Source organism: Carica papaya, chromosome 1 (assembly GCF_054855325.1).
Source record: "Carica papaya isolate Zhongbai chromosome 1, ASM5485532v1, whole genome shotgun sequence".
Lineage (NCBI taxonomy): Eukaryota > Viridiplantae > Streptophyta > Magnoliopsida > Brassicales > Caricaceae > Carica > Carica papaya.
Genome location: NC_142309.1, coordinates 1,531,958 through 1,674,141, shown reverse-complemented (window position 1 = coordinate 1,674,141; position 142,184 = coordinate 1,531,958). Strand labels below are relative to the sequence as shown.

The 142,184-nt window shown below is 35.9% G+C and overlaps 15 protein-coding genes across 22 annotated transcripts; 9 read left to right on the top strand and 6 right to left on the bottom strand.

The window, feature by feature from the left end:
• Window positions 1-1,368: 1,368 nt before the first annotated feature.
• Window positions 1,369-1,959, bottom strand: LOC110825857 (uncharacterized). The gene has a single exon (XM_022056377.2). The coding sequence runs from the start codon at window positions 1,957-1,959 to the stop codon at window positions 1,369-1,371; it is 591 nt and encodes a 196-aa protein (XP_021912069.2).
• Window positions 1,960-2,720: 761 nt separating this feature from the next.
• On the bottom strand, window positions 2,721-25,322 carry LOC110825855 (Tetratricopeptide repeat (TPR)-like superfamily protein). Of its 3 annotated transcripts, XM_022056373.2 has the most exons (18): window positions 25,068-25,320; window positions 24,308-24,406; window positions 20,980-21,170; window positions 20,781-20,885; window positions 19,375-19,475; window positions 18,751-18,829; window positions 18,334-18,345; window positions 18,095-18,160; window positions 16,532-16,600; window positions 16,374-16,430; window positions 14,860-14,937; window positions 12,171-12,268; window positions 12,021-12,066; window positions 8,878-9,005; window positions 8,110-8,215; window positions 4,712-4,774; window positions 3,807-3,872; window positions 2,721-3,254 (listed from the first exon to the last, which is right to left on the bottom strand). In XM_022056373.2, the coding sequence occupies exons 1-18, from the start codon at window positions 25,180-25,182 to the stop codon at window positions 3,042-3,044; spliced, it is 1,692 nt and encodes a 563-aa protein (XP_021912065.2). In that variant the 5' UTR covers window positions 25,183-25,320; the 3' UTR covers window positions 2,721-3,041. The 3 variants fall into 3 exon arrangements, with proteins under 3 accessions (XP_021912065.2, XP_021912066.2, XP_088069156.1); XM_022056374.2 differs by lacking the exon at window positions 3,807-3,872 and having other exon boundaries at window positions 25,068-25,322; XM_088213030.1 differs by lacking the exon at window positions 18,334-18,345 and having other exon boundaries at window positions 25,068-25,319.
• Window positions 25,323-28,838: 3,516 nt separating this feature from the next.
• LOC110825852 (IAA-amino acid hydrolase ILR1-like 3) lies at window positions 28,839-31,582 on the top strand. The gene is made up of 5 exons (XM_088213055.1): window positions 28,839-29,268; window positions 30,045-30,170; window positions 30,315-30,629; window positions 30,775-30,903; window positions 31,053-31,582. The coding sequence occupies exons 1-5, from the start codon at window positions 28,906-28,908 to the stop codon at window positions 31,422-31,424; spliced, it is 1,305 nt and encodes a 434-aa protein (XP_088069181.1). The 5' UTR covers window positions 28,839-28,905; the 3' UTR covers window positions 31,425-31,582.
• A 496-nt stretch (window positions 31,583-32,078) lies between these two features.
• On the top strand, window positions 32,079-34,289 carry LOC110825856 (IAA-amino acid hydrolase ILR1-like). Its single transcript, XM_022056375.2, has 5 exons — window positions 32,079-32,496; window positions 32,688-32,813; window positions 33,072-33,386; window positions 33,550-33,678; window positions 33,799-34,289. The coding sequence occupies exons 1-5, from the start codon at window positions 32,134-32,136 to the stop codon at window positions 34,180-34,182; spliced, it is 1,317 nt and encodes a 438-aa protein (XP_021912067.1). The 5' UTR covers window positions 32,079-32,133; the 3' UTR covers window positions 34,183-34,289.
• A 193-nt stretch (window positions 34,290-34,482) lies between these two features.
• Window positions 34,483-38,667, bottom strand: LOC110825853 (monocopper oxidase-like protein SKU5). Of its 2 annotated transcripts, XM_088213013.1 has the most exons (11): window positions 38,390-38,667; window positions 38,067-38,246; window positions 37,670-37,779; window positions 36,795-37,065; window positions 36,539-36,662; window positions 36,103-36,463; window positions 35,605-35,973; window positions 35,334-35,412; window positions 35,056-35,233; window positions 34,849-34,936; window positions 34,483-34,713 (listed from the first exon to the last, which is right to left on the bottom strand). In XM_088213013.1, exons 2-11 carry the CDS (start codon window positions 38,214-38,216, stop codon window positions 34,659-34,661), a joined length of 1,785 nt encoding a protein of 594 aa, XP_088069139.1. In that variant the 5' UTR covers window positions 38,217-38,246; window positions 38,390-38,667; the 3' UTR covers window positions 34,483-34,658. The 2 variants fall into 2 exon arrangements, with proteins under 2 accessions (XP_088069139.1, XP_088069132.1); XM_088213006.1 differs by having other exon boundaries at window positions 38,067-38,667.
• Window positions 38,668-39,305: 638 nt separating this feature from the next.
• Window positions 39,306-43,620, bottom strand: LOC110825106 (Pentatricopeptide repeat (PPR-like) superfamily protein). 3 transcript variants are annotated; one of them, XM_088213042.1, is made up of 4 exons: window positions 41,625-43,620; window positions 41,033-41,143; window positions 40,276-40,417; window positions 39,306-39,578 (listed from the first exon to the last, which is right to left on the bottom strand). In XM_088213042.1, the coding sequence occupies exon 1, from the start codon at window positions 43,496-43,498 to the stop codon at window positions 41,855-41,857; it is 1,644 nt and encodes a 547-aa protein (XP_088069168.1). In that variant the 5' UTR covers window positions 43,499-43,620; the 3' UTR covers window positions 39,306-39,578; window positions 40,276-40,417; window positions 41,033-41,143; window positions 41,625-41,854. The 3 variants fall into 3 exon arrangements, with proteins under 3 accessions (XP_088069168.1, XP_088069165.1, XP_088069172.1); XM_088213039.1 differs by having other exon boundaries at window positions 40,276-40,393; XM_088213046.1 differs by having other exon boundaries at window positions 39,306-39,574; window positions 40,276-40,393.
• A 371-nt stretch (window positions 43,621-43,991) lies between these two features.
• On the bottom strand, window positions 43,992-47,588 carry LOC110809751 (glutamine synthetase cytosolic isozyme 1). The gene is made up of 12 exons (XM_088213065.1): window positions 47,410-47,588; window positions 46,529-46,568; window positions 46,267-46,370; window positions 46,135-46,183; window positions 45,871-45,977; window positions 45,558-45,645; window positions 45,207-45,335; window positions 45,042-45,116; window positions 44,906-44,959; window positions 44,765-44,802; window positions 44,460-44,619; window positions 43,992-44,247 (listed from the first exon to the last, which is right to left on the bottom strand). The coding sequence occupies exons 1-12, from the start codon at window positions 47,481-47,483 to the stop codon at window positions 44,095-44,097; spliced, it is 1,071 nt and encodes a 356-aa protein (XP_088069191.1). The 5' UTR covers window positions 47,484-47,588; the 3' UTR covers window positions 43,992-44,094.
• Window positions 47,589-61,844: 14,256 nt separating this feature from the next.
• Window positions 61,845-63,692, top strand: LOC148269069 (mitochondrial import receptor subunit TOM7-1-like). The gene is made up of 2 exons (XM_088212983.1): window positions 61,845-61,984; window positions 63,278-63,692. Exon 2 carries the CDS (start codon window positions 63,313-63,315, stop codon window positions 63,529-63,531), a length of 219 nt encoding a protein of 72 aa, XP_088069109.1. The 5' UTR covers window positions 61,845-61,984; window positions 63,278-63,312; the 3' UTR covers window positions 63,532-63,692.
• Window positions 63,693-65,052: 1,360 nt separating this feature from the next.
• Window positions 65,053-76,579, top strand: EMB2656 (ARM repeat superfamily protein). Its single transcript, XM_022035716.2, has 12 exons — window positions 65,053-65,622; window positions 66,657-66,860; window positions 67,818-67,963; window positions 68,361-68,629; window positions 69,827-69,924; window positions 71,693-71,840; window positions 71,916-72,355; window positions 72,672-73,186; window positions 73,280-73,340; window positions 73,473-73,751; window positions 74,733-74,994; window positions 76,050-76,579. Exons 1-12 carry the CDS (start codon window positions 65,260-65,262, stop codon window positions 76,385-76,387), a joined length of 3,123 nt encoding a protein of 1,040 aa, XP_021891408.1. The 5' UTR covers window positions 65,053-65,259; the 3' UTR covers window positions 76,388-76,579.
• A 341-nt stretch (window positions 76,580-76,920) lies between these two features.
• Window positions 76,921-81,692, top strand: LOC110809780 (Tetratricopeptide repeat (TPR)-like superfamily protein). Of its 3 annotated transcripts, none has more exons than XM_022035703.2 (4): window positions 76,921-77,271; window positions 78,024-78,180; window positions 79,435-80,592; window positions 81,159-81,692. In XM_022035703.2, the coding sequence occupies exons 2-3, from the start codon at window positions 78,112-78,114 to the stop codon at window positions 80,488-80,490; spliced, it is 1,125 nt and encodes a 374-aa protein (XP_021891395.2). In that variant the 5' UTR covers window positions 76,921-77,271; window positions 78,024-78,111; the 3' UTR covers window positions 80,491-80,592; window positions 81,159-81,692. The 3 variants fall into 3 exon arrangements, with proteins under 3 accessions (XP_021891395.2, XP_021891394.2, XP_021891396.2); XM_022035702.2 differs by having other exon boundaries at window positions 78,017-78,180; XM_022035704.2 differs by having other exon boundaries at window positions 78,012-78,180.
• Window positions 81,693-84,050: 2,358 nt separating this feature from the next.
• Window positions 84,051-90,868, top strand: LOC148269068 (pectinesterase-like). The gene is made up of 5 exons (XM_088210556.1): window positions 84,051-84,158; window positions 84,468-84,518; window positions 84,676-84,731; window positions 89,712-89,852; window positions 90,124-90,868. Exons 1-5 carry the CDS (start codon window positions 84,051-84,053, stop codon window positions 90,854-90,856), a joined length of 1,089 nt encoding a protein of 362 aa, XP_088066682.1. The 3' UTR covers window positions 90,857-90,868.
• A 240-nt stretch (window positions 90,869-91,108) lies between these two features.
• On the bottom strand, window positions 91,109-92,390 carry LOC148269067 (pectinesterase 2-like). The gene is made up of 2 exons (XM_088210555.1): window positions 92,075-92,390; window positions 91,109-91,879 (listed from the first exon to the last, which is right to left on the bottom strand). Exons 1-2 carry the CDS (start codon window positions 92,388-92,390, stop codon window positions 91,194-91,196), a joined length of 1,002 nt encoding a protein of 333 aa, XP_088066681.1. The 3' UTR covers window positions 91,109-91,193.
• Window positions 92,391-106,125: 13,735 nt separating this feature from the next.
• On the top strand, window positions 106,126-109,209 carry LOC110809771 (nudix hydrolase 18, mitochondrial-like). Its single transcript, XM_022035694.2, has 5 exons — window positions 106,126-106,507; window positions 107,955-108,069; window positions 108,190-108,273; window positions 108,529-108,657; window positions 108,840-109,209. Exons 1-5 carry the CDS (start codon window positions 106,407-106,409, stop codon window positions 108,978-108,980), a joined length of 570 nt encoding a protein of 189 aa, XP_021891386.1. The 5' UTR covers window positions 106,126-106,406; the 3' UTR covers window positions 108,981-109,209.
• A 3,052-nt stretch (window positions 109,210-112,261) lies between these two features.
• On the top strand, window positions 112,262-113,700 carry PDLP7 (plasmodesmata-located protein 7). The gene is made up of 3 exons (XM_022035692.2): window positions 112,262-113,096; window positions 113,194-113,307; window positions 113,440-113,700. The coding sequence occupies exons 1-3, from the start codon at window positions 112,373-112,375 to the stop codon at window positions 113,445-113,447; spliced, it is 846 nt and encodes a 281-aa protein (XP_021891384.1). The 5' UTR covers window positions 112,262-112,372; the 3' UTR covers window positions 113,448-113,700.
• A 10,626-nt stretch (window positions 113,701-124,326) lies between these two features.
• On the top strand, window positions 124,327-125,329 carry LOC110809743 (HSP20-like chaperones superfamily protein). Its single transcript, XM_088212948.1, has 2 exons — window positions 124,327-124,589; window positions 124,939-125,329. The coding sequence occupies exons 1-2, from the start codon at window positions 124,451-124,453 to the stop codon at window positions 125,223-125,225; spliced, it is 426 nt and encodes a 141-aa protein (XP_088069074.1). The 5' UTR covers window positions 124,327-124,450; the 3' UTR covers window positions 125,226-125,329.
• The last annotated feature ends 16,855 nt before the right edge of the window (window positions 125,330-142,184 follow it).

The following is a 142,184-nucleotide window of genomic DNA, read 5'->3' as shown; positions in this document are numbered from 1 at the left end:
AAATTGTTCAAATAATTTTAAATTATTTCAATCGGATTTAAATAGATAATGATAATGAGATCCATGTTGGATTTTAATCAATCTCGTAAGTTTTATTGTGCATAAAAAACTATCAATTTGATTGGACCCGTTTAAAGAATGATATATTAAGGTTAAACAAATATTAAATTTTAATGTATCAAATAAAACGTGATTCTTTTTATATATAGAGACTAATAGTATTATTTATGATTTTATTATGAATCAAATTAAAAATAACAATAATTTATAAATATAAATAGGTGATTATGATCCCCAAATCATACGTAAATTTTTTCATTTTATTTTATTGGTTCATTACTTAAGAAGATAGAGTATGAAAACTTTAAAAGATCACATATTGATTCGAAAGATTTATCGCAGGACGTGCATATTTTTTTTACTATAAATTTAGATATATTTTTTTTCAGATATAATTTATTTAATTTAATACTAGTATAATAATTTAGATCCAGATATAATTTTATAAAATTCCTAAAACCCATCAATAAATTTGAAAAAATTAATTTTTGGATATTAATATACATATATATATGTGTGTATATACAATATGTTCAGTAATTTTATTAGTTGAAATTAGGCAACACCCACGTTTCATGTGCAATATAATTTTTACCCTCTAGGAAAAATATTATTACCTTAAAAAAAAACTATAATTCTTGAAAAGCACTGAAAATTTTCTGATTGAGACTTGAAGTAATTGAAATTGAACCTACCACACAAGTCCCATGGAATACCATAATGAAAAATTAAAATGATTGGATCATCAAAAACAGCCTATTAAACAACATTCGATGTATATAGAATATATATGTATATATATATATATATATATATCTACTGGCTCTTTAACCTTCTTCTATCCATTTCTTCCACTGATTTGGGTATAATTTAAATAACACAGTGAATATGTATGTATGTATAAGTATGGTTTATGTGTTTTGTATTTTTGACAGTGTATTATATGGCACTTGCAGATGGTATGAACGTGGAGTTCATATAAAATACGTCAAGAAAAAATAATAATTTTCAAAAGTATTCCCACAACTTAAATAAAAAAGAATACATATATCATCACATGGTTGTTATATGCATTAATAGCAAGTAATTATATATATCAACCAACAATGACTTCAAATATTTAAGTGTATAAAAGAATAATTAATTTTTTAATGCAAGATATTGTATCAAAAATAAAATTGTATATTTTAGTTGTAATAAAATTTTAATATGTATATATATATATATATATATATATGCAGCTTGAAGAATCAATAGCAATTTACATATGTATTCACAAAGCTATATGGTTAGCCCTTCACATTTTGATTAGCAATCTTTAATCGTTGAAATTGCTCCTTTTGCCGGCGGTTTCGATCGCCGGCGACCATTCCCGAAAGCTCTTGTATCCACATCTTCTCTTCTTCCACAAACCGCCGCGTGCCTCAACAGAATCCCTTTCAATATCTTGCTCGCGTAACTCATCTTCTTTCCATTACCACCCCGATCGCTTCTATACCGGCCGTTTTCACCGCGGTGAAAACTGGATGTGCCACCGGCGGAGTCCGATATAAAACTGTGTAGTTGCCTGGAGATGCATTGAATTTCGTACGAGTCAAGCAGAGAGTTATCGTCGGCATGAACAGGACTAGGACTAGGTGTTTCCGATGACGACGACGACGACGGTGGTGATGATGCATTCATGGCGATTTTATTATTACTCATGGCTTCGAGCTTATACCTTGAGGGCCTGTGCTGTTGCCGTTGAGTTCTTTGGATGTGAAGTTGAGTCGTGGGTTTTCCTTCAGACCCAGAACCGCGTTGGAACCATGCCCATGCAGCAGCTTTCACCATGGCCAACTCATCAAATTCCCGGAAGCTGGTGCTGGAGGCTGATCTTGTCTTCTTTCTGAGCTCCATGAATGAGTTGAAATGAGGAAATGGCAGCAGAAGAGGAGGTGGGTACATGGGAAGGTATTAATAATAAAGAAGGTGAAAGATGATTGTGTGGAAATGTGAAGGTCCACGGTAGAAGGTTGGAAACTTGGTAGTTTTGCTTTTAGGATTTGAAGTTGTTGTCCATGAGCTATAATTATTTGGGGAAGAAAGGTATATTTTCTCATCTCATGAAGTGTGTTTGGTTGGTTGGATTAGGGTTTTTTTTTTTGGGGGGATATTGAATGAGAGAGGGGGAGTTGGGCCCATTGGGTTTGCTTAGGGTTAGGTGGGAGTTGGGTTACTTTCATGGGATGGATATTAGTGGTAAATGTGTTTGTATTGTGGGTTTCATGACAGAGGGTTTTGTTATATGGCAGATTTATATGTTTACTCTCATCCCATGTGAGTATATATATATATATATATATATATATTGAGAAGACATGTGAGCATATTTATATGTCCAAGATTGCACCAAGCTCTTCACTTGCTTTCAAAGGTTTCCCAAATCAAAAATTCTTGTGTATAATGCTAAGAAATTGATTATATATTAATATTTATGACAATATTTAATAAATGCATATGAACTCTACAAGGTCAAAATCAATTGCCATATAGCATTTAATAAGTCATTACCTACATACTCTTACCCTTCTCTTTATTTAGCAAAATAAAATGTGAATAAAAAGAAGAAAGTAAAAAAGTGGAATCAAGAAATTGGAGAGTTCGTGACCTTATTAATATACATGAACATGAGTTTCTTATTTCATCTCTTTAATTAGTTATCTAAGATTATTTAATAAGTTAGAATCAAACTCAGGTGGCTTCCAAGAGCTACCAAGAAAGTAAATGAACATTCGAAAGAGAAAATGAAGAGGGGTAAAAAAAACGATTTATGCAAAAGATACTTCCCCTCATTTGGGGAAAAGAAGAAGAAAAAGAAAAAGAAAATAGAATACTACAAATGATGAGATCTCTTCGTTCTGTCTGTGGGGCAGCTAGCATGGGCCTAACCTGCTGCTTCATCAAGAGGAGCATATTTCTATCATCCTGATGCAACTAAATCAGCTACTTGATGCGCGTTTACTTCTCTTGTAAGCAGAAATTTCACCTTCGACGCGCTTGATTTCGTTCTGCAGGTCTTCCAAGTTAGTTCTGCTAAGGTGTTGTATTCCTTCGGCGCTTGTGTCAGCTATCAATGCAGAAAGATGCTTCAAACATGAAAGGTACTCGGACTTGACTGCAGGGGAATTACTGAGTGATTTTTCTAGACCGTACTGCATGTTAAAGATCCCAAATCAATCGCTAATTTTTTTATCAAAAAATCCAAGATTGTTTAACATGGTTCTCTATCAAAACCTGAAAAAAGGTGAAGCACCAAATGGATGAAAAGAACTATTCATATCTTATTCTGATAAAAATATCTTTGGCGTCAAAGATTATGCAGATTTAGGCTAGTCGCATTCAGAATCAAGAAAGAAAAATTAGAAATCAGAGCAAAAACTCCATCCCATATTCTGTTTCCTTTTTCTGGTTGATACTTTTCCTATATTCTTATTTAGCACCTTATAAAACAGTAACAGAGATTTCTGCACGCTGGACAAGATACACCAGCTTACACCAACTTTTGTTAATTAGGAAAGAAAACATAATATTTTATCATTCGTTTCAACTAAATTACCTATATGAATTCTTTTTCTGGTTCAATGCAAGTCCATAATCTCAACAAGTTCACATTTCAGCAGCATTCACTAATCCCAACAAGTTTGCTGTAACTATTGAGATATACACACCCAAGGGAAGTAAAAGATCAATCACAACTGATTTACCTCCTTGTAAGCAGAAATACATTGGACAAATGCATTTTTTGCCATATTTGTGGCTAAGTATTCTTCCTACATATTACAATAGAAAAAGAGTTTAGCAGAACGTAATAAAATTTAATAGTCATTTAACAGAAAACTAAAATCAAATCAGCCAACAAACATAAGCAGAATAATATAGAATTCCACTTGGGTTGGCCTGGCAAATAAATTCATTGGATAAAGTATCTGACTCTCAAATATAAGGACAGAAATAAAAAGAATCAGGTAGAGATAGGTAGAGTTGCTCGTTTACGCGCACTCTATATTAAACCGTTTTGGAAATGCATGACCACGGCCCACAGATTCCAGATGGGTCTACTGCAGGCTTAGACCCTTTTTGTGATGAGCATGATGAACTTTTGACTTTGGAATAGTTTTGCCATATAAGGGTTCCTTCAATTATACTAATATTAAGGTGATTTAGTTCATATATTATTTATTGTATTCAAATTAGTTCACACCATAATTTTTGATCAACTTAGTTCTTACAATATTGAAAAGTTTTCAATTTAATCTCTCATCATTAATAAAACTTAACACAATTAATTTAGGTATCACGTGCCAAATTAATTGACACTTAACACCTTCTACAAATTATGAAAAAAATCCATTAACTGACGGAAAAACAGATATTGCACATAGGTATTGTACATATACATATACATATATATACAGAGAGAGAGGGAGGGATCAATGGCAGGGACTGGTCATTTATGAATAGAAATAAGTGAGAAAAGCTGTGATGCCAAACCCATGCAACACTCTAAGAGCAGCCAAAATATAAAGAAATGCAGATAAGAGTGAAAAAGACATAATTCTCAGTAATTGGCGATCAGCATCAAGTAATGATACAAACTCTTAATACTAACCTTTGAATCTTGTAGTTCATTCATACTGACTTCCAAAACTCCAAGAGCATCAAGAGATTGCAACTGCAAGTAAAATCATAAAACCATGAATGTCATGTAGAAGAATGATCTCTATAATAGAGACCAGAATGTCACAGGTTTGTACCGCCATATTTGAGTATTTATGGCGTCTCTTTTGGCTATTTTCAAATTCAATGCACGAGCAAGGATTTAAAATGAGTCTGGCTAGCAATTTTTAATCACACTTGGTAGATATTTTTCTTATAAAAAAAGTAGAAAGAGAAGAACAAATACAACTCCAGGACTAGCTACCCTCCCTAAGGAAAGAAAAACAAAAGTAGAAGAGAGGAGGAAAGCTGGCTAAACTCCAAAGATGATAACTGACCAATCTTTATAAAAAGAGCACAATCAGAAAGAGAAGAACAAGTAAAACTCCATGACTAGTCATCCTCCTAAAGGAAAGAAAAAAAAAGTAGAAGAGAGGAGGAAAGCCAGCAAAACTCCAAAGATGATAACTGACCAATCTTCATGCAAAATAAACAAAGTATAATCTTTTCTTCAAAAAAAAAAAAAAACTCATGCATCTTAACCCACATGGATTCAGAGAAATCAACTCTACCCCAAAGAATTGAAAAATGAGAGACAAGCTCGGAAGATCCTGCCATATCTCCAACCGAATCCCCCACAACGCGGCAAAAATAGCTCTCTGCCCTAAAGACTTTCTTTCCTCTAGTGCTAATCACTTTAGGCAGGTCTACACAACAAACCAGTTAAAATGCCATACCTTTTGTTCAGTTTTTTTCTTTTCCAAAATGAAAAAAGAAATATATTAGATGAGGAAAGAGGGCATATGACCCATAGGAGGATAAGTAATTTAGCATAGATACGACAATAAGACCTGCTAACCTTGTTATGCATCACATCCACACTAGCTAAGATTGGCAAATGGGAAAAATTTGCAAATAAATGAGATGGAAATGGAGAAATTTTTTTTTATTCCAGTCAGTTGGTGGAGGCATGGTGAAGACCTCCCCCCCCCCCCCTCCTTGCTAACTGTTTTTCATATTTTTATACTTTTAGGTAGTAATAAAATATATTGCTTATTTTTCTTGATTTACTTTTAATTTTAACATCATGCTTTGTGTTTAATATTCTTGATATTTTAATTAAATTCTCAACCTTGTATTTGATTTATTTCAAATGATCTTTTAATAATTTATATTATTAAATATATTACATGAATTAAGTTGGGAGAGATGGCTGGTGAGGCGGGAGTTTTCCCCAAAAGCCAGGGCAGGGAAATTTTTTGCATTTGTGCTGTGTATGGCTCTTGCTCCAAAACCAGTTCCAACCCCATCCCTACTTTGGGGAACAAAAAAGAAAACCAGGGAATCAATACAATTTAACTTCTTTGAAACATAAAAGAGGAATCCTCCTAAAGGATCAATGCACTTTAACTCGTAAAGAAGCTAAGAACACAATCTTGTCTCACTTTTGATAACAAAATAGGATCATACTAAAAATTCTAGCATTTTCTTTTCCGATCACAGGACCTAAACCTTTCAAGCCACCTCCACTATGCAAAAACAAATGACTTAATATTCCAGCCAATGAGAGCATATTAAACACATGCCAAGGAAAGAACAATTTGGAGTTTGCAGACCTGAAGTCATTAGTATTATTCACTTAAGCACCGTTGTTCAAATAAATGCTCACACTTAAAAGGAACTATAGCGTTCCCAAATCAGGAGGAAAAAATAATACTAATTGTTGTTGTTGTATGGCTCCGACCTAAGCACCACTAACCCAACAACTTTTTGGGTCTAAACTATCGCCTCTCAACAGTTCAACCTCAAGTTAATAATAGTTTGTTATTTTAGCCCTTATATGAAATTCGACAATTACATTCTTTCCAACATAGGATTGTGGTATCAAAATCTCCATCACTCAAATTCTTGACGTCCTCACCATGTCCAAGATTACAATAACCTAGAGTTAATGAGTTGGCATGTACTCTGATGCCATTTGTAATTACCTCGTGCCCAAGTAACACTACCCCAATGATATTTCATACCTAAACCACTAACTCTCAAAAATTTAAACTTAAGTTATTAGGAATATATAATTTCAACTCTTACATAGAGTTTAACAATCATATATTTTTCTGATGTGGGATTGGGATATCACAGTTGTAGTTACAACTGAGGACATCAATGAAAGATCTAAGATTATATGACCAAAAAGAATGTGTTCCCAGCATGCCCCTCGAGATCTACCTATTTACCATGACTTCTATCTATGATATTCCAGCAATATGATTGATTCCCTTTTCCAACGTTAAGAGAAAAAAATATTGGCTCTGGAAACATCCTTAACACCTCAAATATTCACAAATACTAGAGCGGATGAGAAGAAACCTAACCCATGTAAGAAGATGCAGAATGAACCAGCAAAGAACTCCAATCTATGTACTCCATGTTATTCCAAACCACTCAAGATACATCCTAAGGGACTAAAATGATAACTCTTTTGTTCTTTCGAGGAATGAATCAGTTGTGCACATAAAATGTTCTCTTTAGCTGACCCAAATTCAACCAACATATATCAGTAATGGACAAAGCAAGTCCCAGAGTATCTAATCAACAGGCAGTAAAATAAAAGGGGTTAACAGTTTTGTATTAAAATCCTTTCCTCCATTCCCCCAAAGTCTGAGTGGCCACAGATCCACTACAAAGCTCCATCTGAAACAAAATTAGCAATCTTGAGAAGGGCATTCTTCTTCAGAATAGGTTACCAATAAAATCAGCTGTAACCTTCGTAGATGGATCTTCCACAAAACCATCACATGTTTAATGAAATATCACAAAAGCATCATATTAAGATTTAAGCTCCTCCACTTTAAGATTCCAGTAGACACCGTCCGTCCAATTCACCTTCTCCCTACTTCTAAGCAATGATTCAAAAACTCTGTATCAGTTAGAACTTCTCAATTTCGAATATTTGAGGATTTTTTCTCTCTTTGAGAAGAAATTATTGGGAAATATTTCTTCAAAAAAATATCATTTAAACTAGAGATCGTCTTGCATATACTTCGATTTTTTTTCTAGGATAGATTTATAATTTTTTTAAACGAAATTGCAAATGGTTCTTACTGTACCTTCACTATTTAATACCAGTTCATTAGCTGTAATGTCTAAAGTCTCCAACTTAAAAGCTCTCTCATTGTGCCAGTATTTGTACTCCTTACAAATGAGGTATATAATTCAAACCTTCCACCATTTTGTAGAAAACTACATGGCATATTTACCAGCTGGACGGAAAGAAAAGAAAAGGCAATGTCTTTCACTATCTTAAGTCAGAGTTTCCAAAAATAACAGATTGTTCAGAAGGTAACTGACCAGTATAAGCAATTGTGAATGCACATCCCTACGGGTTTCCTCAGGTACTGGCTGGTCTTGTTTGCTTCTTTGTTTTGTCAACTTATTTAGCACTTTCTCTGATATCCTGCATTGGAAAGAAGAATTGCTGTTATTTATCTATATGAATTTGACAGCGTATAAAATCTTAAGGTTTAAGAGGCGGCAACTACCAGATCTGAGCATATCAGGATCTGTATATGAGCAGCACCCTTGGTGGCTTATGAAGGATAACATTCTTTGTCTTAAAGAAAGGACCTACCTTATATGAGATACGAATTCTAAGGTTTTAATGTGAATTAACTACCAAATTAATACTACATATGCACATGTGCAAGGAGCAAAAACACATGTATGCTTGGATTGCTAAGTGTATGTAGCAGTGGAGATACAAAAGAAAGATATCTGCTTGTAGAATTCGAAGCATTAACAACAGAAAAAAGAGCGAACCAATAAAGGTCATCTCAGAATAACATATTATCAAATATTAATATTTTAGATATATGTTTTTCACAGAAAGACATTGATGTTACAGATAGTAAAAGCATCTTAGACTGAGTCATGAACCTAACATGGAAACAAAAGAATGCATAGACCACAGGGAAGCAACAATGATAGAAGAGAAGCAAACATTGGATCAAATATTAAAGGATCATACAAGAATGCAAAAAAAAGTGCATGTTTCATATTTCCTCAGGATTTTTTACTGCCCAAAAGAAAATGAATTATCAAGTAAGGAACGATAGTGACCTTGATGAATTGTCTAAAAAATCTTTTGCCTTGTCAAGTTCAACAATTGCTTCAGCCATATGTGTCTTTCTTAACTGATTGGATTTAAGCATCAACATCCTTGCCATATGAAGCATGTTGGCAGCAATCTGTCAACATTTAGAGAAAAGCTTAACTCAAAGGATTGCTAACTTTTTCACTTCACAATCTCAGCAATTATAGTTAAGAAATATAGCGTAGAGATCTAAAGTCTTGTTATTAGTTTTAAATGGATGAATCTAATGGCACATCTAGTTGGCTCAATAAAATACCTATCAACATGAAAAAAAAATGCTTTCATGAAATTGTGACCATATTGTGATGTTTGCTTTGCAACTAATAATAGCTCATTACCACATTACTAACATGTTTCCTTCAATAACTATAATTATAATTACAATTATAATCATTGAATATCATGTGGAAGGTTCGGAACATGATCAGACTTTGGGAAGACCCTTGGTTGGAGGGCAGTACACTCAGAGAGCAGCTTCCCCAAATTTATGCAATAGCTCAGAGAGAGAGAGGTCAAGATTTGTAATTCAGTTGTAGAGATTGGAGGAAGAGAAAAAGAACGGCAGGTTTTAGTGTAGACAAACTTGGATGACTGGAAGATCGGTGGTTATAAGAATTTGCTAAGGACTCTATCCTATGTGACATTGGGTGCGAGTAATGACATGCCGCTATGAAGCCTTACAACGAATGGGTCTTTTCACAATAAGTCATTTTATAGGCAGTTGTTCAAGCATGATGGTAACAATTATACCATCCTGTTCATACAGATTTGGAAGGCAAGAGCTCCACCCCCGAGCTTCTTCTTTTGCATGGGAAGCCAGCAGGGAGTGTATTTTAACAATTGATAAACAAAGGAGACAAGGCAAGATTTTGTTGAATGCCTGTTATTTTTGCAAGAGGACAAAGGAGATATGTAACCATGTCCTACTCTGGGGTCCAGTAGTCTACAAACTCTGGACCATGGGCTATAGCCTGTTAGGCATCAGCTGGGTGATAACAGGTTCAGGGAGAGATGAAATTTGGGCGTGGAAGGGTATGGGTTAGAGGAGAAAACAAGCGGAGCTAATTTCGCTTACCATCTTTTAGGTTCTGTGGAAGGAGATGAACAAAAGGCCATTTGATGGGGTTCATGATGTAGATGATTTTGACTTACCTAATAGATGGTTTGACATAAAAAGTACTTCCATTTGCTTCTTCTCATTGGAAAGCCTCCCTAGATGAAGCCTCACTACTGAAATCTTATGAAGATGGTTAAAATACTTATGAATGGTTCTATTTCTGTAAAAGAACAGTTCTAACTCTGAACCATCTTTTACGAGGTCTCCATTTTCTTGTCACTTGTGGTGTATAGCTTATGAATGCATGGAGGTCCACCAAACAACAACCGGCTTGGTTGTAGATTATTTTTTGGTGTGACAACTGGCAAGGAATCTGGGGGCATTTATAGAAAAAGAAGCTCATATCTCTCATTCCGATGGCTACTTTACAGGTTCTTTGGAATGGAGAAACAAAATGTCTTTTTAAGGTGTTTGTTATTTTTTGGATATGGTTTGTGATATATGGTTCTAAACCCTTTTTTATTTTGCAAAATTCAGTGCAGGATTTTGAGGACATTAGCGATACTTTGACAAGCTTATGTATTTTCTCCTTTTATATGGGTTAATCTCCTGTACCCTTTAATGCAATCCTTTTTCCTTCTAACAATCTATCTACCTATCTACCTATATATATACATATATATTGGTTGAATATATAGGTAAACCTGGACCTTTTTTCAGAAGCTATTTAGATCTATTATGGAGTATTTAATTTTGATAAAATTCTAGGAATGTAGAAAATATTTTAGAAATTTAGAATTATGAAGTTTTGTTTGAAATTTTTTGCCACATTTACAATTGTTTATGCACATTTACAACCCTTTCACTGTACATTATTTTACATTGGCTCAAGAAGGGCCTTTTATTGACAATAATATATTAATTGATTGCTTGTGCTTCTTCAGTTGGACAAAAACAGGTTTCATCAACGTTTATCTCAGATTAGACATGCATTAGTGCTTTCCATTAGACATCACACTGCTTCCTACCATAATGAGTGGATACATTTATCTCCAATTTATAGAGAGAAGAAATAATAGAGATTTTGAGAGCAAGTGTTCTCTCTTTGATAAAATTAGAAATCACTGATTTTAGACTTTGTCTCTTTTATAGAAAGATTATCCACTCCTTCATGAAAAAGATTCAGAAGGCTCAAATAAGTATCTTGCTCATGGGGACCACCCCTTTGGTGCTCTACAATACATTTCTCTTTTCCTTCCAAAAAATAACCCCACTTATTTTATCTGCGAAATCTTACTTTTTCCCGAATTTATCGATTTTTCGGAGCAAGTTATCTCTTTTTGATAAAATTACAAATCACTGATTCTAGACTTTGTCTGTTCTATTGAAAGATTATTCACTCCTTCATAGAGAGGATTCAAAAGAACTCAAATATATTATGTTCGACTCCCTTTTATAAGTATCTCATGTGGGCCACCCGTTTGGTACTCTACAATACATTTCTCTTTTTCCTCCAAAGAATAACCCCAATTTATTCTATCTGCAAAATCTTACTCTTTCCCCAATTTATTGATTTTTCTACTAGGAAGGCCTTTTCACTTACATTTCCAAATCATTCAAAAGTACCACTCAACTTACTATCATGCTTAATACTACTGAAAAAGAGTACTAGAAGCCAGAATCACACATCAGAAAGTAAATAAACATGGAAACATGGTCGGAGCGAATCCTAAAAATATTATAAGAGAGATCAAAGGCATGTTTATGCATACTTGTGTCAGAGTAATGTCGCCTCTTCTTTGGTCCTCTTTCATGTCTAATTCAAAAATTATTTCAAGGAAAAAATTTGTGATAATTGAATTTTCATGTGAATTTATGGATGAATGTCATCGTTTAAAGAAGTGACTATGTTCTGTATACCATATTCAAGAATTCCAAGAAATGTTTTCTACCCATATAAATTGGTGCATTATTAGTAACTAAGAGTATAGAGGGAAAAAATATCCAATTCAACTTATGATTATAGGTGTCATATTTTCCAAAATAACAAACCTGAACATGATCGTCCGGAAGTAAGGTTTTCCTGGCTTCAAGACACCTGTAAAGGAAAGTGAATAATTCTTTTTTGAGAATATGTTGGTGCAGTTAATAATGCCCCCATGCTTCTTTCAATAATTACCCAATAACTGGTTAATTATGCACCTTTCAAAAAGCTCCTGTGCTTCCCTTAAGTTTCCAGTTGATTGTAAAGTCAGGGCCAATGCTTCAGCAGCATTTACAGTGTCCAATGAATTCCATCCCTGTCATGCAGGTGGACATAATCTAACTTATCAATGATTTAACAAATGCATAAACAACAAGGAACAGTGTAACTGGAAATTGAACAGGCTAAATGACTTCATCAAAGCATGCCTTAAAAGCATCTGTGTCTTTCAATCAATGTCCTCAAGACAATTTAACAAGTTCCAAAACTATAGTACTTAACCTTTTAATCTATTTTAGTGGGAATCAAAATGAGAACCATTAACTAATTTATTGTATCAAAATTAACAAATGATGAATTTTTATAAAAGGGCAACACAATCATAGGAAATTTTGGGAAGCCTGATTCCCGCCATCAGAGAGTTAAGCTTTGTTGGAAAATATTGGATTGAAGCAGAATACCAACAAGACATAGAAAGACAACAAATTAAGAGTGGTAGCAATAGGAAGAAAATGAAGAGGATGACTCATGTTATGGTGTTTGTGTTTTAGTGTACGTTAAAGAATGAAATGTTGTGTATTTCACTGAATACAAGGTCCTATTTATAAAAGCGAATGATAACAATACAAGCAAGCAATATTAGTTACAAAGATCACAAAAATCGGGGTATATTACTAATATACCATATACCCTAATTTAATCTGATGTACATTTCTTGATACTCCGCCTAAAATTAGTGAATAGATATTATCCATTTCCACTTCGACAATAATCGTCTGAAATATAGAATTACTTAAATCCTTTAGGAAATACATCAGCAAGTTGCAAAGTAGTGGATATGTATGGAACGTATATCAACCTAGTATCCAGCTTTTCTTTAATGAAGTGCTTGTCTACCTCAATGGGCTTAGTTCCATCATGTTGTACTAAATTGTGAGTGATACTAATTGCTAACTTATTATTGCAGTAGAGTCTTATAGTTTCATCCAATTGAATCTTCAAGTCTTCTAAAATTATCTTCAACTACAAAAACTCATACATCCCTTGAGCCATAACTCTGAATTCTGACTCTGCACTAGATCGGGGCTACCATATTCTACTTCTTATTTTGCCGTCACTAGATTTCCTATGAGAAAGGCACAATCCTCAAAACTGGATCTCATGTCGACTAGTAATACTGCATAGTCCACTTCAATGTATGTTTCAAGAAGTAGTTCATTGTTTCTTCGGAACATAATTCTCTTTCCTGGAGTACCTTTCAAATACTGGAATATTCTGCAGCAGCTTGTAGGTGCATTTCTTTGGCTTGTCCATAGATTGATCTTTGTGTTTCTATTAATATTTTTAATAAATAACATTCTTCTAAAAAAAGAGAATCTTATTCCCAAGACACCAACAGGGTGGCTCCAATAGCAAAGGAATCTATAAAAGAGAAATATCAAGAAAGAGATAATTATGATAGCAGAGGATAAGTTATCCTCCTAAGGAAAAAAAAGAAATAGAACAAAAGAAATAAGGAGAGAAATTAGAGAGGGCTAAACATAAAAGAGAGCCTTAATTCCTCTGAAACCAAAATAATGGTAAATCTCTAAAAGAACCTGTGTGCCTTGTCCCTCGAAGAAATATCACCTTATCCTAAATAAGATAAAAGTATAAACGAGCTAATGAGCTAATTGAAAATCCTGACATTGTCTCTAACCATACAACCCAACTGCAATGAGAGAATCACCAATAAAACTTTAAATCCATACTTCCACGCACAAGTCCTCAGAAGGATGGATTAAACGGTGTTTTTCTTTACCGGCTACAAGGACAAAGGAAATGAGGGTTTGAAAAACAGGAGAGAATTTGAGATGGCTATCAAGTCACCATTAAGTATTAGGTCATTCCTCTTTCTTTGATAGAGAAGGAAATATTATTAAAGATTAGAGAAGCGAATGATACAAAGATAAGGACAAGACATCCTCTAAGACCTCCACGAAAAGGATTAACAGAAAACAAAAAGAAATACAAAAATCAGAGCAAGATAGACTCCCACTTCCACTGTTGAATGGATAAAGAAATGTCTTTACAAGGATTATGTGACTAGCCCAAAGTGAGACCAAAAAGGATTAGCTTATTTAAAAATTCTTGTGTAACATTTAACCATGACACCCACAACCCAGCAAAAATGGCACCTTTCCATAAAACTTTCATCTTTAACCCATTTCCTTATAGATGAGAAATCAAGAAACATTTCGCTCCTTTTACTATTGGTTTTTCGATTTGGCACGATAGGAACTCATAGATAAGAAACATCATGTGTACTCACATACGTAATCTGCTAAGTATCTGCCCTCCTTTACTAACATATAAAATCTCAACGTGTTCAACATCAAAAAACATTTCATGGTCCAATACACGGTGAAATTTTGAAAAATTATCTAGATGTCAGCCGGTGGGAGAAATCTCATAAAGTAACACCCGTTTCCCCCAAAGGTTCAATTTTCTTGTTCAACAAGATACAGAAATTGTGATAGAGAAACAAGAGATAGATAATGAACCAACACTGAAACATGTGTAAATTTCCACATCCCGTGCACTACAAGAATCAGTAATCAACTAGAACATTTACGTGAATAGCAGCATCACCTAGAAAAACTCCTGCAGGCAACCTTAAACAAATAATTAAGGGAAAGAAGATAAAACCTTAGATAATTCCATAACATGCAAGATCTTCCTTTGTGTATTTTCAGCCTCCATGGAACGATTGGATTTTAAATATATCTAAAGAAAAGAAAAACAATGTAAGTATGCTTGCAGAAGATCAAGAAGGACTTCTAGTATGAAAATGAGACTCAATTGAATATGGTAAACATGAAAATATCAATACATTAGAGAAATTAAGCATCAAATTAGCAATAAGAAAGGAAGACAACAGTTTGACCGTATAAGTAAGATGAGTAGCACTTTTACTAACTCTTTGGAAAGTGAAAGTTCACCCAAAAGGTCAAAGTCCTTATCTAGACTGCAGCTCTTAGTAGGATTAACACTAATGACTTGTTTCATAAGCAACATATATCTTTTCCTGATGTTGATATGATGTTGTCTGAGGCGTCAAAGATTAACAACAACTTACTCTCGCATTGTAAGGTGGCTTCTCAAATTTGGTTCTTTCAATCTTTCCTAGTGGTTATATCTATAAGTTTTCAGCAAAAGTGTTGGCTAGAATGGCTTGTTTGGGACAATCAATATGGTGGTGAAGGAGGTCCAACAAATTTTGTAGAAGAATGACAAATTCCTAATGCTGCCCTGATACCAAATGAAGTTGTTGGCTCAATAGAGAAGGGGTAAAGGGCCTGATCCATAAGCTCGAAATGGGGAAAGCATATAACCATGTAGCCAGTAATTTCCTCATCTATATGCTGAAGATAATGGATTCTGGGGACACATAGTCTTCTAGGATTGACGCTTGTCTTTTGTCCTCCTCTTTGCTGTGACTTTTAATGGGGGAGCATCAGAAGTCTTTTGTGCCTCAAGAGGCCTCAAACAATGCGACCCTCTATCTACTAGTTACAGGCCAACAAGAAATGGATGTTGTTGTTTTATTTAAATATTTAGTTACATTTAGTTAAATACTTATCTCAATTTAATTAGGGTTAAGCTAAGTTGTTATGTTCTTGTTTTATTAATTATGTCTGATGTATTTGGTATCAGAGCCTACTGCTGCCGGTGATTTACAATCTCCAGCAAGAATTCGAGAATTTTCTCAAATGTGGAGAACCAGATATAGGTTAGATTTACAAGGGTCATATGTTAAAATTTTATCAATTTTCAAGAAATAGTTTGGCATTTTGCTTGGACAACAACAACGTGTTTTAGTGAGCTTATAAGCTGTTTAAAATAAAAGTTGGAGTCTAACAGCTTCTAGAAATGCTACCGCAAGAGTTTATATAATACCTTACAAACTCTTGATTGTTTACCAAATGCGTAAAATAATTTAAAATGTTGTTAGAGAGTAAGCTTCTATGAACTAAAAAATAAGCTAAGCCAAACACTCTTAAATGTTTTGTTACCTTAATTTATTGTTTTTTTTATCATATATTTATTTTCTACATTTGAATGTATCCAATCACAATCAAATCTTTCAAATCAATTATTCAATATGAAAATTAAAAAAAAAACAACATTTAGCACTTTGCAGAGGCAGATGACAATACAACCTGAGCGAGATATTTCAATCTCCTGATGCATGATATTGATTCCCCTTGTCCACATCCCTACATAGTGAAGACAAAATGGACAATACCCAATAAAACGAAATCAATAATAGAGCATCACATCAGACTAGCATCATCTATCACGTAACATAGCAATGCACCTCTAATATTCTAATAGAATCTTGAATAAGTGCTTCAGCATCACTCTCTTTTCCTTGGAGATACAGCACCTGTATTGGAAATAATAAAGCATCTGAAAAATTCTTATGCAGAAAGAAAAGACATTCCAGAAATCATCAGCAAAGAAAAAACAAAATGAAACAAGAATCTGAAGTATTTGAGATACCAATGTGGTCCAACCACACTTAAACCACAAACTTAATACGCTCAAATCTCACAAAAATAGCATGTAGCTGGCAGCTATAGGGAAAGAATCCTTAAATAGGCATGTGAAATTCCCTGTTTACAGTATTTTAGAATAGCTGAATACAAGACATGTAGAACATATTCCCGTGAGTTTTCATTTCAATATGTAATAAAACACGGGTAGCCGGCGTAAAAGGAAAAACAAAAGTATTTATAGCTCTATTTTCCTATTACACATTAAAAGCCAAATCATTGGAGTTAAATACCTTTAACATACATACTAACACTGTCTAGTTTTAGAAGATGGACTCAAAATATAGGAGATAGCAATATGAAGTGAGCTTCCGGTATCAGTGTGTATAGTCAAACAACACCTCCTTCATCAAAGGAGTGCTTCTATATGTTTATGTCTCTCAAAGTGGAAAAGAATATATCCTCTGCGAGAAAAGAATAATTCACAAGAAGATAGGAATAGGAGAATGATATTTCAATTGAAGACCAGTTCTTGGAAATCAAACTAACATGAACGACTAGGTTAACGGCACTCATAGAAAGGGTGGATATATGTTTTATGATTTAAGCTATTGACAGAATCTAAAGCCCAGCACCATCAAAGATACAGATTATAGTATGCTTTTATTAAGTTTTAACACTTTTTGTTGAAATGCCAAGCAGTTGAAAAGGAAATGTGAGGAACAGAACAATCAAAAGAAGAAAATAATAGACAACTGTAGCATGTAGACTCTACAAACTGCAGATGGAAATTCCAACATAAATAATATAACCAAAATGGCTAAAGATGAGAATTATAGACTAGTATTTCAGCTCATCAATGTAATCAGTGCCTTCTTCATAAGTCCGTGTCATATTGATTAGCTGGACCCATTAAGGGATTTGAGATGCATCCTTAAAGCCAGTCCAATGCTTTTTGTAAGATTGATATCATTACAACTATGTTCCTTATTCACCTTAGTCGTGTCGTTTACACTGAAATTTACACCCAATCCATAAGCATGGTAAAACTTAGGCCAGTTGACTCAAAAGCCACAACCCAGGATTAATTTGAGGCAGAGAATGAGTTTTTTCGTATACATCATAATTTGCCACTGAGACAGCATGACTAATAAGAATAACAATAATAAATGAGAGATATAACATATTAACCTACACTGACTTTATTTCTCTCACCAGCATGAACCAGTTTGTGGTAGTATTAGTTCCCTCACCCACTTCTTTGTGTGGTTTAACAAAGGAAAGGCCCATGCTGATAAAGAGGCTATCTTTCCCAAGTTTAGATTAAAAAATCATCCATTTTTACAGTACAAACAGTAAGAAAGAAAGAAGATTTAAGAAAGTACCATTCCCAGATGATACATTGTATCCGCATAGTCTATGTGGTCCTCTCCCAGTACATGCTGCTTTATCTGAATAATTATTATGTAATGTTATAATTTCACGTATTAGAGAAAGATTGGAATATGAGTTTTAAGGTTGACCAAAGTTAAGATAAGAGTAAAATAAAAAATCATCTTCACACAATAGAAGGAAACAAAAATATATTGCTCTGTTATGCATGTTATAAAAGTCTAGTACATACCTTTACAGCACGCTGCCCAAGAATAACCACACAGAAAAAAGAAAGAAAATATATATTAGCACAATCGATCTAAATATCCTGGGGTAAACAAAAATAGTACAATGAAAGGTAATAAAATATAAATGTCTAGGAATAAAAGATGAAACAAGTTGTCAGGTTTTTTTATTAGGGTCATTCTCTTTATTTTTGTGAGAATCTTCGGAATCTTATAGATTATCATATAAATCTTGTACACAGATTCCACCCTCTTCACGCTTGTGAATAGATGATATTACAAAAGAATAAAATAAAATAAAATAAAATAATTCAATAGCCAAATTGAGATAAATCAATATATGAGTATACTTGTATTTACAACTATTAGATAATGGAACTTTTACACAATAAAAATAATAGAAATAAAATATATTTAGTCACCTCATAGCATACACGGGCTTCCTCAAGTTTCCTCTGCACAAGATAGAATTGCCCAAGGTTGTGAACGGCAACCCCTACACTGTACAATAGCAGGTTGCTTCAGATGAACAACAATAATACAAAAATATAGGAAGGAGCTGACTGTATACATCACTAAATATGATTTGCAACAAGAGAGAAAGAGTGAGAGACAGGCAGAGAGAGAAACAAAAACGGAGACGCAAGAGATATATATATATATATATATATATGTATGAGGCAAAACAAGATATTTGAAGCAAAATGTTAAGTTTAGACAGATTATCCACACTTGGAGGTGGTAGATACGATTGTGAAATATAAACTTCAGTATAGGTGGTATAGCCAAAACATCATTATTTATATTCTTACACATGCCAGCTAACTGGATATCAGTACAAAAGAATAAGAGAATACCTAAAATGAAAGGGAATTAAACCAAAATTCAACTGTACCTAGCCATTCTATTCATGACATTTATAAATTCACATTTGTACATACTATGTTAGAGTGCAAAAAGAAGTTGAAGAATGCTTATTATTTAGAGAACGACACTAACTATATCATACATTACTTGTCACGATTCAGAAAATAACTATATAGTACCGTATATCTTCATGACCATATGAGTTCTCCAGGATGTTGATGGCTTCCAAGTACAAGGGTTCTGCTTTATTAAATTCCTTTTTAACTCGATAGAGTTCTGCCTGAAAGGGTAACAAAAGGCAAGGAAAGGTTTTCTAAATAACCTCTAAAACACTCCACAAAGGAGACACAGAGAGAGGGTGTCTGTGCCTCTCTGTCTGTGTCTAAATGCATCCAAGAAACCACCACCTTCCCGATTCTAGTGCAGCAGACAAAACTATCAGCAAGTAAAGTGTAGGAAGGAAAAAAAGAATTACAAAGACATTGACCTCATAATTCTTTGTTGATAGCAGAAACAAAACACCAGTTTATTTTATTTCTATTTACGTTTCTGCAAAGCCTAAAATACCACAGCAGAGGCACCCATAACTAACATAATGAACCTAGAAAGAATTTCAAACTGGTCCAAGACCACCAACAGCGATGCCCATTGCCTTCACATAACAGTCAAAAGACTAAAAACCATGATAAAATCCACCATACAACTAGATATTCCCCAACAACTGAGTTGATTTTGAAAAGCAAAAGTTGTTGATACTTAAACTGCTTCTAATACTAATCCACCCGTTTTTTTTGTGAGAAAGAAAGAAATTATATTAACATAGAAAGAGAATACAAGGTGGGAGAACAAGATGCCCTCCCAAGATAAAAGAAAACCAAGCAGAAAACAAGAAAAAACGTAAAATAGGAAACTAAAAAGGGAGATCAACATAAAAGGGAGTCAAAACTTCTCAGCATACTACATATAGTATATCCCTAAAGAACTTCTGTACTTTATCCCACAAACAAAACAAAAGCACCAGCATATCCGAGCTGATTGAGCTCAGAGGATCCTGGTATTACATTCCAACCATAAAACCAACTCTGAGCAGAAAGAACACCATATGATAACACCTTAAACTCCTTTCTCCTCATCCTACCCCACAGATGAGTGAAAAATGAAGGAAAAAAGAAACCTCCAAAGCAGGAGAAACCCACACCTAAATAAAGACTGCAAAATCCCTGATTCAGCACAACCTTTTCTTTTTTAGATTCTCAGAGCTGGTTGTTTCCTTGAATTAAATAAAATCAATGAGCTGAAGTTTAACTCTTAAAATTACTCTGCCTATATACCAATATTTACAACAAAGAAGATATAGTTAATTATCCACAGAAAATTTTACTTCTTCAGAAGCATTTTCAAGAAGTCTGTTATCTGATTCTCACAACATATTGACATTTTTTGTTCATAACGTTTTACTTCTAAATGTCCATTTTCTATAAGCTTATCATAATCTCTCAGGATTAAGATTTTAGAAGAGGAGAAACATTTCATTAGCCGAGCATTAAAATAACAAAGCATCTCAAGTTCTTAACAGCAGACCCACCAGATTGTTGCATGCAGATGCAACATGAGGATCATTCTGTCCAAAACCTTCTTTGGCTTCTTGCAGTGCAGAAAGAAAGAACCTCTCAGCTTCCTCGAGTTTCCCCTACAAACGGACAAAGAGAAAAATATTGATGAAGCCAGCAAACAGAAAAGAATACCAAACTAACAAGAAAAGCAATCTTATGTCACATACTTGCCTGCAAGAAAAAGTCTCTCCCATTATCTGTAAAAACCCTCCACTTAGATGTATGTATATTGGACACCACAGAACCATCCTCAATTTTGCGCAACCCAGTTATTTTAGCCCCTTCCACATCATTTCCAGAACTTGATTCAATTGAAGCACCTTCTGCTTGGACAAGGTTTGCATTTATCCCCATAAATACAGCTGCAGCAAAACTGGGGTTGTCACTGAAGGACTCTATCACCCAGTAAAGTATCCTTTTTGGCAATTTGTACACTCAGTTATATAATGTCCCTTTACAGGTAACTGTGCACTAATCATGTGCTAGGTACCGCATAATAAACTGTTAGAAAAGTCAGCAAACATTCTCACCGTATGTGATAATGTCCCTTTTCAGGTAACTGTGCACTATGAAAGATACTAGGTTTGTCAATCAGATAATTTTAGCTATATTTTTAGACAGTTAATATTTTTTAATATTAATAATGGATTTATCATGACTATAATTTATGAGATCCATTTCTTTATTATATATAGAGCTCACCTGATATCAATAAAAGTAATTAAATAATTTATAATAAATTAATAAATATATAAACTTTTATTATTTATATTTACAGCAGTCAATAAATAGTCAATATAATTACACATCAAATTTAATTTAACACATAAAGAATTTGTTTTGAGATCACCGGTAAGTAATGAGATTAACTAAAGTTTAATAAAAAAACTTCTATTTAAGTTATATTTGAAATTTTAAGGTAAATAATAAATTGACAGAATTTGCTTTCTGCTGAAAGATTAAATGACATTTAGACTCCATGACATAATGAATAAGGCAGTAACATTATAAGTTTGATATGGAACCATGCCAATGCTAGAATGATAACTGTTGTTGTAAGCAAACTCATAAAGAGGAAGATGCTCATTTCAATTGTCACTGAAGTCGAGAACATAGGCACACAACATATCCTCCAATGTTTGGATAGTTCACTCAAACTTCCTATCGGTCTGGGGATGATAGGCAGTGCTAAAATACAAGTTAAAGCCAAGAGCTTTCTATAAGCTAACCAAGAAATGGGAGGTGAATTGAGGATCTCTATCGAAAATAATGGAAGATGGAACATCGTGGAGTCGAACAATCTCCTTGACATACAAGCGGGCTAACTTGCTGGTGGTGTCTGTTGTCTTGATGGAAAAAAAAAATGGGCGGTCTCGGTCAACCTATCCACAATGACCCATATTCGTTGTGACCAGAACTGGTTCTAACTTATCATTCACAAACTTGCTAGAATGAGGTTAGGAACATGCCTCACTTGGGACCAGATTACATCCAGGAAACTATTGACAAGTTTGCCATTATTCGCAAGAATCTTACCACAACAGTAGGAGACCACTAGAGTTTGCTATTGGTGGCCTTGTCTTCCTCAAAATCTTTCCTTATAAAGGTAAAATGCAGTTCAGAAAGAAAGTAAAACTGAGCCCTCGATTTGTGGGACCTTTTATGATTTTGGAGTATATTGGACCCATGGCGTACTACCTTGCTCTATCTTCTGAATTCATGGGCTTGCACGATGTTTTTCATGTTTTCATGCTTAAAAGGTACCATCATGACCCTTCTCATATTATTCCACACCAAGAAACCCTTGTTCAAGCAAACATGACTTATGAGGGGTTTCTAACCACGATTCTTGATTAAACAGAGAAGGTCTTGCATAATAAGAGGATCTCGATGGTGAAAGTGCAATGGAAGCACCACATTTGGAGAAAGTGACATGGGAGATCGAGGAGGAAATGCAGAAGAAATTTCCACACTTATTTAAAACTAATTTATAGGACCAAATTTTTTAAATGTGGAGGAAATGTAACACCCCAAAACTTTCATGCTTAATGTGTTGTGTAAAACTCCTATTTATTCATACCCTAAGAACGTTAACTATTTAAATTGTTATTTTAAAATTTTTGTATAATTTTGAGTTTACTTAAAAATTATTATTATTTATTTATTTTTGTAAATTTATCATTAATTTTTAAAGTTTTAGAAAAAAACGTAAAAAAGGGCAAAACAATCCTACGAAAAAGCAGCAAAAAAAAAAATTTCGCTTGCCCAAGCTGGTCTTGCGTTTCGTGCACATGAGGGCACGCGACCAGCCGGATGTGAGCTAGCGTGACATCCCATTCATGCATGGCATAAGGTGCACGATTTGTGCACTCACCATATCGGGTGCAAACACCGATCGACTTTACATACCTGTGCACTAGCTTGCACGTGCAGGCGCTTCAGCCAGCACACACGACATACATTGGACAATGCGCCCGTCACCTCTTGGGGGGCATACGCCGCCGTTCTGCCAATGAGCCACTACCATTTAGGAGGCATGCACTCTCCCTTGGCTAGCGTGCTCTCAGCCTTTAGGCTAGACGTCACGTCATTATTGTCTTACTAGCCATCCATCAGTCATTGCGTCATGTCAGTCAACTTTTCCCTCTTTCTCCTCATGGATTCATGCCACTTGATGGAAATTCGATGAACCATTTAATCTATAAATAAGGGCCCCTCCCCACCACTTCTTCACACACCATTTTCATTTCACTTCATTTAAGAGAGCTAGAGAGAGAGAAATGAAGGAAGGAAGAAAAAGAATGTAGGAGAATCTACATGTTTTCGAAAAGGAAGATTTTGGAATCAACATTGAGGCTGCAGGCCTTATAAAAACCTATCAAGACCACAGTATCATTGTCTGTCACATTCTAGAAAGCAATTAAATCAGATTGACCAAAACCAGGGTGGCTTGATTCTTCAGCTCAGTGCATTATATGTACATAAAAAAGCATAAAAGATCTATAGAATCTGTGAGTGAACTTAGTGTTATCCTGGACAGGAGCAGTTTAGAAGTTGAAAAAGACTGAAAAGAAAAATTTTATGGAAGCTCTAATTTTCGATTATCATTTAAATTTAAAAAAATAAAAGATTTCAACCTTTCTTCCTAGAGTGGAAGTCTAATTAAAAATTCAACACTATCATCAAATAAGTACACTAAACCAAATTCTGTTAGAAAAGAACTCAACGGCCAAATTAACCACACTAACCACTGTAGAACGCGAAAGCACATTGGAATAACCTGACAGTCTGCTCTAATAACCAATAATAACAGTCTGCTCTAACACATGTGCCAAAGTTTTTCAGAAAAGTCAAGAAGTATCTGTTAACAACTCTCAATCATAAATTTGTCATTTATATTGCAATTTTCTGATGAGGATTGATGGAAATTTATATTAGAGAACCAGCAGAAGTTCCTTATTAACTATGCAACACACAAACTTGTGAAAAAAGAGCATACCAGCTTGTCCATAGATAACCATCCACAGGCAAGGATCCATGTGATCCATTCTCCAATCAGAACCTTGAAAACCATTTTGATCCGAAATTCTAAATTTGTCTGCAAAAACACCAAACACCCGTCATACAGAACATAAAATTATCATCAGACAGAAAGGACTGAAAAGATAATCTATTCTACAACATTGTACCATAAACAGTGTAAATAGTTGCAATACGGCCAAACATCTAACGATATAAGCATATATATTGCAAGTACCTTCCAGTAAAACATAACACAAATCATGGCCATGGAAACACCAAAAAAAAGCTTAAAATGAGCGGGGAAGTTTACAGGAAATAAAATGAGAAAGGAAAGAACATGAAAAATAAAAAACGAAGCACGTAGCTTTTAATGTCTCTATCCATTTGAAAATAAATAATTACCATGTCTCTAACAACATAAAATAGTTTACAGCAAGAAAAGCACACGACTCAAGAAACCATCCACAGCAATAGAATTGTAATCTACGCTAATCAAACCAAAGAAGGTTACTCAATTAAGGAATAATGTCATTGTCCGCGTAGGAGAAGGAAAGGTCTCCATTCCCCAAATTAAACACCACCAGTATTCATTACACAGATATTAACACGAAAACAAGATCTCGCACATAAAATTTGATCAAAATCCCATGCAATTCAATATAACCACATCGTATACACACATATGCATGTCTCTGTATATACATACACACAAAAATATGCATAAATAAGATGCGTACTGGAAAGTGAAGTGGGCGAAGGGCTGATAGCTGTTTTTGGAGAATCAGAGAAAAGTTTTGAAGAAATACGAGTTCTTTTAAGCAAAGAAGCTGCAGCTTGCCGCAGAAACATCATTGCGCTTGGAACTGTTTCAATGCTGGTTTTTCCGATTTCGACCTTAAACCCTGTTTCTGCGGTTTTGCGAAGAGGAAAGTGAAAGAGGCCTTGGGGGTTGTTTCGTTACGCCCAAAAATTATCCAAGACGGAGAATAAGATTTTAATGTCAATTCATAAATTTCATTGATAATGTGATCTATATATAAATAATATCAAAAATATTATTTGTCAAAATAAAGATAACTATTAATATTAAATATAATTATATATTAGATAGAGATAAAATTTTAAATATTATAAATAAAGTTAATATGAAAAGATATAAAATAATTTTCAATTTAATTTATAAATATAAAAAAAATTTAACTGATTATAAATTATATACTATATAGTTTTGAAATATAATTTGTATGTAATATAGAATTTATCCTACTAATTTTTAATATTTACTTATATATGTCTAACTTATATTTTTTTATTTTTAATGTAAAATGTTATACCATATTTATACATTATTTTATAGTATCTTTTTTTTATTAAATTTATAGTTTATATGTAATCAAAGTTTATGTACGATGCTCGAGAGAACATTTTGTACCGAAAAAAATAATAATTTATAGTGAAATTTTAATTTTTTTTAATTATTTTGAATGGATTGGATTTAAAAATCGTAATAAGATTATGATTTGATGTATAAAAAATTTTGAATTTTCAATTGTAATACGTAAATTAAATTTTTTTAATTATTTTATTATTAATAGTGTATTTAACATCGTTACGTAAATATTTACATTACATAAAATATGTTAATATAAATATTAAAATTCAAAAATATTAGCATTGGAGTAACTATTTAATAGTTAATTTTTTTTGTAACATTATATTTATAAGTATCATTTAATTAAACAATAATAATTAAATATGAGATGAAAAATATTATAATGTTATTAATGTTAATTTTTTTTATAATTTTAATATTTTATGAATTTATATGTAACGCCCGGGAATTGGAAGAGGAAAAAAAAAAAAGTCACGTCAGCAGCCACGTTAGCAGACCCAGTCAGCAGTCCCGGCCAACCAGGACCTGCCACGTGGCAAAACTACGTCGACCGGGGACGGGCTACGTTGGCGATCCGCGTACGTGCGATCGACGGTCCAGATCAAGCGGACGTACGGACGGCCCAGATTTAATCAAAAAACGGATAGCCCAGATTAAAACAAAATGGACGGTTGAGATTAAAAGGCAAAAGGGTATAAATAGAACCCCCACACCAGACCACAAAAACCCTAGCCGCCTGCCCTCGCCGGAGAAGATGAACCAGACGCCGGAGACGCCGGCCGCCGCCACCCACCGCCGCACCGGGGAGATTTCTGACCGCCGATCGAGGTAAATTTCATACCTCCGACTCGTTTTTCCACGCTGATTTTTCCTGTGGCCAAATTGGAGCCAAAATTCTGGCCAAACGACCGAAAAACACGGCCGAAACCCAGCGGCACCGCCGCGCCCCTTCTCAGTTTTTGCCTCCGATGAGGCCTTTTCCGGCCTCCGTTTGATGCAATTTTTATATCACCGTGATCACCATTCTTTTATCTACAGGTTGATCGGAGCCGAATCACCAAAACACGAACTTCACCGGAGAGCCGCCGCACCCGAGCGCACCGCCGCCGGTAAGCTTCGATTTTTCGTAATTTTTTGGCCCCCCGAGGGCCCTAGGGTTGTTTTATCGCAAGAATCGATGCAACTGTGGCCGAATTTGGCCGAAAACGGCTAAACCGAGGCGAATCATCGCCGCAAGTCGCCGGAGCACGGCGGAGCCGCCGTGCCGGAATTGCGATATTGGCCAAAAAGGGGCCCTGGGCCTAATTTGGGATTTTTTGAACACGTGCAGGTACTAGTAGTGCGTTTCAGTTCCTCGGAAAAAATTCAGGAAAAATTAGGGACAGCCTGTAGGCGCACCGTGAAGCAGTGTTCAGACCCCGAAACGAGTAAGGACCCCTCACCCTATTTCCTATCACGGTATTAAAGTTCAATAAATGATAAAACGGTATTTCATAAATCAACGAATGTGTGAAATTGCTTAAGGTCGCTAATGGAGCCCGAGTATAGTGTGTTTGTCGGTTAACTGTTATTTGGTCTGTTTTACAGTTTTAAATGCAGTATGAGGTTTGATGTTTTCATTTTATAGTTTCGCGTGCATATTTTACTGTTTTACTGATTATGGATTGAATGACTGGGATATTGATGCTGTATGTTGTCTGTTTGGCATAAATTACCGTTTTGCTTGTTTGTATGTGGATTGATAATGCTGACTGAGGGAAAGGAGAATGAAATATTATGTAAATGGGTAATTGTATAATGTGGTCAGCCTGACTAGATATCCTGGGAGATGGTAGACGGACCGGGTCCGTAGGGAACCCTACCGGGATTGTGGTCTCCCATACCGGACGGGGTATGGAGATCTTATGTGTTTTGGCGCCCATACCGGACGGGGTATGGGGACGGCCCTGGAATATGATTTCAAGTGTTAAGGGTTAACGGGTAGCGGGACCCCTATGGATCCCCATGAATATTAGTGGGCTGGTAAATGAGGAAAATATGTTGTGTAACGATTGAATTACGAAAAGCCTGATAAGTATTATGTTATACAGTTTATATATGATTTCATGATGATGATAATGTTATTGCTTTTGTATACTGTTTTATGAATTTCACCGAGGTAGGTGGATGGTGAATGATTTATTATTGATAAAAGAATTTGTTGTAAATTATGCTCCATTGGTCTTTTTGTGTTTTCTACCCACCTTTACCTCCGTGACGGTGAGATATCGTGATGTCTTTACTGGGCTAGTGTAGCTCATTCCTTATTTAATCATTTCAGATCAGGAAGACATTGTTCCCGAGCCGGTTCCGCAGAAGGACGACGAATGGGACGCCTAAAGACTCCATAGTCATATTCGTAGCTTTTACTTTCAAGTTTCTCATTTAAGTAGTTTGATCTTTTATATTTTGTAAGCACGTTTTTTGTTTTAGTATAAGGGATGTTAATCGAATTTTTGACTTCGCTTACGCATTTGATATTTTTAATATACATTTCATTTTAAATTTCTGGGCCGTTACATTATATGTAATTTATAATTATTTAAATATAAAAAAATAAAGTGATTATTAATGTGACATTATCTATCTAATAGTATTAAATATATTAGTAACGCTATAAATTTATTAAGATAATATTTTAAAATTTATATTGTATTTTAACCAAAAAATAATATAAGAGTCCATTTAAATTTTTTGAACGATACACAAACTTTTTGATTAAATATAATACTAAGAAATTAGTTATAATAATTAAAATATTAGTACCATATAAAAAATAAATAACTATTTTTGTTTTGTTAACTTTTATAGTTCTATATAAATTTCATTTTAAAAAACAATTTATAACTTATATATAATTATTATTATTATTGTTATTGTATTCACCTAATTGGGTCAATTTCATTTGTTATATTTTATCAATCGGACAACTACCTTATACAATTAATTACACGGGCATAATAATCACATGAAATGCGTGATTAAGATTCTAATTAAGCAAATTTCCTTTTATCATTATAATAATAATTATTTTATTATTTATTATTATTTTTAATTTTTGAAGGCGTCGTAACGGTGACAAATTAGTTTATGGTTACAATGTCACCGAGTCTCTTAATCTCTCCTTTCTTCTTCTACCAGCCATGGCCGCGATTGGCTTCGTCTTCCTCTTCGCGCTGTTGCTATCACCAGCACTCCAATGCGAATCTCTGACCGCGAACACCTGTAGCAGAGAGGAGCTCGAGTCTCTGACTCGTGAGTTACTCGATTCCGCGAGGGAGTCTCGGTTCTTCGAATGGATGAGAGGGATCAGGAGGAGGATTCACGAATATCCAGAGCTAGGGTTCGAGGAGTACAGAACGAGTCAACTCATCCGAGAAGAGCTGGACTCGGTTGGAATCAGTTACAAGTGGCCGGTCGCTAAAACTGGATTGGTGGCTTCAATCGGGTCCGGAGAACAACCGGTTTTCGCTCTCAGAGCAGATATGGATGCCCTACATTTGCAGGTATACATTCTTCAACCGAACTGAAAATTGACAGGGAGAAACGAATTCAAATACTTAACTGCTTCGATTGCTGATTTTAGTGCCAGAAATCTCAACTTCGGCAAGTTAGTATTTCGATTTTGAAATGCTTTGGTTAATTAGGGTCTGATGTCAATCTGAAGAAACAATGGGAGCAAAACAGAAAGGTTGACTTACATTATAATAATCTGAATTAAAAAAATAATGAACTTAAATTAAAATATGAACAGTTATTGAATTTTTAAACACTACTTTTATTATATTTTATATTAAATCTACAATTATAATTAAAAAATTAAATTTTTTGAAGTGTTAATAAATTCAAAGATTTTTAAAATTTCTTTTTTGAGAGAGAAAATTTTAGGAATGCTAATATAGAATCTATTTGGATTCAATAAAATCATACATTTAAATAGTGAAAAAATATTAAATGAATATAATATTTATTTTTTATTAAGATTCTTAATTAATTTAAATTATTTATTATTTATTAAACTGATAAATGATAAATTTTATCTATAAAATATTTTATTTATTATTTAAAAAGACGAGGCATGATGAACTTCATTTATATAAATTATACCTATTATATACGATGATGATAAATGTTGAACCTATTTTAAAAAATTAAGCTTCTATTTTCAAATTGTTTTCTATAGTATTACATATATATATATATATATCAATTAATTGACAGACATTGTGATTAACAAATTTCATGTGATATAATATTCATTTGTTCTAGATTGTAATTATAGGAATTGGTAGAATGGGAACATAAGAGCAAGCATGATGGAAAAATGCATGCTTGTGGCCATGACGTTCATGCGACAATGTTGCTTGGAGCAGCTAAATTGCTTCAGTCCAGAAAACATCAACTCAAGGTATTTATATTTATATACATATTGCCATCAAATTGTATATGGGAAATTTTATTGGAATTCATCTACTTGGGTATCAATATTTTACTAGATGTCTTTTGTTTAATGAACTGAGTAGCACATACATGTTGTGGAATGATGTGAAAGGGGACGGTGAAGTTGGTTTTCCAGCCAGCAGAAGAGGGATATGCAGGCGCCTATCAGGTGCTGAAAGAGGGAGCTCTTGATGGCGTGCAGGCTATCTTTGCATTACATATTGCACCAAAAATGCCTGTTGGGACTTTTGGTTCACGCTCTGGCCCTATCCTCGCGGCCGCTGCCAGGTTCGTAGCCACAATCAGAGGCAAGGGCGGACACGCTGCATTCCCACACAATACCAAAGATCCTGTTCTTGCTGCTTCTTTAACAACCCTTGCCCTTCAGCAGATTGTATCTCGTGAAACAAACCCTCTTGATGCCGCGGTATTTATGAAATCTAACCAATTCATCGTATTTTTAGATCATCTATTAGATTTTTTTAATGTGCATTTATAGATCAATTATTCGTGTATCTTTAGATGTAAGTAATTATTTTTTATTTACTGGGTACATTTTAACTCGAACTTAGGTGGTGACAATTGGATTCATTGAGGCTGGCCAAGCGGAAAATGTAATTCCGGAAACTGTAAGATTTGGAGGAACTTTGCGAAGCATAACAACAGAAGGTCTACATTATCTTCTACAGAGGACCAAAGAGGTATTATTCTTAGTTGGAGTATATTTTTCGTTTATATGAACTTTAGTTTTTGAATCTTAATTGAAACAACTAATTAAACTAATTATTCAACTAATTCTAAATTAATTTATGTACAAGTAACATTAATATAAGTTTTATTACTAATGAAGATCATTGAGATGCAAGCAAAAGTTCATCAGTGCAGTGGTAGAGTAGATTTTTTAGAAGAGAAAATGAGGCATTACCCAGCAACGGTAAACGATGAAGCAATGTATAAGCATGCAAAGAGGGTTGGAGAATCCATGGTTGGCCAACACAATGTTCATCTTCTTCCAATCGCCATGGCAGCCGAGGATTTCGGCTTCTACTCACAGAAAACAGCTGCTGCATTTTACGCGATAGGAACTGGCAACCAAACCATAAACTCGTCGACTAACCACCTCCATTCATCCTACATGGTTGTCGACGAGGCTGCTCTACCCTTCGGAGCAGCTCTTCATGCTGCAGTCGCCATCTCTTACATTAATGAGAAGACGGGTTGATTAGAAAATCAAATGCTTGTTGTGTTTGGTTTGAACTTATTTTTTTTTTATTTAATTTTTAATTTTTTATTTAATATGAAAAGTAACATTACATAAATGTTTTGTATGCTTGATGTATAATCGAATTGAGTTTAATTATATCTTCAATTCTATAATTATATATTTGAATTATAATCTTTTGAGAAATAAGTAAATGAACAATATAAGTTATACATAAAATTATATTTATATAAGCGTTTTTTAATTTCTAAATTTTTTTAAAAAAATTGAAGTTATATATAAAATTTATTTTAAATAAATTTACAATTAAAATAAATTATATGTACGTGCACTTGGGTCAATTTCATTATGTAAAAACATAAGGTTAAAGCTGTTATAATTAGCAGCTCGTTATTCTATTTTACCTATTGGAAAATTATATAAGTAATAATATAAAGTATAATAAAAAATAAATAAAGAATAAATTTGTTTCTTCATAAAATTATTTAAATTTTAGATATTTTAAATGTTAATAATATATATATATATGATGTAATAAATTAAAATTAAAAAAATTATAATTTTTATACAAGTGCATGCACGGACGTTACAGTAATGGAGGAAAAGAACTATTTGCCGTTCAATATTTTTTAATATAATTTTTTTTTAATATTAAGGATTTAAAAATGAAAATAGCCATGGATACGGGAAGATTCTGCTTCTACCAGCCATGGCCGCAGTTGGCTTCGTCTTCTTCTTCACGCTGTTGCTATCGGCAGCATTCCATTGCCAATCGGTTACCGAGGAGAACTGCTGCAGAGAGGAGGTAGAATCACTGACGCGTGAATTACTAGATTCCGCGAGAGAGACTCGTTTCTTCAAATGGATGATAGGGATCAGGAGGAAGATTCACCGGTATCCAGAGCTGGGGTTCGAGGAGTACAGAACGAGCCAACTCATCCGAGAAGAGCTGGACTCGCTTGGGGTCAACTACAAATGGCCGGTGGCTAAAACTGGAGTGGTGGCTTCAATTGGAACCGGACAAAAACCAGTATTCGCTCTCCGAGCTGACATGGATGCCCTATCCTTGCAGGTATAAAACGTTCTTCACTCGAACTGAAAATTGGTAGAAACAGACATGAAATTTTAAGATTCAACTGCATCGATTGCTGATTTTGATACTGAAAATCTTAAATTGGACAAATTAGCATTTATATTTTGAAGTGATGTTGTTATGCTTTAATTTTTTTTTTTTTGATATCCTGAAGTTGACTTTTGGAAAAGGAACAAGTGGAGTGGGAGCACAAGAGCAAGATTGACGGGAAGATGCACGCCTGTGGTCACGATTCTCATGTCGCAATGTTGCTTGGAGCAGCCAAGATGCTGCACAGCAAAAGAAACGAATTGAAGGTGTGATGGAATTGAACTCTTAATAAATTTATATATGAAAGTAATCCTGGATGTAGCATTTTTCCTTTTCTTGAAAGTGTAAAATAATTATACTCACCTCTTAGGCACAAGCCCGCTGGCTAAAAGCGTGGATGAACACATACACACTGCATCTATTGAAATAATTTTTTAAAAGATTAAGTTGATAGAAGATGGTTTAATATAGTATTTATATGTACGGAAAGCTCATTCTTGGTTTTTTGATATATGCTTTTGAAGGGAACTGTGAAGCTGGTTTTTCAGCCTGGTGAAGAGGGTCATGCAGGTGCTTATCATATGCTGCAAGATGGTGTTCTTGACGATATAAACGGTATCCTCAGCATCCATGTTTTGCCAACATTTCCTACTGGTGCCGTCGCATCAAGACCTGGCCCGTTGCTTGCTGGCTCTGGGTTTTTCTCAGCCAAGATTCAAGGGAAAGGTGGACATGCAGCAAGCCCGCACAAGGCTAGGGACCCAATTCTTGCAGTAGCTTTTTCCATTATTGCTCTTCAACAGATTGCGTCTCGAGAGATAGATCCCCTTGAGGCTGCAGTAATGTTTTTAAATCCTCTGCTCTGGAAATATTTTTTTTATTTGGAACCGGTTACATGATTGCATCTATGTAGAGATAGTATCTTAATCTGTCATCATAAATGTTGATATGATCGTGTAGTGATTAGAAATGTTTTTTTATGGGATTGTTTTGGATTAATAGGTAATCACTGTTGGTTTTATTGACGGAGGTCAAGCAGGAAATGTGATCCCAGAATCAGTCAGAATTGGTGGAACTTTCAGAAGCTTGAGCAATGAAGGTCTTTTATATATCCAAAGAAGGATTAAAGAGGTATTATGTGTTGTTTTTCAATCTCCAAATTTAAATTCAGAATCTTACCGTTTGGCTTCTGATTGTAACAAAAAGGGAGTGAGGAAAGAAGTAAAGAACTGATTATAGTTTTGCTTGCAGATTATAGGGACGCAAGCAGCTGTTCATCAATGTAGTGCTGTGGTGGACTTAATGGAGAATCTACATTCTCCTCATCCGGTGATGATCAATGATGAAGCACTTTATGAACATGCAAGGAAGGTTAGCGAGGCCTTGGTTGGTGAATCTAATGTGCACATCATGCCAGTGACCATGGGGGCAGAAGATTTCAGTTTTTTCTCAAAGAAAACTTCTGCTGCAATCTTCGTTGTTGGAATAAAGAACGAGACTTTGAAGTCAGGTCAACCTCTACACTCACCTTATTTTGTTGTTGATGAAGAGGCTCTTCCTATAGGAGCTGCTCTTAATGCTGCAGTGGCCATCTCTTATTTAGATAGCCACTTTGTTTCCAATAGAAATATGTGATATCACCATTAATTTTATTGAACAGAATCACTAGACTTGTTAGATGGTCATGTCAATCCGTACTAGATATTTTTGCAGAATCAATTTTGAAGGAACTTTTAGTGCTAGACTTATCCAATTAAAAAACAGGGAAGAGAAGACTACTCGAGTCTTGTATAAACAATGTCAAGCATATGATTTTAGAATCGTCAACTAGTTTAGTCTAGTAGATTCAAAAATTATAATCACAGATCATAGAGATTTTGTGCAAAATTTAGTAATAATACCAATGAATAAAGAATTTGTTAAAGATAAGCAGCCTTCAGTACAAACCATGTCGTCCTCTTAAGTAAAAGTATAGAGTGTAATATGGAGCAGCCTCATTGTAATATTGCCAGGACAACTAAGGTAAAACTGCTCCAATCTATTTCAAATCACTCCTCTCCCAATTTAATGAATCTATAGGAAATTGGAATTTAAAAAAGAAACACTGAAGCTCAATGCTGTCCGGTGTAGAGGATGGTGACAATGTAAATCATAACAAGATGAAACCTGCAAAAATGCAGAAGGAGAGAAATACATATATTAGCCAAACAAAAGATACGAATCAGGATTACTATCTTTAGGTAATGTATGGAGCAAATTTAACAGATTCAGTGAATAATAACTAATTAAATTTCTACTGACCATGTTATTTGTTGAGATTGTGAGCTAGAAGGTGTTGAGGGCACATTGGGATGGGGTGCAGGGGCTGAAGCGGAACTATTGAATATTCCTGTCAATAAGTACAAAGGAGGAAATCTTAAAAACATCATCTAATTTTCTATCAACATAAAAAGAATATCAAGCTTATAACGAATATAGCAAACATAATGAAACAGATATGATATTGACCACATAGGAGGAGATTTTGAGGGGAAGGTCGCTCCTTGGCAGGGTTCGGGTCAGCGCTATAAACCCTCATGTATAGTTCTTGACCCAAATACCAATTCATCAATAGTTGTGATCTCAAATTCCACATGCCAGGATTGTCAAGATATACGTATACTGCTGTCCATCCTCCTGGGTACACCTGGCCACAGTTCCAGTTAGAATTATTAGTTCTTATCTATATGCGTATATGCACGCATATATAACCTGCAGGCTAATTGCAGATGAAGAACATAAATCACCTGAACAGTGGAGCGGACAACGGGATCATAAAGGTTGTAGACGTTTCGCATTTCGGGTTTCCATTCTCCATCTCCAAATCTAATTTGATCAAGCGTTGAACATCATCAATATTCTTGGTAGAAGCTACTGAAAATGAATAATATGGCACCAGCAGCATGAAAGGTAAAGAATGAATTTCATTTAAAGTCCTTTTTAAATGATTTTTAAGGATAAGCTCTTATCTGCTTTGGAGGATTTGCCTAAGATTATTTGTTTTAGTGCAGTGCTTACCCAACTACAAAGAATCCAAAACCATCCAAATGCCAAGAGTCGATCACTTCTAAATCATTTTGAAAAACAAGCTCCAACCACCCTTTATGTAACCCGCTTGCGACAAAAACTCCACGTTTAGCCTCCACATTGCTAGCATTAACAGGGAACTGATCAAGTTCATAAACACCAGTCCCATTAGCAAAGTGATCAGCCAGCTTCAATGGAGTATTTGGTGTAAGGTATGACACATTGTTGATTGTGTAGTAAAGTAAAGAATCAATTCTTGCAGTTGATCCACGGAGGACGAAGGTTTGCGTGATTGTCACATTTGTTACATTGAAAGTGCCTTGTGGATTAGGCCTAGCGGCTCCTGTAGTCAGGTTCCACCTTATCGATATACAGAAAGATATATGAGCAATATATAGAGGAAAAATAGATATGTACTACACTGACTGCTTTCAAGAAGGAAAGAAGATAGTATGTAAGAATGACAACGCAAGGGTGAATGTCATTTACCTAATGGATTTGGCTTGATCAATGGAGAATTGAAGATCAAATGGATCAGGTCCGTCAATCACAGATCCTGAAGGAGGAGTTGTTGAGTTGTTGTAATGCAGCAGGCCAACACCGGAAAAGCTGCTAAGGAAAGAGGAATTCACCATTTTAGGAGATGCTACAATGTAGTAATCAGCTGCTTCTTGGTCAGCTGTGACAAGAACCGAGTAAGACTGGCCAACATGCACGTCGAGTGAATCCAATGTTATCTGGTTGGTGTATGATCCTTCTGTTTCAACCAATACCATCCGATGATTATGGATTCTGAAGTTGAAACTCCACACACTGCCAACATTTGATATTCTAAATCGGTACGTCTTCCCTGCACATATACAATATACTGAAGCTTAGTTAATTCAATTATTTAACATGGTATTAGGGAGATTTGTTTCTTCACCTTGCGTAACAGTGAAAGACTCGTGAGTTTTTCCTAGTGGATCCAAGTAGGAGTCTTTTCCATTCATAAGCAGCACGTTAGGTAATGTGAAATAGTCGGGAGTAGTAAGGCCGGACCTGAGAGTCTGTTATAACCATGTTGATTGATCAGACATGAAAACCAGAAAATCATCCATCGCTTAGGAGAGTCTAGAGAGGAAAAAGAATTTGGAAAAACTGGAGAATCTGTTAGAAGTTGAGAACAAAACAAGAATTACCTTGATATCATATTCATACCAATCGCCAATGAGAAGATCAAATTCTGCCTCAGGTTTAGGGAAAGGAACATTAATAACAATCCTGTTATTTATACGAATTGGACCGAACCCTCCTCCAGCTTTTTGGAAATTTATAGAGGGAAAGTAGAAGAAGCTCCCAATTTGATCCTTCATTTGAAACACATAGGTCCAGTTTCTTCCTGGCTGGATTGCACAGTTAGTGCCTGAAACTCCATCTTGCCATGAGTTCAGTCTTTGCTGTATGCCATTCCTGCATACACCACCATGGATTCTTCATTGTCAGTTTAAAATATTAGAGCATAACTATGTCCCATTCTTCTATTCATTCAGTCTTTACAGGCAATTGCTAGTTTAAAGAAAATTCAAGTAACAATAAGGTGTATAAATCTTAGGTCAAGTATATGGAGTTTAATTTTCTACATAATGCTGTATTTCGGTATAAAGGATCTTCTTTTTACTATTTTTTTTTTTAAAAAAAGGAAATGATTAAATTATTCCTGACACTTGTTATAAATTAATTTTTATTTAATAATTTGGTTCTAATTTTTTTATTTATTTTAAATATTCAGTTTATTATTATTATTATTATTAATTTAATTAATTAGTTAAGTTAATTTTTAATTATTTTAGTTTTCTCTGTTAAAATATAAAAAAAAATTAATAATTTTAAATAAATAAAAATATTATGAATCAAATTATAGTAAAAAATAATTGGGAACGAGTTTTAAATTTTAAAAATTAATATAATAATTTGTCAAAAAAATAAAAATAAAAGCACAAGAAAATTAAACTTAATTATAACTAACCATTTAACAAAAAAAAATAAATAGAGAGAGAAAGGGCAAAAATTATACCATGTAAAAAGCACTGGCTCATCAATTTCATTGAAGACATTGATATGAACATTATCATTGGTGGTGGCATTAATAAGAGGTCCTGGAAACATCCCATTAATGGTAATAACCTGCTCAAAACAAGTAGATTCAAGTTCTTTATTTCTGTATTATCATACCAACAATATTACAAATATAAGTCTTTCGATAAAACGCTACGAGAATCACATACGGGTTTTAATAAATATCACATTTTAGTTTTGAGTAATTTTATGATTATGGAGCTAAATCTATCAGGAGAGCTTTTCGAATTACTCAAGTAATCAATATTCAAAAAATACAATTAAAACTAATTCGAATCATGCCTTAGAATATATAAATTATGATTTAAGAACAGTTTTTAAGAAAGCTGACTGACCGATTGATAAGCAGAGATAGGCCTTATGTTTGAATCAAACCGAACATGCCACTCCTGAAAAATATCAGCTCCTGCGGCCGCTGCAATTAGCCCGGCGAGGACGCAGGCGGAAACGAAAAGCAAACGACTATCACCGCCGGGAAATTCCATAACTCCAGCCTTCTGTTTCCCTTCTGATTTCTAACCACGACCCCAAGTCTTATTAGTTATATATATTTATATGTGTGTGTGTGTGTGTCCATACATATATATATATGTAAAAAGAATTAACGAGTGATCAAGTGAACAAACCGGCCAGGAAGACATGACAAATACACAAGTACCTGTTTGGTTGTGATATTTGTAGCCTCGAATTTATCAGCAGAATAAGTCACCCAGTTGGCTCCAGTTTGTAGAAATATCAAACAAAGCCTCTGATAATGTCTAAGAAGGCCATTTATTTTTGTTTTCTTTTTCTTTTTCTTCTCGGCCGGAAGCCGTTCCAGTGAGAGTTATGAAAATGCGTATAGGAATATTGAAGCATGTAGAGTTGTAGGTGAAGTCGTCAACTTATTTAATATATTATTTATTATCTATTATATATTCTCATCATTATCTTTATTATCAATAATAATAATAATTTTAAGAAAAATGTAACGACTATCAAGAACATTTGCAGCAAAAATTTATATATTTAGTTTTGTTTGATTAAATTTTGTTGGAATTAAACTTGTTTAAAAATTCTAATAATTATTTAATTATCATTAATATTAACAGTGTATTGATTATCTATTTATATATTTTATGTATGTCAAATACTATCTATTAATTATTATATAATCTAATTTTATAATAAAAATTTCACATTTTTAAGTTTATGAAAGTCTGTAGCATTTAGATTTTTTTTTTAATTTAACCTACCAGATTTTAATAATTGAAGGAATGGCCTCTAATTTTAAAGTACAGAGATATATTATGTCAATTTTTACATTATACCAGTGGAATATAACATTTTCTTGTACATATTGCTTTCTACATCTCTCTCTCTATCTATCTCTATCTCCAAATCCCTAGATTTGGAAACAAAGAGAAGGCTCAAGAATTCAGCAAAAGTTGAAAACACAAGATTTACTGAGACTGAAACTTGCTAAAACAACACCCCCTACATCATCTTCGCAAAAAGATTGTTCTGATATACGTTGTGAAATTTGTGAATGGGGAATTTCATATATAAAAGAAATTACTCTGCACAAAAGGGTATACGATAATATAGTATATTTCATAAATTTTACTGAATATACTACTTGTATCCGGGAGTCGTTGTATTTTCATTATTGGCAACAAACAAGTTATCTGAAACCTACCCGGGTTTCCCATATCGAAGCTAGCCGGTTCCCAATCAACAATACCTTCAACATCTGTTAAATGATTGAATCGGTTAACATGGGCGGAGAGCGTGGAGAGCAAACAAAGTAGGCAACAAACTCTGAAGCATACTAGACTGGCCTGCGTTCTTAGATAAGTAACATCTGCCTATCAAGCAAAAGGTCACGTCAGAAATTTCTAAAAGCAGGTACCATAGACTGAGATTGTTGATGAATAAAATAAGCATAAACTTTGAGGGTGTAATTTTCATTATTGAAGTTACGGCAACAGTTGGCAGTTGCTTAAACCCACTGCAAAGGACTTACATCAGAAATACATGCATGTGGGGGGAAATCATTTTTACATGCAGGCTAAATTTTCAGTCACGTTATCATTTTTTGACCCTGCAATAGTTTATTATAGTAGAAGTTAGGAAAGTCCACTTCAGACAATGACGTGAGTTCCTAGCAGAAATCATGTTCGAGAGTGTTATCGTTTTTACATTTTTCTAGTACCATCGTAGTGTCATTTTGATATTGATGCCCAATCAAAGAGACAACAGCAATTTCTTTGAGATGAGGAAAAGTACATTAGAGGACTATCTGTCCCCACGGAAAAATAAGAAAAAGAAAGCGGAGAAGATAGACCAAGGCATAAATTGAACTCAATAGAGAACAGACAACCAATATCTGTATAAACTAGATAAAGAAATATTTTTATAGAAACCATGCGCCTTAGCCCAAAGAGATTTCAAACAGATCATCATATCCTAAAGAAACAACAATTTTAACAATGTCTAACAAACAACTAGCATATGCATCAGATTAAAAAGATGACAGATGAATGCTTGTGCTAAAATATTTACCTTTATTTTGATCCACTGCATGGTTTCTCTAGTTTTAGCGCTCCATTCAACCCAGAAAGATCTAAACTGCCCCTACTGGAGCCGACTCCTCTTCTCTGGCTATTACCTTTTCACCGCCCTGAGAATAGTTCACAACACATCACTGCATATTTATAATTTATAAGACAGCCATGAAATTGGCAACTGGGAAGTAATAAAAGTATAAACAAAAACAAAAACAGCACCATGCTTATTCATTTTAGGACATTCCCATTCTATGAGAAGAATTCCACATATTGAAAGTTTCCTAATGGTTCTTTTGTTTAGGATTTGTGCCAAAAAAAGGGTAACGAATATTGATATCACACAGTTTGCTAATTTTAGTTCCCACTAAATCTTTGATCATCATGGTTAGTGAAATAGACATCTACTTCCTTTAGCCATGAATCTCGCAAGTTTATAAGGGCTTCTAAAACTCATATATAAAGAATGCATAAGGTGAATGCAAACTACTTTTATCCGAGCTTCCATGACCATGACTTCTTCCTTTATGGGAATAGCATCACATCAAGGTAGAGAGATGGAAAATATCCTACGCTTTGTTGTACAACAAAAAATAGCTAATAATTAGAGATCCATTAAATTACTAAAACGAGGAAAAGAAAAAGAAAAAGAAATAGAAGAAGTTAAATCTTCGTATCATAACTGAAATCACAAGTAGAACAGAGTAAATTTGCACATGACCAAGGAACAAGAGAATTGTTCTTCATAAACTAACCTAGATATGAGCCTCACTGGTTCTTGTATTTAAGTATGAGACACACCATGGATATTCCAGGATAGCAACTGGAATGAAGCCCTGCTAATGTTCCAAATCTCTTCTATCCAGCTGTTATGCATAGAGTTAACAAATAATTAATAAAGAAACAGCTTTATAATTTCAAATGAGCTATTTAATTACGAGGAATGAGGTGCATATATAAATAAGTAGTGTCTAAGAAAGAAAACCGTATTATGAATTGATTTAGTGTTGCTCAATTTTACCATGAACGCACTCAAACCATATTCCAGATTAGCTATCCCTGAACTTCCTTTAAGTTCTATCAATCTTGAACAGTGTTTTAACCTTAAAAAAGATTACTGAAGGTCTCAATGTTTCCATTAAAGATAAAATCTCCCTCAACACCAACCACCTAATCTTTCAGTCTAAGAAGCAAATTCTCTTAACACATCATTCCTCATCATGTACACAACCAAATATTTCATAACTAACGCTGATAAGGGATTCTGCACCTCCTTTAAAAAAAAATGAGTTAAGGGAACTGTGCAACACAATTTAAATACAATAAAACCCAGAAGAGAGAGAGTACCAGTGGCAGAGAGAGATCACTGACAGAGTTGGTGATAGAACTAAGAATAATAATACTTCTCCAACATCAGAATCCGCTGTTAGCAATTTTCAAAGAGTGATCACAGTTGCTGTTCTGTCCCCTTCAATAAGAATACCATCTCCTTGTAAACATAAAGAAAATCACCTGTGTGGTTGTTTAAACCAAGAATGCTTTTCCTCTCCTTTTCCCTTATCCCCATATGTCAAGCCTCAAATCCAGCTGCAACCACGTATTTTTCTGGCCCCTATCTCCTCCATTCTGTTTCTTAGGAGAAAAACTTCGGACCACCTATCTGCTGCAGCATAGATATCGGACAACAGCACATAAGTACCAGCATTTTGAGGCTCAAGCTGAAAAAGTTTATCCGCAACCACCTTCCCAAGCTCAATATTACAATGGAGCTTACATCCCCCGAGAAGTGCACCCCAAACACTAGGCTGCGGTTGCAGAGGCATTGATTCTATAAGCTCATAAGCTTCTTTCAATCTCCCTGACCGACTAAGAAGATCAACCATACATGAATAATGCTCATGAGATGCAGCTATTGAATATGTATTTTGCATGGATTCAAAGAACCTTAAACCCTCCTCAACAAGGCCAGCACGGCTGCAAGCCGCCAGAATGACTGTGAATGCCACATTATCAGGAGTGAGCCCTTCACCTATCATCCTATTGAAGAGCGCAACAGCCTGGCAGCCATGGCCATGAATTGACAACCCTTGTATCAAAGAACAATATGAAACAAGATCCCGCTTAGGCATTTCCTCAAACAACGTAATAGCTCGATCCATGTTCCCACATTTTGCATTCATATCTATAAGAGCAGATATAACATAACTTTGACGAATGTCAATAGAGCTCTCGCATAAATAACAATTAACCCACTTAGCCAATTCCAAACTAGACAACTGAGAACAAGCTGCGATCAAGCTCGACATAATAAATTCATCAGCTTTAACTTTCCTCGAATCCATTTCAACAAAAATCTTCAATGCTTCAGTGGGTTGGCCATTCTGAGCATACCCTGATATCAAAGCCGACCAGGCAACAGTATCTATTTCCGGCGCTTGGTCAAACAAAAACCTTGCCGACGCCATATCCCCAGCCTTTGCATATCCATCAATCATAACTGTAAAAGAAACCGCATTTTTCTCAGGCATCTCATCAAACATTCTCCTAGCACTTCTCAAATCCCCCGCCTTCACAAGACCACCAATCATCGCATTCCAAGACGCCAAATTTCTGTCAGGCATCTCATCAAACACCTTCTTCGCCTCCAGAAAATCTTCAACACCAATATACCCGACAACCAATGCTGTCCAGGAAACTACATTTCTCTCACACATTCCATCAAACACCTTGCGTGCACACAATATATCATTACACTTTCCATAAAAATCAACCAAGCTTGTTTCCACATACACATCCCCATGAACCCCGCACCGCACTGCGGACCCATGAAGCGCGCTCCCGACCCTCGCCTGGCGCTCGGTAGCACAGACTCTAATCACCAATGGGTACGTATACTTATCAGGTGAAGCCTCACCTCTCTTCATGCGAGTAAAAAGCGATAAGGTTTCAGTAAAGAGTGATTTTTGAGAGTACCCTTTGATAAGGCAGTTCCAAAGAACTGTGCTGGGATGGATAACGCGATCAAAGACACTGGCGGAGTAGGAGAGAGAGGTGGAGAGTGAGAGGAGGATGGAGATGAGGAAGTTGTCCTGGTCGAGGCCCTTGTGAATGATACGGGCGTGGACTTGGTGAAGATGAGTTTGGTTTCTGCAGGATTTGAGTAGAGTTGCGAGTGATGGGAATCTAATAGCAGAAGGGAATGAAGAACGGGTTCGAATCATTGAGATGGAAATCGAAGCCGCCGTGTTCGAATCGCATGGCCTCTGTGTTTATTTCTTGAGGCCAAGCCTGGGCGAAGTTACTGTAAGAGTAAGACTAAACTTGTAGTATCGTACCTAAACGATATATATATATATATGGACCCCCATACCTCTTGGATTTAAAATAAAAATTATTTAAATTATAATATATATATATATATGAAAAGTAATTTTGGGCATAATTTTGGTACACAATTTTTATATTAATTTTAAAGGGTAAATATTTTTTTTTAAGAATTTTATTACTACGGGTCAATTTTAATTTTAATTTTAATTACTTATAATTTTAATGTAAATTTATGAATAATTTTTACTTAAATCTTATTTTTTTTTTTTTCATTTGAAATGAGAGCAATCTCAGCTCTTTCATCTTGATAATGTTATTAATACAAAGCATAATTCATATATATATATATATATATAAAGAAAAAAAAACAAGGAAGCAACAAGTCCATGTTGCAATCTCAGATTCTTAATCAAATAAATCTTCACTAATTACTTATAAATAAAGAAAAACAGAGAGAAATCCTAATTGGAATCCTCACAGCTCCTCCTCTTCATGGTTTCCAGAGGATGGTGGTTTCTGCAATCATGGAAGTCACCACATAAGGGTCCATATTGGAAGCCGGCCTCCGGTCTTCGAAGTATCCTTTTCCGGTTTTCTCCGTATCCCGTCCAACCCGGATGGAGGCACCTCGGTTGGCAACACCCTATTCAATAATTACGTATCATTTTTCTCATTAAAATTTTCGAACGCTTAACTCACTCGAAAGACAAAACTTGTTTTAAATAAAACATTGTATAACTATAACGAATTAAAACTCTAGAAACCTAAGTCACCCGGATGACTGAACTTGTTTCAAATAAAATATTATAAAACTTAATGAACATAATTAGAAGTTAATAATAAAGTTTTTTTTACCCATAAAAAAGTGTTTATGTCAGCTGTTTCGTGGCGGCCGGTGAGACGACGCTCGTTACCTTCTCCGTATGCCGAAATGTGTTCATTGTGCCTTAATCCAAGCTTTTCAATTGCTTTCTTGATTACATCATACCCTCCTTCATTTCTCATGGATTTGGTACTGAAAAATGATTTTAGAATCAATCGTAAATGAAAAACTGTAACTATATGGTACCTCTATCAATGTGTGTTATTGGACTAGTTGTTTAAATATTTTTCTGTCATATACATGTAAGGTAATATATAAATATTCATTTGTAAATTACCTGTAATTTGTATGGGCACCGGCTCCATTCCAGTCTCCCTGTTTGGATAGAAGAGAAAAAGAGAGTAAGGCAAAACTAAGGGGGGGGATTTTGTAATTGAGATATAAAACAAGAAGAAAACAAGGGAAAAGATGGTGAGACCTGAATTGGCTTGGGATCAAAAGAAAGCACCACCCCAGCAATCTCAGTAATCCTCTGTTGATTTAACAATAAAACAATTTAGATTTCGGATTTTTTTCAAAAAATTTTAATTAATAGCAGATAGTCGTTAAATTACCTCCAAAATATAACGGGCAACCCATAACTCATCCCCCGCGGAGACACCAATTGAAGGTCCAACTTGGAATTCCCACTATGTAATCGCGTAAAATAAAAGAGTTTTACCTTAAATAACGAGAGATTAACGAAGATAAAAACTCGATGAAACTCGACATTTTTTCACCTGTCCGGGCATCACTTCTCCGTTGATGCCACTTATGTTGACACCAGCATATAAGCAGGCTTTGTAGTGAGCATCAACAATGTCTCGGCCAAAGGCTTTGTCAACGCCGACTCCACAGTAATAGGGTCCCTATTAAGAGACAAATAATAATATGACAAACAGATTATATTGCGTTCAAGAAAAATTTATATCACTCTCGAATATAATGTGTTTGTAGTAAATTTTTAATATTTTATAGTAATTTATGTACTTATCGTGTCACCGATGACCAATAACTCATAACAAGGTTATAAAAATTTACCGATACGGTAATTTATTAAAAGTGAGAGTAGGAGGGAAAAGAAAATTTACCTGAGGTCCAGGGTAACCACCAAGAGGCCACCCAAGAGGCCATTTGACATCCTTCTGCAACAAGGTGTATTCTTGCTCGATACCATACCTGCCAAAATGTAGTATTGTATTAGACATTGTCTGGAACAAATTGAGCTCAATTATATGATAATTTTAAGAATTTTTGTTTTTTAATGGTTAAAATAGTAATTTTAAAATTAAAAATTATTTATTTTAAACGTAATTTTAGATTTAATGTTAAAATTTGAAGTAAATATTTAAACTATGTAAATTGGTCGATTGTGTTGTTATACTTTATTTTTTCGATCATTACCAGGGTTCCTCAGCGAAGACATCGGGATGGATAAATATCTTCGCTGCAGCACATCTCTTGTTTGTCGGAATTGGCTCCCCTGCCGGAGTATAAGCATCACATATGACCTAAATCATCAACGTCGAAAAATATAAATTATTATACCGGTCTCATTCGGTTTAATTTATATTTTTTTTAGCCTATAAGTTCATGGTAGGACTAAAAGAAACATGTAATTAAAAATTTAATAATTAAAAGAAAAATCAATGGTGTTACATAACTCACCAAGATGTTGTTGCCTCTCCTAAATGGGTCTCTGAAAATAGCTTGAGGACTAAAATCACAAAAGAAAATGTCCACCATTAATATTCAAAAGGTTAAGCCATTCAAAAAGCACTTTTAGTAAAAAGCACTTACTAGAGAATCACTTCACTGTCTTCTCCAGGAGCTTGCTTTGTGCTAGAACCATCATAATTCCACTTGGGAAGCTTTGAAGGATCACTAACTGGACCAGACACAGTCTTTTCCATGCCAAACAAAAACCCCAGTTCAGATTAACCCAGTTTACACAAACCCAGTCTAGAATAGTTCATAATCAAGAACAAGGTTTTCTAAAGAGAAACTAAGGCCGCGTTTGGTTCTATTGTAATTCAATACAAAAATAAAAAGTAAATAATACCCTTGCTTTGCTCCTCATGTCCATGCCAGATCCGCCAATCCTGGGAAATTTTTAACCATAGTCAAAAGTAAATTGGGTAAAAGTTCTTTACCAGTTTCAGAGAAAAACAAGAATTTTTTAACGCTTGGTAAAACGTGCTGACCCAAACGAAGACTAGTATTTATGATAGAGACTCTAAGAGATCATTGATGGATCGCATGGAAGACTGTAAAAAAAGCAGAGGATGAAGAAGACAACAGAAATTTGACAAAGTTAAAAAGTAGACAAGCGTATTAATGAAAATAAATGAAACGCTGTCGTTTAATATAACTGCAAATTTCTTGGAGGAAGAGTCCTCCATCTCCCTCCAACAAAATGGAAGAAAAAAGAGATTCCTCAGTTTCATCAAAACAAAAGGGTGCTTTTCAAATCGGTAAAAAATTATGTTCTCCTTGAAAAAATATATACACAAACATATATAGATATGTGCGTGTATATACACACAGAAATAATGAATGAGTAAATAAAACAGAGCATAATGATTGTTTGGTAAAATGAAAAAACAGAGTGAACAAGTAGTTCAAGTATGAGTTAGCAGATAAATGAATACTGGAAGTTGTTTTGAATTAGTTCATTTTCCTTAACTTTCTCAGGAACCAAACAGGAGAAAAAAAATGCCGTAGGAAACCAAAAAAACAGGGATCATCATCACCTCGACCACACCAAATGAGAAAACAAAACAACATATATTTAGATTAGACCCATCTCCACGGACACGTAGTCGCACACATACAGATTCGTATATGCACAGTTATAGGTGTATATATATATATATATATATATATATATGTACAGAAGTAGGCAGCACAGAGGAGTAAGAAGGCGAAGAAAAAGCAACGTACCATATGTACTCAGCAATCACCTTCTCAGTGGAGTCTGAGAGGTTGAGGTTAACGAGATCTGAAAGCAGAGACATGTCAAACAAAATCACAGAAAATCAAATGAAAACGAAGAAGAAGAAGAAGAAAGCTCTCTGTGTCTCTGCGCTGCGTTTTGTATAGGCGTGTAGGCTCGATACAGAGACGTCCGATTTATAGTGAAAGAACCCACCGCGTTGCAGAAAGTTGTTTCTTTTTTCATAAAAAAAAAAAAAAGAAAAATTATATAATTTAAAAAATAATAATTTAAAATTATAATATAATAAAATCAAATAAAAATATATATAATATAATATTAGTGGGGAGGGTGGAAGGTACAAATTGGAATAATTTAAAGCGTAAATATAGTTTTAACTTAGATGACGAAATCATACATTTGATAATTATAAAACTGCTTAATTATATATTATATTATATTATATTATTTATATATATATATATATATAATATATCGGAAGTGGCTGGCCGTTTCTCAGAGTTAAAATTAAATAATTTTCTTCTAATTAGGAGTTTAATTTACCGGCTACTTGCTATTCCGGTTTTTCATATTATATTTTATTTTTATAATTTGACTTTTTTACTTTCAGTGCATATATATGTATGTTTAAAATTTGGCTATTTCCTAAAGTTTAAGTGCCGAATAATTTTCAACAGTTTTTTACTGACTATTTACGATATTATAAGTGTATTTTTTTGACTTTTTTTATATAAAAAATATATATATATATATGTATATTTTAAATAAATACAAACTTAAAGTAAGTATTATAATAATTAAAAATAAAATATATTACCATATACTAATTCAGAGTGGGTTCAAATTATATGTATTATGAAAGTCTACTTTCCTATTACCAATTACCAAATATGGCATTCTAATAATTCTCATAATAGTAATGGATATGGTGGGTGATTTGGTAAAAACATACTTCATCAACAATTTATGAGTAAAAGGAAGGATGGATATTGCTACATATGTATGTATAAATATATATATATATATATCTATACACTATGACATTACAAGTCATGGCAATTGGATAAAAAGAAGTTGTAATCAATAAGTAAAGTATATGTAATTCATACGTATATAATAATTTATAAAAGAAAAAAAAAAACTTAATTAATTTATAAAATTCAACAATTCGAATATAGTTATGAGACCCCAAATAAATTAGAGTTGTAAGAGAAATCTCGAGATATTATAATGATCGTGAAACTTAATTTTTATGTGTTTGTTATAAATTTTATTGGTTTAAAAGTTAAATAAATACAAATATATATTTCGTCGCCTAAATATAACATGTACTATAGTAATTATCAATTTTAGTATATATATAATTGTTATTTTTGTTTTCATTCAATTTTTAATTTATTAATAATATATTTATAAAAGTAAGATATAATCAATTAAATTAAAATAACTATGATTAATATAACCAAATTCATAAACACTAAAATTAGCTAAAAACTAATTTTATTATTTCAATACCAATTTGTTATCTTTAGAATTTTTTATCACGGATAACGATTCTTAATTGTTGATACTATTGATTGTCACTATTTTTTTTTCATATACTATTAGTATTCTATGTAATTTTTATACTCTAAAATTTAAATTTGTTTATAGTTTAACTCAACATGAGAGATATAATAATATTATATTATTTTTTTAATATTATTTTTTTCTTATTTTTCAAAAACAATATTTTTTTTTTCATTTATAAATCCATTAATAGTCATTTCTTTTTACAAATAGTTTATCTCTTATAAATTCACAAATAATCATATTTTTTTACAAGTATATAATCAACTATACTTTATATAAATATAATTATAATAAATTATTATTAATTATAAAACGATTGTTATTAATAAAACTATCATATTTTTATTCAATTTTTCGTTAAATAATTTTTAAATCCGAATGAATTATTTGTATTTACTTAAATTTTAAAACTAATTATTAATGATTAGTTTTTAATGACACTTGTTGCGCAAAATGGTCCTTCCGCTAATATTGAAGGGGCAAGTCTTAAACCTGATTTATTAACTAATTAATTAATTAATTAATCAATTATTTATTTTGAGTGGTAGTATAATTACAACAACTATAAATAATGGGTCATTGTCAAATAAATCGTGGAAGAATCTCAGCTTAATTAATTTAGTCAAATTAAAATTTAATTAAATATCAAATTTGCTGCGTCTGGTCCTGGCGTCACACTCTTATGTTTTTGTAATATACTCATTAAATTATTATAAAATACATAAAATATTAAATTAATTATTAGTACTATAGATATCAATATGTAGGTGCATGTGATGGTGGTGGATTTTTATAATATTTAATGTTAGAGAAATGTGGTATGAACAATAATTGATTATTGAATCTTTAATATCAAACATATATATATACACACACACACACACACACACACACATAAAGTCATTGATAATTTACTATGATATAATAATAATAATAATAATAATAATTGTGATGGATACAAGAAATTCTTGAAAGATTTAAAAGTGAGAGAGAAAAAAAGTTTTGAACTTTGAACAACAATCTTATAAAAGAAGCAAAATCACAAAAAGGGTTTCAAAGTTTTGGTCTCGAAATATCAACCAACCATTTATGTCTTTTAACTCGGGTGATTACTCTTGCATTTTCCATCCTCATCCGTTGGTTTCCACAATTGAAACCCTTTTAGGGTTTTTTCTTTTCGGATTCTCCTATTTTACTTTTTTCCTCATTCGTTATATGTTTAATCCAAAATTATACAATGACAAAAAATTTCACCTTATTTTCATATAATAAAAACACTAAACAGATATTTCTCGTTTTACTATCAATTATATAATTTATTATATCTTAATTACAAATTATACATAAAATATTCGAGAATTATTATTTTAAAATTAGAATTTTATATATAATGTAGCGCCCGGAAAGGAGGAAAAAAAAAAAAAAAAAAAAAAGCGGGGGGGGGGGGGGGGCCACGTCAGCAGCCACGTCAGCAGGCACGGTCAGCAGTCCCGGCCAACCGGGGCCTGCCACGTGGCAAGATCGCGTCACTCCGAAAGGAGCCACGTTGGCGATCCGCGTGGGTGCGATCCGACGGCCCAGATCAATCACGAGATCGGACGGCCCAGATTCAATCAAAAACGAACGGCCCAGATTAAAACGAAACGAACGGCTGTGATCAAAAGGCAATGGGTTATAAATAGAACCCCCACACCAGACCAAAAACCCTAGCCGCCAGCCGCTCGCCGGAGAAGACGAACCAGAGGCCGACCGCCGCCACCCGCCGCCACTCGTCGCCGCACCGGGGAAATTTCCGACCGCCGATCGAGGTAAATTTCATACCCCCGACTCGTTTTTCCCCACTGATTCCTCCTATGGCCAAATCGAAGCCGAAATCCCGGCCAAACGGCCGGAATACGCGGCCGAAGCCCAGCGGCGCCGCCGCGCCCCTCTCGGTTTTTGCCTCCGACGAGGCCCTTCCCGGCCTCCGTTCGATGCAATTTTTATATCACCGTGATCACCATTCTTTTCTCTACAGGTTGACCGAAGCCAAATCACCAAAACACGAACTTCGCCGGAGAGTCGCCGTACCCGAGAGCGCCGCCGCCGGTAAGCTCCGCTTTTCCGTGATTTTTTGGCCCCCCGAGGGCCCTAGGGTTGTTTTCTGACAAGGACCAATGCGAGTGTGGCCGAATTCGGCCAAAAACGGCCGAAAACAGTCAACCCGAGGCGACTCGCCGCCGCCAGCGGCGGCGCCGTCGCCGGAGCACGGCGGAGCCGCCGTGCCGGAGTTGCAATTTGGGCCGAAAGAGGCCCTGGGCCTAATTTGGATTTTTTTTGGAACACGTGCAGGTACTGTTAGCGTGTTTCAGTTCCTCGGGAAAAAAATTCAGGGAAAATTAGGGACAGCCTGCAGGCGCACTGTGAATCGTATTCGGATCCCGAAAACAAGTAAGGACCCCTCACCCTATTTCCTATCACGGTATTAAAGTTCAAAATGATAAAACAGTATTTCTTGAATTAACGCATGTGTGAAATTGCTTAAGGTTGCTAATGGAGCCCGAGTCTAGTGTGATTGATGATTTACTGTTATTTGGCCTGTTTACAGCTTTAAATGCAAAATGAGGTTTGATGTGTTCATTTTACAGATTTGTGTGCATGTACTACGTTTTTATTAATTATGGGTTGAATGACTGAAAAACTGATACTGTATGTTGTCTGTCTGGTATGAATTACGATTTGCTTGTTTAAAGTGTAGACTGATAATTGTATTATGGGGGTCAGCCTGACTAGATATCCTGGGAGATGGTGGACGGACCGGGTCCGTAGGGAACCCTACCGGGATTGTGGTCTCACATGCCGGACGGGGTATGGAGATCTTATGGTTTTGGCGCCCATACCGGACGGGGTATGGGGACGGCCCGTTTCACCCTCATACCGGACGGGGTATTGAGGTTTATGGTTTTGGCGCCCATACCGGACGGGGTATGGGGACGGCCCGTTTCACCCTCATACCGGACGGGGTATTGAGGTTCATGGTTTTGGCGCCCATACCGGACGGGGTATGGGGACGGCCCTGGAAACTGATTATGAATGTTAAAGGTTAACGGGTAGCGGAACCCCTATGGACCCCCACGGATACTAGTAGGCTGGTAAATGAGAAAAAAGATATGTTGTACAATGATTGAATTACAAGATGCGTGATAAGTGTTATGTTTTACAGCTTAGATTATTCAATGATTATGATAATGTTATTGTTTTTCTCATATTGTTTTCATAAATTCCACCAAGGTAAGTGGATGGTAAAAGTTTTATTATTGATAAAAGGTTTTGTTGTTAATAAACGAGTTTATTGTAAATTATGCTCCATTGGTCTTTTTGTGGTTTTCTACCCACCTTTATCTCCGTGACGGTGAGATATCGTGATGTTCTTACTGGGCTAGTGTAGCTCACTCCTTAATTAACCATTTCAGATCAGGAAGACATGGTTCCCGAGCCCGTTCCGCAGGAGGACGACGAAGGGGATGCCTAGAGACTCTGTAGTCATACGCATAGTTTATTTTCGAGTTTTCTTTCTTAGTTAGTTTAACCTTTTATATTTTAAGTACGTTTGTTTGGTTTTTCGTGTAAGGGATGTTAACTGAAATTTTGATCTCGCTTCCGCATTCGATATATTTAAATACTCATTTCATTTTGATATTTTCCGGGGCCGTTACAGTTGGTATCAGAGCCGCGTTTCCTCGGACCCATCCCTTACACAATAGTGTCTTAGATAAATACTCACCGATATATCGTTACTCAATCATTCCTTATGAATGCAAGTACACGGGAATGAGGAGAGGAAGGCCCCCACTAAACCGAGCGGCTCAGGATAATTCGCTTCGGGAGAATCTTGACAGACTGTATGAGATGGTGGATGCTCTCGTAGCTGCCCAGCGAAGGCAAGAGGAGAGAAGGGAGTTACCCGGACCTCCTCCGCTAGCGCAGGTTGAGCCCCCGCTACAGCAGGCTGATCCCGAGCCACCCCGGCAGGAGCCTGTTCCTCCACAGTACCACCCGGCGCCACAGCCACGGTACCAGCAGGCGCCGCCACAGCACATTCCAGTACCCCCACCACATCAGCAGGTTCCACCACAAGGTCCCCCAGTTCACCCTCAGCCGGTCCCAGTCCCTCTACCCCGGGACCCTGCTCCTTCCTTGATCGACCCCGGCTTCATAGAGAGGTACAGGAGACTGAACCCTTCTACCTTCTCAGGGGGATCCTCGTTCGAAGAAGCCCAATACTGGCTGGCAGAGACTGAGAGAGCTTTCGAGACCTTGGGAGTAATTCCTGAGCAGAGGACTGCCATTGCCTCCTACATGCTGGTAGGGGAAGCGGTATGCTGGTGGGAGCTCAAGCGGGCCACCCTGCCTGTACCAGTTACTTGGGAGCAGTTCCTAGCGGCCTTCCATGCGGAGTATCTCCCTAAACACATCCAACATTTAAAGGAATTGGGATTTGCTCAATTGGTCCAGGGTAATATGATAGTGTCGGAGTATGCCCACAAATTCCTGGAGCTGGGCCGACATGCCCCGGAGACATTGTTGGATGAGGGCCGAAAGGCCAGGAAATTCCAGTGGGGCCTCCGCCCGGCGATCAGACAGCACTTATTGGTGATGGAGCTCGAGACATATTCGGCAGTCCTGGCAAAGGCGCAGATCATAGAAAGGAGCTTCGACACCCGCCCTCAGCTAGCGGGAAGTCCCCGACCCTCAGCCCCGCTCCGCAGGCCAGCGCCTACCATGCCTGTCCAACCCAGTAAGAGGCCCAGGCCTGCCGTTCAGGCTCCTCCTCAGGCTATGGGGGCAGCACGTGGGAAGATCTGCCAGCACTGCGGCAGGGATCACGGGGACCGACCCTGCTACCGCCTCAACGACACCTGTCACATATGCGGTAGTGCCCAGCACTATGCAAGGGAATGCCCCAGGAACCAGAATCAGAGAAGGCCTCCAATCCAGGGCAGAGTTTACAATCTTACCCAGAAGGATGCCGACGCAGACCCGGACGTGGTACATGGTAAACCCGAGAAAGAAGTTTGTATCCAAGAGATTCCAGTAGTCCGAGACTTTCCAGACGTATTTCCGGATGAACTGCCCGGTCTACCAAGGGACAGGGAGGTCGAGTTCACCATAGACTTACAGCCAGGAACCCAACCCATCTCGGTAGCTCCTTACCGAATGAGCCGCATCGAGATGGAAGAGCTAAGGAAACAAATCACTGAGCTACAAAACAGTGGCTTCATTAGACACAGCATTTCCCCATGGGGTGCCGGGGTTACTTTTACAAGGAAAGGAGATGGAACGTTGAGACTGTGTATTGATTATAGAAGGATAAACAAGGTAACAATTAAAAACAAGTACCCTCTCCCCCGGATTGATGACCTTTTCGATCAGTTGCAGGATGCACAGGTCTTTTCTAAAATAGATCTACGATCAGGTTACCATCAGGTAAAAGTGAGAGCAGAAGACATCCCCAAGACGGCATTCCGAACCAGGTACGGACACTATGAGTTCCTGGTTATGCCGTTTGGGCTAACCAACGCCCCGGCCATCTTTATGGATCTAATGAACAGAATCTTCAGAGAGTTCTTGGATAAATTTGTCATCGTGTTCATCGATGATATCTTAGTCTACTCAAAAAGTAGAGAAGAACATGCTCATCATCTTGCCCAAGTCCTCCAGGTACTCAGGGAAAAGAAGTTGTATGCAAAGTTGAGCAAGTGTGGATTTTGGCTCGAGCAAACCGCCTTCCTAGGACATGTTATATCGAAGGAAGGGGTGTCGGTGAACCCCGAAAAGGTTGAAGCGGTACTTGGTTGGAAAAGGCTGACAACAGTTAAGGAAATTTGCAGTTTCCTAGGGATGGCGGGTTATTACCGCCGGTTTGTCGAAGGGTTCTCCAGTCTAGCGGCCCCTCTAACCCGACTCACAAAGAAGAATGCAAAGTTTGATTGGAATGAGAACTGCGAAAGGAGTTTTTCAGAATTGAAGAAGCGACTGACTACTGCACCCGTGCTGGCTCTACCGAGTGGATCAGGAGGGTATACAGTTTATAGTGATGCCTCCTATCTGGGCCTGGGTTGTGTCCTGATGCAGCATGGAAAGGTTATAGCATATGGGTCTAGACAGCTAAAGAATCATGAGAAGAACTATCCTATCCATGATTTGGAGCTTGCCGCAATCATACACGCCTTGAAAATCTGGCGCCATTATTTGTATGGAGAGACCTTTCAGATCTACACCGATCATAAGAGCTTGAAGCACATCTTCACTCAGAAGGATCTCAACATGCGTCAGAGAAGGTGGATGGAACTCCTCAAGGACTATGATTGTGACATCCTATACCATCCAGGTAAGGGCAACGTAGTAGCCGATGCCCTCAGTAGGAAGAGTGCAGGCACCCTAGCCCATCTGATGGTTTCGGAATGCAGGTCCATTGGGGCTACGCAGCAGGTTCGACTGCAAGATCTGAAGAGGACCACATGTTTGAGCCACCTAGCAGTCCAACCCGAGCTAATCCAAAGAATAAAGGAAGCCCAGTCAATCGACCCCGCCCTAGTAAACCGCAAGAAGGATGCAGAACAGGGAGTGAACTCAGAATTTCAGATCTCTGCCGACGGATTGATTCGTTTCAAGGACAGAATGTGTGTCCCAGACGACAATGAATTAAAAAGAGACATCATGACAGAGTCCCATAGTTCAAGGTTCGCCATGCATCCAGGAAGTACAAAAATGTACCAAACTATGCGACCCCGATTCTGGTGGAATGGGATGAAGAGAGATATAGCCGACTTTGTATCTAAGTGCTTGGTATGTCAGCAGGTCAAAGCAGAACATCAACGCCCAGGGGGGTTGCTTCAGCCTTTACCGATTCCAGAATGGAAGTGGGAACACATCACCATGGACTTCGTATCGGGACTACCCAAGGCACGATCGGGACACGATGCCATATGGGTAATTGTTGACCGACTCACTAAGTCTTCCCACTTCCTGGCCATCAGAATGACTGATTCGTTGGACAAGTTGGCAAAAATGTATGTCCGGGAAATAGTCAGACTGCATGGGGTCCCAGTAACAGTAGTATCCGACAGGGATCCCAGATTCACTTCTCGGTTTTGGAATAGTTTCCAGCAAGCTATGGGAACAAAGCTGTCCCTCAGTACTGCCTTCCACCCCCAAACCGATGGACAATCAGAGAGGACAATCCGTACGCTGGAGGATATGCTCCGAGCTTGTGTCCTTGACTCCGGAGGCCATTGGGACGACCATCTACCTCTGATAGAGTTTGCCTACAACAACAGTTACCAAGCAAGCATCGGCATGGCCCCATACGAGGCGCTATACGGGCGTCCGTGCAGGTCACCGATTTGTTGGGAGGAAGTGGGCGATAGAAGATTGTTTGGCCCGGATTTAGTGGAAGAAACCACGTCCAAGATAGTTAAGATCAAGAAGAACATCCAGACAGCTCAGAGTAGGCAAAAGAGCTATGCTGATACCCGGAGGAGAGACCTGACCTTTGAGAAAGGTGACCGGGTGTTTCTTAAAGTCACCCCCTTCAAGGGAATTAGTAGGTTCGGCAGAAGGAGAAAATTAAACCCCAGATACATTGGACCCTTTGAAATCTTAGACAAGATTGGTACCACTGCCTACAGACTTGCACTGCCCCCTGAGCTCTCCCGGGTTCACAATGTGTTTCATGTATCTATGCTGCGCAAGTACAATCCGGACCCTTCTCATGTCGTGGCTCATGAACCGCTCTCACTCCGAGAGGACTTGTCTTATGAAGAAGTACCGGTCAGTATCACGGACCGAGAAAGCAGAATACTCCGTAACCGGGAAATATCATTTGTAAAAGTCTTGTGGCAGAACCACACGCCTAGGGAGGCGACTTGGGAGCTGGAATCAGAATTTAGGGCCCAATATCCTCATCTGTTTGATCAAGAGTAATGAGGCAAATTTGGGGACCAAATTTCTTTATGGGGGGGAGAGTTGTAGCGCCCGGAAAGGAGGAGGAAAAAAAAAAAAAAAAAAAAAAGGGGGGGGGGGGGCCACGTCAGCAGGCACGGTCAGCAGTCCCGGCCAACCGGGGCCTGCCACGTGGCAAGATCGCGTCACTCCGAAAGGAGCCACGTTGGCGATCCGCGTGGGTGCGATCCGACGGCCCAGATCAATCACGAGATCGGACGGCCCAGATTCAAACGCACGGACGGCCCAGATTCAATCAAAAACGAACGGCCCAAATTAAAACGAAACGAACGGCTGTGATCAAAAGGCAAGGGGTTATAAATAGAACCCCCACACCAGACCAAAAACCCTAGCCGCCAGCCGCTCGCCGGAGAAGACGAACCAGAGGCCGACTGCCGCCACCCGCCGCCACTCGCCGCCGCACCGGGGAAATTTCCGACCGCCGATCGAGGTAAATTTCATACCCTCGACTCGTTTTTCCCCACTGATTCCTCCTATGGCCAAATCGAAGCCGAAATCCCGGCCAAACGGCCGGAATACGCGGCCGAAGCCCAGCGGCGCCGCCGCGCCCCTCTCGATTTTTGCCTCCGACGAGGCCCTTCCCGGCCTCCGTTCGATGCAATTTTTATATCACCGTGATCACCATTCTTTTCTCTACAGGTTGACCGAAGCCAAATCACCAAAACACGAACTTCGCCGGAGAGTCGCCGTACCCGAGAGCGCCGCCGCCGGTAAGCTCCGCTTTTCCGTGATTTTTTGGCCCCCCGAGGGCCCTAGGGTTGTTTTCTGACAAGGACCAATGCGAGTGTGGCCGAATTCGGCCAAAAACGGCCGAAAACAGTCAACCCGAGGCGACTCGCCGCCGCCAGCGGCGGCGCCGTCGCCGGAGCACGGCGGAGCCGCCGTGCCGGAGTTGCGATTTGGGCCGAAAGAGGCCCTGGGCCTAATTTGGATTTTTTTTGGAACACGTGCAGGTACTGTTAGCGTGTTTCAGTTCCTCGGGAAAAAAATTCAGGGAAAATTAGGGACAGCCTGCAGGCGCACTGTGAATCGTATTCGGATCCCGAAAACAAGTAAGGACCCCTCACCCTATTTCCTATCACGGTATTAAAGTTCAAAATGATAAAACAGTATTTCTTGAATTAACGCATGTGTGAAATTGCTTAAGGTTGCTAATGGAGCCCGAGTCTAGTGTGATTGATGATTTACTGTTATTTGGCCTGTTTACAGCTTTAAATGCAAAATGAGGTTTGATGTGTTCATTTTACAGATTTGTGTGCATGTACTACGTTTTTATTAATTATGGGTTGAATGACTGAAAAACTGATACTGTATGTTGTCTGTCTGGTATGAATTACGATTTGCTTGTTTAAATGTGAATTGATGATGTTGATTGAGGAAAAGGAAAAATGAAAGATTGTGTAGACTGATAATTATATTATGGGGGTCAGCCTGACTAGATATCCTGGGAGATGGTGGACGGACCGGGTCCGTAGGGAACCCTACCGGGATTGTGGTCTCACATGCCGGACGGGGTATGGAGATCTTATGGTTTTGGCGCCCATACCGGACGGGGTATGGGGACGGCCCGTTTCACCCTCATACCGGACGGGGTATTGAGGTTTATGGTTTTGGCGCCCATACCGGACGGGGTATGGGGACGGCCCGTTTCACCCTCATACCGGACGGGGTATTGAGGTTCATGGTTTTGGCGCCCATACCGGACGGGGTATGGGGACGGCCCTGGAAACTGATTATGAATGTTAAAGGTTAACGGGTAGCGGAACCCCTATGGACCCCCACGGATACTAGTAGGCTGGTAAATGAGAAAAAAGATATGTTGTACAATGATTGAATTACAAGATGCGTGATAAGTGTTATGTTTTACAGCTTAGATTATTCAATGATTATGATAATGTTATTGTTTTTCTCATATTGTTTTCATAAATTCCACCAAGGTAAGTGGATGGTAAAAGTTTTATTATTGATAAAAGGTTTTGTTGTTAATAAATGAGTTTATTGTAAATTATGCTCCATTGGTCTTTTTGTGGTTTTCTACCCACCTTTATCTCCGTGACGGTGAGATATCGTGATGTTCTTACTGGGCTAGTGTAGCTCACTCCTTAATTAACCATTTCAGATCAGGAAGACATGGTTCCCGAGCCCGTTCCGCAGGAGGACGACGAAGGGGATGCCTAGAGACTCTGTAGTCATACGCATAGTTTATTTTCGAGTTTTCTTTCTTAGTTAGTTTAACCTTTTATATTTTAAGTACGTTTGTTTGGTTTTTCGTGTAAGGGATGTTAACTGAAATTTTGATCTCGCTTCCGCATTCGATATATTTAAATACTCATTTCATTTTGATATTTTCCGGAGCCGTTACATATAAAGTCTAAATTTCTTTAAAATATTTACATAAACTCGGATCGGGTATCATATAATATACAATAATATTGGGATGGACAAAAGTCAAAAAATTAAATTTGTATATTTGATTATATAATTCAAATACCACTAGCCTAAGCCTCTTGTTTCGTATAAAGTTTCAAATATAGGTTTAGAATGTGGAGATTTGTATAAAGTAAGATGAAGATTGGAAAAGGGGAGAGAATATTTTCAAAGATATTGAGTATAAATTCAATTGGGGTTTCACTTTTTTTCTAAGTCTAAAAAGTGGGAATTTTGTACTGGTTGGCCTTGTCGATAACAAAGCCGACCTAGTTGTGTGTCCCTCGTTGTTGTTGTAGGGCATTAATTTGACAAGAACAAACAAACACCAACAATATATATATATATATATATATGTATATATATTTGATTATCCTACTATTTCTTAGTGTATTTTAAGGAATAAAATGATGCATTTAATTAAAAAAAATTAATTATTATATAATTTTTATTTCATCTAAATACATCATAATTTAATAAGATAAAATTTAATATTACGATTTTACTTTTATTAATATATTAATAAATTAAATTATTAATATTATTGAATCAGATATTATAAGTTAATTATTATTAATTTATATTATATTTAAAAAATAAAAAATAAAAAATTTATTATGTTTAAACACAATATAATAAATGGTAATTACCAAAATATTAATCTAACGGTCATTCTATTTCCTAGACTTATAGTGGAAAGTAGAAGATTGTTAAATATATATTTTGGGTGTTCATATAATATATATATATATATATTATGTTATAATTTTATATGAATAAGCAAAAATTCTAAAATTACAATTATTATTTAATACGAATTGCAGCTTTTGCACTTATTCCAACTTTTGTTCTATAAAAAATCCAATTTTTTTTTTTTTTTTTTTTACAAAAATAGGAGTAAAATACATTTATAGATATAAAATTATGTATTATTAACATCTATATTTCAGTAAAGATAAAGGGTGTGTGGAGAAATTAAAGTTACACAACTTATTTTTATATTATATAAGAATGAAGTTCATTTTATATTTTTTATAAAATTTAAAATTAACAAAATTAAATTAATTTTTTAGAAGAGTAAGAATAAAAAAAAGAAAATGGGAAATTGGAATATGCCGTATTGGGTGGTTGCAAAATCAACTCTTGCTACTATTCCAAAGAACCTATTCCCATTTGCGTTTTATCCCAAAAACCCAATAAAACATATAAATTTTTAAATAATATTTTTAAAATTTATTATATTTGCGTGTGATTTAAAATTAAATTTATGACGATCAATACATTTTTATTAAAAAATTATATCGCCAAACATAACTGAATCACATAAATATAATATAAAATATAATTAAATAGAATAATAATCGTTTATTATTAATGAATGTAATTTAATTTGCGTCACGTACAAAAGATAAATGATTACTGATATATTTTAGTTTAACTTTATGTTGTATTTATCTAATTCAGTTGTGTTTGATGTTGTTATTTTTTTAGTAAAAAATTATAGAATTATTATAAAATTTTAATAAATTTATTATATTTATAGATAAAATAAATATTATGTAATGAGTTAATTTTAGGAAAAAAAAAATTGAAAACAAGAAAGAAAGCACAAAGAAAGATAAAAAAAAGAAGACCTATGTGCTTTTTAGTATGCCAATAACCTACTTAACTTTTATATATGCATGAACCATGAGTATATATACATCCATATATATATATATATATATGGGAACCCTAATATACAAAAAGACTCTTTTTACTAGTCCTAGAAAAATTTAGTTTTCATTATTTATCTTTAAAAGAAGTTGGACCACATTGTTAGTGATGGGAAATGTATGACAATATTCTTTAAAACCCAATATGGTCTCCTTAAGACCTACTCATGGAAAACCATGGTTTAAAAGTTGTAATTAAAAAAAAAAAGATGATTAAATTATAGATTACAACATTAATTGTGAGTCTTTACATGTTTTTGTATTTGATGAAAATAATTATCAAAACTTTATTATTTATAATTAATATTATAAGTTCAAGATTACAATAGTACTATTAAATTAAAAAAAATTTAAATTTAATAAAATTATAAACTTTATAATTATCAAATTTAATATTTTTAATTTTGAGTCATTTTAAGAGACATCAAATAAAATTATAACGACATAAAGAAGATTAACATGACCCAATTAAAAAAAATATATTTTTGATTTTAATTTAATAAGAAATACATTTATTAAAATAAAAAATATATAATAATACCATTAAATTTATTTTATTTATATATAATAATTTAATATATAAAAATTAATCATAATTTACATATTTAATGTATGATTATATTAATTTTAAAAATTTATTATATATTTCAATAAAATCCGGAATTTTCTATAATTCGGTTATGTCCGTTCTCTCCTCCTCTTGTTTCCAGAATTCCGAAATCACCCTCAAAGGTAAAAGCCCTAAAACCCTCTCTTTCCACTTCCCTCCAAGTCTCTCTCTCTGTCTCGTTCTGATCTCGCGGCTCGGCGACTGATCCATCGAATCTTCTGCAACGGTAAATCGGTAAGTTCGAGGGCGTAATTTTTGGCGGTCTACAAGCTGGACGAACTCTCATGTGTCTGGTTTTTTATTTCGCAGTGATTCTCCGTTTTTCTACTTGATTTTTATTATTGATCGGTTTAATTAGCCAAACAATTTTTGTCTTCCGTCTTGCCAAGCAAGAGTTTGTATATACCTAAACCACAGCCATGAATCTTTAGGTTAGAGCTAGTATTGTCCAACATTGTGGTTTTATTTTGGTTACCTTGTTTCGTATTGAGCTACTGTTTTTTATTTTTCTCGGTTTGAAATTTGTTTTAGGTTTTGCTTCTTTTATCTGTCAAGCGTAAAGGATATTCTTGATATTGTTACATGCTCCTTTTGCTAGTTATTGTTTCATGTATTTGTGTTGGAAACGTATGCTTTTCTTTATGCGTGTATTAAGTAACAAGTGTTGTATTCGCGTCAGCCCCAACATTTACCAATCTGGTTATGGTGTTTAGTTGTTTCGATTGCAAGTATAGAAATTTGTTTTTAGTGTTAGAGAGAAGGAATCGTGAGTAAATGCTAAATTACTCAGTGTAGTGATGGAAGAGAGTCAATTTTGCAGAGAGGTGTAACTGTTGCGTAAGCTTTTCAGCTAATAGCTGTACATGTTAATGTCACTGGAATACTGAGTAGATTGTGACAAGAAAAGAAAGAAGATTCTTTCTTCTTTTGCAATAGATATCATACTTTAGAGGAGTTATTTTAGATAATGCGTGTATGCTGATTTGTTATCTCCTTTCATTATTAATTATAAGAAAAAAATGAAGGAACCAATAAAATTCAGATTCATTTATGAAACAACTAACAATAATAAAATGGAATAACACATCATTGTATTCTTGGCATATGAGATAATTGCTTGTCATATGTGTATCTTTTAAATTTTATACAAATTTAGAAAGTTATATTTCTTAGGCGAGATTCTGAAACACGACTAATAAGTTTTGGATTTTTGTTTGAGGAGGAAATGAGATGAGGCCTTTTAGTTTGCTTATGTTGTAGAAAGGAATGAGACAGAACCTTTAGTTTGTTTCATCTATTTTGTTAATGTTGCTTCTTGAGCGTTTAAGTTGTTGTCTGGACGAAGGATGTTGAGTTGGTTGTGAGCAAAATCTTGTCTACACTAATTTTACTATAAGATTGGGTATACGTAAATCTTGTGTACACTAATTTTACTAGAAGACTACTAACTCTCACCATAATAATACTTGTAAGAATATGTATCCTTAGGAACTTTGGGTTTTACATTGACGTCATAACATTGTTCAGATTGGAGGAAGAGAAAAGAAGAGCAAATTCAGAAGATGGCATCTAAACTTTCAGGGAAGAGCAAAGGGAAAGGAACAAAAGGAGGAAAGGGAGCAGAGGAGAGATCAACTATGCAGTGTGTAAAGGAGTGGAGCACATGGACCATGAAAAAAGCCAAAGTCATCACTCACTACGGGTTCATTCCTCTCATCATCATCATTGGCATGAACTCTGAGCCGAAGCCCCAAATCTACCAGCTTCTTAGTCCTGTGTAATCTCCAGCAGTCCGACATCATCATGAATCAGGTTGTTAGCTATTTGTCGAGACTACATTACTTCCATGATGGTTTTTACTTGTCATTAATGATTTTCTGGGTTTTCCAATATTGTGTTATTGAGGGCCTTTGTGGATTTTAATGGATTGATGTTGAATAGAGTTTAGGAAGTGATATAACTTTGTTTGATTATGAAATGAAAAGTTGTAGACAATGGCAAAGGTTAACTACAATAATCCAGAGAATACTGTTAGTGGTTTGTTGTTTGTGTATCTATGACTCGTTGCTGAATTGATACCCGGTTATGTCCGACATCGTCATGTCCTATGAGTTGAACTGGCTGACTATGATTTAATGCGAGTATTAAAGATTCAATGTATTATGAGCTGAATTGGCTGACACTGTTTTAATGTTTTATGAGTTTGAACTGGCTGACTTTGATTAATGTTGAGTGATCAATCTCTCAGCGTCCTTAGAATTCTGTTTAACACTTTTGATATGATAAAAATTTAATGTTGAGTATTCAGGATTCAATAATTGATTGCTGTAGAACGGAGAAATTTCAACATCTTAAATTTGTGTAAAGAACTACGGATCATCCTTCCCCGGAAGGTTGGTACTTTCACATTTCACAATAAGATTATAGATTCGAGTTAGATTGTGTATTTTCTGTGTATTTTTGTTCGGAAGTTGATGTACGATTTTTTTTTTTTTACTAAAAAAATGAAGTAAAAGGCAAAGTTTTTCTTTCCTTTCACCGGGATGGTAATGAAAAAAGAAATTGAACTCGAATGGTGAAGTTTTATTAAGGTATGTTATGCTATTTGAGTTGCATGCATTTAGTGTATGAAGAATTGAGTACTAACTATTAAACAATTATACGATTCATTGTTATTAAACATTGTTATTAAAATTGGGTCGGACCGGCTAGTCGATTGTGAATTAGTGGTCCGACCGGTCGGAGGACTAATTGGTTTATTTAAAAATTATTAGTATAATTTTCTTTTAATTATTTATTTTGAAAGTAATTAGCTTAAGGTTTAACGTTAACTAATAATCTAAACAGTGAATACTAAGCTAAAATACTCGGGTAACATAATTCTAATTAATCACGGTAGCCTTAATTTTAATTTCTCGAGCCATCAACAATTGGTATTGACCACCTTGGGTTTTCTTTTTTAATATTTTAAACTATACGTAATTTAAATATTTAATATATATATTTTTACTTCTAACTTACGTAATTTTCTTACTAATTTATTTTTATATCTATTTTCAAATACTATGCCGACTATATCATTACATTACAAATAATTCTTTTTATTAAAAATATATATTTCCTATGTTTAATTAGTTTTTAATTACAATAAATTAAAAGATATTTTATATTCAATATCTAAATAAATTTTAATATAAAATTAATTTTACAATTTATTTTATTCCTTAAAGTTACATAAATAATTACATATATATATATATATATATTTTTTTTTTTTCTCTTGAGTGCTGGCGCTAGCGGTTGGGCCCGTCTCCTTTTAACTATTTACAACTCCCGCTCAAATTCAAAACACCTCGCCAGAGAATTTCAAACAGATCTGACTTTCCTACTGGCTACTTCCAATTCTCATACGAGAATTTCACAGAGAAATTTACAGAGACTGTTGTTCGTGGTGGATTTTCTTCTTCAGGAGAGAAAATAGTTCGATTTCAAGAGGGAAAATTGCGGAGATGGAAGCAGTAGAGAGTCAACTGATGCAGAAAATGGCGAGAATCTTTGACGAGGCCCGAACTTCGTACGCCACGCATAACCGGAAACTCAAGGAGCTCGCCGCAATCCGATCGAAAGTAGCGTCCATTCACCAATTCTCCGCCGCGTTTGCCAAAACCCTAACACCTCTCTTCCAGGTACAGCGCCGGACCGCCTCCGCCGAGCGCGTCGTCCGCTTCGTCTCTGTCTTCACTGGCATCCGTGGCCCTGAGAACATCTCTGCTTGCGAAGTGTTCTTGGAGGATTTCTTGAGATTTCTTCTCGTAGGTGCCGGGGCCGCCAATAAAACTGCGAGGTTCAGGTGTTGCCAGATCATATCCGAGGTACTGTTGATATCTGTTTTGGATTTGGATTTTTGTTTTCTTTTAAAAGTTAGTTACTGCCAACATAATAGAAAATTGAGAGAAATGTATAAGATATGCGAGGTGTTATTTATAGGTGCAAAGATTTTCTCCAAACTAGAGGAAGTGGGATATAGGGCTCGATTGAATTGGATGATAATGGGCTTCTGAGTGTGTTTAGTTTTGTTTGAGAAGAGGGTTTTGGGCGTTCTAACTGTCTTATTTGGATTAAATTATGTCACATTTTTTGCTTTTTTTGGTGGTTTCATTTGAAGAAAGAATTACCGGAATAGTAAAGTGAACATTGATTGTGGCCTGGGGTTACCAGGGAGCAAGGTACTGCAAATGTTTGTATCAATTCAGCTTTCGCATCTTTAAGGAAAAGTTCTGAGACGTTATGTCTTCCTTTTCCCTCCTTTTGTAGCTAAAATTACCCTTCGCATCTTCTGGCAGCAGTTTCAGTTGAGGTTGTTCGATGTTAGAGAATATTTTTCTTTTTATTTATTTATTCACAGCAATCAGCCCTCATTGAGTTTTCTTGATCATATTCTATAATGCTATAGTTGAAACAAAATCATTGTATTTGTCGAATTTATGTGTGATCTACACTTATTTTAATCAAAATACATTGAAAATGCTCTCTAAAATGATTAAAGTTGAAATTTACGTGGAATTGATACAATATATTTCAAAATTCTATCAATTTTAATTAAATTAGTTATGTCTTGTTCCATAGCCATGTAAAATTCTATGTGAGTCTTATTATCTTTTAAATTTCTAATAGAAGTTGCATCGTTTCCTAGTTGAGCTAAGAATCAATTTACCAATAAATCCTATGGAATTTCTAGATTTATTCGAAACATAACCTTAGACCTCTTTGCCTAATGACTTCCTTTGTGTTTCCACTGTCATACTTGATCCAGCCTGTTTGTATTTTCTTTGCAAATCCCCATATTTCTTTTGGGTGCACCAGTCTTTTTTTTTTTTTTTTTCTTGAAGACAATATTTTTTTTCAGATCATATTGCGGTTGCCTGATGATACTGAAGTAAGCAATGAACTTTGGGATGATGTGATAGAATGTCTGAGGTTGCGAGTGGGGGATAAGGTTCCTTTAATCCGAACCTTTGCAGTTAGGGGGCTTTCACGCTTTCTTAACGATTCTGAGAACATGGACGTCCTTGATTTGCTTCTGGAGGTGCTACCGTTGGAACAGAATGCGGTGAGTTTTCCAACCTTGTCAAATGAACCAATTTCTTATTGGGTTTTGATTCTCGAGAGGAATATTATCTTCCTTGAAATTTAGTTATTCTTAATCAAGAATCTTGTTCTCTTGTACAAGCATGGTCTTTTGCTGTACATATGATCAAAACATATTAATGTACAAAGAGAAAATAGAAGGTGTGAGACTCTGGTATCTGATTGCTAGGATGTAATAGTATGTATGTCCCGTTCCCTCTCTCTCCTCCTTCCTATTTGATTACTTGTAATTATATATATATATTTTAAGTTCCTAGAAGTATATTGGAAAGTTTTTGTTCCACAGACTTTTCCCTATTGACCAAGGTATATGAACAATTTTCATTTTGATATTTACTTCCCTCATTATTGTAAATAGATCGTGGACTAGATTTTGCAGATTTGTTTTGCCTGAGACCTGCTATTCATAGATGTGATGCATCAAACAAAATCAACAAATTATTCAGTCAAATTTTTTGGCTGACTTGCCATACAGAGGTTTCAACTGGAGCTTCAAAGAAGAATTTAACCTTACCATTAGCGGTGATACTGAATGTTGTTGAAACATAGATAGGATTGCTTGGAGTGGCGTTTTCTTGAAGGGAATTACAAAAATAGGTGACATAATATATTGAAAAGTTGCTCCTTATTTATATGAAAGGCCTGAAAACTTTTTATCTTATGTATGTAAAATTGTTTATGTTGTAAAATTCAATAATTCAACTTGAAAATATAGTTTTGAGTCTCTTACAAACATAACTGCACATAAAAGTGGAGCTTGTGCTAGATTGTGGTTTGACATAGGGGTTTCATTTCGTAATGGTTCTCATCACATAAAATAATATGCGAGTGTTGTCATAGAAAATGCTATTGATTTTTTTAAACTCTAAGAATCCTCGAGACGCTACTTCTTAGATCCCCAAATATGGAATGTTTACAGGAGGTTCGCAAGGCAATTGTCTTATCATTGCCTCCTTCAAATTCAACTTCGCAAGCAATTATTGACGCTACGCTAGATGTTAGCGAGTACGTGCGTAAAGCAGCATATTGTGTTCTGGCCAATAAGTTTCCTCTTCAGAGTCTAAGGTAATTCAATAACTTATATCAATAACCATCTCGTTTATACTTATATACATCACTAAGTATAACTACTCGCTAGCGCAAAGCTTAATTTATATAATGAAGATTGGCTGGCCATCTTCAATGTAATTCATTGAGGTTTTTATTAGTCAGAGAATTCAAAAAGAGAAATATCATTAGGCAATATCTCATAATCTTGAGCTAGAGGTTAAGCAATGATCGATCTCCAATATTAAGAAATTCGCTCTGGAGCTTTCTCTCTTCCTAGTAGTTTGTTTTCCTCCCGTTTTGAGTTTGTTTACCATAGTTCATATTGTCAAGGCTTATCTTTCATTTTAGTTGTCAAGTCATCTGATATCTATCTGAAGTTTATCTTAACTTTTGGTTCAATTTCTTGCTTTAGCATCAAGCTTAGGACAATTATTCTTCAAAGAGGACTTGTGGATCGTTGTGTAGCTGTTTCAAACGAATGTTTAAAGTTAATGAAAGATCAGTGGCTCACTAAGAGTTGCAATGGGGACCCTGTAGAACTTCTCAAGTATCTTGATGTTGAGACATATGAATCAGTTGGAGAGTCAGTCATGGTGGCTTTGTTAAGTTCTGGTTCAGTAAAATTGCATGAATGTGGAAGTATCCAACAATACATATCATCAGCCTGTGATCAAAATGGAGGTCGGTGGAGCTTTCTGTATATTTCTTAATGTTTTGTTTTCTTGTATTATTCCTTAACTTTATCTCTCTTATTACCTTCTATGGTATCTATGATGCCAGTGATAGTGAGAGTAGGGGTTGAAGGTAACAGCAGCCAACTTTACATGTAACTTAGCTAGCTCTAAGATAATCCATCAGTTTAATCAGTTTTCTAGTTCTCTTACTTCCTTTTATAGTGCCTATAACAACTGGTATGGTTAACAGTGATGGTTTGAAGCTAACACCAGCCAACTTTACATGTAACTTAGCTAAGCTGGAGATTGTCCAACAGTTCATCTGTTGGTATTTACCTTGGCATACAAGTTAAAGAGCTTAATGACATCCAGAAGCATGTTTTGGTCCAATGATTATGTTATTTTGTATGTCATCTTTCAGTTTAGATTGTTTTTCTTGTTAAAAAATGAGTGTTACCTTGATGAGTAAACTTTTGACCGATTTACCTGATTTCTTCTACTGTAAAGGGAACTATTCAATTTTTTTTTTAAAGATTGCATACATAGACCTTGTTTCATGTCAAAATTATCTGTCTGGCTTCATCAAGAGGTGGTAGGATTTAGTATATGTCAGATATGGTTTGTCCTGGAGTTGGTTATTGTTAATTTATGCATTCTTCTTTTTTTCTTGAGAAGTAAATATATTTCTTTCTGTCGATATCGTACTAACATCCTTTAAGAAATAATCAAACAAACCAAAGCTAGAGAAACAGACATTCAAAACAAGAAGAACCAAGAATGAACTCGTAAACAAAGCAACAAAAAACCCAGCAATGAAGGAACCCATAAATAAACCACAAAAAAACAAGTAAAAAAATCATCACCCAGCAGAAAGGAAGAACCAGATTAGAGAGGAAAAGAGAATGAGGTTTATCTGAAATCCCATAGTAATCCAACTAACTTTTTCCCCATAGGTAGCCTTTTCGATATTTGGAGTCATGCTACTTATTTCTGTAGCTCTTTATTCCCCTCGTATAAGTAGTTCTGAATTAAATTTCAGGGGAATTTCAAGCTGATTTACCATGGTGTTTCACTTTAGCTTATGTCGAATTTTCACTTTTTCTGTGAGCTCAACATGCCTGGCCCTATCATGGCTTATATCCAAAAGGTACCATGGGTCAGTTTTTACTTTCCATTTCTTAATTGTTTCACGAAATAATGATAGGGAGTTCTACGCTTAGCACGCTCAGCATCCAGCTAATGGAACCAGAGGTTGCTCTCTATTGGAGGACTCTATGCAGGCATTTGCAAATGAAAGCACAAGTAGGTTTGTTAGTACACCATCAATGGTTTCTGATCTTTTGTTAATCCATTAGTTAATTCTTTTTACGCCTATAGAAATGTTGATGAGATTGTTATGAGGTAATTATGTATTGTTTCGTGAAATGCTAGTACAACTACATTAGTCTTGGAACAAATGAATTCCACAAAAAGTAGAATTCATTTGCAAATCGACCTTTTTATATTTATAATATGCATAGGAAATTTTATTTCTAGATTAACTCTGCACTTATTTTGTGGCATATCTGGCTTTGGACTTTTTCTCTTTCAAAGATTGGTTCTTCTAGTTCACTTTTTATCTCCTTCCATGAAGTCATTCTGCGCTTCTTTTTTGGAAAAGCTGGCTCTGGATTTCCCCACTTCTTTTGTAGGATATATTTGTTGCAAATACAGCTTGAGTGAATGCTTATTTTCAGCTCTTATCTATCCAATCTTCAAGCTTCTTCCTTCTTGACTACTTGGATGTTTGAGAATGCAGCCTCTTAAGTTCTTACATCCTTGTGTTTTAGGAATTTCCATTGTTTGTATAGTTAACTATAGTTGTGGATCGGGAGTGATTTCTTAAGAATTGATCTACTGTTTAATGGGAGATAAGAGGACATACAGTTAGTTTTATTGGTTTAGTTATTTATCAAGTGTAGAATATTCGCATTAAAGAAATACCTTCTTAGTTATAGAAGATAATATTATATCTCTTATCACTTTCTATGATATTTTTCTATAAGATAAGTTATATGACATGAAAATTCACATTCTAAAATGCAGATTATGGGTATATTTTCACTTTACACTTCATTTATTTAATTGTTATTTTGTATGATTGTTTCATAAATTAAACTGAGGTAAAATTTTTTTTTAGAAACATACAATTTATCATTATTATCATTTTTTAAGAATTTATCAATTTTTGTAATGTATTAAAATTTGGTTTTAGGCATTACCTTTTCAGTATTATGCTTTATCTTATGTTACTTTGAGGCTACTAAAATAATATTGTCTGTGATCATCGAAAAACACTTAATGTAATTTTTTTTTGTAAAAAGAAAAAAAGAGCAAAATAACTCAACCCGTGATGTAGTAGATATTTTTTCCCATATAGAAAATTGTTAATATTCATATCTTATTTTATATAAAACGTAACTAAACTGTAAAGTGATAAATGTTTTGTTTTTTATTTTACAAGATTGAAACAATTTTAGTTTTAATGTAATGAATGTTCTTTACAATGTAGTACACCCTGAATACTCTCTGGTTTCCATATATGTGTCTTATAGATTTTGCTGTGCTAATTTCATTTCTAAATTCTAATGAAGGATTTCAGTGCTTTGAAATAAATAACTCAACACCATTGGTCAAGAACATGATCTCTTTCTTTTAGATGATTGATCTGTCTTTTCAGTTCACTATTTGCCGGTTGTCTAATTTATTCTTTATCTGTGAGACTACAAAAGTTATGATAGTTTAAATTGAACTTAAAGATGTAAAGTTATTTGTCATGAAGCTCCTCAAAACAATTGGTTGTGAAGCTCCTCAAAATGATTTGTACAATTACCTTAAAGATTTAATATTGCTTGCATGTGAAAAAGGGGAAAAATTATGGGTTTGTAGAAATCAGCGCAAAGATGCAACTAAGTATGCCTTCCAAATGAAGATCAATAGTAAAGAAATTTCTAAAAAATGTTCATGCTTATTTCTTCTTATCACATCATTTAGCTAACCGTATCCGTGAAATGACAAAATGTTTGAGTAGGAAAAAGGTTCTGATGCGGCAGCTACGATGGGCACTGAAGCAGCAGTATATGCAGCAGAAGCTTCGGATAACAATGATCTACTGGAGCAGATTCTGCCTGCAACAGTTTCTGACTATGTTTCTTTGGTCAAAGCCCATATAGATGCTGGTTGGTTAAGTTAATTTTGTCAACAAAATATGAAATTCTACTTCTGAAATCTTTTAATAAGCATTTTACTTTCAGGACCAAATTACCGCTTCGCGTCAAGGCAACTATTATTGATTGGTTCAATGCTTGATTTTTCTGATGTCACAATCAGGAAGGTTGCCAGTTCGTTTGTGCAGGACTTGCTGCAAATGCCCCTTGAGCATGAAATCGATGAAAATGGTAACAACATCATCATAGGAGATGGAATTAACCTTGGTGGTGACAAAGATTGGGCTGGTGCTGTGTCTGTACTAGTACGTAAAGTTCACGCTGCTGCTGGCGAATTTGAAGAAATTCTTCTTGGAGTTGTTGAAGAGCTAGCTAAACCTTGCAGGGAAAGGACGGCAGACTTCATGCAGTGGATACACAGCCTTGCCATAACTGGCTTACTTTTAGAGGGTGCAAAATCACTTCGTTGGATCCAAGGAAAGGCTACAGACTCTGCTGAAATTCTACATACTTTATTGCTTCCAGCTGTAAGGATTCATTACATATTTCTGGTCTGTTTTGCTTTACACATTTTCCTTTTGTCTTATGGGCATGTGCATTAAGTTCTACGGGTGTGAGATTTCTCCAATATCTTATTTATAGCATGAAAACAGCATCAACTGTTTGAAGTTTCTAGTTTACTTCTGATGAGATATTGGCATGCTGAAGTGAATCAAGTACATTCAGCTTACTAAATAGCAAAGGATTCTTTTGTTTTGTACCTTTCCTGGTTGGTTGTTTAAACATTCAATAAAAGTCTCTGTTCTGGAAGGAACTCATTACTGTTTTGATATTGAAATGCAGGCAAAACATGTTCACTTGGATGTACAAAGGATTGCTATTAGGTGCCTTGGTCTTTTTGGTTTACTGGAGAACAAGCCTAGTGAGGAGCTTGTAAAGCAGTTAAGACTCTCTGTTACTAAAGGTCCTCCCCCAATTAGTATAATGGCATGCAAAGCACTAATTGATCTTGGGATGTGGCATGGTCCTCAGGAGGTTGACAAGGCCATGGGAAAGGACCTGTTGTCTCAGTTTGAAAAGGATAACTTGGAATATAGTCCTGTGAACTTTTCTGATGCAGATGGAGATCTGGATGTCAAATTACTTGATCTCTTATTCTCTGGATTAGAGGATAATGACTGGAATGAGTCATCAGAAAGTCATGACAATGAGTCAGTTCGGGCCATCCTTGCGGAGGGATTTGCAAAATTTCTTCTTCTAAGTGAGAAGTACCCAAGCATATCAGCTTCTTGTCACCCCGTGCTCTTAGCAAAGCTCATAACCATTTATTTCAGTGATGAGTCGAAAGAACTGCAAAGGTTGATTGGTTTTTGTTTTTCCTTCTTTAATCTCTTATATATTATGAGAACAGTGGTTCTAACTCGATTTTCTTTTTTATGTTTCTTAACCAGATTGAAACAGTGCTTATCTGTTTTCTTTGAGCACTATGCTTCCCTCTCAATGAATCATAAGGTAACACTTGTTCCTCTGGTTTGTTTTATAACTTAAAAATATATGTGTGTGCATAAACAAAAAGTTAAATATTTTTGTGCTGAATTTGGACTTACATATTTGTGGCATTGACATTCTAATCTTGTGATGCAGGAGTGTGTCTCCAGGGCTTTTCTTCATGTAATGCGCTCTATGTGGCCTGGCATCAATGGCAATCCTGGAGGTTCACCAGCTGTGGTCTCAAAAATGCGTAAGCGTGCAGTACAAGCTTCAAAGTTTATGCTGCAGATGATACAGGCTCCATTATATATAAAAGAGACTGAGGTAGAGAACGAAGCCCATAACAGTGATTTGCCAGAAACCATAGATAACTGTATGCAATATTCACTTGAATGTGGTGAAGAGGGACTTGCAATACGCATAGCTACTGAGGTACTGCTTCTTGCCTTAAGATTCGACTATTCTATTTGTGTTATTGACGATAATGGTTTCTTTCAAATTTCGTGTTCTGAAGGTTTATGATTACCTTGATTATTGTCATTGCTTTTTGTCTGCTTGCACACATAATTTTTGTTCTGTCAGAATTGCTATCATCAAAACCTCTTTTGTTCAACTACTATAAACAGTCAGCTATCAATTCTTTGGTTCTACATGAACAGATTTCTAGTCGGTGTGAACAAAGCATCTATATCACCTATTAGAAACAGAACAAAGTATCACTTATTTTAGAGTCATGCATTGCTTTCTTATGGCCATGAATTGTTTCTAGAAAAAGAGGATCAACTCTCTTACTATGCTTCCATAATCTTGGAATTCCAAAAATTTGAGTATCAGTTGTTTTCTCTGGTAGACAAGAGAAGGGTATGCTGATCTAAATTTTCGTTAGAAGATTTAGGAGGAAGTGAAACCTGTCTGATTTAAAAATGTCCCTAATAACATATCTTCCACTAGATGAGGATACTCAATTGTTTCTTTAGCAAGGATGATGATGTTAGAGTACAAATTATAAAGTTAGTGTCTTTTCTATGGGCTTAAAATTTTGGGATAATTAGTCATCCAATTCAATTAGTTCATATCTGAATAAGAGGTTATTAGTACAAGTTGTGGTGACTGTAAATTTAAATTTCAAAGTAAGATATAGGAGGTTGTGCTTTTTCCAAGCTTTCTTGTGTGTGGGCTGTGTGTATAGAAGATAAGTAGTTAAACCTGAATCTTTTGTAATCACTTAAGATCTTTGGCATCCCTATTTTACAGGTGACATTTAGAAGCTGTTGGCATTCGAATTATAGTTTCATATGATAGTCAGGGAATATCTTTCAGAAAAATACTTATGATTAACGATAGTTAAGTTACTAACCTTAAATGTTTCTAGATTTCCAATGCATTAATTTTGTTTCCTTACACATTTTGAAGGTGGGAAGCTTCCATGCAAAGAAGACACCTGCAGAGAGGGCATATGTCTCAGCATTGTGCAAAATACTTGGTTCACTCCATTTCCAATCATCAGACCAAGAAGCAATAAAGCTCATGCGTAGGCTCTTATCTAGTGTAATTGAATCTGTCTCAGCTGAGAAAGATCTTCTGAAGGAGTTAAAGTGGATGGCTGAACGTCTCAGTTCTGCAGATACACATCCGGATCAGACACTTTTGCAAGACCAAGCTAACTCTATTTTTGGTAAATTCTGGTCTTCTGAAAATGATGCTTGTTTAATGATTTAATCTATGAATGAATGTGGTAACTATAGAAAGATTAGTTTCAAAAAATTTTGAAAGCTAAAAGTGTAACAAAAATTTGAAGCAGAAGCCAAGAAACTTCTTGGAAGATAAACCTTTGGTTCTGTTCAGAGCAAAGGAGAAAATGATTGTGCTCTTTGCTCTGCATATACTTCATTCATCTACCAGCAGGCTTATCATTCATCACGCGTCAAGATAGCTTAGCTAAATTAAGAGAAATTGTACTAACAATTCTTTATCTTTTAGCCTGTGGACATAGGCCCTTATTCTTTGTCTTGAATTTGCAACTATCGTGTTTTAGATTTTTAATTAGTTGTCTTGTCAGATTGTTCTTCATATTTGTATAAACTTAGACATGGCAGGCAAAATATCAAAAGTATGAGACGGAGTAGTCTCAGAATTTGAAGATAAATAATGTGTTCCGAAAATAAGAAGCTTATATATTAGTAATACAATGAATTTGTCTTTTAAATACTGTTTTCGGCAGAATTGGTGGGAGTTTTCTTTTGTAGTTTCTGTTATTCATGATTTTTCTTTGTGCAGGGGCTGTTTTTTGTCCTTGCTGCTAAGCAATTCTTGTGAAGACCTTCAAGTTTTGTTTTTGCAGTAGTCGATTTTTTTGATGCTCTTGGTTTTGCAGTACTACTTGGTTGTTAGAAGAAAGCTCGCTTGATATTTTTTTGCTACATTTTGCTTGAATGTTGTGAGAGTGTTCAAGCTGCTCATAATTTCTTTGCTTCTATTACCAACTTTCTTCTTTTAAGTGACCATGTTAATCAAATGTAAAGTGAGATAATCGAAGTGTCTTTTTGAGAAGCTGTGGGACCTCCTTGCTAATTTTTGTATCAGCAGCTTTTTTGGTTTGTTTTCTTGTAATGTTTCTGCTCCAAGATTTTATGTCTGCTTCTAAAAACTTGTTTCTATTAGTATATTATATTTACCTTTCAAGAAAAATTAATAAAATATATTATTCATCTATCTATGCTTTTTTCACAGGGAGGTTAGGTGTAGACTTCAAATTGGATGTTGAAAGCACACCACCAGCAGTGCCAGAAACACCAGCTGCGCGCTCCACAAGACAAACTCGCTCAAGGAGACCCATGAAGCATGAAGAAACATCCTCCGATGAAGAAGACTCGCCAGCCACTGTTCAATTTGCAGCTGCCACTACTCCTGGCATTGCAATGACTCGCTCTCAAAGGGCAAGCAAAACGGCAGCATTATCCAGAATGACTTCCAGTAGAGCCGTGGAGATTGATGAAGAAGAAGAAGAAGAAGAGGGCTCAGAGGTGACATCTGATGGTTCTGATGAATCTGAGCAATTATCTGAATGATGAAGTTATGACATTCATCCAACTGTCACATGTTATATTGTTTTGCCTTGTAATTAGGCTGCACGATTTTGTACAGATTGATTATCGAGGGTTTCATTTGATTGATCTGCAACTAGAAGAATCAATCATGTAAGTCATACGAGACTATTATATCCTATTTATTTATAATTTAGTAGTCGATGATATAATGAATTGACTATCTTAACCGGAGAAATATGTGATTATGAAATAAAAATTAAGTGAAATAGTATTGACCGGTAATAGGGTCGTGAAATTTAATCTTTGATGGTGTATTGTTCTTATGGTTGTACCGTTTACAACCTTACCAAATTAATTATACATATGATTCTTTATACAAGAGTTACAGAGGTGATTTTTGTTTACCATGGTTTGCATTACCTTTATAATATTTTAGTACTTAATTAATAATCAAATAATTATACAACATTAATTAATTATTATATAAAATTATTATTTGATTAATATAAATGATAACGTCAACACAAAGTAAAACAAAAGCAAAACCCATTTGAATCAAAATCAAATTTATTTCATTTAATAATTTATTATAAAATATGTTAATTTATTTAATCCAACTACGAACTGTTCGAAATCTTTTCAAAAAGATTAATTCTTGACAATTAATCGGCACTTTGACGCTCAAATTTCATTTCGTTCAAACCCCACTGAGAAATTTCTCAATCCATTCGTGCCTTTGCTCGCCGTGATCGACCACCAGTCGCAAGTCGTCGTGTCTCCTTCTATACAGCAACCACGGACCCGGTCAAGCGCGCGCAGATGTCATAATAGCCAAAAAAAATTCGCAGCAAGGCATCGATTTCAAGCCACGGTGATGGTGCTGAGTCAGGAATGGAAACATTCTGGTAACGATGGATACAGACATGAATATTTACTTTCTCATGAACTGATTTTTGGTATCCTTGCTTAAATCTCTCTGTACAAACGGTGGATGTTACATGGGATTTCTTTGTTATTTCTTGCTTTTTCTCCCTTCGAAATATCTGTAGTATGTACTCTAGATCATGCTTGGTTCTGTGAATTTACTGGTCTGCAAATGATTTAACTCGTATGGAAGCTCTTTGCACGCTAACTGTTTGTTAAAATGACAGTTCGGATAAAGCTGGGGAGACCCATTTAATTTTCTCGGTGTTATATACTGGCTGCAAATTGTTATTTGAAATGCATTGAGTTTTAAGTATTATTAGGTATTGCCTTTTGCCTCGTGTATATATGCTTATATTGTGATTTAGCAATTGCAATATTATATCATTGGAGGATTAAATGATGTTATTTTAACTGATAATAACTTATTATCAACAAAAGCTTTTATTTCTTTCCTGATATTATCTTTTTACTTTTCTTAATTGATTTGTTTGTTGAAGGCTGTTTGTATGTGTTCATATACTAATCTGAAACTAGCAGATTTAGTTGTTCTTGAGATATATAAAAGTTCATCTTAGTAATATTGGCTGCCTTGATTATTTGTATGGTTTGGGGCATTTTCAAATATCATTCTTAATTGTTGAGGTTTCATGATATAGTCCTTTTTTTTTTGGTTTAGTTGGCTGGGTTTTATGATTGTGTTTATATGTACTGATAACAGAACAGGTTACAGGTCTATGGCGCTCAGATTAGAATACCACCTTGCCGGAAATCTTAATAAATGTGTATGCTTTGTCATTTTAACACTGGAGTAGACGGGCATGATACCTGTTGCTTCGTGCTTCAAGCACATTTCCCGTTGCAAAACAAGAACAGGCTTGTTGCCACCGGTAATTCCTTGTAGTTCTGTTTCCAGTTATAATGCAATCTGCATATATACAAATTGTTCTTCGGCAATAGATACTGGAGGTTATCCATGTTATATAAGTTAGCAGTATCAAAGTAAAGCTGGAATTTTTCTTTTTTGCTGTGAGATTTTAGTGAGACATTGAGAATTTTCTTGAGGGATTATTAGTAGGATATTTGGTCCATATGCTGAGCTTATCTTATCACATTTGGTTTTATGTGATTCGTGTTGGAACTACTTCTATGGGTTGACTGAATTTTCTTTTTTCTTGTCCTTTGAATGGATTGATTTTTTGGTAGAATTTGAATTAATTGGTAAGGAATTATTAACTATTCTGGTAGTTATGAAAAATGTAAACACTTGAAGAGTGTCATGGATAGCACAAGCAATCTAAGTGACAAATAATGTCTAATAGAGCTAAAAAGAGAAAAGGAAGTGATTTAGAACTTATTGATATTTACGTAGACAAAGAAAAATGTAAATGATCTTCATAATGAACGGAGTACAGAACTCTAAGATCGTCTATGAGATAGATAGTTTTGAAAACTTACTAAGATTCTATGAGGAATAATTTAGCTTTTAGCATTTGCATCACAAGATGGAAATTTTCCTTGATATGTTCCACTTTCATTTTTTATTGGAAAGCTTCTCTTGAATTGCCAATGGGATATTTTAGATTATTTTTCATCACATTCTTTTTGAAATTAAAAAAATGTGATGAAAAATAAAATGTGACTAAGCAACATTAGATGACCAACTAGCATTCCAACTTAGCAACAACTACCCTGAATTGCCTAGCGAGCTGAATAATTTGGTAGGTCTAGTCGGACTATAGTAGATCTTAGGCCTTTTTTTTTGAGACCGAAATTTTTGCTCTAGCCTAATTAAGCTTTGGTGAAAGAGTTCAAGGGGTTGACATATAATTTATGAGGTATTCTGATTCTTTTTAATAAATGCATGCTCCTTATGGCATTAGCCAATTACCTAGTTGTGGAATGGGATGATGTCAGTGTTTTATGCCAGTTAACCTTTAGCTGTTCATTGAGTTGTCTTCTTGTCATTTTTAATTTAGTAAGTGGATAGAGGTTCTAATATCTCTGGGAACTCCAGCTCAATGAAGTAAAGCTTGATTTGGAACTTTGTCTGATGTGTCTTTTTCCTAATTGATACTTCACTTGTTTGTTTTTCTAACATTTTTTTTTTTAAATGTTGTGCTCAATGATTCTACTTTTAACAGAAATGCACCACAACCATCCCAATTGGTATCTGGCCATCCATAGCAATTTTAAGTAAAGCTATTGGCAGTTATCAATCATTCACAACAAGGCCCTCTTCGGACTTGGGGGAAGTGCCTGATGGATTATCAGATCATATTCTCTCATTGGATAGAAGTGCTTCAAAGTTGAGTGAAGAAGTCTATACTGTTCACATAAGAAAGCTTTGCGGAGCTGGAAAACTTTCTACTGCAGCTAATTTAGTGCAAGCTCTGCAAGAGAGAAATATTTTTCTCCCTGAAGCAAATAACATCCTTTTGAAAGCAGCGGGTGAAAAAAATGATACTGAACTTTCATCTCAGATCTTCAAACATTTACTGTTGTCTGGTAAACCATTGAGTTCAACTTCTTATCTTTACCTTGCTAGGGCTTTTATAAGGACAGACAATGATACTCACTTACTTCGATTTGTCAAGGAAGTATCAGAGTTGGCCTTCCCGTCAAGCACGATAATTGTAAACAGAATCATCTCTGCCTTTTCTGAATGTGGGCAGGTAGACAAGGCTCTTCTGATATTTGATAATATTAAAGGCTTCAAGTGTAAGCCTGATTTGATAACTTACAATACTATTTTAGATATGCTCGGTCGGATTGGTCGTACGAGTGAAATGCTTGAATTATTCACATCTATGAAAGAAGCTTGTATTTTTCCAGATATCATTTCTTACAATACTCTAATAAACAGCTTGAGAAAGATTGGGAGATTAGATTTGTGCCTTGTATATTTCAAGGAAATGACCGAGAGTGGATTTGAACCTGATTTGCTCACCTATACAGCACTGATTGATAGCTTCGGCAGATCTGGGAACATAAATGAATCAGTAAGATTATTTTGTGAGATGAAACAAAGAAAGATCCGTCCATCAATATATATCTATAGATCATTAATCAGTAACTTGAAGAGGGCAGGAAAGCTGGAACTGGCTATGAAACTTTCAGAGGAGATGAGCTTGTCTTCTTCAGATTTGGCTCGTCCGGAGGATTTCAAAAAAACAAAAGCCAAAGTCTTTAAGCGCTGAAGTTTCTGAATTTTGGAGTTTCAAGAAATTCCTTAGATTCTTGATGAAGTCAGTTCAAGCTGGGTGACATTCTGGACATGTTCCCATGTGCTGCAGTTGTTGGTATGCAATTTTTCTGCCCCTTTTCTTCCTTTGCTTTGAAATATTCTCTTGGCCATTTAAGAATTCATTATGCAGGGTATCCCTATCTATTTATAATGCTGCCATATACTTCTTGTCTGCTTAATCTTATTGATCTTAAAACCTTTCTGGTTATTTTCTATGATGATCATTTATCTCCAAGTTAATCAGGCAATTTATGTTTCACTGAGGAATGCTAGGTTCCTCAAATATGAACCTGGAAAGTAGAAGAAGAAATAGAAGGAGATGGAGAAAAAGCATAGAAGAATGTTGGAGACCAGAGAGAGAATATGCATAGAGAAGTGGGTTACATATTTGATTGAAAGAATTGCAATCAGAAGGCATCAGCTTATATAGCCGATAATGAGATGCTTAAAACAACTTAAAGACTTACTAATTAAAGACTTAATTCCCCCAATTAAAAACAACCTTCTTTAGTCCATAAAAAACCCAAGATAGCAGATTATAGTTTATTTATTTCAACAGTACTAATGTACTCCTAAGTTCTGACTAGGAATTTGTTAACAACTAATTTCGTGTTATGACAGTTAAATGGAAACTGTTGAGGGCTGCATGGAGCTTTTGGAACTTACGCATCGAGTCTCACTCTCTTTGCAAAGCAAAAGTGGTAATTCATTTTCCAACTCTCAACATCCTTCAAATTGCAGCAACATCTATAATTTGGCTACATTGTAGTAGGCTGCTTTAGAGGATCAAGCTGGACCAGGATTGCCTCCCCATTTCTATGATTAGATCTTGCTTACTTTATAAGTTGGATTGCTCTGTCTCAGCATAGCTAACTGACAACTGTAGTTGTAGATGGTTTGGTAAATTTGAAAAATTACCTATGAGCCTGGATAAGCTATCACATGCTTGAATTACAACAGTTCGCCATGAACATTTGTGTCAAGGCAACTCTGGTATAAACTGTTAAGAAGCTTCTGATAAAATTTTAGCGAATAAGAAGAAGCTTCCGACAAAAATTCTCTCACTAGTCAGGGTAGGTAGCAGCCTTCTATGATGCTATAATCTTGTCATTTCTGTTTATTAAGTGAAAAAATCACTTGCTTATACTACAGTAATTATTGTTTGTTTCTTCCTGATAGACTTCAATTCTGGGTACAATATATTTTGAGTTAGAACCTGAAGCTGAAAAATTATAATTTAAGTCATTTAGTAATTAATGTTCATATTAATTAAAATTTATTATTATTAAATTAAAATATAAAATTTTATTTGAAATGTCATATATATATATATATATTGCGCTACAATTTGGTCTTCATTTTCTTTTTCATTTCAATTCAATTTTCTTAACTTACAAAATCGTTTCAAGACGTAATTTTTGTGGAATTTTTTTTTTTTATAAAAATAACAAAATCTTTTATCTTTTGTGTAATTAATATAAAAGCAACTTAAAAATAAACTTTTGAGATTTGGTTATAACATAATAAATAAATTAAGAATTAGATAATAATATATCAAAAACGATTATGCTAAAAATGTAGTAATTTGAAATTTGAAAAGAAATAAATTATAAATTGAATGTGGAACTGAAATAATAAAGTTAGAGTTTACATTGTTTATACAATAATTTAGAATACTCAATAGAAATACGATAATGACTATTAAAAAAAAAATAAGTGAAAAATTAAGAAATAATGCAAAGTAAATTATTAGTTATCTAGGACAATCTTCAGTAGTATTTGAAGGGAGTTCGGGTGGTAAAGTATTTACAACTCGCTTGTTAATGAGGATCTGGATCTTGATTCTCTTGATATGAAATGGTTAATGAAAGGGTGAATTACACTACCATAATAAAAATATTACACAACTCACCGATATAGAAATGAACGTTGATAAAAATAATAAAAATAACTAATGGAGCTCTTAATTTAAGTAAATTCATTTATAAAAAATAAAATCATTTATTGCATACTTAATATAGTGAGATTTTCAAAACTGACCTATAGGAATAATAATTCAACAACATCATAATCTCATATTCAATTAACCAGAACAACAACTTTTCCTTTTTATCTGCTTACTGGTATCCATAGGGGTTCATAGGAATGTCCCAACTAGACATGAACCATTATTCAATATTTTCAATTAACTGGCTATTCTCATACCCCGTTCGATATGAACGCTAAAAATACTATCTTTCAATACCCCGTCTGGTATGAGGGTGAAATGGGTCGTCCCCATACCCCATCCGATATGAGCGTTAAAATATCAATTCTCGATATCCCGTCCGGTATGAGGTGGCGTTCACAGTAGGGTTCCCTATGTACCCAGTCCGTTCACTCACCATTGGGTATCAAAAATGCAACACTCACCATTGGGCAACCTCCGGGCAGGTATCGGCTTGTTCTATTCTGATGTCATTTTTCTTTATCTATTATATATAAAAATAATAGAAAAGCACAAAATCTCTTAAATCTCAAAAAATAGATGTCATTTTTCTTTATCTATTATATATAAAAATCATAGAAAAGCACAAAATCTCTTAAATATCAAAAAATAGAAAACCAACAAGGAAGACAAAGAAGTGGCATATTCAAAACAGACAACCGGTAGCTAGCAGTTCTTGTCTTACAGCTCTTCCTTTAGCAGCCAGACAGATGTGACCTTCTGAGTGCGTTAGTTCAGATAAGGCAAGGTTAGCAAAGGCAGCTGTTGGTTGGGGTGCGAACTCGTAGCTGACGTTGGTTGTCTAAATCTGCCTCTTCCGCTTCTGTCTTTCTTTTGCCTTCACTAACTTCCTTGTGTCTACTGTTGGTTGTGAGCAGCCAGCAGCGAATCCCTTATGCTTCCTTCCCCATCTGCCCTGCCCAGTCACCTGTCATTTATTGTGACAATAGAGCTTACGTTCTAAGAAGAAAAATGGACTTCGCCTCGCAGTATGATCTTTATGATCTCGGCTTTCGAATTCTCTTTGTTCACCCGACAAGGCTGAATAGCGCTCTTTGATGATCGAACTACCACCGCTATAGGTATCATAAAGAAGTGCGCCAAAAGTGGGATGGGCCATTTCAAATTTAGAAAGTGTTAGCGGGCAAGGCCCATATTCTGCAAGATTTAGACGGGAAGGTGCACACTAGAGCCATTAATGAACAGTTCCTTCAAAAGTCTTACCCTAGACTGTGGTAAGAACCCTGCTAACCCTGGTAAGAACCTTCAGCAAAGGTTGGAAACCCAGGCTCTCTTCCGTCAACAGATGAGTATGAACTTTATGCATAGCTTCATATATAGGCAACATTTGAACTTCTTTTTTCGATTTGGCTTTCCAAGTGCTTGGCCAGGGTTGCTTGATGTGGCTTTCGAGGCCCTATGTCATTCTTGGGGGAGTCCAGTCATCTCAGCATTGGACTTGACCGAACGAATAATTGATTCGCGTAGTACGTAGGCCCAGTCTCACTTGGATCGCTTCGAACAAGATGGTTCACTTCTTTGATTCGTGGATTCGTTCCTCCCCTGGCGGAAAAGAAACTACTCCTTGCCCAAACAAAGCCCAATCCTACCCTTCCCGCCGTAGACGCAACCTGGTCCGCTTCGAGATCAGTTCAATCAGCGGCTAAGTCCGCTTAAGTACTCACTTCCGCGGAGCGGTAAGCATGCGAGTCAATTAGCCCCTTGACCACTTCTGTCTCTGAACTCACTTATCAAGTCTGACCTTTTCCCCGAGATCGGTTCATCACTCGCAAATCGGCCAGTCAGCGGTTTAGTCAACGAAAAGCAAGTACAATACAAGTACGAAAGGAGCTAACCAACCAAGCTCGGACGGCGTAGAAGAGAAAAAGTCTAGGATTGAGATCTGAGCAGAAATTTCTCCCAGGTGAGTAGCTGCGTTTTAGGGTGGAAATTGGTTGCTTGGTCGAGCAGCTGCCCTTGGCAAGGAAGGAAAGGTCTTCCATAGCATCTGGGGCCGAGGCCCTGTTCTGCTTACTACAATTAGTGTAGCACCTTTCTTTTTAGGGCTGACTTCGGAGAGTAGCACTGCTATTGTTTGAGTATAATCCTGGTATCTTTCTATAATCGTCTTTGTGGCTCCTGTTGCTGCAGAGCCTCTGTGCTGTTGCTTTTACCCAGCCGGGTAACGAGTCCTTGAATATTCTCAGGTTCTTCCGATTTTCGACAAAAAAACCAGCTAAGTTCTTTTTTTCTTCCTCCAGTAGGTAAGGCAATATCTCACGTGATATCCAGTAAGTCTATCATTCATTCATTCACTTAATCAAACAATTTCCGTTTATATTTAATCAAACAATTCCCGTTTATATTTAATGTAACACCTACATAAATTTTTTTTTGTATTTTATTTTTTATTAATAAATATAATTTTTAATTATTTAATTAATTAATTTATATTTTGTTTTATTTTAATTTAATAAAAAATTGAGTAAATTGGTAAGGGATTAAATTGAAAATAATTTTGGAGAAAGTGGGTGAAGATTTGGGTTCTGTGGGTGTTTTTGAAAAAAAAATTAGAAACCGGGAGTCAAAACGCAATTTAAAAAAATTACGTCACGTTAGACGTCCGGTCAGCAGTCCCGACCAACCAAGATGTGCCAAGTGGCAGAGGTGCTGACGCGGGAGGCCATGCGGGTGATCCGCGTATGCGCGATCCAACAGCTGAGGTCCGTTCCCGCGCGCACGGATGGCCCAGAGTGAATCGCGCACTGACAGCCCATATTGAATCGCGCTGAACGGTCTAGATTCACTACTTATTTAATCGCGATTGGACGGTCCAAATCAAAAGTGATGGACGGCCCAGATCAAAAGTGGATGGGTATAAATAACCCCATCCGCACCCAAACCCAAACCCTAGCTGCCAGAACCCCTCGTCGGAGAAGACAACCCAGTTGCCGGAGAGCCGACCGCCGCCACCCGCCGCCGCACCAGAATCCTTTCCGACTGCTAAAAAAGGTAAAAATTCGCCATTTTTGCACGAAATTCAATTTTAAACCCACTCACAGCCAAATCGGAGTGAAAGAACTGGCCAATTGGCTGGAAAACATCGCCGAAGCCCAACGGCGCTGCCGCGAGAAATTTCACAAACCACCTCCGATGAAGCCCTTCCCGATTTCTGTTTCATGTAATTTTTTCTCTGTTGTGATCACCGTTTTCTTCTCTACAGGTTGACCAAAGCGAAACACCCAACTGCAACTTGAGCCGGAGGAGCCGTCGCACCGGAGAGCCCCACAATCGGTGAGTTTCGATTTTTCGTATTTTTTCAGCCCACCGAGACCTTTTAGCGTGTGTGCTCGTAGGAATCGATGTAAAATCGACCGAATTGGGCTGAAAACGGCCAACATGAAGCAGACCGTAGCCGGAGCATGGTGGAGCCGCCGTTCTGGATTTCTGAAATTGGCCGAGTAGACCATGAGACTGATTTTTAGGTTTATTTGGGACGTTTGTAGCTACCATAAGCACGTTTCAGTTCCCGGTGAAAAATTCAGGGAATCCAGGGGCCGCCCGTAAGCGCAATAAACTATTTAGCATTTCGGCGTCAAATCAAGTAAGGACCCTTTACCCTATTTCCTATCATAGATTTGAAGTTTGAATAAATAATAATACGGTATTTTGTACAAATTAAATAGATGTGCATAATTAATTACGGATTGCTAATGAAGCTCGAACCAGACATTTTCTCTGTTGATTTATTTTACAATCTAGAAGTATGATGATATCTGGTTTATCTATTTTGTAGTTTAAATGCGTGTATTACTGCCTTACCTGACAACTGTTTGATTTTAGAATTTAAGACATGATTGTATTACTGGATGCATGTTTATTTGTTTATGTGATTATGTTTTATTTGGTAACGGAGACTAAGGAAAAACATGAAAGGGGTGTGATCAAATAAACATATAGGATGATAGCTTCACTAGATATCCTGAGAGATGGTGGACGGACTGAGTTCATAGGGAACCCTACCGTGAACGTTGTCTCATAGCAGATGGGGTATGGAGACTTGGTAATTTGACGTTCATATCGGACGGAGTATGGGGACAGCCCACTTCACACTCATACCGGATGGGGTATTGAGGTTTAATGTCTTGGCGCTCATACCAGACGGGGTATGAGGACGACCCTGTAATTGAGATTGTTAAAGGAAAGGGTTCACGTGTACCGGGGACACCCCTATGAACCCCTATGAATACTAGTAGGCTGGTGAAACGAGAAACGGTTATGATTTACTTTATTGTTAATGAATATGAATTTATGATATGTTCTATGTTGCTGATTATGCATGCAGTTATGATCTTTATAATATTATTGCCTCTATAGGTTGTTTTCATAAATTCTACAATGGTAAGTGAACGGTAAATAATTTTATGATTGATAAACGAATTTGTTAAATTTAGTACTCTATTAGTTGTTTTGATTTTCTACTAACCTTTACTTCTGTGCTGGTGATATAGTGTGATATCCTTACTGGGCTAATATAGATCATCCCTTATTTAACCATTTCAGATCAAGATGACCTGGTTTCAGAGTCCGATCCGCAGGAAGATTGCGAGTAGATGCTAGATACTTTCTATTTTTCATTACTTTTCGTATTTTTTTCAGAGAATTCATTCCATAATGTTTGTTTAGTACTTTAAGTTATTGTGTAAGGGATGTAAACCTTAACATTTTATTTCGCTTTTGCACTAAAACTATTATATATTTCTTTTTAGATTTTCAGGGTCGTTACATTTAATTTTCAGTTTCACAATTTAATTGTAAATTACGTAAGACAAGTAATATATGCATTAGGGAACACAACCGAATCATTTTGCCAATTTCAGTGTATTATCATGGTTTTAAAAATGTAAAATCAAACAATCCGTTAAAACAGAAAAAATAGTAATAAATAACCGGTTTTGCCTTCATTAGTAACATGTAATTAATTATTAAAAAATTTTAAATTACACAAAATACCGTATTATTTATAATTGGATTTCAATTCCATAATAGGGAATAAGGTGAGATAGTTTTACCCGAATCGGTGTCCAAAATACTGAATTTTTTGCTGCACTACTGATGGTCCCTAGGTTTCCTAAATTTTTATGTGGAGATTAAAACACGCTTCACGTACCTAGAAATACCTCAAAAAATTTAAAATCAGTGTTAAAATCTTTTTCGGTCAATTTTAGAATTCTAGCACGGCGACACTGCCACCACGGGGGTGGTTTGCCTTGGACTGGCTGTTTTCGGTCAATTTTGGCATATTTTAGCTGGTTTATACTCATCCATGCGAGTAAACAAGTTAAAGGATCTCGGTTGGCCGAAAAAAGTCGAAAAACAAAAAATTACCGGCGACAAAATTTTCTTGTGCGGCGGCTCTGCCGGCTTACATTCGCGGTTGGCCATTTTTCTTCAGTTAATCTATAGAAAATAGAATGGTGAATACAATGGTGAAAAAATTGCATGAAACAGAAATCAGGAAGGGGTTCATCGAAGGCAATTTTTGATTTTTTATGTGGCTACAGTGCTAGACTTTACTCGCGATTTTCTGCTCATTCGTCAGTTCTTTTGCTTCAATTTGGCCATGGAGTGTTCAAAATCAAATTATGAGGGAATGAGAGAATTTTTATCTTTTTTGGTTGTCGGAGGTGGCTCCGATGTGACGGTAGGCGACGATCGACTCCTTTCATTGGTGTCTGCTTCTTCTTCTCCAGCGGGAGGTTGACGGCTAGAGTTAGAGTTCGGTGTGAAATGAGATATTTATACCATTATTCCTTAAATCTGGATCATTTATCGCGTTTGATATGGATCGTATGATTGCTTTTAAAAAAAACGAATCTGGACCGTTCATCGCGTTTAATCGTGATCGTCTGATTGTGCCTGAGGAGGGAACAGATCCGGACTGTCCACGCGTGCAGGAATACATCCGGACCATCCGATCGCGGACACGCAGATTGCCAGCGTGACCTCCTGCATGGCACCGAATCAGCGTGCCCTGTCACGCGGTGTGCTCCGGTTCGTCGGAATTACTGATTGAGCGGTCATACGTGACACATTTTTTCTAAATTGTATTTTGACCTCTAATTTTTTATTTTTCTTTTAAAAATACATTCGAAACTAAATTTTTAGCATTTTTTTTAAATTATTTTCAATTTTATTCTCTATCTATTTTTTTCTTAATTTTATATTAAATAAAAATTTATAAAATTAAAATTTATATTTTTATATATTAATTTTAAAATTAAAATTAATTCTCGATCAAATTTTGGAACTGAATATTACAAAAAATAGTTAAAATACATATATATATATATATATATATTATACATATGCATATGTCATTTTTGATACGAATCTCATATGGGTGGTAAGTAGTAACATTGCCAGGTTCGAATTTGTTGAAAATTTGGCCACATTTGATATTTATATAAATGTTACCAAAATTAAGATATTAAAATATTATAAATATTTATTGAATATTTTATTTTGAGTAATTCTTCTTTTAAATCAATTGGGATTTGGTATTAGAACATACTAAATTTAAAATTAATACGAAAATAATATTGTATACCAAAATTACCAAATTTGGAAAATTTTTGATATTATTCTTTGCACAAAAAGATTTTAAAAATGATATAATTTATATTTGGGCCCATAAAAAAAAGCCCATTTCGTTAAGGTAAATAATTATACAAAATCAATTATACGCAGGGAATTAAATAAGATTTGGATTAATTATCAGATTTTATATCATAAGTAATATAAAATTAGATAATCGCTAGAATATTTTTATTTCTATATATTTAATTATAAACTAAAATATTTCTTGAAACAAAAAATTTTGTTTGAATAATAACAGTAACGATACATGAACAGAAGTTGAATACAGACGTTATAGAATATCAACTTATATGGATATAAATAATTTGTGAGGATAACGTGAAATAAAAATTATAAGGATAAGCTATACACACACACACACATATGTGTGTGTGTGTATCTATATATATATAATAAGACTTAAAATCTTTGAGCTGAGGCATTGCAGATAAATGATCCTGTAGGTTTTCTATGCTCTTGATCTATACATGGCGTGTGCTTATATATATCTACAGTCATTTTCTGATGCATACACTGTATGATAAAAGATATAATCAAAGAGGAAACCCTAATATTACCATGTGGAATTTACTCGTTGCCGTAGTAATTACTGGATTATTATCCGGTAGTGTTCGTGGTCAACTTAAGCTGAACATCGATGTTGTCGTAGCACAAGATGGAACAGGCAAGTATACAAAAATTAGCGATGCAATCTTAGCTGCTCCGGACTCGAATATTGAACGCTACAATATCAAAATAAAAAAAGGTCGGTATCTCGAGAATATTATTATACGACAGAAAAAATCAAACATAACTTTAATAGGAGATGGAATAGATAAGACGATAATATCGGGAAATAAGAGCACGAAAATGGGCCTCGCAACTATGGACACAGCTACAGTGGGTATGGTATATGAATAAAATTTGGATAATCTCTTTTTTGATGTATTAATTATTAAGCATTAACTTGTGCTTTATATATATATACATATACACACATGTTTATGTAGGAATTTATGGAGCTGGCTTTATTGCAATTAATATAACGTTCGAAAATACAGCCGGTCCGGCAGCAAATCAAGCAATAGCATTGTTAAGTGTCGTGGACTCTATCTTCTATAGATGTAAATTTGTTGGATATCAAGATACACTTTTGGCTCATGAAGGAGTACAATTTTACAGAGAGTGCGAAATATATGGCACTATAGACTTCATCTTTGGATTTGCAGCTGCAGTTATACAAAATAGTTTTATCTACGTACGTCGTCCACTTTTAGGTCAATATGATACAATAACAGCGCAAGGAAGAAAAGATAAGAACAACACTGGAGGTATAGTAATCCATAACTGTACTATAACAAAAGCTGAAAACCTTCATCAAAACCAGAAGTTAACCAAGGTATTCTTGGGACGACCTTGGAAAAACTTTTCAAGAACAGTCATAATGCAGAGTTTTATTGATGATGTGATTGATCCAAAAGGTTGGCTAGAGTGGCATGCAAGTCTGGACACCATATATTACGCTGAATATGATAATAGAGGACCAGGAGCTATAACTACAAATAGAGTTAAATGGGGTGGATATCATATAATAAATCGTACTGAAGCAGAAAAATTTACAGTAAGAAATTTCATATCAGGGGAGAAATGGATATCATCAATGGGAATTCCATGCTTTCTTGATTTGATATAAGTTTACATTAAGTTTGTACTTCAATTATTCTTATGAGCTCATGATATAATGTAATATAATTTTGAATTTTAAAATCAATAAAATTGTGAGTAGCTCCATATCACACTGTTGCAATAGCTTTATCGTTCTTAATTTTAACTAATTATTATTTGTTATTTATGTTAATTGTTTGTTTATTTCTTTCTTAGGTATTTTTGGTATATAAATATTAGTAAGCCACTTAAAAATAAATACATATCCATTACTAATGCAATATAAAGAAGTATAAGAATACATCTTTCTGTAAATTAACTAATGAATTATTTGAAATAGTTAATCATTGTTTAAATAAATTAAGTTATATCAAATCAGGAGAGAATGGTATTCCTGATGATGGTATCCATTTGTCCCCAGAAATGAAGTTTCTTACTGTAAATTCAGAAGCTTCTGACCTATTTAGTGTTCGATATCCAGTCCACTTTACTCTTCCTGTAGTTATAGCTCCTGCCCCTTTATTAGCATATTCGGCATAGTAGATAGTATCTGTTCGTACACCTGGCCAATCTAGCCATCCCTCAGATTCAACGATATCGTCAATGAAACTCTGCATTATTACCGTTCGTGAGAAATTCTTCCATGGGCGTCCTAAGAATGTCTTAACTGATCTCTTGCTTTTTATGAGTTCTTGAGATGCCTTTATAGTGCAGTTGTGAATGATTATCCCTCCATCCTCATCGACTGCAAGTCTTCCCTGTGCTGTTATTGTATTACTTTGTTCTTCACGTGGAAGGCGAGCGTAGATATTGCAATTTTGTAACACTGCGGCTGCATTTCCAAATATAATATCCACTGTACCATAAATATCACATTCTCTGTAAAATTGTTTGCCCTTTCTGACGTAAAGTGTGTCTTGATATCCAAGAAATTTACACTTGTAGAATATAGAATCTACTTCACTTTGTAGGGCTACCGCTTGGTGTTTGTTTGGACCAGCCGTGTTCTCGAATGTTATATTAATTGCAATGAAGCCACTGCCCTTAATTCCTGAATCATATATTGAAAGAGGACAAACATCATCTTTGTTTCTATCTTAATTAAAATGAAAATTATGCTTGTAAATTACGTAACAACATCTTTGTTTTGCAAATACTGTGTGTGTGTATGTACGTAGAACATATATTGAGATGTTTATGCCGAATACATCTATAAATAAATATTAAGATTATATAGATACCATACCTACTGTAGCAGTATGTAAAGTCGATATACCCAATTCCGTGCTTTTGCTTCCAGAAATTATTGTATTATCCATTCCATCTCCGACTAAAACTATGTTAGTCTTCTTTTTTTCGACGATAACAGTTTCTGCGTAATTTCCTTTCTTCACTTTAATATAATATCGCTCTGAACAATTACTAGGAGCAGATAAGATTGCATCGCTAATTTTCGTAAAGTTTCCTGTTCCATCTTGTGCTACGATAACATTAAACTCCGGTATATATTGACTCTGAGTAATCCATATCAAAGTTACTAAAACAAGAATCAAATCCCACATCATCACTTTTTAATGTTCCGAATAAAAAGATTATTTAGAAAGAAAAAACAAAGGAGAATATATATGTTTTCTATATGTTAATCCTCGTAACTTCGTCCTCTTTTATACACATAATTAGGTCGTTTTTTCTAGGAAAGTATAAGAAGTAAAAGAAGTTTCAATTTTTTTTCGGTTTAATAAATATGTAGAATTAATATTAACAATAAATATCTTGCTCAAACCATTAATGAGAAATGTAACTTCCTCTTCTCTCGATTTCTTTTAAAGAAATATATCGTTTATTAGATTAATTCCATAGACATCGGTTATAGGCTTTAAGAAATTTTTGTATTATTAAATATTTTTAAGTCATTGATTTTAATTAGAACTAATTAGCAAAAGAAAATGAAATAATTAATTATGCGTTTATTCAATTTTATTTTCAAAAAGCATTTAGATTCCTTAAAATCATAGTATATGGTTGGTATGTTATTGTCTCCTTGATGGTGTTTTCAAAAAGCTTCTAGTTTTATTTTAGTCAATAAAGAAAATAAATTTATAATGCTCGATTCTGAAAATCGGTCTGAAATAATCTTTTTTATTTATAAAAATTATATAAATAATTAATATAATTTTATTTCAATCTAATTTTGTTAAATTTTGAGAAAAAAATAGATTAGAGACAAAATTAAAAATAATTTTTTAAAAAAGGCGAAAATTTGAATTTAATGGATGTTTTTGAAAGAAAATTTAAAAACATGGGGCTAAATCATTAAAAAAAAAAGTTTATCCACGTGGGATAGCCCAATCAGCAATCCGAACGAATCAGAGCACGCTACGTGACAAGCAGGCTGACATCGGCTCAACGCGAGAGGCCACGTGGGCAATCCCCCTGCTTAGACGATCCGATGGCCCAGATCGCATCCCGTGCATGCGATCGATTCAAATACATTCCCTCTTTAAATGAGATCGGAAGAACAAAATTGATCACGATGGACGGTCTAGATTCATCTACGCAATAAACCTAAACGAAAAATCATCGAATAGTCCTCCTTGCTCTACGTGTCCCCAAATGGACGGTCTAGATGGACACGGGATAGGTATTCAAACATTGCATTGCAGGAGAACTTAACCCTAGCAGCTCAACCCTTGTCGGAGAAGAAGAACCATACATTGGAGAAAGAGGCCAATCTCCGGCTGCCGCCGCATCGGAGCCACCGTCGACAGTTAAAAAAGGTAAAAAAAATTTTCCTCACTTAGAATTCAATTCTGAGCCTCCCTATAGTCATATCAGAGTAAAAGGGATAGTGGGTGAGCTGAAAATCACATGCAAAACCTGATGGAGCCGTCGCAGCTAAAACCCTAAACCCTCTCCGATGACCCCCTTCTTATTTTCTATTTCACACAATTTTTTGACCATTGTGTTCACCGTCCTTTTCCGTGCAGATTAGCCGAAGAAAAAACTCCAGTCGTAAATGAGAATCGGTAAAGCCGCCACACCTAGAGACCCTCCCCCTCTCCCCCCCCCTCCCCCCCCCCCTCCCCCCCCCCCCCCCCTATATATTCCCAGCCAGTAGGTTTAGTTTTTTTGATTTTCTGGCCAACCGAGGCCTCGTAATATATTTTTTCGTAACGATACATGTAAAACCAGCCAAAACTGGCTAGAGTGAGGTGAACTACCATCGTGGATGGCAGAGCCGATGCCGTAACATGGTGTTGGTGTCGTGCCGGGATTCTAAAATTAGCCAGAAAGAGTTTTCAACACCGATTTTTGAGGGTATTTTTTAGGTACATGACGAGTATTTTAATTTCTGCAGAAAAAATTCAGAAAATTCGGGACCCGTTAGGAGACGTAGTAAATAGTATGACATTTTAAAATATTGATCCAGGTAAGAATCCCTCACCCTATTCCATGTTACGGTAAATTGAGGCTTAATAATCAATAATATTGTGCTATGTAAAAAATTAAAAAAATCCTAAAAATAGTTACAGGTCACTAGTGGAGCTAGAACCAGTTAGGTTATATTTGTCCTAGTTTGTCTATGTTGCCTATTCATTTTCCTATGTTGTCTAAATTGATTATTATTCCTCCATGTGCCTTAATTATTGCTTTTAATTATTTTCTCGTTTATTGAGTGCCTAATCATTATTTCTTGATCTGATTGACTGATTCAAAATAAAGGTCCTGAGTACATTTCTTGGTTATTAAGGTATAAAATTATATTATTTGCATAAATATCGTTTAATTAATATGTGAATATGAAATGAGGTATTGGTATGCACTTGGTGGTTGTTTTGTTATTGGGGATCTTGATGTAAAAGACTTAACATGTATCCTGAGAAAGGGTAGACGGGCCCAATACGTAGGGAAACCTACTGTGAATGTTACCTTAGTTGGACAGAGCTGGAAAGTCCCATACCGAAAGAGTTTGGGAGATATAGTTCACCCTAATACCGGACGGAGTACCAAAGCGATGAAATGTTTGGCGTCCATTATCGGACGGGGTATGGGGATGATCGGTTAATTGATAAATTTAGATATTGGGTTCACACATAAGGGGACATCCCTATAGACCTCTAAAGGTACCAGTAAGTAGGTTAAAAAGGAAAATTGTCGTTTCTTACACTTGTGCATGAAATTAAAAAATTGTACGAATATTGGTCTTCATATGTTGATTTTTGAAAAACTCGTAACGGTAAGTATGGAATAAATGATTTTCTTCATAATAAATGAATTTACTTAAATTAAGGGCTCCATTAATTATTTTTGTGATTTTTACCAACATTCAGTTTTTCGTATAAGTGATTAGTGTGATATTCTTACTAGATTAGTGTAACTCACTCTTCTATTAAATATTTTAAATCAAGAATATCAAGATTCAGATCCAATCAGTAAGAAGATTGTGAGTAGTTTACCTCCTGGACCTCTTCAAGCGCTAGTGGAGGTTAATCCCTAGGACATCTATCTACTTGTTTTAAATTATTTATTTGTTTTTCTTTACGATCCATTGTAGTAGGAATATTCTCGTAACCCTATTGGGTATTTTAATTTATTGTGTAAGGAATGTAAACCCTAATATTATTATTTATTTTCGCATTTAAAATATAAATTTATCTACTTTGAGTTTCGGGTCTTTACAGTTGGTATCAAAGCCGTGTTACTCAGAATCATTTCTTACCAAAGACTTAAAAATACTAAATATGAAATGTCGCTCAACCATTTCTTGTGAAATACAGGTACAGGGATATGAGAAAAGAAAGACTCTCACTAAACCGAGCAACCCGGGATGGGTCACTTTGAGAGTATGTCGATTGATTCTTTGAGATACTAACAGGCCCGGGAAGAGTGGAGGGAGTTGTCTAAGCCTCCACCGCTGCTACAGTTTGAGCTGCCCTTGTAGTGAGAATATCAGGTGCCACCTTGGTACAACCTTGCTCCTCCACCATATCATCCAGCACTGCCGCAGTACAATTTGGTACCCCCCACCATACAACCAGGTACCGCCACAGGGCCACCCAACCCCTCCCTAACACAATTCAATCCCTCTTTCATGGAACTCAGTTCCACCTATGATGGACTCAAGTTACATTAAAAGGTATAAAAGACTAAACCTATATATCTTTGTAGGGACATCATCTTTTGAAGAAGTTGAGTATTGGTTAACTGAGACAGAGAAGGTCTGCACAATTCTTGGAATGGTTCCTGAACAGAAAGTTGTATGTGCCACCTACATGCTCGTAGGAGAGGCAGGTAGCTGGTGGTAGCTCAAACAGGTCACGTTGCCCGTTCCAGTTACTTGGGAACAGTTCCTGATTGCCTTCAATATAGAGTAACCTCATAGAACACCTCCAGTATTTGAACGAAATTGAATTTGCACACCTAGTCTTAGACTTGGACCGATATTCTCCCGAGAGTATGATAGATGAAGGCAGGAAGGTAATAAAGTTCGAGTGGGGCCTCTGTCTTGAGATTTGATAGCAGCTGTACGTATTTGAACTCAGCACCTATTCAGTTATTTTGGCCAAGGCACAGCTAGTGGAGAGGAACCTTCATATCTTTCCTCCAACAATGAACAATCCCAGACCCCTGGTCTCACACCGCAGACCAGCACTCATTGTACCAGTTCAGCAGAATAGGAGGCCTAAGCTAGTGACTCAGACTCATCCTCATGCTTTGACAACAGGACACGGTAGGACTTGCCAGCACTGTGACAAGAATCATGGGGACCGACCCTACTATTTTCTTAACAATACCTGCCACATATGTGGGAGTGCCCAACACTACGCGAAAGAGTACCCACAAAATCAGAATCAGGCTAGACCTCTTATCTATGGCAGAACTTACAACCTCACCCAGTAGAATACTGAAGCCAACTTGGACGTGATACAAGGTATGTACACTATCTGTAATCACCTTGCACATATTTTGATTGATACTATTACTTCACATTCGTTTGTCTTACATGCTTTTGCATAAAATCTGAATGTATTACCCAAGAGATTCCGATAGTTTGAGACTTCCCGAATGTATTTTCTGATGAACTACCCATACTAATAGTGGACAAAGAAGTTGAGTTCACCATAGATCTTCAGTCTGACACTCAACCTATCTCAATCGTCCCTTACCGCATGAGTCGTATTGAGATGGAAGAGTTGACAAAACAAATCAATAAATTACAGGATAATGGGTTCATACGATATAATATGTCTCCTTGGGGTGCTGGAGTGACATTTGTAAGGAAATGGGATGGGATATTAAGATTATGTATTAACTATAAAGGATTGAATAGAGTCACGATCAAGAACAAGTACCCCTTCCCAGAATTGATGACCTTTTTGACCAGTTGTAGGGTGCCCAAGTCTTCTCCAAAATAGACTTGCATTTAGGTTACCATCAGATAAGAATCAGGTACGGAGACTATGAGTTTCTGGTCATACCATTTGGATTAACTAATGCATTAGCTATTTTTATGGATTTGACGAACAAAGTTTTCAAATAATTTCTGGATCAGTTTGTCATTGTATTTATCGATGATATCATGGTTTATTCAAAGAGCAGAAAAGAACATGTTCACCATTTGATTTAGATTTTACAGGTTCTCAGGAAAAAAAAGTTATATGCAAAATTAAGCAAATATAGATTATGCTTCAACCAGACTACCTTCCTATGATACATCATATTAATAGATAGAATATCAGTGAACCCCAAAAAAATTAAAGTAGTACTTGGTTGGGAGAAATTGACATCGGTTAAGGAGATTCGTAACTTTCTGAGAATGACAGGTTATTACCACATGTTTGTAGAATGATTTTCTAGTCTAGCCACTCCATTGAACCGACTTATAAAGAAGAACATTTAGTTTGAAGAGAACGAGGATTGCGAAAGGAGTTTTACAAAACTTAAGAAGTGGTTGACTACTTCACTCGTGTTGGCTCCACCGAGTGGGACAGATGGATACACAGTGTATAGTGATACCTCCTACTTAGGATTGAGTCATATTTTGATGCAGTATGAGAATGTCATAGCCTATAGATCTAGACAGTTGAAGAGTTATGAAAAAAATTATTTCACTCACGACTTGAATTTAGCCGCCATTATTCATGCTTTGAAGATCTGATCTCATTACTTTTATGGGAAGACTTTTGAGATTTACATAAATTATAAAAGCTTGAAGTATATATCCACTCAAAATGATCTTAACATGCGTTAGAGGCATTAGATAGAGCTCTTCAAGTACTACGATTGCAAAATTTTGTATCACCTAAGCAAGAACAATATGGTAGCTGACATGCTCAGCAAAAAAAATGCAAGTATGTTAGTTCACTTAATGGTTTCTGAATGCAGGGTAATAGGAGCTGCACAACATATACGATTTCAGGACTTGAAGACGGTTACATGCTTGGCCCACTTGACTGTCTAACCCAAATTGATCGAGAGAATAAAGAAAGCCTAATTAACTGATTCCACTATAGCAGCTCTTAAGAAAGATGCAGAACAAGAAGTAAATCTAGAATTTTGAGTCTCTACTGATGGGTTGCTCAGATTTCAAGACAGGGTGTGTGTTATAGATGACAGTAAACTAAAAAAGGACATTATGACAGAGGCTCATAACTCAAAGTTCGTCATACATCCCGGAAGTACTAAAATGTACCAAAGTATACGATTTCAATTTTAGTTGAGCGGAATAAAAAGAGAGATAGCTGACTTTGTCTCCAAGTATCTAGTATGTCAATAGGTTAAGGTAGAGCATCAACTCCTAGTTAGGCTACTTCAGACATTACCAATCCCAGAGTGAAAGTGAAAACATATTACAATGGACTCCGTGACAGGGTTGTCTAAGTCATACTTATAACGTGATGCTATCTGGGTAATTGTCGATCGGCTCACTAAGTCCTCTCATTTCTTAGCTATCAAGATGACCGACCCCTTGGACAAATTGACAATAATCTATATCTAGAAGATAGTCAGTTTATATGGAGTTCTGGTGATAGTGGTATCTGACAGAGATCTTAGGTTCACTTCTCGATTTTGGTCTAATTTTCAGCAAGTTATAGGAACGAAACTGTCCCTTAGCACTGCATTCCAGCTTCAAACTGATGAACAATTAGATAGGACACTGAAAGATATGCTCTGAGCTTGTGTTCTAGACTTCGGAGGACAATAAGATGATCACCTATATTTGATAGAGTTCGCATACAATAATGACTATCAAGCAAGATCGGCATGACCTTGTATGAGACATTATATGGCCGATCCTGTAGGTCGCCGATCTACTAGAAAGAAGTGGGTGATAAAAAGTTGTTTGGCCCAGATATTATCGATGAGACTACAGCAAAGATAGTTAAGATCATGAAGAATATTCAGACGGCTCAGAGTAAGAAGAAAAGTTATGCAGACACCCAAAAGAGGAATTTAGAATTTGAGAAAGGTGATCAAGCGTTTCTTAAGGTCACTCCTTTCAAGGAAATCAGCAGATTTTGCAAGAGAGAAAAATTAAATCCTCGATTCATTGGGTTATTTGAAATTTTAGATAGGATTGGTATATCTGTCTACAGACTAGCACTACCTCCAAGGCTATTCAGAGTCCATAATGTATTTCATGTGTCCGTGCTACGTAAGTACAATCCGAACCCCTCACACATCTTATCACTCGAGCTCCTTTCACTCAAAGAGGATTTATCCTATGAGGAGGTATTGGTAAGCATTGTGGACCAAAAGAGCAGAGTGTTTCGCAACAAAGAGACTCCTTTCGTCAAAGTCTTATGACAGAATCACACGCAGGGAGAGACCACTTGGGAACTAAAATCATACTTCAAAGCATAATACCCCCACTTATTTAACTAAGAGAAAGGGTAACAAATTTTTTAAAGAGGGGAGAGGGAAGAGTTGTAATACTCGAGCCCGAAAATCAACCCGAGATAATTTTTTTATTTATAAAAATTATATAAATAATTAATGTAATTTTTATTTCAATCTAATTTTGTTAAATTTTGAGAAAAAATAAATTAGAGACGAAATTAAAAATAATTTTAAAAAAATGAGCAAAATTTTGAAATGAGGGTATTTTTGAAAGAAAAATTAAAAATAGGAGGCTAAATCGTAAAAAAAAAAGTTTAGTCATGTGGGACGACCCAGTCAACAACCCGAACAAACCAGAGCACGCCATGTGGCAAACAGAGTGACATCAGCTCCACATGGGCGATCCACGTGCCTGGACGATCCGACAATTCGGATCGCATCACGTGCACGTGAACGGTCTAGACACATTTTCTCTTTAGATATGATTAGACGGACAAGATTGATCGTAATAGATAGTCCAGATTCGTCAACACAATCAGCCTAAATAAAAAAATCATCGAACGGTCATCCTCGCTCCATGTCTCCCCGAACAGATGGCCCATATTGACACAAGATGGGTATTTAAACATCATGTTGCAAGAGAACCTAACCCTAGCTACCCAGCCCTCGTTGGAGAAGAACCAGAAGATGGAGAAGAAGGCCGATCCCCGGCCGCCGCCACATTAAAGTCATTATCGACTGCCAAAAAGGGTAAAACATTTTCCTTCGTGCTCGAAATTCAATTCTGAGCCTCCCAAACGACGGGTGAGCCAAAAATCAGGGGCAAAATATAGTAGAATCGCCAAGGCCAAAACCCTAAACATTCTCTGATGACCCCTTTATCATTTCTCATTTTACACAATTTTTTAACCATTGTGTTTACCATCTTTTTCTGTGCAGGTTAGCCAAAGAAGAAACCTCAATCGCGAAGGAGAGCCAGCAGAGTCGCTGCACCTAGAGACCCCCCCTCGTTGGTAGGTTCAATTTTTTGATTTTTTTGTCAACCAAGGCTTCCTAACGTGTTTTTCCGTAGGGATACGTGTAAAATCAGCTAAAACTGACCAAAATCTACCAGGTCAAGGTGAACCACCTCCATGGACGGCAAAGCCGACACCGGAGCACGACGTCGCCGCCATGCTGGAACCCTAAAATTGGTCGAAAATATTTTCAACACCGATTTTAGCTTTTTTGGGGTATTTTTAAGTACATGAGAGTATTTTTATTTTCACATGAAACTCGGGACCCGTTTGGAGACGTAGTAGATAGTACGATATTTCGAAACACCAATCCAAGTAAGAATCCCTCACCTTATTCCTTGTTACGGTAAGTTGAGGCTTAATAATCAATAATGTTGTGTTTTGTGAAAAATTAGAAAAATCCTAAAAATAATTACATGTCACTAGTGGAGCTGGAACCGATCAGTTTATATTTGTCCTAGTTTGTCTGTGTTGCCTATTCATTTTTCTATGTTGCCTTAATTGATTATTATTTCGCCATGTGCCTTAATTATTGCTTTTAATAATTTTCTCATTTATTGACTGCTTAATAGTTATTTTCTTGATCCAATTGACTGATTGGAAATAAAGGCATTTAGTACATTTCTTAGTTATTAAGGTATGAAATTACATTGTTTGCATAAATGCTATTTAATTAATCTGTGAATATAAAATGAGGTATTAGTATGCGTTTGGTGGTTGTTTTGTTGATGATGATCTTTATCTGAAAGGTTTATCGAGTATCCTGAGAAATGGCGGATGGGTCCGGTACATAGGGGATCCTACTGTGAACGTTACCTTAGTCGAACGGAGTTAGAAAATCCTATACTGGCAGGGTTTGGGAGATATGATTCACCATTATACTGGACAGGGTATCAAGGCGATGAAATGTTTGGCGCCCATTGCCAGATAGGGTATGAAGACGGCCGGTTAATTGATAAATTTGGATATTAGGTTCACACGTAAGGGGATATCCCTATAAACCACTAGGGGTACCAGTAAGTAAGTAAAAAAGAAAAATTATCGTTTCTTGTTCACTTGTGCGTGAAATTGAAAAGTTGTATGGATATTGGTGTTTATAGGTTGATTTTTGAAAAACTAGTAACGGTAAGTGGAATAAAAGGTTTTCTTCATGATATATGAATTTACTTAAATTAAGGGCTCTATTAATTATTCTTGTGATTTTTATCAATATTTGATTTTCTGTATTAGTAATTAGTATGAGATTCTTACTGGATTAGTGTAACTCACTCTTCTATTAAACATTTCAAATCAATATAACTAAGATCCATATCTCATTCAGTAAGAAAGTTGTGACTAGTTTATCTCTCGGATCCCTTCAAGAGTTAGAGGAGGTTAACCCCTAAAATATCTATCTAATTGTTTTAAATCATTTATTTGTTTGTCTTTACGATCCGCTATAGTAGGGATATTCATATAACTCTATTGAGGATTTTGTTTTATTGTATAAGGAATGTAAACCCTAATATTATTACTTGTTTCCGTATTTAAAAATATAAATTCATTTATTTTGAGTTTTAGGTCTTTACAAAATTTCTTCACTAAATTTTTACGAGAAATAATAAAAGTTTTTATAATGCATATATGAGGAAAAAAATTTAAATTTTATAAGTATAAAATATATAGTATATATAACTCCGGCAAACACATAAAATCAACATTGATGTGTTAAAATTGATCATATCTACTTGTTGAAATTGTTAAATCAAACATTTTATATCATTTTAAATTGTTAAAATCTCGAACATACATGAATTTATTAAACAATTCTAAATAATATTAAAAAAATTTATTGAACAAAGATGACGATAATTAATTATAAAACAAGTGAAAAAATAATAAGAATCGACCAACATAAAAAGAAGAAGATGAAGGTGATATGAAAAGACGAGACTCTACTCGAACGCCTTAAGGATTTTCTTTTAATTTTTCTCATTTTAAAATTCGAATATATATTATAAATAAAATAAAAGCGCAAAAACAAGTAAATAAATAACAAGAATGGATCAACGTAAAAGGAAGAAGACGAAAATGATACGAGAAGACGAGACCCTAATCGACCGTGTTGAAGGTTTTCTCTCAATTCTTCTTTTTTTTTTTAATTAAAATCGCACCAGTTGCCACATAGCATGACGTAAATTGAGAGGCATGCATGCATTGGTAGTTCACTTTCACATCATTGTTAATCTTAATTAATTAATTAATTAATTAATTAGTTAATTAATTAATCAATTGGAACTCTTGTTTAGTGAACATATTAAATGCCCATTTATTTTTTTAAACTAATTACTATAAAATAATAAAAAGAATGGCCGACATATCACCGGCCACTCGTGAAGCACGAGGCACTTCTTTTTAAATATTTTTCAAATTTAAATAAATAAATAAATATTCCCAAGACTTCATAATTTAAAAAAAAAAAATCAAAAAATGAATAACAAGAACAGATAATTTAATTTAAATATGAAATTAATGTGACATGAAATATTATTTCAAAAAATATCATATTTAAAATATAATTTCGTTCCTGTTATATGAAAGAGTGAGTTTTAAAATTTAAAAACTTGATTTTGTAATTAAATTAATTAGTTTTTGTTTTTAATAAATAAAGATGATAATAAAAATAGGTTTAGAATAAATTTTATAAAAACTTAATTCGGTTCTATTAAATAATGTGTATTACTCGGAAAAGAAGGACACGAAGAAATTACTAATTTTTAGTGCGTTGTCGATAGAAAAAAGAAGAGTCAATTCGGAGACTCACTAGATAGAGTGTGTCGATCAAGTGTTAGGGTTTTTAGTCGTTAGTTTTTTTAATATACTTTTTATCTTTTTAATAGTAAATAAAATCAAATTAGATCGGAATACGTTTTTTTTTACGTTAAATCTGAATTATTTCTGTCTCGATTGGACAAATTTAAAAAACTCACTTCGAACCAACTTAGTCCGATTTGATTTCGGTTTAATCCGGAATAATCTAGAACAAAATGAACAATTTTTAGTAGGTTACAAATTTTATTAGTAATAATTGCTGAAATAATTTAGAAATATTCATGGGGAGAGAGCTTAAGGTGGGTGGGTAGAAGACGGGCGGGATCTTGACTTTGAACATTTCAATACAAGACTCATATTAATATTAATATTTTATAAATCTAACAAAGACAAGAGCTCGTGCTTTACACGTCAGAAACGACGTCGTATATATATATAAACTATTTATTTATTTATAACTTATAAATTATGTGTACATAATTTATTATAATATACATGTTTAATGATCAAATTTATAGAGACAAAATTTCACGAATTAATGCAAAAACTAGTAATATATACTGAAACTATACCTTATAATCTTCATTAACAAATGTTATAACTCCACAAAAATTGGATCTACTTAGAAGACATAAATTAATACTTACATACAACTATATATGCTTTTGAATTTATAATATTAATTATAAACACTAATATTGAAATTGTTTCATCATTATTTTTTATTAAAAAAAAAAGTTACCCTTTAAATAATAATTTTTATTAATTTTAAAATTATGAACTTGAATTTTATGTTTTATATAATATATATATATATATATAAATGAAAGTAAAAAATAAATATCAAAGGGGGTTGGAAAAAGTCTTTATCTTCGTCGGATTCGATTATGGTTGACCTCTTACTTCCAAAATTGTATTTTTTTTTTTAATTAAATAAGAAGTTTTGAGAAATGTAAAATTAAAACCACGTGCTATATAATATACATATGGTTTGATGCATGCATGTGGTTGATTACGATTGTTTCTTAGTTTATTTATCTTTCACATTTTGTATGTATTCATGATTATATTAATTGGAATCAATACATACATATATTTATATTTATATATATGTATATGTATATGAACCATCAAAGAAAAAAATCAACCAATCAAATTATATTAGTTAAATTAAATTTCAAAACTTGGCAGAAGAAAAGGCATGAATCATTACTGCACCAATGAAGATCCCTGTGATCATATTAAACATTATTAAATTATTCAGTCTATTTTAATTTATTCATAATTTTCATGTGATCATATTAAAAATTGATATAATTTAATACGTTAATATATATTTAATACATGTATTATATATATATATATATATATACACGTACTGGTGCTCCACTTCATTTTCCATGAACATTATCATATATATATATAGCAAATATGTCTAATTTATAAATAGTTGCTAAAAGGGTATACCTATAATTTACATGGTAATGCATGCCCATATATAATATGTATATATCTTAAATGTTGTATATGTGATACATATATATATAGCAAATATGTCATCTCGATTATACATGAAAATAATTATACAGGACACAAATTTTTACTATTTTATAAAATAACTGCCTTATTTCATAGATAATGAAATTTTGTTTTTATTTTTTATAATTTTAAGTGATATTAAAATAATACACTCTAAATTCTAGAAAAAATTAATAAAATTTAGAAGAATTATTTAAATTCGTCATGTTTTATGATTTTGTAATCGCAAATTTTCTTAGTTAAATTACATATAAAGTTATTTAAAATTATAAATTCTATAAATAAATTCAAACACAATCAGAGTTTATTTCTTGGATTCTAATTGAAAAATTCAAAAGTATAAATGTTCTTTAATGCTTAAAGTCATCCTTACATCCACTTGGGAGACTTCCACAGTGCACAATATATATATATATATGTACACGCGTGTGTGTGTGTGTGTGTATACACATATAGGCATATACACAAAGTCTAAATGCGCGTTAACCCGTTGCCAACTTTTAATTGTCAAATAGATACACACTCACATACACCTAATTTATATTCTTCTCTACCTTCTGTCAAAGTTAAGTTCATTGACCTGTCTCCAGAGCAGTAAAGAGCAAAACTGCTTAATCTGGTCATCTGGGTATCAACTAGTTTCCCAGTTTGATGCATGTAAAGTTAGTATATGTACATATCTATATATGTATATACATGCATACACACAAACAAATAGAGCATAACTTTTCAGGAGGCTTTGAAGATAGAAATAAATAAATATATATATATATATATAGTCCCATAAATGCAAAGCGTGTGCAGCTAATCAAAAGTAAAATCAATTAATTCTTCATTAAGAAAAAGTAAAAAGCAATTAATTAATTAATTGAAGTCGTGTAATTACATTTTTCTGCAGTTAGATTTTGACAAACTCTTTTTTTTTTTAATTAATTAATTAATTTTCAACAATGTTAAAATAAGGAGACTTCACGAGACGCGTAAGCGACACGTATTACTTGGGTGCATGGAACAGCCATTTTTACCTATACTTACACTGTTTGTATTTTGTCTGGTCTGTGGGTGCTACTTACATATATATATATATAAGGGCTTTTCGGTTGTTTGAAACAAATTTCTGCCTAATTTTTTCTTTTTCTTTCGTGCTCATCTCATCTGCGTTCTCTGTTTGAGACTTCTGTCTTATCTGATTCTGGAGCGTAATTCCTTTTGGGTTTTTCTTGAATCTCTCTGTGATTTTCTCTTATATACATTTAGTTCGTTCTATAAAAGAAGAAGAAGGAGAAGAAGGAGAAGGACAAGAAGAAGAAGAAGAAGAAGGAGAAGAATAAGAAGAAGAAGAAGGAGAAGGAGAAGAAAGAAGCCGTAGAAATGGTTACTGTAGTATCTCAAGAAGACATGGCGGCTCTGGTTTCTCGAACTGGAAGACAACTTCAGCGTTACAACAAAGCCGGCCGCCGTCAAGTTGTTGGGTTGGTCTCCCTCCCTCTCTCTCTCTCTCTCTCTCTCTCTCTCTCTATATGTATATATATGTATATCTATAATGTATGTATATATGTGCATGTATCACCTCTCAAAAGAAAATTTTTCCTCTGAACTTCTTCTCAGCTCTTCGGAGATGTCATTTTGACATGAATTAAACTCAACTAAATATTTTGGTTTTTGATTTTCTTTTTTATTATATTTTCAGTAATTAATTTGGATTACTATAATTATTTGCTTTTTGAGAGTTTAATTATTATATTTTCTAAAGCAAAAATTATTTTTAGATCTAGAAAATAGCTTTAAATATTGCAAAGGTTAAATGTTACATTAACAAAGTTTAATTAAAAAACATAAAATTTTTTTATGTATAATAAACATAATGTATTTACAAATAAAATTTGTAAATAAATATAATTGAAATTTTTTTCAAATCATTCTGTAGGTAAACACAAATACTGGGTTTGATGCAAATTTTGATTATATAGAATACAAATATATATACATATATATATGAATATAAGTACAATAAAATTTTAAATCTTTAAAGTAACATTTTGATTTTAAGTTAATTTTATTTTCAATTTACATTAAGTATTTTTTAAAAAAGTTTTTTTCTAATAAACTAATATAAACATAATTTCGTACTATAAAATTAAATATGTAAATAAAATAATATTATGTACCCAAATTTAAATTATAATTAAATATTACGTAATAAAAAATTAATATTTAAAAATAAAAAGTTGTACTTTAATTGAGTAGGACATGCATTAATTGCCATGACTTTATTATGTTGTTGAATCATATCCATGGCATGCCTACCCATAACATATTTTAATATTTTTTAATTAAAAATAAATAATTGCGTGGCGTGAAATTATTGGATGTCAAAATCAAAGTGGGCCCACGGCCCACCATTCATCTTCAGAAACCGGCCTGTCTTATTATGAACGTGGGCCCCACTACTCTCATCAGACAAGTTGACTGCCAACAACTTTAGAAATTTTAATAATTGTAATTATTAAAATTAAATACTTAATTTTTCTCTTTATTTATATTATTTACATTTGATTTAATACAATCTTAATGTAATATATACATATATATAAATATAAGTCATAATTAATTAATTATAATTAACTTAATAATTATCTCAATTTTTCTTTTTATTAGAGGGTTTGGAATATACAAATTCTTTATATATTATATTGCATTAGAAAAATATAAATCATAATTTACTTAATAATAATTATGATTACTTAGTAGCAAGATTTGGGATTAAATTTTTAAATATGGAGGATTATTTTGCTTGATTTTATCAATTCTATAGTGTATAATTAGTTTAATTTCAATTGGGTATATGTATATATATTTATATATGTGTGTGTGTTTTTATTCTGATTTTTGGGTATTTTGTGTTGATCATTTTTTCAGATGTATACCATATAGATATAAAATGATGACGGACGAAAACTCCTTAGAGGGTGAAGAAAATTTACAAGTTCTTCTCATCAGTTCACAGAAAGGCAAAGGAATGTTGTTTCCTAAGGTATGTAGTGTATGAATATATACATATATATATCTATTAAAGAAAAACACCCTTTTCATTTTTCCTACACACACACATATATGTATATATATTTGTGATATATACGATATCAATTTACAGGGAGGATGGGAATTAGATGAATCCAAAAAAGAAGCAGCTTCTCGGGAGAGTCTTGAGGAAGCTGGTGTACGCGGCATTGTTGAGGTAGCTTATTACTCTCTTCAATCCCTTTCGGTATTTCTCTCCGTATAAATTGTAGGTTTAAATTATATCGTGTGTGTCGGGAATTGACGATCGATATATTTCTCTACATATAAATTGTGGGTTTTAATCGTGTTATATATTATTATATATTCATATTAAGAGATTGTATTACAATTATAATTATGTAATTTAATTAATAAAATAAAAATTAAATAGAGTTTTTGTTTCTTTTGTTATTTTTTCAATTTTTGGCAGGCTAAGTTGGGTAAATGGATTTTTAAGAGCAAAACTTATGATACATTCTATGAAGGATACATGTTCCCTCTATTTGTTCAAGAAGAATTAGATATCTGGCCTGAGAAAAACGTTCGTAAAAGACAATGGGTATGCTTACTACATACCTATATACATATATATATGTATATGTATTCTTACTTTGTATTTGGTTTAATTCTTATATAATTATTAGTAAGTCTTTTAATTTTAATTTATTCATTTAAATTTTTGCATAAACCCTTAAAAATTATGTTTATTGACTTCGATTATTACATAAAATAATGTTACAGGTGAATGTGACAGAAGCTCGGAGAAGTTGCCAACATTGGTGGATGAAAGAAGCTTTAGATATATTAGTTCGACGACTTGCAACTCAACAACGACATAATCATTTTACTCATAAAGAAATAGGGTATTCTTCTTTAAGCTAATGTGAAAAAGCTAAGGTGATAATAAATTGTATATACACAATCGTGAGATATGTAAAGAAGAATTTGAGAGTCCAAACGAACAAGATCCAAGATCAAGAATAGAAAACTTGTAGTTGTTTGGAGGGAAAAAAAAAACACTAGAAATGTGAAGAGAGAAATATGAAAATTTACTTATTGAGAAATATGAGTTTGTAGAAATTTTGAGAAAATACAAATAATTCAAACCCTATATATATATTTACACACACACACACACACGTAGACACACATGTATGATATATATCACCTCTTACATGCATGTATTGTAATTAAAATTTATATGGTAATTAAAATGGTACGAGGAAAAGGCATGTATGGCAAGTTAAACTAAAATTTCATTAAAACTAAGATTTAATTGAATATAAAAAATTATATTAATTATATAATTAAAATTTTTTAATAATATAATAAATAAAACATTAATGTTGGGCTAATATAATAGAACTTTAGAGGGAGCCCTTAAAAACCCAAAATGGATCGGCTCCCTCCTTATCATGACGGGCTCTTGTCCTTATTTATACTACAAAATGTAATGTGTAACTACACAAACTGACCTTACTAGGGATTCCGTCATTTCACTTATTCGCACTAAATAACGAGTTAATGAATCTCCTTCTTTTTGTCACTGGACTTTCCAATCAAATTCGTCGTAACACTCATAATGATTATTTTTACGAAGATCCCATTCTATCTCAGACGTGCGTAGCATTAGTCCGGATAAACCCTAATTTATTGCTTCTTCTCCACCAATAATGCCTATTCCTTTTAACTCGTTCCAAAAAAATAGGATTTCGTGTAATAAGCTTGGAGGTCAGGAGAAGAAGGTAGCTTTGGAGGGGAGATTGACAATGACAATATATACAATACATATATGTATATATGCGTGTGTGTAGAGGTATATGTATAAAGACATGTATATGGCTTGGTGGAGTGTTACAACACAAATGTAAAGTCGATGCCTAACCAGAAGACAAACTGTCATTAAATCTTGAACTGACATATTTTTAGTGTGGCTTTCTCTCCAACCTTCGTCTCCTTCTTCCAAATCCGACCTCGTTTTATCCACCAAAATTATTTTAAAAAAGAAAAAAATAAAAAACATATATATATATGTATATATATATATACACGCACATACACACAGAAAGAGATAGAGAGAGACGTACTCGTCTTGTTTGGGAGCGAGAACAAGAACTTGCAGCATTAAATTCTCTGCCTCACAATTATATATGTATATACACACGCATATGTCTTGCAAGGGATATAATTGTTTACAACCCAAAAAAATTAAATTTAAAGTTTAAAAAAAAAATAAAAGTATGTGCTATATATACATATATATATATATAAAATTATAATTCTATGTAAAATCTCAATAGAAGAAAAGTATGAAAAAAGTTGACTATATAATCTATGGAAGAGGCCAAATCGATACAAAGTTGCTATCATATATATAGGACCACATTATATGATCGACTGATTAATATATATATGTATATATAAGCATTTGTGTATGTATAATAAGAGTAATTAACTGTTTATTTTTCAAATATTATGATAGTATATTCATAATTTTACCTACAAAGTAGTAATGTATATGTGTATTATAACGTTTGATATATTTACCTTTTCATATGAAGATAAGAATTTGATTCTTGGATTATATATCTATTACATTTTTATTAAAAAGTTATATGTATTATCTATCGATATTTATATATATATATATATAATTTTTCACTAAAATAAATTATACGTAAAGATTAGTATATAAATTTTTAGTGGCATTCGACATCCCGTGACCATGCAAGAGAAGGCCCACAACTCCATTGTCCACAAACTCACATGTTGATGTACCTCCAATTTTGATTTCGTTGTCTTCCCAAATTTTTTTCTGACCTAATTAAAGGGCACAAAATTTTTTTAGTCAATTATGAAATTTTACTACCGAAATTAAAATTTTATATTCTTCTATTATTATATTTCTATAATTACTTTCGTAAAAAGTTATTTGTTACGTTGTTTAAACAATGAGAATTTATTAAATTCTTCTTACGATCAAGACCTGTAAAAATTCATAAACGCATAGCAATTAAGTCAAAAAAAAAATCTAAAATTATTAGAATAAAAGAATAAATTTTAGAGAGTTTCAAAGTTAAAACGAGATATTTATAACTTATCTAAAATAACAATATATCTATCTTTTAACTTGATACACGTAACTCGGGCATGTGCCATCCTTTCGACAACTATTAACAATGCAATTACTATTTTATTTTATATATTAATACAATGCTTTAATTAGTTATTAGATTTCTATAATTTTTTTTTTTTTAAGAAATGACTAAATTTTGATCTCATATATATATGTATGTATATATATAATTTTTAAGTAAAATTAACGCAATTAATTTGTAATTTTATTAAAATTTATGGAATTGGGATGTATTTTAAACATGTTCCAAACAAAACTTTTATCTACTAACAATTTTAACTTGGGTTTGGCAACAGACTTCAGAACTAAGGTTTCCTAATGAATAGAAGAAATTAAGAGTAGATAGTGCGATTATACAGTTGGGTTTATATGTCTTCATCCCAAAAAGTTTCATGCTTTATACAAACTTTATATTTCATGTATCCAAACAAGCCCTCCAATTCTCAATACAATAATTTAAGAATTCCAAAACCAAGATAATGAATTGAAGCTTTTCCAATGAACTAATTCAAAAATAATAATAAAAGTAATAACCCACCAAATTTAATAAACTATTTCTTTATATTTGCTTTAATAATAATAACAATAATAATAAATTTAAATATTATATGTAACTTTTGTGTATGACTTTAAAAAATTAAAAAATTCACTTAATCTTTTGTTTTTGTACTGACAAACTTAAAGAATTTAATATATATATATATATAATATGATTTTTATGTATATTTTCATCTACTAAGAAAGACTATAATTGTCAAACAGCTTATCCAAATAGCATACATACATTTAATTTTTTATTAGAAATAGAAATAATCAACTTAGGGTTTATTGTATGCTGTTAATCATTATTAACTTTTGATAATTAATTATTATTTTATAAAACTCCATTTTCACTTTCGTATCTTATAACTAACTAGTGGAGAGTCATGAAGCATTATTATTTTTGTACTGCATGGCTTTTATTTATGTGGTTATATGTATGTATACTTAGGTGTATATATACATATATATATATGAAGAAAAGTTGAGATTTTTAACATTCACCTTATAAATCTTTACATATCCCCCCATCCATCAAGTTTACTTCGAACTCTCTCTTCTACTTTCTCCCTGGCATTAAGCTTTTGTCTGTTCAAACATGGCGAAGGCGAGAGCTTCTCTTCTGATAATCTTCACATTCACCATTCTCCCACTCCCTTCATTTTCCTCCTCAACAGACTCCTTCATCTACGGCGGCTGCACCCAGCAAAAATACACCCCTGACTCACCTTACGAGTCAAACGTCAACTCGCTACTCACCTCCCTTGTCAACTCAGCCACCTACTCCTCCTACAACAACTTCACCATCATGGGTTCGAACCCCCAAGACGTCGTCTACGGCCTCTACCAGTGCCGCGGCGACCTCTCCATGCCCGACTGCGCCACCTGCGTCGCCCGCTCCGTCACACAGCTCAGCTCCCTCTGCTCCCGCACCTGCGGCGCCGCCGTCCAGCTCCAAGGCTGCTACGTCAAATACGACAACGCCACCTTTCTCGGCGTCGAAGACAAGACGGTGGTTTTCAAGAAATGTGGACCGTCCGTCGGCTACGATACGGAGACAATGGGTAAAAGAGACGCCGTTATGACGGGAATCGTTAACACCGGTGGGCCCTACCGGGTCGGCGGTTCCGGCGACGTCCAGGGAGTTGCCCAGTGCGTGGGGGACTTGAGCGTGGGGGAGTGTCAGGATTGCGTGGCGGATGCGATCGGACGGCTGAGAAACGATTGTGGGATGGCGGTTTACGGTGATTTGTTTTTAGGCAAGTGTTACGCTAGGTACTCTACGGGTGGGTCCCATTTCTATTCCCCCCTGGCCCATCACGGTAAATTCAGATTTTACTGTTTTTTTTTTCTTTTACCATTTTAATTTTGATTAACAGTAAATAATTTTTTTTTTTTTTTAACCTTTTTCAATTTTAGATAAATCAACCAACGATGGTGAGAAAACCTTTGCAATCATCATTGGATTATTAGCCGGAGTTGCTCTGCTCATTATTTTCCTCGCTTTCCTGGGAAAAGTTTTCCAGAGAAATGGTAAAATTTTACAAATTTATTTTTTTAATTCATTCTTAATTTTATATTTTGAATTTTTTATTAATTTATTCTTAATTCAATTTCCGAATTTTAATTTTTTAATTTTTTTAATTATTTTTTTTTTCCATGCAGGTAAATGAAAAGAAAATGTGACGACCAAAAACACAAAGCTTCACGATATCAACTTTTAATTTCCTTAATTTTATTTTTTGGGTAATTTATATATATATATATATGATATTATATGTTAATTATTCATGAAAAGGAGAGATGGGAAAGACGAAAAAGGAGGGAGAAAAAAAGTTGTGAGATTCCACTCTTCAAATCTCTCCCACTTTTAACTATTAAAGTTGTATGGTGTAATGTGAAGAAATGGAGTATTCTTTTTGTAAAGTTGGAAACCTTGTTTCCCTTTTCTTTTTTGTTTATTACTTTTCATTTATTTATCACATATATATATATATATTATATACACACACAAATGTGAGACAGTATATACTTATAAATTCAACATTAATCATGGTACTTCTGATACCGGAAAATAATTTCATTCATTTTATTTCAAATGATTTATACCATTGTAAAGAAAAAATAAGTTCCAACTCGTAATTCTATATAAATTAATCTAAATTTATAAATTTTTATGTAATAAGAGGTATAACATTTAAACGAATTATACATTTTGATTGAGTCGTGAATATATAATTACAATATTACGAATATTTACTATATACTTGTAGTTTTATGTGAATTAAAATGCTAGTTATAGAATTTATAATAATTAATTTGCATTGTATTAGGAATTAAATACGCCTAGGGATGCCCGATTGATGAATGTTGTACCCATCATTCTATATATATTTTATAATCTTGCTTGTGCCACTAGATATTTCATTTTCATTATTTTAATAATATATATATATATATATAATCTATGATCTCCCATGAAAAGAATAATTTTTGTGCTTCGAGCAAAATTGGATCTCGAATGAAAAAGGTTTTCGACTCTTTCTCCTCACAATAAAGTTACGACTGTGTTATTATATTGTAGAATTAAATTATTTTACAACCCACCAAGAATATAAGATATATATTTGATTTAAATTTATTATATTTTTAATTAATTTTTAAAATTTAAACATTTAATTTACAATTAAATTAGTTTTACTTTTATAATTAATTTAAATTATATACTGATAAGTAAATAAAAGTATGAAATCAAAGGAAAAAAAAAAAGTGTAAAAGGGTTATTGAGTATATCCCACGTGTGTTGAATAGGGCACGTGTGACATAAAATTAATGATGAGATGCAAAAGATACTTGGTATGTGACAACTTTATTTTCACATTTCTTATGATTAGACTTTGAAGAATCCCTACTTATTGACTAGGGAAGTGAATTCATGTACAACTTTTGTTTGAAAAAAGTTATGATTGATGAATATATATATATATATATATATGTATGTATGTATATATAACCATATGATTATGGTATCAAAATTTGATGTCGGAGAATTTTAGGTTAGACAATGTTAATTTTTGGGTGTTGAGAATTTTTCATTTTTAATATGATTCTACGAAAATTTTTCTCCTATGATTTTCTAGTCCTAAAATAAAATTTGTAAAATATAGTTTGATCTTCACTCATAAAATTTGGTTTTGTAATAACTTATGGGATAAATAAAAATATTAATTTTCAAGATTAACTTTTACCTACTCTTTCAATTTAAAAAAAAAATGTATCTTTGTAATTTTAGAAAATATCAAATTGTATTTTGATATTGAATCTAAATAGTACATAAAGGACTACTTGTAAAGGTCCCAAAACTTTACGGAAAAGAATATATATATTGTAGTGGCGGAAGCAAATAATAATTTAGGATTTTTGTTCTTTATACAGTAAATTGGGATGCCTAATAGGATTACGGAAATGTTCATTTTTTAAAAAAAATTAAAATAACAGAAACAGAAATGAAGCTAAAATCTTATAGAGTTAACCTTCGCTGATAACTTTGATGAGATCCAGGAGTTAACCTTTACTCGCAACTCTCTTGTTGTTCAGGATCTGTATCTTGGTTTTTTTTAATTTGAAATAATTAAATAGTAAGATAAGTTATATTATCCTAGTAAGAATATCATAATAAACACTGATACGAAAAATAAAAGATTGGTAAAAATTATAAAACAAATAATGGAGGTCTTATAAATTCATTTAACATAAAACTGTTTATTCTATACTTACCGTTATGAGTTTCCAAAATCGACCTATAAAGATAATAATTCAAATAATATTATGATTTCATATACAAGTGAACAAAAATAACAACTTTCCTTTTTATCTGCTTATTGGTACCTCTGGGTATCCATAGGGATGTCTCTTTACGCGTGAGCCCAATATCTAAATTTGTCAATTAACCGGTCGTCTCCATACCCTATCCGGTAATGGGCGCCAAACACCATCACTTCGATAGCCCGTCCGGTATGAGAGTGAACCATATCTTTCAAACCCTTCGGGTATGGGACTTCTCAGCCCTCATCCAACTGAAGTAATGTCCACAGTAGAGTTCCCTATGTACTGGGTCCGTTTATTCTTTCCTAGGGTACCAAGTAAGCCTTTCATACATAGGTTCATAGTATTAATCAATTACCAGTTACATACTAATATTTCATATTTACATATTAACCGTAAGTCATGCAAATAGGCGATACGTACATTAAAAAATATGATAGAGACATTTATTGCAAAACAAATCAATAAATGAAGGTTATGCAGTTAGGTAAACTAAATAATCGAGAAAGCAATTAAAATTAGAAATTTAATGCACACAATATAATAGTAATAATTTTAAGCAGTACAGAAGAAAATAAACAGTAAACTAGGACAAATATGCACTGATCAGTTCTGACTCCACTAGTAACTTCTAATTATTTTAAAGGTTTTTTAATTTTCACAAAACATAGTATTATCGATTATTATGCTTCAATTTACCGTAATAGGAAAAAAGGTAAGAGATTCTTATCCCAGATCGGTGTTCGAAATACTGTACTTTTCACTGCGCCTCATAAAGGTCCCTGAATTCCCTGAATTTTTCCTGTGAAAATTAAAACACCCATCACATATCAAAAAATAATCCAAAATGCCAAAATAGGCATTGGAAAAACCTTTTCAGCCAATTTTTAGGGTTTCAGCCCGGCGAGGTCGCTGTGCTCCGGTGCCAACTTCACCACCCACGGTGGGGGTTTGCCTTGGCCTGGTTGGTTTCAGTCAGTTTTGGTCGGTTTTACACATAAACATGCAAAAAACTAAGTTAGGAGGCCCTGGTTAGTCGGAAAAGACAAAAAAGTGAAACCCTACTGGTGGAAGGTCTTCGGGTGCGGTGGCTCTACCGGTCCTCCTTTACGGCCAAAGTTTCCATTTGACTAACCTGCACCAGAAAAGGACAGAGAACACGATGGTCAAAAAATCATGCGAAATTAGAAATGGGAAGGGGCTCATCAGAGAGGGTTTTGGATTTTGGTGGCGACTGCTCAGTCGAGCTTTGCCCGCAGTTTTTGGCTCACCCATTGACCTTTGGCTCTGATATGGGCATAAGGAAACTCGGGATTGAATTCTGAGCATGAAGGAAAAAAAATACATGTTTTGGCATCGGCGATGGCTCTAGCACGACGACAATGGTGACCGGCTTCCTTCTCTGGCATCTGGTTCTTTTCCTGGTCGCCCTTCTTCTTCTTCTTCTTCTTCTTCGATCACCCCTCTGTTGGCTAGGGTTTTGATTCACTGCAAAGAGGAGTTTAAATACTCTTCTCCATCTGGTCCAAGTCGCTTGTTCAAGTCGACATGGTGCGAGAAGGACCGTTTGATGATTTTTTGTTTAGGCTGATTGCATGGACGAATCTTGGCCGTCAATCGCGATGTGGGTTGTTTGTGTACGCATGATGCGATTTGGGCTGTCAGATTGCCCAGACATGCGGATTGCATGCGTGGCTTCCCGCATGAAGTCGATGTCAGCATGTCTGCCACGCGCCGTGTCTGGGTTTGTCGTGGCTGCTGACTGGGCCGTCCCACACGACCAAACTTTTCTTTTTTTGTAATTTTACTTCTTGTTTTCAAATTTTCTTTCAAAAACACCCCACATAATCACACTTTCACCCCCTTTTCCTTAAAATTATTCTCAATTTCGTCTCTAATTTATTTTTTCTTAAAAATTTAACAAAATTTAAATTACAATAAATATTTTATTATTTATATATATATTTTTTATAAATTAAAAAATCATCCCTGGCCAAATTTTCGGACCCAAATGTTATAACTCTCCTTCCTTAAAACAAAATTTGATCCCTCAAATTTGTTGCTCTCTCGCCAATCAAACAGTTTGGGGGTATTGAGCTCTGAAGTTCGATTCTAGCTCCTAAGTGGTCTATTCCTTTGCGTGATTCTGCCATACGATCTTGACGAAAGTTTCTCTGTTGCGAAGTACTCTACTCTTTCAGTCCACAATGCCTACCGGTACTTCCTCATATGATAAATTCTCCTGGAGTGAAAGGGAATCATGAGACAGGATATGCGAGGAGTCTGAGTTGTACTTGCATAATATAGACACATGAAATACATTATGGACTCTGAATAGCTCTGGAGGTAGTGTTAGTCTGTAAGCGAACGTACCATTATGTCTAAGATTTCAAACGGTCCAATGCAACGATAATTTAATTTTTCCCTCTTACCAAACTTGCTGATCCCCTTGAAATTGGTGACCTTAAGAAACATCCGATCGTCTTTCTTAAATTCTAAATCTCTCATTCAGGTGTATGCATAACTCTTTTGTCTACTCTGAGCTGTCTGGATGTTTTTGCTGATTATAACTATCTTGGTTGTAGTCTCCTCTATAAGATTTGGGTCAAATAATTTTCTATCATCAACCTCTTCCTACCAAATCGACGACCTACAGGGTCGGCCATACAATGTCTCATACAGGGCCATGTCGATACTTACTTGGTAGCTGTTATTGTAGGTGAACTCTATTAAGGGTAGGTGATCATCCTATTGGCCTCCGAAGTCTAGAACACAATCTCGGAGCATATCCTTCAGTGTGCGAGTTGCCCGTTTTGATTTTTCATCTGTTTGAAGGTGGAATATGGTGTTGAGGGATAGTTTCATTCTCATTGCTTGCTGAAAACTAGACTAAAATTGAGAGGTGAACCTGAGGTCTCTGTCAGATACCACTGTCACTGGAACTTCATGTAGTCTGACTATCGTTCGGATATAAATTCTTGTTAGCTTGTCTAAGGGATCGGTCATTTTCATAGCCAATAAGTGAGAGGAATTGGTGAGCCGACCAATAATTATTCAGATACCATCATGTCCCGAGCGTGCATTAGGTAATCATGTTACAAAATTAATGGTGATATGTTTCCATTTTCACTCCGGGATCGGTAGTAGTTGAAGTAGCCCGCCTGACTGTTGACACTTTGCCTTAACCTGTTGACATACAAGGCACTTGGAGACGAAATCAATGATTTCTCTTTTCATCCCACTCCACCAAAAATGAGATCGCATACTTTGGTACATCTTAATACTTTCAGGATGCATTGTGAACTTTGAGTTATGGACCTCTGTCATGATGTCCATTTTTAATTCACTGTCATCTGGGACACATACGCTATTTTGGAACCTGAGCAACCAATTGGTAGAGACTTAAAATTTTGAATTTACTCTCTGTTATGTATCTTTCCTGAGAACTGCTAGAGTGGAATCGGTTAATTGGGCTTCTTTTATTCTCTGAATCATTTGGGGTTAGACAATTAGATGGGTCAGGCATATAACCCTCGTTGAGTCCTAAAGTCGTATATATTGTACAGCCTCTATTACCCTGCATTCAGAAACTATTAAGTGAGCTAACATACATGCACTTTTTTTACTGAGTGTGTTAGCTACCACATTGCCCTACTTGGGTGATACAAAACCTTACAATCTTAGTTCTTAAGGAGCTCTATCTAATGCCTCTGACGTATATTAAGACCATTCTGAATGAATATATACTTCAAGCTCTTATGGTCTATATAAATCTCAAAAGTCTCTCCATACAAATAGTGGCGCCAGGTCTTCAGGGTATGGATAATAGTGGCAAGTTTCAAGTAGTGGATAAGATAATTCTTTTCATGACTCTTCAACTACTTAGACCCATAGGCTATAATCTTCTTATACAGCATTAGAACATAACTCAACCCCAAGTAAGAGGCATCACTATGCACTGTGTATTCATCTGTCCCACTCGGTAGAGCTAACACGGGTGCGGTAGTTAACTGCTTCTTGAGTTCTGTAAAGCTCCTTTCGCAATTCTCGTTCCACTCAAACTTAACATTTTTCTTTGTAAGTCGGGTCAATGGAGTGGGTAGGCTACAAAACTCTTCCACAAACCTGCGGTGATATCCTGTCATTCCTATAAAGCTACGGATCTCCTTAATCCAAGTTAATTTTTTCCAACTGAGTACTGCTTTAACTTTCTCAGGATTCACAAACACTCCATCATTTGATATTATGTGTCCCATAAAGGTAGTATGCTCAAAACAGAACCCACACTTGCTTAATTTTGCATACAATCTCTTTTTTCTGAGAACTTATAAAACCTGAGTTAGGTGATGAGCCTGTTCTTCTCTGCTATTTGGATAGATCATGATATTATCAATGAATACAATAACGAACTGATCCAAAAATTACCTGAAAATATTATTCATCAAGTCCATAAAAATAGCTGATGCATTGGTTAGCCCAAATGGTATGACTAGTAACTCATAGTTTCCGTACTTGATTCTGAAGGTTGTCTTGGGAATGTCCTCTGCCCTGATCTTTTTCTTGATGGTAACTCGAACGCAAGTCTATCTTGGAGAAAATCTGAGCACCTTGTAATTGATCGAAAAGATCATCAATCTAAGGAAAGGGGTACTTGTTCTTGATTGTAACTTTATTTAATCCCCTGTAGTCAATATACAACCTTAGGGACCCATCCTCTTTCCTTACAAACATGACTCCAACACCCCAATGAGATATATTATGTTGGATGAACCCACTATCCTATAATTCTTCAATCTGTTTTCTTAGTTCTTCCATCTCTACCCGACTCATGTGGTAAGAGGCAACTGAGATAGGTTGGGTATCAGGTTAAAGATCTATGATAAATTCGATTTTTCTATCCACTGGCAGTCTAGATAGTTCATCAGGAAATACATATGAAAATTCTCAAACTACAGGGATCTCTTAAATACACATTTTTTTCTTAGTTTTGCTTTGTATCACGTCCGGATTGGCTTCAGCATCCTACTGGGTAAGAGTGTAAGCTCTGCTCTAGATGGGAGGTATGGCTTGATTATGATTTTGTGGGTACTCTCTCACGTAGTGTTAAACACTTCCACATATACGGCATGTATTATTAAGGCGATAGCAGGGTCGGTCTCCATGATCCTTACTATAGTGTTGGCAAGTCCTACCGTGTCCTACTGTCGGGGTCTGAGAATGAGCTTGAGTCACAGAGGTAGGTCTCTTGTTCTGCTGAACTTGTGCAGTAGGAACTGGTCTGTAGTGCAGAACCGGGGGTCTGGAATTGCCCACTGCTGGAGAAAAGATACGAAGGTTCCTCTCTACTAATTGTGCCTTGGCCAGAATGACTGAGTATGTGCGGAGCTCGAACATATACAGTTGTTGCTTGATCTCAGGACGGAGACCCCAGTCAAACTTCTTTATTTTTCTGCCTTCATCCATCATACTCTTAGGGGAATACCTACCCAATTATAAGAACCTTCGGCCATACTCTGACATTGTCATGTCGCCCTGAACCAGGTGTGTAAATTTCATTTCCTTCAAATGTCAAAGATGCTCTGGGACGTACCCTATATTGAAGGCTACTATGAATTATTTCCAAGTGACTGAAACAGACAGGGTGGCCTACTTCAGCTGCCACCAGCGACTTGCCTCACCCATGAGCATGTAGGTGACAAGTACAACTTTCTGTTCGGGAACCACTCAAGAGTTGTGAAAACCTTCTCTGTCTCTGTTAATAAATACTCGACCTCTTCGAAAGAGGATACCCCTGCAAAAGTAGATGGGTTTAGTCTATTGTACCTTTGAATGTAGTCTAAGTCCCTCATAGGTGGAACTAGGTCCCATGGAAAAGGAACTGGATTATGCTGGGGAGGGGTCGGACGATCCTATGGTGGCACCTGGTTGTATGGTGGGGGCACCAGATTGTATAATGGCAGTGTTGGATGATATGCTGGAGGAGTAGGGCTATATCGAGGTGGCACCAGATCTTCTCGTTGCAGAGGTGGCTCAAACTGTGACAGAGGTAGAGGGTCAGACAGCTCCCTCCTTTCTTTCTAGGCTTGCTGGACGGAGATAAATCTCTCCAACATCCCAAAGAGTTTATCGACATCCTCTCGAAGCGACCCATCCCGAGCTTCTCGATTTAATGGGGGTTTTCCTCTCTTAATATCCTTGTACCTGCATTTCACAAGAGAGGGTTGAGTATCGAGTTGTATTCCAATGTTTTTAAATCTTTGTGTAAGGAATGGTTTCAATGAATGCGGCTTTGATACCGACTGTAAATGCCCCAAAACTTTACGGAAAAGAATATATATATATATATATTGTATTAATGAAAGCACATAATAATTTAGGGTTTTCATTCCTTACACAGTAAATTGGGATGCTTAATAGGGTTACGGGAATGTCCATTTTAAAAAAATTTAAGATGATAGAAGCATAAATGAGGTTAAAATCTTATGGGATTAACCTCCGCTGGCAACTTTGATGAGGTTCAAAAGGTAACATTTACTCGTAACCCTCATGCTATTCAGAATTTGGATCTTGATATTCTTGATATGAAATGGTTAAATAGGGAGATGAGCTACACTAACCCAGTAAGAATATCACAGTAATCACTGATACGGAAAATTGAATGTTAGTAAAAATTATAAAACAACTAATAGAACCGTTAATTTCAGTAAATTCATTTAACATAAAACAGTTTATTTCATACTTACCGTTACGAGTTTCTAAAATCGACCTATAAAAACAATAACTCAAATAACATTACAATTTCATATACAGGTGAGCAAGAACAACAATTTTTCTTTTTATCTGCTTACTGGTACATCTGGACATCCACAGAGATGTCTCCCTACGCGTGAACCCAATATCCAAATTTGTCAATTAACTAGTCGTCCCCATACTCTGTCTGATAATGGGCGCTAAACACCATCGCATAAATCCCCCATCCGGTATGAGGATGAAGCATATCTCCTAAACCATTCCGGTATAGGACTTCTCAGCCCCGTTCATATGAGGTAATGTCCGCAGTAGGGTTCCCTATGTACCGGGTCCGTCCACCATTTTTCAAAGTACCCAGTAAGCTTTTCATACATAGATTCACACCATTAACCAATTACCAGTTACATATCAATATCTCATATTTACAGATCAAAAGTAAGACATACAAATAGGCGATACGTACATCAAGAAACATGATTGAGACATTTATTGTAAAACAAATCAACAAATGAGGGGTATGCAGTTAGATAAACTAAATAACCAAGAAAGTAATTAAAACTAAAAAATTTAATGCACACAATATAATAGTAAGCATTTTAAGCAGTACAAAAGAAAATAAACAGTAAACTAGGACAAATATGTATTGTTCGATTTCGCCTCCACTAGTGACCTGTAATTATTTTTAGAGTTTTTTAATTTTCACAAAATACAATGTTATCAATTATTAGACTTCAATTTACCGTAACAGAAAAAATGGTGAGAGATTCTTACCTCGGGTCGGTGTATGAAATACTGTACTTTCTATGGCGTCTCCTAGCGATCTCTGATTTTCTGAATTTTTTCTGCGAAAATTAAAACACCCATCACGTATCAAAAAATAACCCAAAATGCCAAAATAGGCATTGAAAAACCTTTTCGGTCAATTTTAGGGTTCCGGCACAGCGAGGTCGCCTTGCTCCGGTGTCGGCTTCATCACCCACGGCAGTGGTTCGCCTCGGCCTGGTCTGTTTTGGTTGTTTTTGGCCAGTTTTGATCGGTTTTACATGTAAACATGCAAAAAACCAAGTTATGAGGCCTCAGTTGGCCGGAAAAGGCAAAAAAACTGAAACCTTACCGGTGGAAGGTCTCCGGGTGCGGCAACTCCATCAGTCCTCCTTCGAGACTGAAGTTTTCCTTCGACTAACCTGCACCAGAAAAGGACGGAAAATACGATGGTCAAAAAATCATACGAAACGGAAAACGAGAATGGGGTCATCGGAGAGGGTTTTGGATTTTTGATTTAACAAAACTTGAATTAAAATAAAATTTTAATTATTTTTATATATTTTTTATAAATTAAAAAAATCATCTCGGGTTAAATTTCCAAATTTTGGTGTTACACTACTAATACGATAGTTTAATAGTTAAAAATTCTTATATTTTATTTAAAGATCACGAATTTAAATCTCACTGAAAATATAAAATTCACTTTCTTATAAATATATTATAAAGTAATAGTAATTGATTTATAATATTTAATTTAATAAGCCTAAAAACTTAACTTATTAGCGTGATAGTGGAATTGCGATAACAAAGTTTTTAGCTTAATATCAGCGAGTTATGACGTATTTAGATGAAAGAAATATCTTCCGATGATTAAATTCTTTTTTCTCCCTAGAAAAAGGAACCCATAAGGGTAGTTTTGGTAGTTCATTAAATTGTTAAAAATTTCTTTTAGCAGCCCATCCCTTTTCCCATTCAAAATGAAAACAAAGCCCAACCCAGTCAGCTTGGGCTATACGTACAAGTGTTGAGATGAAAATTACATTTTCCCCACTAAATATTCTGATTTATTTTTAACGTATCATTTAAATTCTAGACCTATTTTCATACTGTTGAACGGCCATGATAATAGGGAGTACATTTTATCCAGTACAGCTCGTCGTAGCATATCACTATCCCTTCATCTTCTCCAAAGCTCCATATCTCCAAAGATAAGTCTCGAAGAACATTCTGGAGTTCCTCACATTTACTCATAAATTCCCCCAAATCATTAATCAGGCCTCACTTATTCCAGAAAAGCCCAATAAGACGAGAAGCAGAGCTCGTGATCAGAACAGCCATGGCGGACGCTATCTTTGGATACCCCTTTAGGCGTTTCTTTCTAAGTCCTCCGGTTTTCCGCGACTGGTCCGGATCAACCGCCTTGATGGACTGGCTCGAATCCCCTAATGCCCACATCTTCAAAATCAATGTTCCCGGTACCGTGATTACCAATCTATACTTGTACTGTTTTTTTTTTTTTCAGAGCATTTAATTTAAATAGGATTTTTTCGTTTTGGCATTTCTATAAATTTTCTTAACTAAATTTCAATTGGGTTATTACTTTTTCTTTCTCGTTTTGATTATCTATTCTTTGATTGGATTATTGTTATTTTGAAATTACATCTCATCTCTGTTAATTTCTAACTGAATTTGACAAGTTAGAGTTGAATTTTGAAGTTCTCTTCTTCTTCTTCTTCGTAAATGGAAGTGGGATTTGCGTTGAATGGGTTTCTTTTAATGGGTATTTGTGTGTGTGTGTATATGTGTGTATGTATGTATGTATAGGATACAGCAAAGAGGAGATAAAGGTGCAGGTAGAAGACGGCGACGTTTTGCACATAAAGGGGGTGGGAATGAAAGAGGAGAATGCTGGACAAGACAGTGTTTGGCATGTGGCCGAGAGAGGGACAGGAAAAAGGGAGTTTTCCCGGCGGGTTGAACTGCCGGAAAACGTGAAAGCTGAGCAGATCAAAGCGCAGGTCGAAAATGGCGTCCTCACCATTGTTGTACCAAAAGATACATCCCCTAAACCATCTAAACTACGAAACATTAACATCACTAGCAAACTCTAAACCCTAATTTCATATCAAATGGAATAAAAACCAGACTTTCATGGCCGATTGTACTTACATGTTGTGCAAGTTTGTGGTGCAATAAAATTTGATTGTATTACTTATATTAGTTATCTAATGGAATAGTGTTAATAAACATATTTTTAGAGCCCATTTTTAAAACACACTTATGTTTTAAAAAATGGATTCAAGATTTTATGATGTATTTAAGAAAGATGGAAGTGAATTTTAATGGAAAATACAAAAAAATTAATTTTGTAAGAAATTACAAATAAAATTGAAACAATACTTTTTGAAAAAAAAATTATTAATCTTAGTATATATCAAAATTACATCATGAACTTTTCTTTAAAAAAACCCATTTGATTTCTTTTTCTAATTTTTATTTATTTGACTATTAAATTACATCATGGACTACAATTCTTCTCCATTTGAGTTTTGCTAACATCTCGAATGAATTCAATGATGCATTCAAAGAAATTTTGGCTTAACAGTTGGAATGGTTTGTGAATTGTGAATCGCTATTATAATACCCGAGTTTGAAAATTTAATTCGAGATGATTTTTTTAATTTATAAAAAATATATATATAAATAATTAAATTTTTATTTCAATTTAATTTTTGTTAAATTTTTTAGAAAAAATGAAATAAAAACGAATTGTAAATAATTCTAAAAAATGGGTAAAAGCATGAAAAAAAGATGTGTTTTTAAAAGAAAATTTGAAAACATGGGGTAAAATCACAAAAAAAGAAAGTTTGGCCACGTGGGACAACCCGATCAGCAGCCACGGCGAACCAGGACATGCTAGTGGTAGACACGCTATCGACTTCACGTAGGAGGCCACGCAGGCGATGCGTGTGCTTGGGCGATTCGACGGCCTAAATCGCATCCTGCACGCACGAATGGCCCAGATGTATTTCTTCTTTAGACGCGATCGGACGAACAAGATTGATCGTGATGAATGACTCAGATTCGTCCACACAATCAGCCTAAACAGAAAATCATCAAACGGTCCTCCTCAGTCCACGTCGACTCGAACGAGCGGCTTAGATCGGATGGGGAAGAGTATTTAAACTCCTCTTCGCACTGAATCAAAACCTTAGCCGATAGAGAGATGGCCGGAAAAGAAGAAGAATGGCGGTCGGAGAAAGAACCAGACGTTGGAGAAAGAGCCTAGCCACCATCGCCGCCGCACCGGAGCCACCACCGATGCCAAAACAAGTATTTTTTTTTCCTTCCCACTCAAAATTCAATTCTGAGTCTCCTTATGCCCATATCGGAGCCAAAGGTTCGACGGGTGAGTCAAAAATTGTGGGTAAAGCTCGACTAAGCTGTCACGGCTAAAACGCAAAACTCTCTCCGATGACCCCCTTCCTGTTTCTCTTTTCGCATGATTTTTTTACCACCGTATTCTCTGTCTTTTTCTGGTGCAGGTTATTCAAATGAAAACTTCAGCCACGAATGAGGATCGGTGGAATTACCGTACCTGGAAACCTTCAGCTGGTAGGGTTTCAGTTTTTTATCTTTTCCGACCAACCAAGGCCTCCTAACTTGGTTTTTTGCAGGTTTTCATGTAAAATCGGCTAAAATCGACTGAAAATAGCCAAGTCGAGAGGAATTACCACCGCAAGCGATGGAGTCGGCGCCGAAGCACGGCGATGCCACCGTGCCAAAACCTTAAAATTAGATGAAATGTTTAAAATACCTATTTTGGCCATTTGGGGTATTTTTGGATACGTGACAGGTGTTTTAATTTCTGTGGAAAAAATTTAGGAAACTCAGAGACCGTCAAGAGGCGTAGTAGAAAATACGGTATTTTGGACACTGATCCGGAGAATCCCTCACCTTTTTTCCTGTTACGGTAAATTGAAGGTTAAAATCAATAATGCTGTGTTTTGTGAAAAATTAAAAAATCTTAAAATTAATTACAGGTCAGTAATGAAGCCAGAACCGATCAGAGCTATTTGCCCTAGTTTACTGTTTATTTTCTCTTATATTGCCTAAAATGCTTACTATTATATTGTTTGCATTAAATTATTAGTTTTAATTACTTTTTCGGTTATTTAGTTTACCTAACTGTATAGTCCTCATTTGTTGGTTCGTTTTGCAATAAATGTCTCAATTATGTTTTATTAATTTATGTACCGTCTCTTTACATGACTTATTGCTGATTTGTAAATATGAGATATTGATATGTAATTAGTAATTGATTAATGGTGTAAATCTATATACGAAATATTTATTGGGTACCCTGGAAAAAGGTGGACAGACCCGGTACATAGAAAAACTTTACCGTAGACATTACCTCAGTCGTATGGAGCTTAGAAGTCCCTTATCAAAAGAGGTTGGGAGGTATAGTTTACCTTTGTACCATACGGGATATTTAGGCGGTGGCATATTTGGTGCCTATTACTGGATGGAGTATGAGGACGATCGGTTAATTGATAACTTGGATATTGGGTCCACACATAAGGGGGATCCCTATAGGCCTCTAGAGGTACTCGTAAGCAGGTAAGAAGGTAAATTATTATTATTGTTCATTTTGTATGCAATTAGTGATGGTTTAATGACATGAATCTATGAAAGGAAGGCTTACTAGGTACTCTAAAAAATGGTGGACAGACCTAGTATATAGGAAAACTCTATCGTGGACACTAGCTCAGTCAGATGGGGTTAAGAAGTCCCATACCGAAAAGCTTTGAGAGATATAGTTCACTTTCATACCAGATGAAGTATCGAGGCGATGGTACGTTTAACACTCATTAATGAACGAGGTATGAGGACGACTAGTTAATTGATAAATTTGGTTATTGGGTTCACGTGTAGAGGGACATCCTTATGGACCTCTAGGGGTACCGGTAAGCAGGTAAAATGGTAAGTTGTTATTCTTGCTCACCTGAAAATAAAATCACAACATTATTTAAGTTATTGTCTTCGTATGTCGATTTTGAGAACTCATAACGTTAAGTATAGAATAAATTATTTTTATGTTAAATGAATTTACCTAAACTAATGGCTCCATTAGTTATTTTATAATTTTTACTAATATTCGATTTTTTTATATCAATGATTAATGTGATATTTTTACTGAGCTAGTATAGCTAATCCCCCTATTCCTTACACAATGACTTAAAGTAGCAAGTAGCACTAATAGAATGACCCTTTAGAGAGAAATACGAGAAATTAAAAATATAACAAGAAAATAAATAAAGTTGGCATCATATTCGCAACCCTCTTGTGGATCGGGCTCTGAATCCTGATCCTCTTGATCTGAAATGGTTAATAAATGAATGAACTACATTAACCTAGTAAGAATATCACACTACTCACCGACACAAAAATGAAGATTGATATAAATAATAAAAATAACTAATTAAGCTCTTAATTTAGCGAAATCGTTTATCATAAATAAAGTTATTTACCGTCTACATGCCGTAACGCATTTACAAAATAACTTATAGAGACAATAATATAACACATCTCATGATTTCATATGTAATTGATTAGAACAACAATTTTTTCTTTTATCAGCCTACTGGTATCTATTAGGGTTCATAGAGATGTCTCCACAACGCGTGAACCCTTTTTTTTAACTTTTTCAATTAACGGATGGTCCCAATACCCCGTCTGGTATGAGTGCCAAATTATTAAACCTCAATACCCCGTCCGGTATGAAGGTGAAACGGGTCGTCCCATACCCCATCCAGTATGAGCACCAAATTATCAAGTCTCGATACCCCGTTTGCTATGAGGCAACATTCACGGTAGAGTTTTCTATGCACCCAGTCCGTCCACCATCTTCCAGGATATCCAGTAAGGCTGTCATTTCATCATTCACTTAATCACACAGTTTTCTGTTTACCTTTAATCTCCAGTTTTTCAATTTAACCGTTATCACATAAAACAAATAATATATACATTCAAAACTATAAAATCGATCAATCAGATACTATCATGCATTCAAACTGTAAAATTAATCAACAGAATCAACAGTGAATAATTTCCAGTTCTGACTCCATTAGCAACCCGTAATTAATTATAGATATTTTTTTAAATTGCACAAAATACCGTATTATTGTTAATTTGACTTCAATTCCATAACAGAGAATAGGGTGAAAGATTCTCACTCAAATTGATGCATGAAATGCTAATCTTGTTGACTGCGCCTACTAATATTCCTCGGGTTCCCTGAATTTTTTTTCGGAGATTAAAACGCGCTACAAGTACCTACAAATATCCCAAAAAAACCCAAAATCAGTGTCATGACCCATTTTTGGCCAATTTCAGAATTTTGGCATGGCGGCAATTTGCCTCAGGTCGGCTGTTTTCGGCCGATTTTACATCAATCCATGCGAAAAAATATGTTAAAGGGTCTTGATTGGCCCAAAAAAATAAAAAAAAACGAAACTCACCGGCGGCGGGGTTCTCCGGTGCGGTGGCTCCACCGATTGACCTTTGTGGTTAAGTATTTTACTTCGGTCAACCTGTAGATAATGAAACGATTATTACAATGGTGGAAGAATTATGCAGAACGGGAATCGAAAAGGGACTTATCGGAGGCGATTTTTGTAATTTTCAGCAGTGACACCTTCAGGTTTTGCCTATAGTTTCTGGCCAATCCGCTGGTCTTTTTGTTCCGATTTGGTCATGGAGGTATTTAAAAATATTCTCATAACCCAAATTTTTATTCATTTTTTTCAAAATTATTTTTAATTTCATCATCCACCTATTTTCTTTCATTTTTACATTAAATTAAAATTAAAAAATTAAAAAATTATATTCATAAATTAATTTAAATTGCATTAAAATTAATTTGGGTATTACATCCACTATTTTAATTCTTTTCCTTTACAGCTATAATAGTATAACCTAATATGATAGCAATTACAATCCGATAAGTAATAAATACTTTATAATTAACTTTTAAACCTCCTATTCACCAATATAAATGCTTGCCTACTTTTGTACCAAATATATTGGTATCTTATTATATATTGTTATATTATATAATATATCGATATCTTATTATATGTGTGTGTATATATATATATATATATATATATAATATGGTAGGATTTCCTCTTTTCTTTTTCTTACATTTACAAAAGAGACAAGACAAATTTGCAAATTGTTTCTTAATAGTTAAGTATGGTTAGTAATTTGTCAAAAGCATTCAATTATAAGTAATAAAATATAATAATTTAAGTACATACCATGTCCTCAAAAAATTCATAGTAATGTGACAATTTCCCACTTGAAAACCAATACGACGACGTATGCACAGAAGGCCCCCATGTTTCCTTTCATTCTCACAATGTATCATGACATGCCCCTCCCGTGCGTAGAATGTTTGGCATTTTACTTTCTTTTGCTTGCGACATTTAATTAAATGCAAAATATATTAATTTATTTTTATCCAATTTTTAATAGGGTTTTTATTTTTAAAATTGAAATAAGTGTAAGAAGAGCATATATAAATATACACACACATATATATATTTGATGTTTCTCTTGTGATCAACTTAGTTTAGGGTTATATTTCGAAGAAGAATAATGGAATAATTAGATTATATTATATTTTCTATATAATTTTGATTTGAACATTCAAAATTTCATGTGGGTTTTCATTTGGGATATAATTTACTTAAATTTTTTGAGGTATAGACGATGCACATAAAGACGAAAACATTAAAAATTAATTGAAATTAATAAAGAAAAAAAATCACCTTGATGGAAATTGATTAGGAAAAGTTGGTGAGGTATGTACAAGATATACATATACATATATAATATATATATATATAATATATAGATGAATGTACATAAATATTTGTGATTTTTCAAAAGAGAAATTCGGTGGAACTTAGTTTTTTTTTTTTTTTTATTTGAATTATCATACTACAAATTATTCAATAATATTTGGATATGTTAACCATTTGTTTGTCACGTCAAATGTGCTTGCATTATACATGCATTTACGTGTAAAAAGTTGACAAACATTTGACTTTTGTCTAAATGCATCGAGTTAGAGGTTTTGTTTGGAACCAATTTACTTGTAGTTTTATATTTAATTTATCTGAAATATCTATATATGGGTGTGTATATATATGTATATTTATGTATGAAGTTGTCAATATAAACAATAAAAAAGTATCAACATCATGGATATTTTCTTTTAATCAATGTATAAGGTAATGGTTTAAACTTTAAAGTTAAATTTAAAGGAAAATTGTAGCGCCCGGAGAAAAGGGGCCGAAAAAAAAAAAAAAAAAAAGCCACGTCGGGGCCTGCCACGTGGCAAGACCACGTCACTCCGGAACGGGCCACGTTGGCGATCCGCGTGAGCGCGATCGAACGGCCCAGATTCAATCAAAAACGAACGGCCCAGATTAAAACAAAATGGACGGCTGAGATCAAAAGGCAAGGTGTTATAAATAGAACCCCCACACCAGACCACAAACCCTAGCCGCCTGCCGCTCGCCGGAGAAGACAAACCAGAAATTGGCCGCCGCCACCCGCCGCCGCGCCGGGGAAATTTCCGACCGCCGATCGAGGTAAATTTCATACCCCCGACTCGTTTTTCCACGCTGATTCCTCCTGTGGCCAAATTGGAGCCAAAATCTCGGCCAAACGGCCGGAATACGCGGCCGAAGACCAGCGGCGCCGCCGCGCCCCTTCTCGGTTTTTGCCTCTGACGAGGCCTTTCCCGGCCTCCGTTTGATGCAATTTTTATATCACCGTGATCACCATTCTTTTCTCTACAGGTTGACCGGAGCCGAATCACCAAAACACGAACCTCGCCGGAGAGCCGCCGCACCCGAGAGTGCCGCCGCCGGTAAGCTCCGTTTTTCCGTGATTTTTTGGCCCCCCGAGGGCCCTAGGGTTGTTTTCTCGCAGGGATCGATGCAAGTGTGGCCGAATTCGGTCGAAAATGGCCGAAAACAGCCAACCCGAGGCGAATCGCCGCCGCAAGCGGCGGCGCCGTCGCCGGAGTTACGATTTGGGCCGAAAGGGGCCCTGGGCATAATTTGGGATTTTTTTTTGGAACACGTGCAGGTACCAGTAGTGCGTTTCAGTTCCCCGAGGAAAATTCAGGGAAAATTATGGACAGCCTGCAAGCGCACTGTGAAGCCGTGTTCGGACCCCGAAACGAGTAAGGACCCATCACCCTATTTCCTATCACGGTATTAAAGTTCAAAATGATAAAACGGTATTTCTTGAATTATCGAATGTGTGAAATTGCTTAAGGTGGCTAATGGAGCCCGAGTCTAGTGTGATTGGTGATTTACTGTTATTTGGCCTGTTTACAGCTTTAAATGCAAAATGAGGTTTGATGTGTTCATTTTACAGATTTGTGTGCATATACTACGTTTTTATTAATTATGAGTTGAATGACTGAAAAACTGATACTGTATGTTGTCTGTTTGGCATGAATTACGATTTGCTTGTTTAAATGTGAATTGACGATGCTGATTGAGGAAAAGAAGAATGGAAGATTGTATAAATTGATAATTGTGTAATGGGGTCAGCCTGACTAGATATCTTGGGAGATGGTGGACGGACCGGGTCCGTAGGGAACCCTACCGGGATTGTGGTCTCACATGCCGGACGGGGTATGGAGATCTTATGTAACGGCCCCGTAAATATTAAAATGAAATGAGTATTTAAATATATCAAATGCGGAAGCGAGATCAAAATTTCAGTTAACATCCCTTACACGAAAAACCAGAAACGTACTTAAAATATAAAAGATTAAACTAACTAAGAGAGAAACTCGAAAATAAAACTATGAGTATGACTACAGAGTCTCTAGGTATCCCCTTCGTCGTCCTCCTGCGGAACGGGCTCGGGAACCATGTCTTCCTGATCTGAAATGGTTAAATAAGGAGTGAGCTACACTAGCCCAGTAAGAACATCACGATATCTCACCGTCACGGAGGTAAAGGTGGGTAGAAAAACACAAAAAAACCAATGGAGCATAATTTACAATAAACTCGTTTATTAACATGAAAACCTTTACCATCCACTTACCTTGGTGGAATTTATGAAAACAATATGAGAAAAACAATAACACCATCATAATCATTGAATAATCTAAGCTGTAAAACATAACACTTATCACGCCTCTTGTAATTCAATCATTGTACAACATATCCTTTTTTCTCATTTACCAGCCTACTAGTATCCGTGGGGGTCCATAGGGGTTCCGCTACCCGTTAACCTTTAACATTCATAATCAGTTTCCAGGGCCGTCCCCATACCCCGTCCGGTATGGGCACCAAAACCATGAACCTCAATACCCCGTCCGGTATGAGGGTGAAACGGGCCGTCCCCATACCCCGTCCGGTATGGGCGCCAAAACCATAAACCTCAATACCCCGTCCGGTATGAGGGTGAAACGGGCCGTCCCCATACCCCGTCCGGTATGGGCGCCAAAACCATAAGATCTCCATGCCCCGTCCGGCATGTGAGACCACAATCCCGGTAGGGTTCCCTACGGACCCGGTCTGTCCACCATCTCCCAGGATATCTAGTCAGGCTGACCCCCATAATACAATTATCAGTCTATACAATCTTTCATTTTCCTTTTCCTCAATCAACATCATCAATTCACATTTAAACAAGCAAATCGTAATTCATACCAACAGACAACATACAATATCAGTTTTTCAGTCATTCAACCCATAATTAATAAAAACATAGTACATGCACACAAATCTGTAAAATGAACACATCAAACCTCATTTTGCATTTAAAGCTGTAAACAGGCCAAATAACAGTAAATCACCAATCACACTAGACTCGGGCTCCATTAGCTACCTTAAGCAATTTCACACATTCGTTAATTCAAGAAATACCGTTTTATCATTTTGAACTTTAATACCGTGATAGGAAATAGGGTGAGGGGTCCTTACTTGTTTTCGAGATCCGAATACGATTCACAGTGCGCCTGCAGGCCTTCCCTAATTTTCCCTGAATTTTTCCCGGGGAACTGAAACACACTAACAGTACCTGCACGTGTTCCAAAAAAAATCCAAATTAGGCCCAGGGCCCCTTTCGGACCAAATCGCAACTCCGGCACGGCGGCTCCGCCGTGCTCCGGCGACGGCGCCGCCGCTGGCGGCGGCGAGTCGCCTCGGGTTGACTGTTTTCGGCCGTTTTCGGCCGAATTCGGCCACACTCGCATTGGTCCTTGTCAGAAAACAGCCCTAGGGCCCTCGGGGGGCCAAAAAATCACGGAAAAACGGAGCTTACCGGCGGCGGCGCTCTCGGGTGCAGCGGCTCTCCGGTGAGGTTCGTGTTTTGGTGATTCGGCTCCGGTCAACCTGTAGAGAAAAGAATGGTGATCACGATTATATAAAAATTGCATCGAACGGAGGCCGGGAAGGGCCTCGTCGGAGGCAAAAACCGAGAGGGGGCGCGGCGGCGCCGCTGGGCTTCGGCCGCGTATTCCGGCCGTTTGGCCGGGATTTCGGTTTCGATTTGGCCATAGGAGGAATCAGTGGGGAAAAACGAGTCGGGGGTATGAAATTTACCTCGATCGGCGGTCGGAAATTTCCCCGGTGCGGCGGCGAGTGGCGGCGGGTGGCGGCGGTCGGCCTCTGGTTCGTCTTCTCCGGCGAGCGGCTGGCGGCTAGGGTTTGTGGTCTGGTGTGGGGGTTCTATTTATAACCCCTTGCCTTTTGATCACAGCCGTTCATTTTGTTTTAATCTGGGCCGTTCGTTTTTGATTGAATCTGGGCCGTCCGTGCGATTGAATCTGGGCCGTCCGATCGCGTGATTGATCTGGGCCGTCGGATCGCACCCACGCGGATCGCCAACGTGGCTCCTTTTGGAGTGACGCGGTCTTGCCACGTGGCAGGCCCTGGTTGGCCGGGACTGCTGACTGGGCCTGCTGACGTGGCTGCTGACGTGGCCGCCCTCTTTTTTTTTTTTTTCTCCTCCTTTCCGGGTGCTACAACTCTCCCCCCCATAAAGAAATTTGGTCCCCAAATTTGCCTCATTACTCTTGATCAAACAGATGAGGATATTGGGCCCTAAATTCTGATTCCAGCTCCCAAGTCGCCTCCCTAGGCGTGTGGTTCTGCCACAAGACTTTTACAAATGATATTTCCCGGTTACGGAGTATTCTGCTTTCTCGGTCTGTGATACTGACCGGTACTTCTTCATAAGACAAGTCCTCTCGGAGTGAAAGCGGTTCATGAGCCACGACATGAGAAGGGTCCGGATTGTACTTGCGCAGCATAGATACATGAAACACATTGTGAACCCGGGAGAGCTCAGGGGGCAGTGCAAGTCTGTAGGCAGTGGTACCAATCTTGTCTAAGATTTCAAAGGGTCCAATGTATCTGGGGTTTAATTTTCCCCTTCTGCCGAACCTACTAATTCCCTTGAAGGGGGTGACTTTAAGAAACACCCGGTCACCTTTCTCAAAGGCCAGGTCTCTCCTCCGGGTATCAGCATAACTCTTTTGCCTACTCTGAGCCGTCTGGATGTTCTTCTTGATCTTAACTATCTTGGACGTGGTTTCTTCCACCAAATCCGGGCCAAACAATCTTTTATCGCCCACTTCCTCCCAACAAATCGGTGACCTGCACGGACGACCGTATAGCGCCTCGTATGGGGCCATGCCGATGCTTGCTTGGTAACTGTTGTTGTAGGCAAACTCTATCAGGGGTAGATGGTCGTCCCAATGGCCTCCGGAGTCAAGGACACAAGCTCGGAGCATATCCTCCAGCGTACGGATTGTCCTCTCTGATTGTCCATCGGTTTGGGGGTGGAAGGCAGTACTAAGGGACAGCTTTGTTCCCATAGCTTGCTGGAAACTATTCCAGAACCGAGAAGTGAATCTGGGATCCCTGTCGGACACCACTGTTACCGGGACCCCATGCAGTCTGACTATTTCCCGGACATACATTCTTGCCAACTTGTCCAACGAATCAGTCATTCTGATGGCTAGGAAGTGGGAAGACTTAGTGAGTCGATCAACAATTACCCATATGGCATCGTGTCCCGATCGTGCCTTGGGTAGTCCCGATACGAAGTCCATGGTGATGTGTTCCCACTTCCATTCTGGAATCGGTAAAGGCTGAAGCAACCCCCCTGGGCGTTGATGTTCTGCTTTGACCTGCTGACATACCAAGCACTTAGATACAAAGTCGGCTATATCTCTCTTCATCCCATTCCACCAGAATCGGGGTCGCATAGTTTGGTACATTTTTGTACTTCCTGGGTGCATGGCGAACCTTGAACTATGGGACTCTGTCATGATGTCTCTTTTTAATTCATTGTTGTCTGGGACACACATTCTGTCCTTGAAACGAATCAATCCGTCGGCGGAGATCTGAAAGTCTGAGTTCACTCCTTGTTCTGCATCCTTCTTGCGGTTTACTAGGGCGGGGTCGATTGACTGGGCTTCCTTTATTTTTTGGATTAACTCGGGTTGGACTGCTAGGTGGCTCAAACATGTGGCCCTTTTCAGATCTTGCAGTCGAACCTGCTGCGTAGCCCCAATGGACCTGCATTCCGAAACCATCAGATGGGCTAGGGTGCCTGCACTCTTCCTGCTGAGGGCATCGGCTACTACGTTGCCCTTACCTGGATGGTATAGGATGTCACAATCATAGTCCTTGAGGAGTTCCATCCACCTTCTCTGACGCATGTTGAGATCCTTCTGAGTGAAGATGTGCTTCAAACTCTTATGATCGGTGTAGATCTGAAAGGTCTCTCCATACAAATAATGGCGCCAGATTTTCAAGGCGTGTATGATTGCGGCAAGCTCCAAGTCATGGGTAGGATAGTTCTTCTCATGATTCTTTAGCTGTCTAGACCCATATGCTATAACCTTTCCATGCTGCATCAGGACACAACCCAGGCCCAGATAGGAGGCATCACTATAAACTGTATACCCTCCTGATCCGCTCGGTAGAGCCAGCACGGGTGCAGTAGTCAGTCGCTTCTTCAATTCTGAAAAACTCCTTTCGCAGTTCTCATTCCAATCAAACTTTGCATTCTTCTTTGTGAGTCGGGTTAGAGGGGCCGCTAGACTGGAGAACCCTTCGACAAACCGGCGGTAATAACCCGCCATCCCTAGGAAACTGCGAATTTCCTTAACTGTTGTCAGCCTTTTCCAACCAAGTACCGCTTCAACCTTTTCGGGGTTCACCGACACCCCTTCCTTCGATATAACATGTCCTAGGAAGGCGGTTTGCTCGAGCCAAAATCCACACTTGCTCAACTTTGCATACAACTTCTTTTCCCTGAGTACCTGGAGGACTTGGGCAAGATGATGAGCATGTTCTTCTCTACTTTTTGAGTAGATTAAGATATCATCGATGAACACGATGACAAATTTATCCAAGAACTCTCTGAAGATTCTGTTCATTAGATCCATAAAGATGGTCGGGGCGTTGGTTAGCCCAAACGGCATAACCAGGAACTCATAGTGTCCGTACCTGGTTCGGAATGCCGTCTTGGGGATGTCTTCTGCTCTCACTTTTACCTGATGGTAACCTGATCGTAGATCTATTTTAGAAAAGACCTGTGCACCCTGCAACTGATCGAAAAGGTCATCAATCCGGGGGAGAGGGTACTTGTTTTTAATTGTTACCTTGTTTATCCTTCTATAATCAATACACAGTCTCAACGTTCCATCTCCTTTCTTTGCAAAAGTAACCCCGGCACCCCATGGGGAAATGCTGTGTCTAATGAAGCCACTGTTTTGTAGCTCAGTGATTTGTTTCCTTAGCTCTTCCATCTCGATGCGGCTCATTCGGTAAGGAGCTACCGAGATGGGTTGGGTTCCTGGCTGTAAGTCTATGGTGAACTCGACCTCTCTGTCCCCTGGTAGACCGGGCAGTTCATCCGGAAATACGTCTGGAAAGTCTCGGACTACTGGAATCTCTTGGATACAAACTTCCTTCTTGGGTTTACCTAGTTAGGGAAAATACAATATCAACGTACTGGGAATTAAGAAGAAAAGAATTTGTCATTAGGGAGAATCAGTACCGAATAATTTTATTAACTTGTAAATGGCTCCTCGTTGGGAGGATTAAATACAATCTTTTTATTAAAGCAGTCTATGGTGGCGTGATACGCCGCCAGCCAATCCATTCCTAGGATTACATCAAAATCCCCTGTGTCTAACCCTATCAGGTCTACCCTCAATTTCCTATCTGCTATCTCCACGGCACATGCCCTGTAGACAACCTCTCCTAGTAGTGTCTCCCCCCCAGCGGTAGATACAAACAATAATGAATCTAGTCTATCAGGTGATACACAGATTTTGGAAGCAAGAACATGTGAAATAAAAGAATGTGATGCACCAGTATCAAACAAAATATGAGCAATGTGGCCAGAGATAGTATACATACCATGTACCACGTCCGGGTCTGCATCGGCATCCTTCTGGGTAAGGTTGTAAACTCTGCCCTGGATTGGAGGCCTCCCTTGATTCTGGTTCCTAGGGCACTCCCTCGCATAGTGCTGGGCACTGCCGCATATGCGACAGGTGTTGTTGAGGCGGTAGCAGGGTCGGTCCCCATGATCCCTACCGCAGTACTGGCAGATCTTCCCACGAGCTGCCCCCATAGCCTGAGGAGGGCCTTGAACGGCAGGCCTGGGTCTCTTACTGGGTTGGACAGGCATGGTAGGCGCTGGCCTGCGGAGCGGGGCTGAGGGTCGGGAACTTCCCGTTAGCTGAGGGCGGGTGTCGAAGCTCCTTTCTATGATCTGCGCCTTTGCCAGGACTGCCGAATATGTCTCGAGCTCCATCACCAACAAGTGCTGTCTGATCTCCGGGCGGAGACCCCACTGGAATTTCCTGGCCTTTCGGCCCTCATCCAACAATGTCTCCGGGGCATGTCGACCCAGCTCCAGGAACTTGCGGGCATACTCCGACACTGTCATATTACCCTGGACCAACTGAGCAAATTCAATTTCCTTTAAGTGTTGGATGTGCTTAGGGAGATACTCCGCATGGAAAGCCGCTAGGAACTGCTCCCAAGTAACTGGTACAGGCAAGGTGGCCCGCTTGAGCTCCCACCAGCGTACTGCTTCCCCTACCAGCATGTAGGAGGCAATGGCAGCCCTCTGCTCAGGAATTACTCCCAAGGTCTCAAATGCTCTCTCAGTCTCCGCCAGCCAGTATTGGGCCTCTTCGAAAGAGGATCCCCCTGAAAAAGTAGAAGGGTTCAGTCTCCTGTACCTCTCTATGAAGCCGGGGTCGATCAAGGAGGGAGCGGGGTCCCGAGGTAAAGGAACCGGGGCCGGCTGAGGGTGAACTGGGGGACCCTGTGGTGGCGCCTGCTGATGGGGTGGGGGCACTGGAATATGCTGTGGCGGTACCTGTTGGTACTGTGGCTGTGGTACCGGGTCGTACCGCGGCTGTGGTGCCGGGTGGTACTGTGGAGGAACAGGCTCCTGCCGGGGTGGCTCGGGATCAGCCTGCTGTAACGGGGGCTCAACCTGCGCTAGCGGAGGAGGTCCGGGTAACTCCCTTCTCTCCTCTTGCCTTCGCTGGGCAGCTACGAGAGCTTCCACCATCTCATATAATCTGTCCAAATCCTCCCGGAGTGAATTATCTTGTGCCGCTCGGTTTAGTGGGGGCCTTCCTCTCCTCATTTCTGTGTACCTGCATTTACAAGGAATGGTTGAGTAACGACCCATCGGTGAGTATTTTTTTTTTTGAAGGACTATAGTGTAAGGGATGGGTCCGAGGAAATGCGGCTCTGATACCAACTGTAACGGCCCCGTAAATATTAAAATGAAATGAGTATTTAAATATATCAAATGCGGAAGCGAGATCAAAATTTCAGTTAACATCCCTTACACGAAAAACCAGAAACGTACTTAAAATATAAAAGATTAAACTAACTAAGAGAGAAACTCGAAAATAAAACTATGAGTATGACTACAGAGTCTCTAGGTATCCCCTTCGTCGTCCTCCTGCGGAACGGGCTCGGGAACCATGTCTTCCTGATCTGAAATGGTTAAATAAGGAGTGAGCTACACTAGCCCAGTAAGAACATCACGATATCTCACCGTCACGGAGGTAAAGGTGGGTAGAAAAACACAAAAAAACCAATGGAGCATAATTTACAATAAACTCGTTTATTAACATGAAAACCTTTACCATCCACTTACCTTGGTGGAATTTATGAAAACAATATGAGAAAAACAATAACACCATCATAATCATTGAATAATCTAAGCTGTAAAACATAACACTTATCACGCCTCTTGTAATTCAATCATTGTACAACATATCCTTTTTTCTCATTTACCAGCCTACTAGTATCCGTGGGGGTCCATAGGGGTTCCGCTACCCGTTAACCTTTAACATTCATAATCAGTTTCCAGGGCCGTCCCCATACCCCGTCCGGTATGGGCACCAAAACCATGAACCTCAATACCCCGTCCGGTATGAGGGTGAAACGGGCCGTCCCCATACCCCGTCCGGTATGGGCGCCAAAACCATAAACCTCAATACCCCGTCCGGTATGAGGGTGAAACGGGCCGTCCCCATACCCCGTCCGGTATGGGCGCCAAAACCATAAGATCTCCATGCCCCGTCCGGCATGTGAGACCACAATCCCGGTAGGGTTCCCTACGGACCCGGTCTGTCCACCATCTCCCAGGATATCTAGTCAGGCTGACCCCCATAATACAATTATCAGTCTATACAATCTTTCATTTTCCTTTTCCTCAATCAACATCATCAATTCACATTTAAACAAGCAAATCGTAATTCATACCAACAGACAACATACAATATCAGTTTTTCAGTCATTCAACCCATAATTAATAAAAACATAGTACATGCACACAAATCTGTAAAATGAACACATCAAACCTCATTTTGCATTTAAAGCTGTAAACAGGCCAAATAACAGTAAATCACCAATCACACTAGACTCGGGCTCCATTAGCTACCTTAAGCAATTTCACACATTCGTTAATTCAAGAAATACCGTTTTATCATTTTGAACTTTAATACCGTGATAGGAAATAGGGTGAGGGGTCCTTACTTGTTTTCGAGATCCGAATACGATTCACAGTGCGCCTGCAGGCCTTCCCTAATTTTCCCTGAATTTTTCCCGGGGAACTGAAACACACTAACAGTACCTGCACGTGTTCCAAAAAAAATCCAAATTAGGCCCAGGGCCCCTTTCAGACCAAATCGCAACTCCGGCACGGCGGCTCCGCCGCTGGCGGCGGCGAGTCGCCTCGGGTTGACTGTTTTCGGCCGTTTTCGGCCGAATTCGGCCACACTCGCATTGGTCCTTATCAGAAAACAGCCCTAGGGCCCTCGGGGGGCCAAAAAATCACGGAAAAACGGAGCTTACCGGCGGCGGCGCTCTCGGGTGCAGCGGCTCTCCGGTGAGGTTCGTGTTTTGGTGATTCGGCTTCGGTCAACCTGTAGAGAAAAGAATGGTGATCACGGTTATATAAAAATTGCATCGAACGGAGGCCGGGAAGGGCCTCGTCGGAGGCAAAAACTGAGAGGGGGCGCGGCGGCGCCGCTGGGCTTCGGCCGCGTATTCCGGCCGTTTGGCCGGGATTTCGGTTTCGATTTGGCCATAGGAGGAATCAGTGGGGAAAAACGAGTCGGGGGTATGAAATTTACCTCGATCGGCGGTCGGAAATTTCCCCGGTGCGGCGGCGAGTGGCGGCGGGTGGCGGCGGTCGGCCTCTGGTTCGTCTTCTCCGGCGAGCGGCTGGCGGCTAGGGTTTGTGGTCTGGTGTGGGGGTTCTATTTATAACCCCTTGCCTTTTGATCACAGCCGTTCATTTTGTTTTAATCTGGGCCGTTCGTTTTTGATTGAATCTGGGCCGTCCGTGCGATTGAATCTGGGCCGTCCGATCGCGTGATTGATCTGGGCCGTCGGATCGCACCCACGCGGATCGCCAACGTGGCTCCTTTTGGAGTGACGCGGTCTTGCCACGTGGCAGGCCCT

Excerpts from the sequence above, each read along its gene's own strand:
- LOC110825857 (XM_022056377.2), bottom strand. The coding sequence starts at position 1,959 with ATGGAGCTCAGAAAGAAGACAAGATCAGCCTCCAGCACCAGCTTCCGG.
- LOC110825855 (XM_022056373.2), bottom strand. The coding sequence starts at position 25,182 with ATGATGTTTCTGCGGCAAGCTGCAGCTTCTTTGCTTAAAAGAACTCGT. Across the intron at positions 21,171-24,307 it reads GGTTATCTATGGACAAGCTG|CTGTATTTATGGGGATAAAT; the intron begins GTATGCTCTTTT and ends GTTTTGCTGCAG. Across the intron at positions 16,431-16,531 it reads ATTCTATTAGAATATTAGAG|GGATGTGGACAAGGGGAATC; the intron begins GTGCATTGCTAT and ends TTCACTATGTAG.
- LOC110825852 (XM_088213055.1), top strand. The coding sequence starts at position 28,906 with ATGGCCGCGATTGGCTTCGTCTTCCTCTTCGCGCTGTTGCTATCACCA. Across the intron at positions 30,171-30,314 it reads CCAGAAAACATCAACTCAAG|GGGACGGTGAAGTTGGTTTT; the intron begins GTATTTATATTT and ends ATGATGTGAAAG. Across the intron at positions 30,904-31,052 it reads TTCTACAGAGGACCAAAGAG|ATCATTGAGATGCAAGCAAA; the intron begins GTATTATTCTTA and ends TTACTAATGAAG.
- LOC110825856 (XM_022056375.2), top strand. The coding sequence starts at position 32,134 with ATGGCCGCAGTTGGCTTCGTCTTCTTCTTCACGCTGTTGCTATCGGCA. Across the intron at positions 32,497-32,687 it reads TGGATGCCCTATCCTTGCAG|GAACAAGTGGAGTGGGAGCA; the intron begins GTATAAAACGTT and ends CTTTTGGAAAAG. Across the intron at positions 33,679-33,798 it reads TCCAAAGAAGGATTAAAGAG|ATTATAGGGACGCAAGCAGC; the intron begins GTATTATGTGTT and ends TTTTGCTTGCAG.
- LOC110825853 (XM_088213006.1), bottom strand. The coding sequence starts at position 38,216 with ATGGAATTTCCCGGCGGTGATAGTCGTTTGCTTTTCGTTTCCGCCTGC. Across the intron at positions 36,663-36,794 it reads GGTATGAATATGATATCAAG|ACTCTCAGGTCCGGCCTTAC; the intron begins GTAATTCTTGTT and ends TGGTTATAACAG. Across the intron at positions 35,234-35,333 it reads TTGTCCGCTCCACTGTTCAG|GTGTACCCAGGAGGATGGAC; the intron begins GTGATTTATGTT and ends AACTGTGGCCAG.
- LOC110825106 (XM_088213042.1), bottom strand. The coding sequence starts at position 43,498 with ATGATTCGAACCCGTTCTTCATTCCCTTCTGCTATTAGATTCCCATCA.
- LOC110809751 (XM_088213065.1), bottom strand. The coding sequence starts at position 47,483 with ATGTCTCTGCTTTCAGATCTCGTTAACCTCAACCTCTCAGACTCCACT. Across the intron at positions 46,569-47,409 it reads GTGATTGCTGAGTACATATG|GATTGGCGGATCTGGCATGG; the intron begins GTACGTTGCTTT and ends AAAATTTCCCAG. Across the intron at positions 45,117-45,206 it reads GAGAAGTGATGCCCGGACAG|TGGGAATTCCAAGTTGGACC; the intron begins GTGAAAAAATGT and ends GCGATTACATAG.
- LOC148269069 (XM_088212983.1), top strand. The coding sequence starts at position 63,313 with ATGGCATCTAAACTTTCAGGGAAGAGCAAAGGGAAAGGAACAAAAGGA.
- EMB2656 (XM_022035716.2), top strand. The coding sequence starts at position 65,260 with ATGGAAGCAGTAGAGAGTCAACTGATGCAGAAAATGGCGAGAATCTTT. Across the intron at positions 69,925-71,692 it reads ATTTGCAAATGAAAGCACAA|GAAAAAGGTTCTGATGCGGC; the intron begins GTAGGTTTGTTA and ends ATGTTTGAGTAG. Across the intron at positions 71,841-71,915 it reads CAAAGCCCATATAGATGCTG|GACCAAATTACCGCTTCGCG; the intron begins GTTGGTTAAGTT and ends TTTTACTTTCAG.
- LOC110809780 (XM_022035703.2), top strand. The coding sequence starts at position 78,112 with ATGATACCTGTTGCTTCGTGCTTCAAGCACATTTCCCGTTGCAAAACA. Across the intron at positions 78,181-79,434 it reads GAACAGGCTTGTTGCCACCG|AAATGCACCACAACCATCCC; the intron begins GTAATTCCTTGT and ends TACTTTTAACAG.
- LOC148269068 (XM_088210556.1), top strand. The coding sequence starts at position 84,051 with ATGGTTCACTTCTTTGATTCGTGGATTCGTTCCTCCCCTGGCGGAAAA. Across the intron at positions 84,159-84,467 it reads CCCGCCGTAGACGCAACCTG|GGTGGAAATTGGTTGCTTGG; the intron begins GTCCGCTTCGAG and ends GCTGCGTTTTAG. Across the intron at positions 89,853-90,123 it reads GCACAAGATGGAACAGGCAA|CATTAACTTGTGCTTTATAT; the intron begins GTATACAAAAAT and ends TTAATTATTAAG.
- LOC148269067 (XM_088210555.1), bottom strand. The coding sequence starts at position 92,390 with ATGTGGGATTTGATTCTTGTTTTAGTAACTTTGATATGGATTACTCAG. Across the intron at positions 91,880-92,074 it reads TTTACATACTGCTACAGTAG|GAATTAAGGGCAGTGGCTTC; the intron begins GTATGGTATCTA and ends TATATGATTCAG.
- LOC110809771 (XM_022035694.2), top strand. The coding sequence starts at position 106,407 with ATGGTTACTGTAGTATCTCAAGAAGACATGGCGGCTCTGGTTTCTCGA. Across the intron at positions 108,070-108,189 it reads AAGGAATGTTGTTTCCTAAG|GGAGGATGGGAATTAGATGA; the intron begins GTATGTAGTGTA and ends ATCAATTTACAG. Across the intron at positions 108,274-108,528 it reads GTGTACGCGGCATTGTTGAG|GCTAAGTTGGGTAAATGGAT; the intron begins GTAGCTTATTAC and ends AATTTTTGGCAG.
- PDLP7 (XM_022035692.2), top strand. The coding sequence starts at position 112,373 with ATGGCGAAGGCGAGAGCTTCTCTTCTGATAATCTTCACATTCACCATT. Across the intron at positions 113,097-113,193 it reads TTCCCCCCTGGCCCATCACG|ATAAATCAACCAACGATGGT; the intron begins GTAAATTCAGAT and ends TTTCAATTTTAG.
- LOC110809743 (XM_088212948.1), top strand. The coding sequence starts at position 124,451 with ATGGCGGACGCTATCTTTGGATACCCCTTTAGGCGTTTCTTTCTAAGT. Across the intron at positions 124,590-124,938 it reads CTTCAAAATCAATGTTCCCG|GATACAGCAAAGAGGAGATA; the intron begins GTACCGTGATTA and ends ATGTATGTATAG.